The 129368-nt window shown below is 42.3% G+C and overlaps 1 protein-coding gene and 3 long non-coding RNA genes across 33 annotated transcripts; 2 read left to right on the top strand and 2 right to left on the bottom strand.

Annotated features, from left to right (window-relative positions):
- Positions 1 to 10084: 10084 nt before the first annotated feature.
- Positions 10085 to 23260, bottom strand: NR2F2 (nuclear receptor subfamily 2 group F member 2). Of its 4 annotated transcripts, none has more exons than XM_005011111.6 (3): positions 22735 to 23260; positions 14745 to 15272; positions 10085 to 11674 (listed from the first exon to the last, which is right to left on the bottom strand). In XM_005011111.6, exons 1-3 carry the CDS (start codon positions 22775 to 22777, stop codon positions 11400 to 11402), a joined length of 846 nt encoding a protein of 281 aa, XP_005011168.1. In that variant the 5' UTR covers positions 22778 to 23260; the 3' UTR covers positions 10085 to 11399. The 4 variants fall into 4 exon arrangements, with proteins under 4 accessions (XP_005011168.1, XP_005011164.1, XP_038041184.1 ...); XM_005011107.6 differs by lacking the exon at positions 22735 to 23260 and adding an exon at positions 16987 to 18614 and having other exon boundaries at positions 14745 to 15293; XM_038185256.2 differs by lacking the exon at positions 22735 to 23260 and adding an exon at positions 18002 to 18612.
- Positions 16101 to 21013, top strand: LOC119718096 (uncharacterized). Of its 2 annotated transcripts, none has more exons than XR_005268760.2 (2): positions 16101 to 16368; positions 19793 to 21013. It is a non-coding gene; the product is annotated as an uncharacterized lncRNA (long non-coding RNA). The 2 variants fall into 2 exon arrangements; XR_005268759.2 differs by having other exon boundaries at positions 16101 to 16373.
- On the top strand, positions 21343 to 54934 carry LOC106014392 (uncharacterized). 26 transcript variants are annotated; one of them, XR_011812045.1, is made up of 10 exons: positions 21343 to 21766; positions 21861 to 21994; positions 29349 to 29392; positions 37849 to 38194; positions 40875 to 41059; positions 41895 to 41936; positions 42985 to 43089; positions 44027 to 44113; positions 44723 to 44836; positions 48994 to 53081. It is a non-coding gene; the product is annotated as an uncharacterized lncRNA (long non-coding RNA). The 26 variants fall into 26 exon arrangements; XR_011812041.1 differs by having other exon boundaries at positions 21345 to 21766; positions 40875 to 41582; XR_011812037.1 differs by having other exon boundaries at positions 21344 to 21766; positions 40875 to 41936.
- Positions 54935 to 56225: 1291 nt separating this feature from the next.
- LOC106014394 (uncharacterized) lies at positions 56226 to 126713 on the bottom strand. The gene is made up of 5 exons (XR_005268757.2): positions 126514 to 126713; positions 100075 to 100158; positions 73214 to 73286; positions 67044 to 67239; positions 56226 to 57394 (listed from the first exon to the last, which is right to left on the bottom strand). It is a non-coding gene; the product is annotated as an uncharacterized lncRNA (long non-coding RNA).
- Positions 126714 to 129368: the final 2655 nt, after the last annotated feature.

Below are 129368 nucleotides of genomic sequence, written 5' to 3'. Positions count from 1 at the left end.
AAGCCCCGCAAGAGCCGGGCGGCAGCTGCACGGAGCGGCCGCTGCTTTCGGGCTCCGAGGCTGCGGGGGCTCCGGGGAGGCCTGGGGGGGACACCGGGGGGTCAAGGGAAGCCCCGGCTTTTCCCGGGGGCTGCGAGAGGCCGGGAGCCCCGTTCTGCAAGGGGGATGCCGGCAGGGGGTACGGCACGGCACGGCCGGGCTGCTGGGGCTGGGGGCGGCTGGGCTCCCCCGGCCGGACCGTACGGGGGGAAACGTCGAAATAAAGGCTGAGAAAATGAAGGGGTTGGCCAAATTCAGCTGGAGGAGAGACAGAGTGAGCTGCTGGCTTAAAAGCAGACAGCGGAGGCTAATGAGACCTTTGGGGTAGGAATAGTGTACTTTTTTTTTTTTTTTAACTAAGACATCAGTAAACCCACAAAACTGGAAACAGTGACAGTGCAAAATGAATCATCCTCCTATAAAGGGAATAGGAAGCGCAAAATACGAGCGGGGAGGGGGTGTCTATCAGGCGGGGATCATAATAAAAATAATTATTTTAGAAGGCAGCACAGGAAGGTAGCGGTTCTGCCCGGGCTTCAGCAGACAACATGGGCAGCGGGATGTGCTCTGACCTGCCTCCTATTGTACAAGCTCGCCGTTGGCTTCAGGGAGGCAAAGATCGGGTTATAGCTGAATAAAGTCCAGCAAAGTTTGCTGGATGGCAGCCCTTCCTCTGCCTCTTTCTCTGAGCTTCAGCTGGAGCCGGTGTAAAAGCAGCCTGGATGTCAAATGTCTCTCTTAAGGCTGCTCCCGCAAGCCAGTTCGCATATGCTTCTCCCAGAGGTTTTGCCATTATTTTCATTTCGTGCTTTATTTATTTATTTTTTTTAAGGTTCTTTTTAAGGCTCAGTGTAACCGCCAGCCGAAAGGAGGAAATTTTAGGTCAGTGTACAGTTAATTTCCAGGGGTCGTTAATTAGTAATGTTTCAGGAGTTAAGGCAGAAACTTGTTGGCTGAGATTAGATTCTGGAGGAAGGAAAAACCTGCCAGTGGACTCCATTACATCCACAACCGGGGACGACTTTCTCCGGAAAAAAAAAAAAAAAAAAAAAAAAAGCTTTTTCAGGCCGGCCCGTGGACTCCAGCCACCGGCCAGGAACCGCTGGAGTGGCTCCGGGAGCCGGGGCTGAGCCGAACCCAGCGGCCGCAGCGTGGGCACCGAAATGCGGCTCCGTAGGGGACGGCGTGCTGGGGAGGGCTCTGGGGCAAAGGGGGAAGAATACAAGGGTGGGGGGGAGATGGCACTTAACGTGACGGAACTGTCTGTGATCAAGGGAAGGGGGCGGCTGGTGAAGCCGCTTTCAGAATTGGGATTATCCCGAACCCTTGGAATTAAGGGTGGCTGAATGTGGCAGGGCGGTAGTGCGTAGGTAGCGAAGGATAAAGTTTTAAACCTGATGTCTGCCAAATGGAAATATTCACCGTAATAGTTAAAAAGACACTGGGAAGAATCAAACAGAGAAAAAAAAAAAATAAAAAAAGAGAGAGAAAACATCAAACCGCGAGGCTGGCCGAATAGCCCGAAAGGGAACAAACGGGGGACGGCGGCAAAGAGGAGAGAAAATGATTCTGTGATGCCTGCATATTCCGACAGGAATAAATGCAAAATGGGAAATCGGAGAAGCGACTCTGTGTAGCCTGTCTGGTCTATATGGCAGGGACTTAAAAAATTACATCTGGAGCAGAGCTGTCCTTGCCTGGCCGTTATTACACGTGGATTTTTTTTTTCCTTTTAGCAACAAGTATCCATGCATCTAAACTAATTGATGCTGGAGTTTCTTGGAATTTATCCAAAGAGCAATACACTTTTAATTGTACGTTGCTTAAAACACCATTTCTTGAACAGTGTGAAACAAGTCATAAAAGTCATAAAGCGTATCGCAGTTTTTTCCCCCACCCATAAATACTCAGCCGACACTCACAATTCCCTCCTAATACTCCTAAGGGGGGTAAAAATAATTTCGAAGACGTGTAACTACATCATAAACTTGGGCACTGTTAATCCGTTTTAACTCATTTAGAAGGCGCTTCTGAATTTATTTTTCTAGGGAAAAAAAAAAAATCGTACACCTTCCCGGCTCTTTCTATTTATCCACGAACAAGCGAGATTTTGAAATCTAATTTCAAACCCAAACGCTAATGTTGTAGTCCGGCTCCGGGGGTAGAACTGGGTTACTGTGCAAACTATTTGGGTGGAGATGAAAAGGCCTGTAAAGTTTATATACATTTCTGTTTTCCCCATCCCTCACTTGGAAACTCAGCCAGCAGCATCCGTAGCTAATCAGCCAGAACCAACCTTAAAAAGCTAACTTTTTTTTTTTTTTTTTTTTTTTTTTTCCAATTAACAACAATATATTTTCATCATTAGAGGCCATGGCTATAAATATCTGACTATATTTTTTTTCCTAAAAAAAAAGGAAAAAAAAAAAAAAACGACAGAAGAGTCACTGTCTCCCTCCCCCCCTTTCCCCGCACACCCACACTTTTCGTGTCTAAAATTAGCACGAAAACTATGCACTGGAGAGAAAGTGAAATGTAGCTAAGGCAGGGAGGCTTCGTTAGTTCCCGCAAAGGCTGGGGTCTCAGCCTGGGCCGCAGACACAGCAATCAAAGGAAGCCAACTGCATCTTTGCAGATCATTTTGGCGCTTCAGAGAGCGATTCAGGCTGGAAATCTGTAAAATCCACGCAAACCTTTCTCCTCTCGCTACTAGCCACCCTTTGACACAGTTGTATTGAAGTTGGGGCTGGAAGGTCCTTGGAGGTCTCTGAGTGTGACAGTACTTAGAATAGCGGGTAGATGGCACAATTTTCTAACATTTAGAGAGAAGAACCCACGCTGGGAGCAATAAGTCCATTTAAAAGCCCTTTATTTAAGAGGAACAAAGATAACTGACAAACAAAGTACAGAGACATCTCAATGAAATTTCTAGAGAAGAATAAAAAACTCTCCGCAAAGGAAAATACAAGTTCTCGGGTTTATTTATTGTTATTTTAAGTACAATACCGAAATTAAATTAAATTAAAATATATACGTAGCTAACAAGACAATATTGCTCCTAGAACTGTGGATGTTTAAATCGGAGATCCAGGATAGTAAAATACGAGGAGCTATTTGAAAGGAAGGAAACTCAGAAAATAGGGTTAATGTTTCAGAATGAACACAGCTCTCGCACGCCCGTTGTTTAAAGGACTCCATCAAATCAGCACATGCATTTTTTTTTATCCAAGGCGAATCGCAGAAAGATGTGGTCAAGGGGGGGATAAGACCGGGGGAGGAGGGAGAAATTTGAGGTTAGGAGATACTTTCTAGGAAAGGGAAATAATCTGAAGGGCGCTATGTGGCCGCATTTCAGTAATTTTTTTACAGTGCTTGAATCCAACAATGAATGGTGGTTCCTTCTGAGTTCACTCCTTTTATTCGCATACACGCTAATGGGTAGGGATCAAAGCAAGGGCTAAGAAAAAGGAGAGGGAAATTTCGGCAGAGGTGGGCAGCATCTCCCCGCGGCGGTGCGCCTCCACCCGCGGCTCCCAGCGCCTGGGAGAGACACACGGACAATTCGGGGACAACTGCCCCCCTGCCACCATCCATCTTGAAGCCCGAAACTCGACGACTTTTGGTACCAAATACACATCTCGTCGACATTTTGGGGGTTGAAGGAAAGAAGCAAAGGGGGGGTGACGGGGTGTGGAACAGAGAAATCAGGCATTGATCCGGTTTGATCGAGTCTGTGGGCTTCCACTAGCAATAGGCAGGCAAACACTCCCAAAACAGAGACAGACACACGCTCCCAGCTCCTCTGATTATGTTAAAAAGGGGGGGAAATAAAAGGAGGACGGAAGATTAAAAAAAAATGGGGAAAAAAAAAAGCGGAAAAAAAATAGAGAAAAGGCAATAAGCGGTACGTTCCCTCGAATCTGTGGTGCTGTAAAGAAATCAGGTTCAGTATAAATGATTGTATTTGGGTGGGTGCTTTTCCGACTTATTTGTTGAGTAAATCTCCCTCACTGCGCTGAAGGCGAATCCCTGTTGATAAATCCATCATTACCGTTTGGGTACAGGGAGACAGCAGCGCCACTAAATTTATCTTACATTTGTAGCGCTTTAATAGACATTTATTAAATGCTTTTAGAGAGAGACATGGGGCGCCTGATTACATCCTAGTTATAGACAGAACATAAAGACACACGTTAACAGCAATTTACAAGAAGGAAAAGAATAAAGAAAAGAAAACAAAGAAAAGGCAAAGTTTGGGAGCAAAGCTGCTGGGAGACAGTCATTGTGCGCCTTTCGGCATGGACGCCGACCACCGGCTTTTTCTCCTGCATTTCTCGGAATATTAATCGTGGCCTATAGACTCGTGTGCGTGCAGCCATATAGATACGTGTATAGGACATGCACACGGATGCAGAGGGAGACGTGCGGATGGATCAAACGGCGCTATACGCGCATTTCTGTTCCGTAAGGCAACATCAGAATACAGGAGAGCAGTTACAATAGATTCATCACCCTCTTTCACACTCGCCCTCCACCCCCCGCTCCCCCCGCCAGCTTTTAACTCTAATTTCAATCTTCTTCAACTGGAGAATCTCCAGGGACCTGGGCAAACTTGTGTAAAATAGTTAAACCAAGCGTGTTTCAAAGAGGATTGCTGAGTTCCTCTTCCTGCCTTAATAAACCGAAAGGCCCGGTTCAAAGCAAACACACTGGAATCAAAATTCAAAATATCTCACGACTCGCACGGATCGAGCAGGCTCAGAGCAATGCATTCAGTCTCACGCGTTGGTGGCCACGTAGTGACAAACATTTCGCCCTGCTTTTTGTGTGTGTGTGGAAATCCTTCCTTTGGGCTTTTTTTTTTTTTTCCCCCCACTATCTTTTTTTAACCTTTCTATTTTTCTAAAAATCCCTTTCGCTGTCTCCCAGGTACATGATTAAAGCCACCTCTGGCTTTTCTAAACTTAACCCGCTCCGGCAGAGCTCGGACCAAATCCGGCTCAAGCCCGCACCGCAGAGCACCCGCCACGCGCCGCCCCGTTTAGGGAGCAGTGATTTTTTTATTATTATTTTTATTTTATATATATATATTTTTTTTGCGGGTGTCTTGCGAACATTGCGTCTGCCTTGCCTTCCCACCATCCGAGTCATGCCAAGGACAGCAGCGGCCGGATTTCGCGTTCAGCTCGGAGCTCATCCCCCTTCAAGACCCTTGGGTCGCCTTTTGCGGGGGACAGGGAGGCGCACACCCTCGGGAGATTCTCCGCACCTCCAGAAAAAAACAAACAAACAAACAACAAAACCAACAAACCACAAAAGCGAAACCTTCCCCCCGCCTCTGCCCATTTTCAAGAACACTTCTTCTATCTAAAAGTTTCCAAAAGAAAATAAATACAAGTGACACTGTGCTGGGGGAAAGCTCATTAGTTCGTTGTCCAACTCTAATAAAAGAACAGAAGTGCAAATTATAGAGTTCAGCTTCAACACACGCTCTGTCAACTAAAATCAACCGAGTGCAGGCTTGATTCAAATAGCTGCGAAGTTGGTCCGCAATTCAAAACCACCTTCCCCCTCCTCCCTTCCCTTCCCACCCCACCTCCACCCTCCGCCCTGCCGCAGGGACATTTGGTGGAAAAATATTGTTCCAAGGAAGGTAATGATAAAGCTTAACATTAGGAAGAGGAGTGCGCAAACTCATTTCCCCATCGGTGATCCCACTAAAACGAGCGTGGTGCTGTGCTGGGCAGGGCTGGGATAGGGGCTGCGTGTGGGGGGGTGGACGGGGGGAGGAGGGACGGGACTCCTGAAATAACATCTTCTTTCCAGCAAGGTAGAAGAAGAAACGGCCCCTTTGTTTTGATAATTAGCTAAGCCCAAACTAGGAAAGCAGATGTGTTTGCTTAGCTAATCATAAGACAAGTTTCTTTCAAAGAACTTCATTGAGCGATTGCAATTGTGAAGCAAAGAGAAGGATTTCATTTTCCTCTCCTTCGCCTCTCTCTCCCCCCCACCCCCACCCCCCCCCCATCTATATTTTTTACTCCTTCTAATACGATATAAACGCTTCCGATTACCTAGCTGGGAAGGAGGCGAGCCCTGCGCATCCCACCGCGGGCATCACCCCGACCCGCCCGGCCGCCCCAGCCTTACCCCGGCGGAGCTGCTGACATTGTACGTCGGGGGGATGGGAGAGCGAAAGAGAAGGGGGAAAAATAAAGTTTTAATGACATGTATGACATATTAAATTAGGCAGTTTTACAATTGGGTTTGAATGCGATGCTAACTGATTACAACTGTGTTATCAAAAGGGTGATAAGATTTATAACTTCGCGAGCACAAGCCTCTCCTCTTAATGACAATAGATGTTCAATAGCAAAATCTGGTTTCTATTTTCCAAGAAGAGACGCTGTGTGTCTCCGTTGCCCCTTTATTACCGCGGGATTCAAGATCCTCTCTAAAACAGCTTGGCACTTGGAAATGCGCAGGCCAGGAATACCTTTATGGTCCCTATTAACTACTGTGTTATTTACACTTTCGCTGGTGCTCCTCACTCAATACCCGTATCACATACGGGGGATAACACAGTCCCTCTCCTTCCCTGTCGCTGCCTGTTTTGGATTTAAATTTCGCATTTCTTCGCTTTACACACACACACACAAAAAAAAAAAAAAAAAAAAATGGGGGGGAGGAAAAAAAAAAGCGCTCTGCCTCTTACACCCTTCTCCTCCCCAGCTCCCTAAACCAACACATTAAGCAAACTTTAAAAACTGGGTTCCTATTACAAAGCAGCGCCCAGGACTAACTGCTTTAAAATTACTGCATAATTAGATTTAGTTGAATTTCACCATTAATTAGGCAGCCGCACTGCGGGGAGCCTTTGAAATCTGAGAAAATGGGAAAAATCATCTGAAGCACGTTTTTTAAACCCAACTTCAATAAATCCTGACAAGGCCTGCATTTCTCCGTGTATCTCTTTCCACCCTACAAAGCAAAGCGAAGCGAGCACGATCCCCAGGACCCACTAAAGTTTTAATTAAAATAAAAATAAAATCCAGCCAGCTTCCCCCAGCCCGCTCGTTATCGGCGGCGGGCGCGGAGAGACTCGCAACGTCCCCTTCCTCCTCCTCCTCCTCCTTCTCGGCCCCTCCATCTCCCCTCTGCCTCCTAAGGCACCTTCCCCTCTGACCCCCCCCGGGGCACACACCCGGAGTGACTCCGGCTCCGCTCCGCTTTCACCGGAGGGGAGCACCTTCCGCGGCTCGCGCACTCTCCGCGGTACCCCGAGCCACCGACCCCCGAGCCGGGGCACCCCCCCGGCGCCTCCCTCCCCTCCAAGCACCCCCCCCACCTTTTCCCCTTCCCTCCTCCAGGGCTACGCGGAGGGGCCGCCCCCGCGCAGCGCCCCGGGGCCTCCCGCGGTGGAGGTCGCGGAGGCTCCGCGCAGCGCGCACTCAAGGGCCGCGGACGCCATGTTGGAGGCCGAGCTCATCGGAGGCTGAGCCGGGGCGGACTTTCCCACGCGGGGAGTTACGCGGCCGCGGAGCTTTTCCTCCACCTCCTCCTCCCCCCCCCTTCTCCTTTCCATCCATCCCTCCCGACCCAGCCCGGCCTCCGGCGGAGCGGCCTCCGGAGGAGCCCCCCGCGGGTCTCCGGGCTCTGCCCGGCCTCGGCAGCCCCACGGGCGGGTTGGCACCGCCCGCCAGGCGCCTCCTCTCGCCCCGGCCCTCCGCTTTTGTCTGAACTTAGGAGAGCCGCCTCCTCTCCGCGCCCCCTCCGCGCCCCCCGAGCCCGGAGGGTCGGGGAAGGCTTGGGCGAGAGGCGGCGGGGAGGGAGGAGGAGGAGGAGGAGGAAGAGGAGGGGGAAGAAGAGCTTGCCCGAGCCGTGGTGGTTGCACCGCGGGAGGCTGTGCAGCTCTCGTTGGCGTTCCGGGTCGCCTTTGGGGCTTTCCTCCTCTCCAGACCCCGCGCCGGTGGCAGGGGTGGTGGGGAAGGAATGAAGCGAACTAAGACCGGATTAAAAAAAAAAAAAAAAAAAAGGAGAAAAATAAAAAAAGGGAGGGTTAGGGGGGGAACGGCAAGGGAAAAAAAATAGAGACTTAAAGGGAAAGAGTCGCCATGTTTAGCAGCTTTTTTTTTTTCCTCTTAAAAAAAAAAAAAAGATCTCCTCAATTCCACATAGAACAAGCTTCTCGATCCCAACCCTCCTCTTTTGTCCAATTCAATCTTTGGATAGATCTTTTGTTCTAACTCAGCATGAAAAGAAAAACTTTCTTTAAATGCTATAAACTTAAAACTAACTGAAGTCCCTAAACAAATCCTCCTCTGAGCATTCCAAACATATATACATGGGGCTCGTGTGTGTGTGCGTGCGTGTGTGTGTGTGTGTGTGTTTTTATTTAACCCTGGTGCATTTTCTGTTTACTATTATTCTCTGTGAACCAAAGCTTGCTGCAAGAAACTTATAAATACAGAGATAGCTTACAGGCTTTAAAACATAAAAAGCAGAGAATGTTTTGGATTTGAAAATCATAAATTATAATTTAATGCCAATAACAATTTACAACAAATGGTTGTTTACAATAAACTAACACAAAACAAACAAGTCAAGATCCTGTGTTCTTAGTAAGCATAAAAACTTCACACACACACACTCACATGGATAGCACTTGCAATAGAAAAAGCTAAATCTAGAGGTCAGCAATCCCCTGCAATAATAGTATATTTATATATTTATATATATTTATATATTTATAGAAAAGGAGCCATGATTCAGATGTGAAACTCTGCTCAAATTCACAGTCACACGCCCCTCAGCCCCCAGTACAGATGTGTCTGACTGGAACGCACCAAAGATCAGGCTTTAATCGACTTTACAGAATGATCTCTCTCCCTCCCTCCCTCTCTTCTCGTGAAACCACAACATGGTGTAGTAACGTGTGCTGGAAGGGGAGAGGGGAAGCCTCAGCCGGGAACAAAATTGCAAGCTTTCACATACAAAGCATCTGCTCTAGACCAAGGGGCGAGAGGGCGGGCGTTGGGGGGGGGAGAGAGAGAGAGAAAAATAAAAAATAAATGACACGCACACGCACGGACCAAAATCCACCCCCCTGGGCAAAGCACAGCGTCTTGCCTCCAATCTTGCCTTCCTGCGGGGCTGGGGGGCTCCTACTCGGGCCGGCGCTGGCCGCCCCCGGGGCCCCGGCCCCGGCGCTCCACGATCGCGCTCCCAGCAGCGGCGGGGAGCGGCCGGGGCAGGGCTGCGGGCAGGGCCCGGCATCCACCCAGGGAAGATGCCCGGCCGCCTCTGCAGGCGTGTGTGCCAGCAGACACACGGGCATGCATCCCCTATGCAAAATATAGAGATGACCTGTGGTCACGCTTTCACAGTCTAAGGTAAAAAAAAAAAAAAAAAAAAGCAAACCCACTTGAGAGTATATGTACATTAAAAACCGAGTCCTCGGTGCTAGAAGCTAAAGCCACTCCATTTGAAGACCTCTCAATGACAACGATAGATGGCAACTACAGAGTATTATAAAAAATCACACGTACTTAAAGAAAACTCATTGCAAACAACTGACCTATATTTACAATACTGCTATTACCTTGCTTGAATGATCTTGTGCGCGTATGTCAGACATTTACAAAAGATTTTTCGCCCCATTCTGATCATAAAATAGATACTGATCTCCAGATTTCTAACACTTTTTCACAACAATACCTTTCCTACGCAGGCACTTAAGTGTGACAAAAATAAGGGCCTTTTTTTTTCTCTTTTTCCAGAAAATCCATTTTTAATTAACAGGAGGATTAGATGAATGGGGGATGATGGTTTACCATTTCAGCATGGTACTTCCTAAAACCATAGATAAACCACGAACTTAAGTCCTCCACCCCCATCCCGGAATTAAACAGGTAAATACACTACAATACATCTGCTACAAACTTACTGTGACAAGTAAACAAATCAATCGCCTATGGACTTAAATGACTGCAAACTATAGAGAAGTAATGCGGTTTCTGAAAGACATTTATGACAGCCAAACAAGTTTCAGATATCAAATAATATTTTAATTTCTGAATACTTTCAATTTTCCTTGGAATATAACACACAAAGACTCGACCAAACAGTTCAGTTATTATAACTTTTACAGTATACAGAAATGTTGCACTTAAAAAAAAAACCTTCAGTTTTTTTAAACACAAAACTGTAAACTCTAAGATACTGAATCAATCACGTTATCTATAAGTGCCAACAGTGTTATTTTGTCATGCTGATTTCAATGGTATTTTTTAAAAAGGGAAAATATCAACAATTATTATAATACAAAGGGCTTGCAAATATACAAACAGATAGAGGAGTTTAATAACAATTCATGATGAACTATGTGGAACCCAATTCAAATTACAAAAGTTCACTTTGCTAGTTTGTTTGCTTTTAAATCAAAACCGCAGTGTGTCTTGGACACGAATCCTTCTACCTATAATAAATCCCCACAGTTCATTTTCTGTCCGAAATATCAAAAAACCTAGATTTGGGGGGAGTTATATGACACGTGTGGTTCATTCGGGTCTATATAATTATAGTTCTCTCAGCTTCAAGCTAGATTTTGGGTCACCACCTTAAGTGCGCTTCCATCATTGTGTTGTTGAGTGTTTTTTTTCTCTTTTCCTTTCTTCCTATGATACCTTCGTGGACTCAGTTTTAATTCTTTCAGAACATATATTTTAAGGATACACAGTTTTTTTTTTTTTTTAAAGAAGCCAAGATTATATCAAAAATTATTATAGAACCACAGAATAAACTGGTTTGAAACCAGAAAAATACAAAAAAGAACAGCTATAGGTACATAGACACATAGGACAATTAATAATTTGGAAAAAAAAGACTTACTTTCTTCCATTCTGCTAATTTTCTCCAAATTTCCTTTAAATGCACTTTAAGCGAGATTTTTTTAAAAAGTTTACCCAAAAAAAGAAAAAAAAGAAGAAAAAAGAAAAAAAGAAAAAGCCCACCATCGTTTCTTTTCTTCTTCTTTCTCTTTTTTCTTTCTTTCTTTTTTCTTTCTCTCTTTTTTTTATTTTTTACAAAAAATGATAAGTAGCAAGTTTTTTTTTCTGAACGACACGGGAGTTTTTAATGCATTCTGTAAAAGTTCATTTGACAGTCTCTTTTTTAATTCACAGTCCATTAATTTTTTTCCTGTCTTCTCTTAGCAAACTTGTAACATCCTTTTACATCCTTTCTTAGCAGAAGGAAATTTAAGAAACAACCAGAACCCAAATGTCATTTGCTTTCCTTTCACTCTCTTTCATCTCCCTTCTCTTTTTTTTTTTTTATTTTTTTTCTCTCTCTCGATTATTTTATTGAATGGACATATAAGGCCAGTTAAAACTGCTGCCAGACAGTAACATATCCCTGATTAGGGTTTCTATGGGGGTTTTACCTACCAAACGGACGAAAAACAATTGCTCTATGACAGAAGAGGAGACAGTGCGAAGGGAGGGGAGACGTAGTAATAGCTTCCCGAATCGTGTTGGCTGGTTGGGATACTGGCTCCTAACATACTCTTCCAAAGCACACTGTGACTTCTCCTGTAAACTTTCAACATGGGCTACATCAGAGAGACCACAGGCATCTAGAAGAAAGTGTATTAAAAAAAAAAAAAAAAAAAAAAGAAAAAGAAAGAAAAGAAAAAAGAAAACAATCATCAGATTAAAAAGTTTTTTTTTTTTTTTTTATTTTAATTTGATTTTTTTTTAATTCGCTAGAATGAAGTGCGCCATCACCTTGCCCCCCGGAGCCTGAGTGGGTTTCACCAAAAGGGACAATCTCCCTCTTTTCTGCACGCGCCTGCGTTTCTCCCTCTTGGAGGGTCTCGTTAGGATGGAGAGCAGCTCCAGGAGCGGGGGCCGGGGCTGCACCCCACAACCAGGAGGTGCCGCCGGGCTAGGTCCCTGCCTCGGGGTCCTGGGGGCAAGGCCGGGGGCAGGGAAAGATTGGGGCGAAGGAGGGAGAGGCAGCTTCTCTTCCTCCCCCCCTTTGGAAAATAAGCGCGGAGAGCCTGAGCATGCGATGGGAAGGCACACTACTGATAGCGATGGAAATAATAATCAGCATCATAATAATAAAAAACTGGCCCAGCCAAGGATAATGGCGCCCCGGATCCAGCAACAGATTCTCCCCCAAAGAAGACAACGCGTTTTTCTTCAGTCTTTGAAACTGATTTAAGTGGCCCTTTAAAACTGATCTTGTCAGTTTAGCCTATTCAGAGGCAGCCATGCAAACTGTGATCTCTCTGTTCATTTGAGCTGTTTCTTTTCCCCCCTCTTTTCTTTTCTCTTTCTTTCTTCCCCCCCCTCCACTCCCCCCTCTTTTTTTTCCTCTTCTTCTTCTTTTTAAACCTAAAGGCCCTTACAAGAAGAAAACTCCCTGATAGGGTCTGGACATTTTTTTTTTTTTCTGATACGCTAAAATACAATAAGTTCCCTTTAAATCAGAGACGTCTGTGCTGAAAGAGCACAGGTTGTGACCTGACCTCCCTGTGGCTTTCCTAGGCACAGGGCTAACACATGCATATTCTGCGAGTCATTAGAACCCAGATTTTTTTTTTTTTTTAAAGAAAAAGAAAAAAGAGGCAGCAGCAAACATTATATGCATCTCTGTGCGTCTGCTTTCCATCAGTGGCTGTTATTGGGGTGCTGCAGGAGCCGCATGCGTAACCCAGCTTGTGCACGGGGCTATCTCCCCAGAATCAGATAACAAGAACCGTTTATCTAGTTGGGAGGCAATTTACACGCCAGGCCTCACATTTGGAAAATAGCAATAAATTTAAACAGTTACGACAGGATCGGACGATTGTTTTCTCAGAAGGCTAAAAAAAAAAAAAAAAAAAAAAAAGTGGGGTTTTGGAGAAAGGCAGGGTTTCAGCTAAACTCGGGCGTGGGTGTGCGCTGGCCAGGGGCTGGGGCCGCCTGGGTGCGTGTGTGGGATTCTCGCTGGGCGTTTGGGCGAAGGGAGAGGAAAAGGCATCCTAAAAAGCGACAGAAAATCAAATGAGCGCCCCACGGTCAGGCAGCCCCACTCGGGATCCCCGTGTCCCCGTGGCGAGGGGCGCCCTACCCATCGATCACCTCAGGACTTTAGCACGAGTGATTGGGGGGGGGGGGGGAGAGAAGTTTTTTATGTGTAAAGCAATAATATATAAAAGGAAGTTTAGGTCACGACCCAGAACCTGGACAAAGTCCAGAAAATGACTTCGTTCCCCAGACCCCCTTTAACACAACAAGGAACGGATTGTGAGCCCTTCTTTTCCCACATAAACTACATTTTTTTCCTGTTTCCTGATATCAGGCTTTAAAAAACTCCGATGAGTAATTATTTTACAGGTCCTGCTTCCATTCATATGTTTATCGCGTGGCCACTTTCCCAAGCTTTCGAATGAGTTACAGAATAAATATATGTATTTTTAAACTCAAACCCCAAACTTCTAGGGCTCCAACACAGTGGGTTGCCGCTGCAGCCTTAAAGTTAGCAATCTGAGATAACGTATTGCACAAATTAGCGAGCAGATTTTTTTTTTTCAAAAAAAAAAAAAAAAATATTTAGCCTCCAGAGTTAATATCAGGTTTATTACTCACCCAGGTTAAACTCTAGTGCAAGCTAATTAGATTTCACAACGCACTCAATTATTGCTTTATAACTCATGCACTATTTCTAGGCAGCCAAAGTTGACACATATTTTTCCCCCCTCTCTTTGATTATCCAAGAAACACCTCGAGCTCTGCCTCGGGAGAGGCGGGCTTGTGCCACCCCGGGACTGCACCGCCGAGCGGCAGCTTCCCTCTCCCTCCTCTCCTCTCCTCTCTTCTCTTCTCCTTTCCTCTCTTCTGCTCTCCTCTCACTTTTTCATGCTGTCCCTGTCTACTTATGGTAATGATCCCTTCGCACCCGCTACTCGCTTTGGACGCTACAGTTCATGCTGGGTACAAATGCAAACTTTTCCCCTCAGCTTAAATGACACAGAACTGCTCACTGCCACATTCTGTTTAAATCAGAGACAGCTCTTTGGAAAGTTGATTTATTTTATTTTATGGGATGGCAGGGAACATATTTTAAACTCAGCTTTGCGCATTTAACTTTTTTTTTTAACTCATTTTTTTAATCCTGCAGGGCTTTTTTTTTTTTTTTTTTTTTTCCCTTCCTGTCTGCCCATAAAATGATCCTCTTTTTAAAGTGTGTTTCCCTGATAGGACGACTCGTATTTAACAACATCAAACAGATTTTTTTGCTGCTGTTCGGATGCGTGTCATTAAATGCAACAACCCAGAGCTACACTGTTAAATAAAATATTATTTTCAATGGGAAAAGCGCAGTCTCTCGTGGCGAATGGGTGCCTCCCTCCCGCGCCCCCTCTCTTTCCCCTTCCCCAGCGTTACGCAGCGAGGGACCAGGGGGCTTGTGGGGGTCCCCTGCTCGTCTTTTCCTCATCGCCGTGGCTGTTATTATTTATCTGTTCGCTCGCCCTCCCTCGCAGGGGAGGTGCTGAGAGCCGAGGCCCCGCAGGGACCCCCCAGAGCCCCTCTCCTTGCCCAGGGTGCCCGGGGGGGCCGCAGCAGGGCCCGGCTGCGGGCAGCTCCCCTTGGCAAGAGCGAGCACTTCTCGGAGGGGCCGGGGGAGGGACGGAAGAGCAAAGAAACGCTGCCTACCTGAGGTGAAGAGGACTATGGCCTTTAAACAGCTATATTCTGCGGAGTCGACATGCAAGGCTTTCAGTTTTTCGACTTGCTCTTGGAAGATTCGTATGTGGTCCATAAAGGCGACCACTCGGTCAGCAGACATGGGCGAAGCGTGGAGGCCGGCGGCTGCCAGGAGCGGGGCTACGTGGAGGGGCATGGAGCACTGGGCAGCGTTGAGCACAAACAACTCGCTCCAGGTCAGCCTGAGCAGGGCCACCTGGTCTGTGATCTGCAGGTCTGGGAAGAAGGGGATATTCCTGGCCCACTCCACCGCGCTGAAGAGCATCCTAGCTGCCAGTTCGCAAATGTTCTCGATGCCCATGATGTTGTTGGGTTGCATGCACTGACTGCCAAAGCGGGAGGTGGGGTAGGGCTCGGCTCTCAGAAGAAGGGAGATATATCCGGATAGGTAGGAATGGCAGTTGAGAGGGTCCCCGTTTGTCAAGGCGAACTGACCGTGAGTTGGCTGTGTGGGTGGCATTCTGCCCCTCTGGACCGCTGCAGTAAATAAAGAAGAAACTACAGCTATTAATATCTGAATTGCCCCTCTCGCTTCAAACCCAGCCCGCTTTGTGTGCCGCTGCCTGCCGGGCTGACCCGGGGCCGGGGGGGCTCCGGGGGCTCCGCTTCCAGCACCGGCAACAACAAAGCTGAGCCAGGCCGGCGGCCCCAGCGCTGGGAAACCCAGGATCCCCCCCCTTGTTCCCCCCCCCCCAGCCACCCCTCCTGCGGCTCCGAGGGGTTCGTCTTTGTGCCCCCCATCGGTGCGGGGCGGTCCGGAGGTGGGGAGCACCGGCAATACGGCCCCCAAAACCCGGAGCACGGTCCCCCCCAACCGTGTTTCTCGTCCCCCGAGCACACGGGCGCCGCTGCTGCTGCTGTCCCCCACCCCCAGCACCCCCGGCCCCAGCCTCGCTCGGCCCTTTTATAAAAATAAAAATGAAGGCGGCCAGGGCAGCCCCCGCCACCCCCGGCAGGTCCCCCCGCCGGGCCGGGGGCATTATCCGGCGGCACCTTCCTCGGCTGCCGGTGGAAAGTGGGCCTTTCATTTTGTTAATAAATTTCCACGGTGACAGCGAGAGAAAAGGGAGAGAGAAAAAGGGCTCGGAGGCAGGGAGACGGCGAGGAGGGCGAACGCCTAAAACGTGCTTGATTTATATTTGTTCTCGCCCGCGTTACGAGGTTAGTTACTCTTGCAGAAACACAAAGAAGAGGAGCCCGGCAAGTCCCGAGCCCCCTCACCCTTAACCTACATAGCGGCGTCCAGCCCCGGAGCACGCACTGGCAAACCGCAGGCTCACATTTCTCCTCTAATTTTATATCACAAAGGCTCGGCTCGCAGAGAAGCCGGGCACCCTCACTTACTTCTGGGCTGCTCCTTTTCCCCCCAGCCTCCCCTTCTGGCCCCTGCCTCCGCCGGAGGGGCGAGGGCAGAGGGGGGAGAAGAGAAAAGTGAGCTAAGAAACCGGCGGGGAAGCGGGCACACGGCGCGGCCGGGCGCGCACCCACGCGCGGGGCTGTGCACGCGTGTATTTGTGGTTTTAAAGGAGGAAAATCCGGCTGGGAATCCACAGTGGAGTGCTGTAGAGCCTCGGTAGGGTGAGTTCCATTGTAGCAGTAATTCGAACCGCCTGGGTTTATAAAAAAAAAAAAAAAAAAAAAAAAAAAAAAAAAAAAAAAAGAACTCGCGAGCTAAGGCAGGGTGCCGGGGGGCTCCGCGGGTGGGTGGGTGCGCGCAGCCGGGCGCACGGGGGGCTGCCGGGGCCGGGGGGCGACGCTGGACATGCAGCCCAGAGCGCTAAGGACAAGCAAGCAGGCGTCAGAGCCACCGTTTCCTCGCTCGCAAGCGGCGTGAAACTAAAAATCCACTGGCAATAAACCTCCATCAGCAAAATGAAAACAAACACAAATCAATTACGGGCGCGGGGGGGGGGGAAGCATGCAAGAGCCCCTGCCTCCCCTGCCCACCCTCGCCGACACCTCTTCCTTCCATTACGAGAAAACTTTCTGGCTGTTTATTCGAGGAGGGGGGGAGGGAGCTGGCCGAGGGATGGGGTGGGGGGTCGGGAGGGGGGGGTAAAAATAAGAGGAGCAACAACAACAACAACAATAATAATAATAATAATTCAAAAGGAAAAAGGAAAACCAACAACAAACCAAAAGCAAAACGCAGTGAGTGAAAAAAATTGCAAAACAAATGAAATCCCAATACCTTCCCGTCTCATGCCAACTTTGAGGCATTTTTTGAGGCGGCAGTACTGACACTGATTGCGGTGGTGCTGGTCAATGGGACAGTTCCTGTTGGCACGACAAGTGTAGCTGAGATTCCTCCTTACACTCCGCTTGAAGAAACTCTTGCAACCCTCGCAGGTAAACTGGCCATAATGTTTGCCACTAGACTTGTCCCCACAAACCACACATTCAATGTGCTGCTGCTGCTGCTGTTTGTCTCCTTGGTTCTGCTGGCTTGGCGGGTTGGTCTGGGCTGGCGTACTGGGAGGGCCCCCGGGCCCCGGGGTCTGTGGGGTGTGCGGGGCCCCGGCCGGGGGTCCCTGCACCGGCGGGGCTTGCGAAGGCTGCGTTCCCTGAGCTCCGGGCACATCGTCCTGGGGGTCTCGCCACGCACCGACTACCATTGCCATATCTATTGGACACCGTTTCCAAACTTCCTGTTCCCCCTTTATTTTCAAAGTTTGTTTGCTTTGCTTTTCAGCTCAGCTTTGCAGCAGTCTGTTTTTTTTTTTTTTTTTTCCTCCTCCTCCTCCTCTCTCTCTCTTTCTCCCCCACTCTCTCTTTTGTTGCCTTTTTTTTTTTTTCCTCCTCCTCCTCCTCCTTTTTCTGCCCCTCTCAGCGGGGTCGGGGCGGGGGGAGCTCCCGGGGCCGGCGGCGGAGGTGCGGGCGCGGGGGGGGGCGAGCGGCGCGGCGGCGGCCGGGGCTCCAGGAGAGCGGAGAGAGCCGGGGGGGGTTGGGGGAGAAAAGGGGGAGAGAGAGAGAGAGAGAGAGAGAGAGAGAGAGAGGAGGGAGGAAAAAAAAAAAAAAAAAAATCTCTTCGGAGATCTCCCCCTCTCTCTCTTAGAGCTGATCTGCAGCAGAGGAGTTGAAGGAGGAGAGGCGGGTGTCGGGGGGCCAGGTCCAGGGAAGCTCGCAGTCAGCCATTCAGGAAAGCCATCAAAATAAGAATGAATAAAAGGTTAAAGATTACACACACAGCGGAAAAAAGCACGCACAGCTGAGGAGACTTTTCTCGGCGCGGAGAGCGGACGGTCTCGCCGTAGTTTTGGGAAGTCCAGCTTGCGGCAGCAACATCAACTGCGATCGCTTTGTTTTTGTGGGCTTTTTTTTTTTTTCCTCCTCTTTCCTCCTCTCTCTCTCCGCTCTGTCTCTCCTCCCTCCTTCGCTCGCTTTAATTCTTCCTCTCCGCCGCTCCGCCCGGGCGCTGCTCTCTGCCTCCTCTCTCTCTCTCTTTTCTCTCCTCCTTTTTTTTTTTTTTTTTTTTTTTTTTAATTTTCTCTCGGTGCGTGCGGGTGGGTGGGGGGGCTGTCTCTTTTATTAATTATTATCAGCGGTATCTCCCTGCCGGTGGCCGATCTTCTCCCGGTGCTGCTGCTGCTTCTGCTGCTGGTGCCGGTGCCGGTGGTGCTGCTCGGGCTCTTGCCGCTGCTCGGTCGCCGGTGGCGGGTGCCGGGGTGCCGGTGGCGGTGCCGGGGTGTGCCGGTGGCGGTGCCGGGGTGCCGGTGGTGGTGCTCGGGTGCCGCCGCGCTGCCTTATGCTGCTTGTGCCGCCTCGCAAGTGGGCTCTCGCCTCCGCGCCGCCGGTGCTCACGGCGCGGGCGGGGGAGAGGGGGGCGGCGGGGGGGGGGGGGGGGGGGGTTGCGAGGAGGGAGGGAGAGGAGGAGGAAGGGGAGGGAAGGGGGGGGGGAGGGAGGGAGGGAGGGAGGGAAGGAGTCAACTCGGCAGCGCAGCGCCCGGCCGGGATGATAAAAGAGGGGAGAGGAGGAGGAGGAGAGAGGGAAGGATCACAACCCAGCGCGCAGCATCGCTCTGAGGGGGGGGGGGGGGGCGCGCTGAGGGAGGGGTGTGTGTGAGGGGAGGGGGGGGGGGGAGCCCTTCCCCCAGCGCCCCCCCGGCGAAGAGGGAGGGGAGAGAGAGGGAGGAGGAGGGAAGAAGAAGGAGGAGGAGGAGGAGGAGGAGGAGGAGGGAGGGGCGGCCGGGCGCGCTCCCCGCCGGCCGCTGGCCCCGCTGGCGGAGGGAGTGAACTTTGACACGGCTGCTGCAACTCGGCGCGCGTCGCCATGGCGACCGGGCGCCTTGCGCGGCGGGGCCGGCGCGGCCTGCCTGCCTGCCGCCTGCCTGACGGAGGGGCTGCCTGAGTGGCCCGCAGCGCGCGCGCCGCCCCACGGCCCTCATTGGCCCGCGCCGCCCTTGCGCGGCCTCGCCATGGCCGACGACGACGCCCGCGCGGTCCTAGAGGCCGCCGCCGCCGCCTCCTGTGGTGGCGGTGGTGGTGGTGGTGGTGGTGTGGGGCAGGGCGCTGCGCGCTTCGCCCCGCCGCCTCCACCTCCTCCTCCTTCTCCTCCTCGCCCTCACCTGGGGAGCTTATCCCCCCCTCGCCCCGTCACGGAGGGGGTCAAGGGGGTGAAAGAGGGGAGAAGTGGAATAAAAATGAAGTGGGGTGATGTTATGAGGGGGATCAACCCCGAGGGCAGGCGCCGCCCCGCTCCCTGACCGGGGCAGGGAGAGGCCGGGGCCGCTCACGGCTCCGCCGCACCTGCGCGGGGTTTGCGCGGAGGTTCCGCGCCCGGTCGGGCTCCACCGGGCAGGGCAGGGCGCTGGGAGCCCCCCGTGCTCCCTCAGCGGGGTCCCGGCCCCGGCCCGGAGCCGTCCCGCTTCTCCCTCGCCCCCCGCCGCGCAGCGCCGCGGGGAGCCTGGGCTCGTCCGGCCGCCTTCAACTTTGTTTCTCTGCGCTTTTTTTTTTTTTTGTCTCTTTTTAACGTGAATTTTCTGTCACCCGCCCTGCAGGCGCGGCGGGAGCAGCAGCCGAGGGTAGACCCCCTACGGACGCGGGGAGAGCCGCCCGTCTCTGCATACACCGCGACCGGCCGGGGGACGGAGAGAGGAGAGGAAAAAGAGTGAAAAATAAAGCATAAAAAAAAAGCAAAACCTGAAAAAAAAGAAACAACAAACAAACACAAAACCTCCTCAAAGAGAGGGAGAAACACCAGCTCCCAGCCACGCATCCGTGCCCGCTCGCCCCCAGCCCCGCAAAAGGACTCAGCGCCCCGCACCTCTCCCCGCTGCACCCCGCTCTGTGCCGCAGAAATATCGGGGTCCCCCCTGCCGCAGGTGCCGAGGGGATGGGGAAAGTGCCCAAAGCCCCCAAAAGTGCCTTTTTATCCCCCTGCTCAGCCCCCACGGACGGGGATGCTCGGAGGCTCGGTCTGAAAAGACGAGGCTGCGGCATCCCCGTCGAGGCTGCCGGGGCGAAATTCGCTCTCACCGAAGAGGGGATGAGTTGGGGCCGGGGAAGGCTTTGAGGATGGGGAGAGGAAACCTTCCCCGGTAAGAGGAGAGCAACAGCCTTCTGGTTCCCAAATAACCCGGCCACCCGGCCCCGAGGAGGTCACCTTTCGGGGACAGAGGGGGAGAAGGTGGGGGTGCAAAATGCAGGATAGTCACAGATTGTTGCTGATGTTGAATTTCCTGAGGAAAAAAAAAAAAAAAAAGGCTTTCCTGTCTCGAATCTGACAAAGTAAACAGGATTAATTCACCATATGCAAAAAAATGCATTAATACCGTCCTGACAAACGCAGAAATCAGAAGAGAAAGCGGTTTTAGCAGGACCTACGATAGGAACAGTTTGAACGTATGATCGTAAAAATGAAAAGCCATTGATACACGCTTAAAAGCTGCCGTATACGCTGATTGCTCAAGCATTAATGAAGAATGCCCCAGATTAACTATTTGCTCTTGCAGGGATGTAGCCATATAACTATCTATTAGCACCATTAGATGCCTTGCTATTTATTTGAAAACACCTCTGCAAGGGGGTAGAGGCAGAAGAGGCGAAGGTAGAAATGGTCTGCAGCTAATTCTGCTAAATAATATCTGCAAGCCGAGCGCCTCGAGAAGAAGGGGGAGATTCCCAACTGTCCTTCTCCGAGCCCAGTCACAATAGAACCGCTCTCTTTGAAAAGTCAGACTGTCTTGGTTTCCCCAAATAAATAAACGCATCCCTCCTGCCATTTTACTGCAGATGTAAATTTATTTTAATGAGAGGGAGTGGAAGGATTTATTTTGCTAAAATAGAGTTGGGGATAGAGCCGGTGTAAATCTTTGGGTTTTAAAAAAGAGGAGGAAGGAGGGGGAAGCTGCTTTCCCGGCAGAAAGCTGCCTAACAGTCCTCTAATTCTTTCTAGATTAAATCGCAATATGAATACAGCATCGAACAAATACCGAGTTTCGCTCTGAACTCAGTGGAAAGCAGTTACGTCTAACAGAATTCAATGAATTCCTCTTCTCCCTCAATGTAGTATGTGTGTGTTTTTCTCTTCCACCACACTGAAGTTCCATGAATAGGGAAAGTGGCTCCTATTGTGTGCCTCTGAACTTCCAAGTCAATGCAATTTTTAACCACTGGCTTGTGGTACTTTGAAAATCACCAGGGGCTGTCAGAGTTGGGTCCTCTGAAAAATTTACAGTGCTAAATCAGAGCATATGCTGTGAGAGAGGAAAAAAAATTGCTTAAGATTGGAGCAAGTACAGTATCTGGCTGCCCCCTAGTGTAAGTCTCTTATCTGCCTAAAATTCAACTTTAAAAGAAAAGGATCTCTTAAAGGGAAACGACTTTTGGCTCACGTATGCATACGAGAATGAAACTTCTGTACATTTTAATCTGATTAATTCCTAAGGATTTAAAATTAATTGGCTTGGGCACTGCTAGACCGGACTATAAGATTTCTGCAGCAGGGTTTCTGCGAGCCCTGGACCGAATAGGTATTTTTAAGGCATAGTGGTAAGGGATGGGGGGGGGTGGGGGGGGAAGAGAGAGAGATCCTGTTTTGTGATTTTTTTTTTTTTTTTAAACGAGGAACCGTGCCTCGCACGCTGTTGTCAGAGCAAAACACTTTTGCTGCCTTAAGTCAGACCTGCGCCTTTTGCAATAATACAGGATAAATAATTGCCTTAAAGCCAGAGCCGCGCTGCCAACCACACCTTCGGCGGGTGAGTATATTCCGGCTTCTTTCCATTGTACGTGCTCTGCCAGGGAAGCGACCGGAGGGGGAGAGGGGAATCTCAGCACCAGACCTTCCCCACCGACCTTTTTTTTTTTTTTAATTATTATTATTTTTGGTACCTAAAACTGCGGCCGCAGCCGGCGGCGCTGGGCAGGTGCCGCCTGCGCCCCCCCGGTCCGAGCCGTGCCCCCCCCCTTCTGCCGCCCCCTGCCCGGCCCGGCCCGGCCAGGCTCGGCTCGGCTTGGCCCGGCATGGCCCGGCTCTGCTTGGCCCGGCTCGGCTCGGTTTGGCTCGGCCCGGCCCGGCTCGGCTCGGCTCGGGTCTCTGCCGCCGCTCCCCGCAGCCCCGGCCCCGGGCTCCGCGTCCCGGGCGCCGCTTTGGAAATGACTTTGAGGCGCTTTCCTGCCTCGGACCTGAAAGCCGGATTCCGGTCGTTGGGTTTCGCTCGCTTGTTTGTTTGTTTGCTGCTTGCTTTATTTAGCTAAAGGACGTGCTAGCTGCTGGTGCTGCAATTCCACCGAGTCGGGTCTCCCCCCCCTCCCCTCTTCCCCTCCTTAGAGCAACCCACGTAACCTTAGAAACGATCGTTTAAGACGCACGTTAGCTAACATTTGCTTTTTTGGATTTTTTGTTTTCCTTAAAAGAGAAACACAAGAATCACAACACATTGCCCGAAAAAAAAAAAAAGTGTCAAAGAAGAAGAAAAAAAACTATAAGTAAACATACCAAAACCATATTTGCCTTGTTCAAGGTCCCAAATCGCTTGCATCTTCCTTTTTCTACCTCTCCTTTAGTTTGGCAGGTGAAACAAACAAACAAAAAAAATAATCAGACCGCTGTTTGCCCCCCAGAAAGATGTGCGTTGGGTAATTAAAGAGAAGTCTCCTTCTTGGTGTTTATCTAAGCGATTGTGCAAACTGATTAAAAAAAAAAAAAAAAAAAGTAAAGTTACAGCCTTCAGGGGGGAAAAAAAAGGAGGCAAGGTGAAGGGAATAGATTTCCCACAACCTAAAGGGAAGTGCTTTCGATGTATTATTAGCGATCAGCCTTGGGAGAGAGAAAAAAAAAATCCTGAACACACTCTAACTTTACACAGACAAGATTTCAGGGGGGGCTTTGTACATAGCTGCTTAGGAATGTGCGCCTCGCCTTTAAGAAAAAATCCCCAAGCCCAAGGTAGGAGATGTCTTTGAGTGATCCTTGTCTCTCATTTCATTCCTTAGAAGGAAGAGCGTCTCGCTACACCTTGTTTGGAGCTGGAAAGGCGAGACTTAAAAAAAAAAAAAGAAAAAGAAAAAAAATCACAACCCACCCTTCCAATTGGGGAGAAAAAAAAATAAAGGGGGAAAAAAAATAAGAGGGAAATCTCCTAACTTAATGACTGTGGGGGTAGGATGGATGCGACCGATTTCAGCCCCCCCTTTCCCACCTCCCCCCTCCCGGGCAGGGAGAGAAAGAAAAAAAAAAAAAGCCAACCGCAAACAACTACAGGCTGAACTATCAACACATGCACCGAAGGGGAAAAAATATATAGTGTCCTGTGTAGGGTCGGCAGGGAACGCAAGCACACGCTACAGCAAGTTGGGAAAGAATCCGAGCTAATCAGCAATCTCTTTCTCTCTCTCTCCCTTTCTCTTCCTCTCTCTCCCCCCCCCCCCCTCTTTCACTGCCCCTGAGATCCCAGCTAGAAAGAGGTACTCCACATTTTTTCATTACCAAAAATCCGTTGCAATAATCATTTGTTGCTAATTGAAACCCTTGGAGACATTTTCCCCACCCCCTTCACAAACATGGCAACTTTTAGGCATGGCAAGCACGTTTGTTTTATTTTATTAAAAAAAAAAAATACGGTTCGGGGGAGGCTGGAGCCCTCAGCCACGAGGAATATCAGTTCGCCAGCCCCCTTCCCCAGGGGGGGAAACGGGACCCCAGTACAGTGAGGGCTTGGGAAAATTTGGAATACATTATACCGCCTTTGGCAGGAGAATACTCTCCAACTAATGGATTCCTGCTCCTTTTTGTGTGTGTGTGCGTGTATCAGTGTGTGGGGTTTCTGGAAAGAGGGGTGGTGGTCGTGGTGGTGGGGAGCCGAGCTTTTATTTTCAGAAACTGTTATGGTGAGAAGTGTGTCATACTTGACAAATGGAACAAACGCTCTTCCATTTCTTGCTTGTCCTTGCCTTAAAACAGGAATTAAGTTAACCACAGTGCTGCATGTTAATTGCATGTTTACTGGGCTAATGAAAATTACAATGGGGTTTTGCCACCAAGAACAGGGATGAAAAAGTATGGAGGCAATTGTCACCGCAGCCCTCGGGGAGGGCCGGGGCCGGGGCGGGGACGGCGGGGGGGGGGGGCGGCCACGACCGATATCGATCAGAGGAAGGAGAAATCCTATAACTGCCCCTTACCACCACGCACAGGGGCTCCGCAAGTTCCTACTCCTGCTAAGTCCATCCAGCACCTGAAAGATGGAGACGTATCCCACTTGAATGAATTTTTCCTGTCGCCAAGGGGGTGCTGGCATCTGTGAGGGGGGGTCCTTCCCCTGCCCTCCTCGCCCCCCAGCCCCACGATGTGCCCCCCTCCTCGCAGGGGTCGGTGGTGAGGGGGACGCAGGGAGCACAGCCCCTCTTCTCGCCCTCTCTTCCCTTTTCCAAAAGCTCCTTTCCCTGCAGGGCTGGAAGGGTGGTGGTGGGGAAAGCCCGAAGGAGGGAGGTCGTGTGTCCCCCCAAATTTATTCTCGAGGTTCGTGGATGAAAGGATGACCTGGGAATTCAGCTGGGTGATAACCATTTTCGTGCCTGAAAACAAACTGCCAAATTAAAGCTAAATGGAAAGAGCAGTGGGAGAGGCAGTGGGAGCAGGGCATGCCGAGCTTGCCCCTACCTCTCTAAAAAGGATTGTTGGGTTAGGAGGGGGACACAATTAAATAGACTGAAGATGATTTAAATACCATCCACGAATAATTCCAGGGAGAAGTCTCCCCCCCGGTGCTGCAGAGCCCTGCATTTGAAAACTTTGGCCCAACTTGTGGCGATAGCTACGGCTCTGCTCCGCAAGGTCAGAGGTGAGGGCTATTTTAACCCTAAAAGCCTGCGAGTGACCAGGGCTGAGGCTGGGCTCGCAGCACTAATAGCCATAATTACCTCCTCCCTCCCTCTCTCCCTCCCTCCCTCCCAGGGACATTCCTCGCAGCAGAAACGTTAGACGCCGAATTGAAGAAAATCCTGGAGATGAACATATCTTGTGGAGGGGGTGTAAAGAGGGGAGGGGGGAAATAACAGCAATATGAAGGAATTTCAGAGCTCACCCTTTTGCTTGGGGGGATTGAAGCCTTTTTTTTTTTTTCCTTTTTTTTTTTTTTTTTCCCTTTGCCAGCATTCCCAAGGCGCTGGGTCTTTGTCTTAGAAGGAATGGAGTGTCTGAATGGTGTGAAAGGGACAGAGAGGGTCGCTTCAAATCGATTTTACTTGTCCTCTCTGTCTTTTCGGATCAACGCCCTTCAATGGACACATAGGTGCTCTTTCAACCAAAAACTTGTGCAACATTTTCTGCCTGTATTGGTGCTAAATACAATAAATGCTGGGCAGATTTTTTTTTCTTTCTTTCCAAAGCAGAAAGCACCCTAATTAAATTGTTTTATATGGACAGTCAAGACAGACCAATTAAGTATGCATTAGTATAAAGATATATACGAGAGATAAGCGCTCTATAGGAGCCCTGTCTAGGCAAGGTGTGTAAAGCGTCCTCTCGAAGAGAGGATGTAAGCAGGTTTTCATATGGATTTTTCCCCTCCATTGCCTCCCATACCCGAGTAACGGGCTGAATAACCTCGCGGAAAGCCATTAGGGAAAGTGGTTTCTAAACAAAGTTAACAGGTGGATGGAGCCGGGTTTACATTCGGATAACAGGCGCCCGGCTGCCCAACCCGGCCCCGTGTCTTTGTGCGGGATCGGGGCTGCGGGAGCCCCCCCGCAAGGCTCCGGCACCCCGGGGGCTGCGCACCCGGCCCGCAGCCGGACACCCGCGGGGGCACCCGGCCAGGCGCGGAGCTGCCCCTGCGTGGGGAAGGAATCGCGGGGGGGCGCTTCCCAGGCCGGGCAGGGGGAGAGCTGCACGCACGCCCCAACTCCTCTTTCTGCCCGGTTTATCACCCTGGGAAAGCTCTCGTGGAGGGTCAACCCCAGGAGCTGAGCTTTAAGCTCTTCTCCATTCCCATTTTTTTTTTCCCTTCGCTTCAGGTTTTCCACGTTGTTAGAAAAATAAAAAATAAAACAACCCAGATGAGAAACAACCCGAAAAAAGCTCTCAGCCCCAGCTCTGCTTCAGCTGAACCCGGGGCAGGCAGAGCCGCAGCAGAAGGAGGGCTGGCAGCCGGGGGGGCACCACGCAGCCCCCCAAAACCCGGGTGCCCTCCAGGAGCCCGGTGCTGGGGATGCTGCGTGAAGGGAGCGGGGACCGGCCCCTGCCGTGGCACCGAGCTCCACGGCTGCCACCCGTGGGACAGGGGGGCGCAGGGAAGCCAAGAGCCCGTGCGACGGCTGCCTGGGTTGCCATTCCTTTTTCCAGCAGCGTTTTGGAAGCCCCAGACCACCAGAGAGGGGACAGGAGGTGGGGAAGAGCAAGGCAGTTCTTGCTTAGGTGGCTTAACGCTGCGGTAAACAGGTTGGAAAGAGCCGCTTTTACAGCCTCAATTTCTCTCCTCGCTGGTTACCTTCGAGGGTAAATCATAACAGGCAGTATGGGGGGCAAGGAATTCATCTGAAGGAGATCTCAGCAAGTCACTGCCCGGACAATAGTCCACCTCCTGTTGGGTTGCGTATTGATCAGCAGAGGAGCTGAAGATGTCGCCACACTAAATATTTACTGATCACACACAAATAGCCGGGACTTGAACGATTTTCTCCTGTGAGGAGAGCAGAGAGAGAAGGGTAAATCATTTTATTAGTGTGTATAAAGCAAAGAGCACACTCTGGCTTGGAGTGTTTTAAGATGTGTCTTCAGCTGGATGAAAAGAGTTAGGGAAATCGATATGGAGTGATTAGACGAGCCAGTCGTGTCAAAGAGAGAGGCTGTGAATTTCATGGATTTGGTTATACCGGGAGGGGGAAAATATAGTGAGAGATTAAAGGGAGGAACCCATTGTAGCAGAGCCAATGAAAAAATAATATCTAATCAGACCCGGCAAAGGTAGGGACGGGATGAGACCCGCATTCCCAAGGAATCACGCCAGCTAGGGAGGACTCGGGGACACGCGTGAAAGGGGCGATCGGGGAGAGAGCAGGAGCCTAAAATGCTCCCGAGCAAAGAGAGGGGAAAGTCGCCACCAAAATGGGGACAAAAGAGACAAGAGTAAAGGGAAGGCGAGGGCTGGAGCAGGCGCCCGCCTGGCTCCGAGGTGAGGTGCGGGGTCGCAGCCCCCTGTTCCCCTCCAGGCAGGGAGGGCAGGCAGCAGGAGGAGGCACGGCCCGCGGGGGTACCAGGGGTGCAAACCCCTCTCCTCCCACTTTGTCCTCCCCTCTCCTCCCCTCCCTCGCCAAGCAAACGTGGCGAGGGAAATGGATTTTAGCGTTTAACCACCTCATTTTACCCACGTAATGACAAGGCTCGTAATATGTAATCTACAGATTACTGCCATTCGAGGGTGACCACAAGTGGCATTATATATAAAAAAAAAAATAACATAAAAAACATCAGCATTTCTGAAAATGACAAAATGCCTCAAATCATCCCGAGCTGGACGGGTGGGAGCCGGGGGGCCGCCGGAGCAGGGCACGCTTGGGGGAACTTTGCTGGGGACGAGCAAAGGTGGCAGAGCCAAAGGGCACGGAGCTGGGAGCAGGGCAGGGCTCTGCCCATCCACGTTAGATATGTTCTTTAGGGAAGCTCCGCTTTTCTTTTCTTTTTTCTTTTTTTTTTTTTTTTTTCCTTTGCCTCGACTCGCTGCTCTTTGGGCCGTCTCCCAGCGCTGCCTGCTCTCCGCGCGTTTGCCTTTAGCTGCGAGGGGATGCGACAGCGGAGGGCTGGGGGGAAAGGAGCGACAGAAAAGAAAGTTTGAGCCGCGGTGTGAGAGCCAAAACAGCCCCCCCAAATTAGGACCCGAGCAGCAGGGCAGATGCTGGAGCAGCTTCCAGCTCCCATCCGAGCGTCCCTCTCCCCGAGCCGCACAGAGCCGGCCGGGCAGGGCTGGGGGGTGAAGAGAGGGTGACTTTTGGCCACCGCTTTAGGGGAGGGGGCCCAGGGAGTCTTATCCTGGCCCGTGGGCATCTCCCGTGGGGCTCCCACCCGTGCTCAGGACGGGCGCCGACTGCGCCTTTTTGGGGGGGAGCATTGGGTGTGGAGAGGGGGGGGAGTGATTGAGGCGATGCGCTCAGGTGTGAGGCTGCGAGGGCCTGCGAGCTCTTTGGCGATCAGCCCCTAACCTCCTTACCTAATTCCTTAGATTGCAGATAGGAAGAGTCTGACCCCGGAGGTCGGGAAGAGCTGGGTTTCATTAACCCTTCCCGCTCCGGCCCCGCCGCGGGTTAACGGCGCTGGACGGGGGGGGGGGGCGGGCGTGTGCCGGGGCGGGGGGCAGGGCGAAGGGGTCAGGGGGGGCTCTGCTCCCCCCAGCCCAGGGCAAAGGGGGCTCAGGGGATCGGCTCCGCTTTCCCGGCACCGGGAGTTGCCCGAGGGACTGCCACCGGGCCGGCAACGCGTTCCCTTCACACCATTCCTGATTTTTTTAAAAAAATTATTATCATATTTTTTGAATCGTTTTCCAAATGGGAGGAAAGGCACCAGTCTGGAAACGCCACATATTGCAAAAGGCAAAGCGGGCTCCATCTTTAGGACCAGCACCAATCTCTTTAGCTTGTCCACAGTCGAGCTGTAAGCTTTAAAGATTAAAAAAATAATAATAATATCCAGGCAAGCTTCTCGGGCTGTATTTGGCTTGTAACACACCTGGTTTATATTTTAATAGGTAGTTACACTGTATTGATTCAGGGTACATCATTGATGTTGAAAGTTAATAACTCTCAAATTATATCTATCTGCCTCCATACATAATTGCATACACAGTAGAACACTGGAAGAATTTGCATTTTGCTGCACATTCTTTGTTCTTAAATCTTTTAACACATTGAATTGTTCCTTTGAAGAAAATGCTATTGAACTGCATGTTTAAGGAAAAGATGCTTCTAAACTATATGTTTAAGCAATGAAATTGTTGAGTGAAATACAGGTTTCTTTGTATTTCACACAAACCTTGCCATCCGCCAATCTTAACCTATACATCTGAAATGCTTTTTTTTTCCTCCTTTTTTTTTTTTTTTTTTTTTCCTTCTTCGAGTCAGAAGGCAGAAATATGTGAACTGCCGAGAGAGGTGGGTACTTTTTGGTAAGTATGTTTAGATATGATCTTCAGATACATTTATTGTACTTTCAAATTCTTTGGATACTAATTGAGCTAGCAAACAATATCCCAGCTGAATGTCCCAACTCCTTCCCTATTTAACAAGCGCTTAATATAGATTTATATTGTAGCCATCCATCTAGTGAACAATATAGCTGAGCAGTCAACAAAAAATAAAAAAAATGTTAAAACCAAATTATACATGCTGCCTTATTTCTGACTCCTCTTCCTTTCTGCACCTCTGAAATTGAACTCTTTACAGACTATATATATATATTTAATTTCTGAGTGACAGATCAAAAATAATTTGCAGAATCAGAAGTGGATGGAAGTTTCAAATAATGTCTCTAAATATTTCATATTCTTACTTATAATACCAGCCCACCAGCTGTAAAAAGGAACCATTCCTTTTTTTTTTTTTTTTCTCTGCTAGTTTAAAACTACAGAAGGATAGATTATTTAGGCTGGCAGTTCCTATTTTCCAGGGCCTGCCTCAGAGATGACATAAATAGAGATTGAATGATCAGAAAAACAAAACAAAACAAAACCCAAAATAAAACCCAAACCCTGGACAGGAATAGAGACAGACAGCTATATAACTGCATCTGAACAATGTTACATACTGCATTAGGGGGTGGTCAAAAAAAATAGATTGCATATTTATAACCTCATAATTAAAATACATCCTTATCTCTCTCCTTTGAAAGGTTGCAGCTTTCTTGGAAGTATTTTGAGTGCATATTTTAAGCTCCATGTCCTGAATTGAATTAAGATGAGCTGTTTTGCCCAATACTAAAATACCAGTTTGCAATTTAAGGTTTAAGTTTCAACCACCTATCAGTCACTCTATCATTTTCTTTGTATTTTTCTCTCCTTATGTTCGCAGACGTTATATAAAATGGTGTTAGTTTATATCAGATTCTAATTTCTGCGTGCAAGAAATTAGTTGATATCATCCAAAAGAATTGCTTGTGTTTGACGGAGGTAAATTGGATGAGAATTTTTCACATGCAAAGAGAGTTCAAGCCAAACCGAAAACTTTAAAGCAAAGGGATACCAGCAAACAGTGAAAAATGGCACGTCTGCTCCCTCTTGACAAGCTTGCATTATATCACATGCTAGGAAACAGAAATTTCTGAATCTAAGACCACTTTTAGTTTTTAATAGGAAATAATTACATGGAACTTTATTTCCAGAGAGAACGTCCCTTCCAGCTACAGAGTTCTGCTTTGATCTGAGTATTAACTGGTAATAAAATAACCATATTTTGGATCCCGAGCATATTGATGCTTAAAGGAATGTTATGCTTTCAATCAAACTCTAACTTCAGATTATCCAAAGGTATTCATCCTCCCTTTGTCAGAAACCAATTTGTTCTTTTACTCCAGCAACCACTCACACGTGTTTTGCTATATTTTGTCATTTTATAGTAGAATTTGCACTATCGAGGCGGAAAACTTCTACATGCAGTGAGATCATGTTCCAGCCTGGCAATTTGTGCTGCTTAGCACACAGTCCCCCAGCCAGGCTATTCTTTGCACTTGTTGTACTCCACCACCATCGCTCATCTCAGAGAGCGACTACTGCAAATGCCTTCTAAGCAGGGTTTTGTTTTAAATCTCCAGATTGGTATTTTATTTTATTTTTTTAGTTTTATTTTTTACCTGGCGAATCAATCACTGGGACCCATCCCGAACAATTAACCTCCTCTTTATATGACGGACCCAAGCACAGCACTTCATAAAGACATGAAAAGGACATCCCAGACACCAGGACCCGAGCCCAGGCTTGTCACAGAGCATAAAAGGAGAGCGAAGGGGAGTTTTTATCTCTTTGCCCAGCAAACTCTTAACAGGTCTAAGTTTCGGTGTGACAATAAACCAGTTTTGATAACGCAGCTCATGGGCTTCTCTGCCACATAAAGTTTTCTTAATAATAAAAAAGAAGAAACTTTATCCCTGCTAAATTAAAATAGGGCAGATGTTGGATATGGTTCGTATTAGCCAGCCTTTCACCCCTTTGCCCCTGGCACTAAAGTTCTGACTTTTGCTTTATACCATGTCTGTTTCTAACTGGAAGGTATTAGTCCTGCCCTCGCTCTCTTCTCGTATTTATTTTTTCAGTGTCTAAAATTAAACCTATTCATTTAGCAACATACATTCTACTTCAGCTTGCTAAACCTGGCCAGGGAGGGGAAACTTTTTCCAAAAAGTGATGCACCACTGACCTTAAAAGAAAACACAAGGCAGGGAAAGCTGTTCTTAAAAGGTTTATTTCTAGAGAGTTTTGTAGCTCTGTTGACATTACAGGGATAATGGCTGTATTGCAACGGGCTTTCAAGGCCCAAGAGGTTTACGTTTGCTTCTGACCATAAGTATAATAAAATTTTAAAGGTGCAGAAAGTTTCATCACTTTAGATATTTAAAACTAGATTGGAAAAAACCCTTGGGAACCACACATTACAGTGGGCAGCCCTGCTGAAAAAGAAGGGCATAGGCAAACTTAAAAAAAACCCACCAACATCCCCCCCAACCCAAAGAAAAAAAAAAAAAAGCCCCAAAGCCCCAGCTTTTCCATGCTAGCTATATGAAAATCCTGGCTGTTAAGCTACTAGGATAGTGCAGCTCTTTTCTCCAGGGCTGCGAAGATAGAATTTATTGTCCATTTGGAGCGATCAAGTTTAGGCTAATAAAAGGCCCTCTGTAAGCAGAAATGCCAAAGTTGATGTTTGGCGTAGTTTTCAATGGCGGAGTTTATATAGGATGGGGCTCTGCACTATTTGAAATTACTCATATCTCAGCAGCTGAAGATGATTTGACATACAGAAGTAAACGATAGTAGGCAACGGCTGGAGGTTAATCAGCCTTGCTTTCTGAACTGGACATCTGAAAGCAGGAAAAGTGAAAGCTGCTCTCTCTATCCCTTCCCTTTTCTGAGGCGCTGCTAACTTTTATGATTTTTTTTTTTTTTTTCTCTTCTTCTTTTACTATCTGTCTTTGTGCCTGAGGGCCAGTGAAAGAACACTGCAGATTCTAGATTGCTTTCAGAGTTTCCCTTTGCTGATGATGGATTACCATGTCAATTTAAACGGCATAGGATTAATTTGTTTCAATGATTTCTCTTTAGGCTGAATGCCAGTCTTTTTTTTTTTCTATCTCTCTCCTTGCTCTTCAGAATAATAATAATAATAATAATAATAAATCCTTAAAAACCCCAAACGCTTTTGATATCCCACATTAAAAAGACAATAATAGAAATAGACAAGTTAGGTGTAATGTTGCAACACAGTTATAGGTTTGAGTGTTTTTATCTCATTCTAAGGGGCTGAAGCATACAGTCAGTCACATTAAAATGAAATTGGATCCAACGTTTATTCAATAAATACTTGTCTTGTAGGTAATCCAGAGCAGAGTGCTTTTGACACATAAGGACTTAATTTGTCTTGGATAACAAGTTATTAATATGGCACATTTAAACTTGCCACCTACAATAAGGTCATTTAGACCTATAATATGACTCGCGAGAGAACTTCATAAAGCCAGAAACAAAGTTTGAGGCTGCCTTGGCGTGGGGCAGTGCTGCTCCCAGAGCAGGCACGCAGCTCGGGCTCCGCTCTCTAGGAAGAAAGTTCAGAGCAGGAGAACGAACCCAAGGCCAACCAAACGGTTCGCATCTGCTCTTCTCTGAAAGGCGAGTGTAAATGGAGTAAAGAGGAAAAAAAGAACCCAAACACACAGTTTTGAATGAGTAATCTCGAAAGCTGTGCTGCGTCTGCTAGCAAACTCATCGCAGCTTTGTGAGTGAAAAAAACAACATTTGGTTCCGAGGGGAAATTCGCCCGCATTTGCACCCTGCCTCATCCATGTGCTTTGCAATTTTCTTGCTTTTAATAATAAGCGAGGAAGTTGGAACATAATCCACCCATAAATGTTATTGCAGTAATTTGACTGCGCTGTGTTTGTTCATGCATTAGCCGTACACGTAAAGAGAAGTGGGGCTGTATGGTGGTGATCCTCCCACAGCCTGAACAAACAGAGATGTTTTGGTATATATTGGATTTCAGACCCCGAATACTTTGCAATAGCTTTAAAATTTGGAAAGCTGGAGTTGGGGTGTTTAGTTTCAGACCTTGCCTAACCTAACCATGCCTGCAAGAGTCCCAGCAGGACAGGAACACGGGGGGCATGCCGCACAGGACACAGCTTGTGGCTGGCAATTCCTTCCCCACGCTGCACATGTGAGCATCACTGTGCTGCTTTTCGGTATTAAGCTCTTGATTGCTCTTGCCCTGGCAGATTCTGTCTCTTTAAGTAACTAAATCTCATTTTTAAGCTCTTCCTGGGAAAAGGATGTTACACATGAGTAGAAAAATGCAGGCAAGAAAGGCTAATTGAATGAAAAGAGAGAATTAGGTTAAAAATAGAGTACAATCTAGTATCACATTTTCACTAGTGTAACCTGAAATGAAGGTGTCTCCAAGTCCCTAGTGATGCCAGAGTGTTTAGATGTTGGGCACAGATGGAGACACCTATTGAAATGTGTCTGAAGAAGATTAATAGGACTTGTCAGTGTTGGGAAAGCACTGCTTTGCTGTAAATTTCTACTAGCACAAGATGAATTACCGATGAATGCTCAGTTATCAACCCCATCACTATCATTGGACACTAAATCAAATTGAGCAGTTATCTACAATCAGAAAATTTCTTTTAAAAATAGGCATACACCTTTAGGCTTAAACTCTTTAATAAGACAATAGTCTCGATGGTATGTGTGTGTTCGCTAAGGGATGCATTTTAAAGTTCCTACACAAAAAGCTTCTGTTCTGAAACGAACTCCGAGCTTAGTGTGAAATCAGGCTTGTCAAACAATAGAAGATATTCAGAAAATACTGGTTGCATGATATAATGTTCTGCTGGGGGCTGGATCCAAAACACATTTTCAGCCGTGTCATTAGATTTTGGATCAGACCCTATTTGTGAATGGCTTTTTGTCATCACTCCTATCCCTTTATTTTTGGTGCTGGTAAAAAACTTCTCTCTACCTTAAAGACTGAGCATCCTAATCATGTAGTAATGCAAAGTAGCTGTCAAGGCGCGGGGTGTAAGTAAAATAATAACATCCCCCCTCCCCAACATATTTAGGAAATGACAGCTTAATGTAATGAAATATGTGATGAAAGAATCAATGAATAAAATTTTACCTAGGAATATTTCTTTTTACTCCTTTAAAAAGGGGAAACTGTCACAAGGAAAGCTATCACAAGCATTCACCAGCCCAGTGATAAAGCATATTAGCTGCATTCACCGTGTGATGCTGCTGCTGACAATGATGTTAAATAAGCATTACATATTTTTAGTTTCTAGGACTTCTCTCCCTCTCACCCAGGCATGGCACTGCTTTATCCAGGGAGATTTATCGTGGCATGTTTTCAGAAGTCAATTTTTCCCTTTTATTATAGACAAGGGCAGTCATTTATGTTTAGGAAGGGAGACAGGTACAGTGCCTTTATCTGATCGGTGTCCCCAGCCCCAGCCACCTTCTTAATCGACGGCAAATTCCCGCTGTGCAGGATCAGGCCCCCTCCGGGCTCCTTCTCAGCCAAGGAATGTATCCTTCCCTTCTCCTCCACATATCTTACCTGTGATGTATGCTACTTTTCGAGGAGGGAATAATATGCCATTTACCACAAAGCACAGCTTCAAAGCCTTTGTGTGTTTTGCATCCCCAGCCAAAGCTTTTTATTTACCACCTTAAGAACGTAACCGGCTAAGGGATAGTAGCCGTTATTGTCTTCATCTTTACACCCTCATTTTCACGCAGCAAACATCCCATATTAGGGCCAGATTCTCACTCAGATGGAAGTTATTAACTTTAAGCAGAACGGAGCCGATTTCAGCCAGCCGCAGCCCGTGCCCTCCTAACACAGGCTCTTTAAAGCATCTCCTTGTTCTTTTTTTTTTTTTTCTTTCTTTCCTTTGGAGGGCATGAGTCTTTAAACATGTTTGTTTTACAGAAAGTGGTGGTCGATTTCTAACTTATTTTCCCCAACAAACATGGAAAGAGAATATTAACAGGGAATATTAATAGAGCTGAGTGCGGCACGGTGCTAGTTAGCTTGTAGTAGCCGAGAAATATGAACTAGTGAACATAATCCATAAACTCCATTTGGTTACTATAATACTCCAATCTGTATTTATTACAACCCCACTCTGATGCTTATACAACTGCAATTGCTAGATTTATACACTCTAATGGTTTCACAATAGGAAAAACCTGTGTTCTTTATCTTTCTTTTCCTGTCCAAAATAACCCCTTCCACATATACTTCAGGCTTCCCTGGACCTTGTCTGGGTTTAATCACAGGCTGTGGGACAAAATGTGCATTATTAAGAAATATAAATATTTTCAGAAGCAATCAAAGGGTTGAAAGATTGATTCGGCATGTAGATTGGATTTAATTCGAAGCAGCTTTGTTCTAATGAGGACTACTGGGATACAAAGACAGCAGCCGCTTATGGCCACCAGTTGGGAGCTTGGATTCACTGCAGTAACCTGTCAAGAATTTCACCCAACTGCCAGGTATTAAACAGCAAAGTGTGGGGGAAGGTGATTTTCAGCATCCTTCGTCAGGGGCTGGATTAGGATTTCAGATCCCCTGCTTTACCGAAACAACAATTCCGGCTAATTTCTCACTGCTCACAGGGACAAATCCTGCAGTCCAAAGCTCCCACTGACTTCGGTGGCCACTTTGCCCAAAGGCAAGGTGGTAAAACTTGGCTCAGCAGCAAGTGCAGCAAACCCCAGAGCTCTGCAGCAGTTTGCCCTGGTGCGTCTGCTTTTGCAGTGACTTTTTCTTAGATTTCGCTACCTGCACTGCAAGATATGTCGGGACTCTTATTTTAATTTTATTTATTTATTTTTCTTGCATAGGGAGGTGTTTTTTTTTTCCCTGCAAAAGTGAAATGCAGCTCACTGTTGGCTTGGAAGCTTGTGTCCTCGATGGGTGACCCAGCAGAACTGCCATGCTCATCCTGCATCCCAGGGAAAAGCCTGCAACGTCCAACAAAGCATCCTTGGAGAGGGAGCTGAGCAAAAGGGGACACTCCTCCACTTTGCCCTCAGACTTTAAAAAAAAAAAGAAAAGTAAAATTTCTGTGCGTGCTGCAGGGGGGTCACGTCACAGGTACTTGGGGAGCGCAAGACCCTGGCAGCTTTCCTAAACGTTGAACGTACAGTCGGAATCACAGCACACACAGGATCAAACACCGACTAGTTTCTCCATCCCCTTAGCCCCCCCTTGCCTACTTTTGTCCATAAAAGCAATAGAAAGAGAGAAAGCTTGAATTTTCTGAACTGTTTCACCCATCCACAGCTGGAATTCCAAAGTGAAATGAAAATGCCTTTAAAATCAACCCTACATGGGAGCCTGAGAGAACAAGTTTTCCTTTGTTGTAGGGTATAGTATTATTTGCTGTAGGTTTTTGATATACATTCTAAATTAGGCCTGCAAAGGAATGCTTCATCTTTAATTCATCACTCTCAGCTGAAAGAGATTAGCAATGTCTAGCACGCACCCTTCGTATGGTGCTGACCTCATCAAGTATGGCCTGAAATTAATTAGCCTCATTCATTCCAAATGGAAAAGGATAATGGAGCTGCATTTTAGAGATGACCATCACAAATTGTATGCAGCATATTTAAAATCCCTCCCCCCTCGCTCCCCTCCCCATTTAAAAAACTATGTAGATTAAAATTCTTTCCAGAACTTGCAATATGTCAGAGTTATCAAGGCATTGGGAGCAGAAACCACTCCGTTTTTATTTGTGGAACTGGGAGCCACGTTTTGTGTGTGTGGCTGTAAAAGCAGCAAGTCTGTCTTAATGGCAGAACACCTGGAATTAATTTGATATTTCCAGGTGCTCTGGAAAACTGGGGCATCAAGCACTTGATGTTTAAACATTCTTCCACCCGCTCACTTAAATCAATATGAAAGTGGTGTCCCTTTGTCATTCATACATGCAAAGTGCTAGCACAAACTCCAGCTTGGCTTCAGAGTCCTACATCACTCATAATCTAATTAGAAATCAGAGCAGAGCTGAAGCAGCATTCTTTGTGGATTCTTGGGCAGCAAATAGGGATACTTGTCTTTTGTTTCCCTCCCCGATTGCATCGTTCACAAGCTTTCACACCACATCTCTAAAGGTGGTTAGGTGCCTCAAGATGTTGACAGGCATGAAGGACAAGATTATTTAGGTATTTAGGTGCCAACCCCGGGTGATTTCAAATGGAATTAAGCAACTGGATGTTACTGGGTGAAAAAAAAAAAAAAGAAAAAAGCTTCCAATGCAAATGAAAAGCTCTAACCTTAAACACGACTGTTTTTTTTTTTTCTTTTTTTTTTTTTTTTCTTTTCTTTTTTTTTTTTTTTTTTTTCCCCACAGTAGTATTGCCCACAGGGTGATTTAACAGAAGTCTGCTGATTTTTACCATGGTCCAGCACTTAGCTTTGTGCAGTGCCTCTGTGGCCAGGCACTGAGCTGCCCTGTGCTCTGGTTGCTTCCCCAGAGACAGGGAAAGCAGCAAAGGATGTGGGGTTTCTCCCAGGATTTTGGAAGATGCCTCAGACAGTGGTGAGGAGTGGGCCAAAACCCAGGTCCAACCTGGATTCCTCCCTCTGGGTACTCCTCTCGCCAGTGCTGACTGCTGATGGATCACAGCAACATGGATATTCCCCTCTCCTTGCTCCCCAGCAGCAGATCGCCAGGAGGCCCTGAAAGAATCCTGTGGGTAAGAGACATGTTTTTCCTCACACCAAGTAATGCCTTTTGAAACTCTGGATTTTGAAATGGCAAGGTCAGAATGGTGCCTCCAATGCCAGGGGCTGGAGAACACCCCTGCAGATTATACACCAGAGGCTGGATACACCGGGGAAAGTTTCTGAGAAAACTGACAATTAATTATTCCTTTTTAACAAATATTTGTCTTCCAAAGACTCCATTCATTAAGGCTGCCACTGAATCCAGGATTGAACCTGTTATTATTAATCCTAAATTAATTCACATTTGTCTACCATGAACAAAGCTGCTGGCCATCTGATAATCCTAACTTGCTCGGGAAGAAAGAATGAGCAAATGTTATAAGCAGCAGGTGAAATCATACCACAGTTATTAAGCCCTCTTTCAGGGCAAGCACAGGATAGATTAAATTGTTATGTTAGGCCATGTTGTGAGCCCACGTCAATTTTGTTTGAGATCTTATCTTAGCTGAGAACTGTTTCCTCCTAAATTAAACTAAATGCTGAAGACATGAGAAGCATATTGACCCAAAGATTCAAAACTTTGGACTCAGCAGCCTTCTGATCTTTTGTCCACAGAGTATCGAGTTGTAAAGCTGCAGAATATTAAATAATCATGATTATATTCAACTTGCCTAAATTCATTTGTCGTACGGAAACACTGGCACGGATTTTCCTTACTGTTTTTTTCAGAACAAGTTGTTGATTCTGCCTGAAAGCTGGTTTCATTTGCCACAGATCTTACAGTCTGTGGTCCTACACTTATATTAAGTCTCATGCACTAGCCAGGCATGGTCATTTATTCTGTCTCTGGTGCTCTTAATCTCCCTTTGCCAAACCCCATTGTCCCATACATAAACAACCCAAATCTTACAGCCACAACGAATGAGCTATACTGGTACTTCATTCAGCTGTTATCATGCACAAGCAGTTCTTGAGATTCAGAAATGCACTGTAATTCACCTGGGATAAGAAATCAGATTTAAAAATGAGCTGAACAGACATTTTTAGGAATAAGTAAGTTTCTAAATAAACCAGCTTTTTAATTCTGCCTTTTCTATATTAGTACTGTAAATCAATATAGTCTGCACTTGGAGGAACCCAAATGAGTTTGAATTGTCATAATTAAATATTGTTCTATTTCTCCCAGCACAGCCAAACAAGGAGTTTTACTCCTGACACAAGACTTTTCTCAAGTAGGGACAACTTACTAACTTACTACAGCAATGATTTAAGCTCCAAGTGGTTCCACATTTTTTAAGAAAACAAATCATCACCAAAATGCATAGCACAACTCATCCCTGGTGTCAAGCACTGAAGAGATGGAATAATAGAAGAAGTAATATTATATAGCTGCTTTTAAAGGCAAATATGATGACTGCACATTAAATAATGTGATCTACCCAGCTGGACTTCCAGTTATGTACAGGAAAACCGTGTTCATCCATCACTTCACCCACCTCAGCTATAACACTGGTGAATGCCCAACTGGTGGGCATTAATACTAAGCCATAAGTTGGAATGGGAAGAAAAGGGGAGTGAAAAGCTGTATATTAGCTTAGACAAGTGTGATGCCATTGCCAGGCTGAATTCATTGATGACACCAGGCATTAAGTAAATAAATCTTTACCTACTGAAGCAACAGTTTGCTGCCTTTCAGGAACGACAGCCAGGAGGCAATGCAGCAGATTTACAACAGCAGGTATCAACGCACTGGCTGGAAGCCCTGAGCACAATACTGTGATTCAAAATGGAAGCACACCTTTACCCTGAAAAAAAAATTTTTTTCTTATTTCAGTCTCATTGCAAATGTTCAAGAGTTTGGGTTTGATCTTTTTGGCTGGGGTAAGGATTTCTGTCTGTGAAGTATTGAGCACACAGAGCCAGCCATTTGGGGATTTTCTATTCTCACTTAGCAAATACTATGGAGATGCTCAATGGCACAATGGGGGGGCTGTGTGGGAGGTCAGGCCCTTCTGTGGGTTCTGGTTTGCTCCAGACATATGTTACCTATAGTGGTTTCTCCTAAATTGTTGGACACTGACTCCCCAGTGAGCATGTGTGTTGGAACTATCAGTTTGTCGAGTAGCTATTGCTGGTTTTTACCAGCAAGGTAAAATGAGGTACATTATTTGGCTCCTCTTCTGTAAGATTTTCTTCCCATACATCTTAATGCCACCATCCTTTTCCCTTAATAACAACATAAATGAGTACTCTATTGGTGTAATTACAATAACGGTTCTTTTACTGCAAATACTAGAAGCCTGTAACCTGTAATTCACTTTTCCTGATACTCCTTTATTCTAACACTAGACATGTTATTTTAAAATGTCTGGGACCTCAAAGCTAAGTTTATATAGTGATATGTATGAGCAATGGGAACTAAGCATCCTCCTTAGCCGAGGCTTTAGAACTAAGCAGCATCTCTTTGCCGACTGGAGCTTAGTTCACCCACCAATACCATAGCCACCACTCCCACCAGGGCTGCAGTGTGAGAGTTAAGCAAGAGGAAGCATCTCTGTTTTAAGGTAACAGCCTATGAAAGACTTACTAGCCAGCAACAAGCCTTCTTTTGCATTAGTCCACAGTAGATCCAGGTGCAATAAGAGTATTTGCTCTCTCTATCGTGAATCTGCCATTCCTTTTGTAACACCAGCTCTCCTTCTCTTTCAGGGATGAACCTAAGAGTCTGGAGAAGTGCTACATGGCCTGTGTCTGTCCTGGGTCCTCCTCATCAGTGCCTTGAGCTGTGTGAAGCCCCAGGAACTAAGCCACCGCCAAGGGCATGACTGGGTGCTTGCTCCTGTCACGAACCATACCTGAAGTACAGCGCCAAGGTTCATCCGTAGCTTCTGCAAGTAGGAGCACTTTCTGTAGGCTCACATTAGTGTGCAGCCCACACTTTGTGTAGGCTCACTCTAGTTTACAGGTATAGTGTTGGTGATGAGCGAGACAATAATGTAAAGATAACCCATGCAAACCCTTTTCTAGAACTGACATTGTTTCATCACTTTCTCTATTTTCTGGATGAAGCAGCCAGCACAAGGAGGGCATGCTGACACACATCCCACTCGATAGTTGAAAAGAACAAACTGACAAATGTTTCTAATTTGCTGAAGTTTATCAACATCCCAGTGAATAACGGGTGAATGATATTTTCCTTTGGCTATCCATAGATGTACATGGAAATGCTGATAAACTGACACTTAGTCCAGGGACTGTAAAGAAATATATCAGATACAATATTCCTAGTGAAAACCTTTATGGAAAGTGTTTCTGCCCCAAGCCCCTGCCGGGAGACACACAGTGATGCTCCCTGAGACCTGGCAGCCCTTCGAAGTGAGCATATGGCCCGCCCAGCTCTTGCAATACCACTGCATGGTGAGTAAACATGCTGCAATATCAGAGCAAGCAGTGGGCTGGTTAATAGCAAGGAGTTCTCTGGCTCCTTCCAACTTTACCGACACTTTGGGAATGGATTCCCTGTCTCTGCTGCTGAGGTGAACACCGTTTGCAGAACAGGCAGGAGAAAATGGAGATGATCTCTTTGGGGGCAGGTGGTGTTTGTGGCCCTCTCCCATATAGCTGCTGCTGCAGCAGAAGACTCCTGGTGTGTTAAGGAGGTGTGATTTCTAATGGACCAACATTGCCTGCTTTATTTTTCTTTTTTCTTTTTTTTTTTTTCTTTTTAAGATTCGATGTTACCTGCAAAGTAACGAGAGGAGGGACCTGAAAGTAAAACCCCTACCGTTGGTGCAGGTGTTGAAGGGCAGATCAGTGGCTGCAGGAGCTGCATCTCTGAGGCAGCTGACAAAGCCAGGCTGGTCGGTGCTAGCAAACAGATCTGGTCCTGCCCCTCCGCTTCTTGCACTGGCAGAACACGGCACTGAAATCACTGGAGCAGGGATCGGGCCAGGAATGAGCGGCTGAGTTGCAAAGCAAATTAATTCCTGCCAAAAAAGTTCAGCTATGCTCAGAAGTATGTAAAGTGTCTGATTTGAGAAGTGTCAAGTAGCATTTGTGACCAATTATCCAAGATGAAGGGGGCAGAGCTATGTTTACATGTACTAATCTTCAGCCAAAGTTTGAAAACTCCAATTCATGGACACGCATCAAATTTCCTTTCCAGGCTTGGCATTTGCCTGTACGCACGCACGCACATTGCTCGGGGATGACAGGAAAACATGATTACGACTTGCAAATAATACAAATAAAAAAAAAAAGTGAGGTGAGCTGCCATGCAGCAGCAGCATGGTAATTAAGCCTATACTATGATAAGTGGGGGGAAAAAAAAACACAGACTGCTGTATGAGTAAAATAGCTTTATCAGCTGAGCTGAAATATTATGGGTGATGTCTCTGCATTGTTATTTTCCACAACCTGTGAAGCCCTGGGAAATGATCTACACAAAAGAATAAGAAATGAAAGCTGCCTCTGCCATCTTCTGTTTAATTAACACAGGTATACCAATTTAATGCAATTAATCAAGATAGTAGGGATTAAACAGTAACTCACAGTGGGCAACGACAATGTTATCAATGCTATGGGCATAGAAGGGCTAGAAAATGATTGTGGTGACTGGAAGCACTGTGGGCACGAACAAGCTGACTAGTTTTGGGTGGGTTTCAGGGGTTTGTGCATATCTATTGAAACTTAGGAGCAGCTGATTTTTCATATGGCTGAGTGTTTTTCTGCCCTGCCCTTCCCTTTCCCCTCTCGGACCTTGCAGGGTAACCCCCAGAGCAGCAACAACTTTTAAAGTGATTCCTCTTTCTTCTAACAGGTTCCTGATGCCAAAGGTCTGACCTTAAAATGAGCAGCACACAGGGCAAGAACGGGCACTGCAGCGAGCTCCTGGCCTTCAACCCTTCCACACACAGCTATTTTGGTAACCAGAATGCTGTAGTCATGTTGGGTAAAGGAATAGAGAGGGATTTCTCAGCATATTAACTCTACCAGTGCTGGATGCTGTGTCCCTATATAGGTTTCCTGCCTCTATATAAGACCTTAAGGGCAGATTTTCAGAAATCTTTGTATTTCTTGCCTGCAGGAGAGGCACAGCCCCATTCACTACAATGCTACTCTCCTCATTAATGTTCATCAGGGCTTGAAGTACTGGGACCACTGCTGCTGGCTAAGAAGATGGCTAAGTTTCCTGGGCTCATTCTCTTGGCTTAAGAAGGTTAAATTGGGTGATAATGAGTAGTAACTGTGCCCCTTTTTACAGTGAGGTAGACACTTTCCTTCTAGTAAACAGACAGGGAGATGAGCCTTCTCATCTCGCACAGGTCACCGGGCAGCCGGGATGGTAAGGGTTATTCGTCGTTTACCAAACTGTTTGACTTGGTTCATGGGTGAGAGATGTAAAGCAATGTATTGTGCTACCAGTCCCCAGGGCCAGCCAGTCCCCCTAAAGCAGCATTTTATTTAACAAGGCAACTGCTGGCCCATGGGAACCAGGGAGTTAAGGAAGAGAGGACAGTCACAACTGTAAATGCTTCCTTCGAGCAGATGTCTTAAAGCCGCCCTGAGCCTCACTGCTTCAGTGCTGCAATAGGTGCTCCAGAACACTCAATGGCCAGAATGCTTTTCCCATAAGTTATTCCCCTTCTTCCCACCAACATTTCCATTAGGTTAATGCAGTGTTTCTCTCTACCCTGGTCTGTTTTGCTCCATCTTGCTGGGAGATGTCCCTTGCTGTTGCAGTGTGAACCACGAGATATTCGGAAGTTGCATTTGTTGTTTGCTAGTGTTATTTCATTGTGATAATAATGCATCTGCTGAGTCAGCTTTTTTTTTTTTTTTTTTTTTTTTAAATTTAATAGTCAATTTCCCACAAGCTTTTGTTGCCCAGTTCCTGCCAATAGCCAGGGAACAAGCAAAAGTCATCACAGAAAATGAGCAACTAGTAGGTAAGTGAACAGATGAGTAAATGCAGGCCATTCATGTGACAGGATCCAATTCATTTTTGTGCCAGGTAGATTTTTTAAATGGGACTTCTCCCAGCGGAGAGCTCACACTGCTCAAGGCCTGCTTCACTAAAAAGACAACACAATTATTCAGGGTTTATTATTACTTTTTATCACTAGTTTTCCAGCCACCAGGAGCAAGGGCAGAGGTGAGATCAGGACCCAGTTTACTGCCACTGTACACACTGTACAGTACGCTTTGCCCTAAAAGCCCTATAAAAGGTGCTATCTGCTTCACGTGGCTGACAAACACACCCAGGATGAGGACCAGGTGAGTCTGAGTGCAGAACCCATCAGAAGAAAAACCCAGCCCGAGCTTCTGTCCTGGGATCCTGATGCCTCTTGGTTCCTTTAAAAAGTAAACCTTTACATTTTACTTTTGTTTGAATCACCAAAATGATCAGTTGAATAAATGCTGCATCCTTTAAAACATTATTTATTGTATTTATAGGAAATATTATCCCAAGCTAGTGGAGATTATTAAGAGTAATAAACTCATCAGGAAAAAATGTAGGTTGGGTGTGACTGAGGAACTTGTATTTTATCCTGCAGTGCCACCGCAATCCCTGGCTGTGCAGTCCCGGGATCTTCTGCTATCCTACTCTCTGCTTTCAGGCTGTGGTTGAAAGAGCAGCTTTCACAGAGAAATGTGAATACTATTTTGGGGTAAGTGGATTTTTACTCAATTTGGGTTTTATGTAATGTATGAAGTCTGTACAAAGCCCAGCATTAATCCCAGCCTAGTTGTGAAAACACGTTTTGGACAACCTTGTCCAATCCCATAAAGCATACCTGTGTACCGCAGTGGTACCTGCTCCATTTATATATTATTATTATAATAATTATTATTTTTTTGCTAGGTCAGCCCTTTCAGAGTTCACATTTAATTTGTAAAGGATTCTGTATCACACATCAGTTGTGCTATCTCTCTACCTTCTGATCAACTGAGAGATTTTCTTAAGACTATTTATATTTTAATTTATTAGAACATTTCTCTACTTCCTTATTTGAATAACTAAGGATTTTACAAACATAATATGATCTAAAAATAACTCTCCAAGATGGAATGGATACTCATTATCATTTTCTCTTTAGTACTTGCAAGTCTTGGGTTATCTTATGCAACCTTTACATGTTGGCTAGTGTTTTACTCTTTCGTAGCTTTGCTCAAATACGGAAGGTAGTGATAACAGATAATGTGTGTTATAGGTTTCCTTACAGATGAAATCAATGAAGTGTCCTGAAGTCTGGTAACTACTCAATACCAGCAGCCTATATGGCCCTCTGTGCTATTACTGCTGCTTTGAACCAATTTATTTAGCCATTTTGACTTTACTCAGATGCATTCCTTCCTGCTGCCACAGCAGGGATACAGAAGGTTTTAAACCATGCAGTCATTTCCATCCCAGATTTCATGAGGGGTTATTCTTGTCTGAGTGATGAATCATTCATACATCCTTCTACGGATTCCAGGTGAGTTACTCACATTTAGGTGCTTCCAAGTAATATACAGAAAGGTGCTGAGAAAATGACAAGTCTCTGACCAGTCAGGAAGCTCAGCAAAAGTAAATCTGAGCAAAATGCTTGCACTAGGGCTCAAAATCTTTCTAGAGACCTGGGGCCAAAGGGCTTCTGCCTTCAAAACAACATGGCCAGCAGGGAGGTGGGGTGCTTGCATTACTGACTGACCATCAGCTGCCCTGTCCTCAGAAACAGTTCAGGAGAAGACTGAAAGTACCTGAAGGTATGAGAAGGATAATTAAGTTTCATTGTGGGAATGAGTGTAATCTGTCCAGACAAATCTAGGAACTAATATTGAAAACTAGTATCTGAATATGAAAAATTAGTAATTTTTGAATAAGGATGTCCAACAGGATGGTAAATTTAGGGAGTAAAAAAGCAGCTTTGCTTGATAGACCATCTCTCCATCTTCCTCTAACCCATTTTGTCATTCTCTTTCTCCCTGTTATGTTATTGCAAAAAAAAACCAAACCAAAACAAAACAAAAAAAAACCCCAAAAGTATAAAATCTAATATTGAGAATGCTTTAGCTTCATTTCAACCTTCTCTTCTCATAGTGCTTTTTTTCCCACTGTGAAGATTCCCCCTATGAGATAACACAGGCCACGGTGACGTTAGCCTTGCAGGACCACATTTGCTGGCAGCACAGCTGTATTTTGGGGGGGTCTCCAAGGAGGCCAGTTTCCCACTCTTCTGGGGCTCTTAAGGATGGTTTTGAACTGGCATGAGAAATCACCTGGCGCTCAGAGCAGAGCAAGGGTGTGTAGGACAGTATTTTCTCTGTGCCTTCTTTGCTGAGCAGAATAGCTGCTCTATAAACAAATGTGAGTTTTGCCTCATTCTTACACAGTGTGAGTTATGAAAGCCCACTCAAGACATAATGAATGTATAGATCATTTTGACCAGATCATAATCTATAAGTAAACATTCCCTGAAAATGTATAGTTGAAATAAAGAACTTCTTGCTACTATTGCTGTATCAGTATCAGGGATTACTGATGAGGCCAACATGATCCTGAGACTTTGTGCTAACAATGTTTAAATACAGTGCAGAAGTAGCTACAGAGTTTGGTTAGCGATTTACTTTTCATGTTAGTATATTTAGGGTTTATGCTGCTGGAAACAAAACCTGAAGCTATGCAAGGTTTACCTGTCCCCAGACTTTACCACAAGCCCCAAACTTAAGTTCACCGGGAGGCCCATTAACACTTATATAACTTTTCTATTAGGTTCCCCTGATTTTGGTAACAATATTAATAAGCAAATCACATAGCGATATCTCAGAGCCCTATTCCCTCTGCAAATTAAGTACCTACAACACCTATGACTTCTTCACTGTATAGAAGAAGCCTGAGGACACCGGGCTAAGACTTATGGCTGATTGCCACCACAGCCTCTAGGCCATGGGTAGGTTAAATTTAAAGAAGGTGGCACTTAAGTGACATCTGTGTGACATGTGCTGTAATGTCCAGAGATTGGACTTTATGTATTCTGCTCTAAAGCTAGAGAGCAAGTCACTAGGAAAAAAAAAAAGGAAAAACACGAGGGAATAAAAGTACTTTTGAAAGAGAAGAAATCTACATTTCAATGAAAATCCTTTCAAGGCATTTCAAATAAGAGTCTGAGAGAAATAATTACAAAGTTTGGAGAGAAAGAACGTTAGCTTTGATATCTTTTTCTTCTATGAAGCAATTAAAATAAGCAATTTTTCAAATACTAAGCAGAAAATTACTAATGGCTGAACCCAAAAGCTTTCATTTCCTTCTTGGGGCCTTTATTCTTCTAAAAAAAGACAAAAAAATGTGAAGGTGGTTTTCCAGATAGATTAATGCATAAAGCAGTCGCTAGTTGGATGTCATAAAAACTACAGCAGCATAGAATAGCTGAGATTAAGAGCTAGATTTAAATCATGCAACAGTCCAGTTAATATCAATGTCTAATTAAGAAATGCATAAGAAGTCTGTAATGTTGATTTGATGGAGAAAAACTCTAATAGGGTTTCTTTTGGAATTTTCCATTTCAATTGCTGTGTAGACTTTTAATGGATGTCCTATCCAGTCTTTGGTATTAGCAGGAATCATCCTCAAATTAAAACCAGGGCCAAAAATGGAACACAGGTAGACAAATTAGCTTGTCTGGGAAGCAGTCTGGGTAGCATGACAATGTGAGCTCAAGCTGAAATTTTAGTACAAATAAAAGAGAACAAATGTCTCAAATCTGGCATGGAAACCCTATCTGCTTATCATTTTAAACAATTTAAAACCCTGTAATTTCAAACAATGCAGTGCTAACCCATTTCCTCACCTCCCCAAATCTCTGACAATTCATACGTAGAAATCCACAGACCATTAAGAATTATTAATTAGCCTTTTTAAATAGGAAGACTTTCTATAGCCATGTATATTAGCAGCATGTAGAGGTGGGCTCTTCTATGCTTTCAGTGGGGTTTAGAGCACACAGCTCCCTATCACCATCAACGAATGCCATTAAGCTCCCACTCTTTTCCGGGTAACTAAAGCTCTAAAACTCTGTGAGCAAAACGAAACCCGTGGCATCTGCCACAGATCATTCAGGATGTTTGGTCTCTAGGTATGAAAGGGGAACTGGTTTTACACTGCATGCCATTGACACCCTGAAGTTGTTACGTTATAAGCAGTGTAACTGTGAGCATGTACAAATCCACACAGCAAAGAGGGAGGAAGCATAGCACTGGATTAAAGCAGCAGTGTATTTGTTATCGCCACTTTGTTGTTGACCCAACAAATCCAGAGGGAATTATCTCAAGAATCCAGGAAGACAGCAAACTCAAAATAACCCCTATGACCTAGGGAGCGAGCACGCTGGGGAGTCATTTTTAAGTTCATTAGAGAACATTAAAATACAACACACTGGTCATGGTAAAGGAAGGCATATTATTCCATCTGTCTATATATTTCTTTCCAATACTAAATCCATCCAGAGACCTTTCAGAATTATACCATTAAGCCTTGACACTTCACTTAACAAAAAAAGTAGGAAAGACTAGAGGTAAAATCACAGTAACAGTGGAAGTTCAGCACTTCCGAGTTGCCATCATTGCCTGAAATGTCGGGGTCTAAATCCTTACCTGGCTTTACTCCATCGACCAACGAGGCACAAATACATAGCAATGCTGTGGCACTGAGACTGCCCCAAGGAATTTTCTCTTTCAAAGAGAAGGGAGCTAGGACATTCTAAGCGAGGTGTCCACCCTCTGAATGATATGAAGGTCTAATGTGGGGACATTCGGGTCAAAGGAGTTTGATTTTTTTTTTTTTTTACAGCCCCTCCTACTTGACTGTATGACTCGGGAGCTATCATGGACAAAGATGCTTTTAAATCAAAGTGGAGCACTGCTTTTGTGGGGTGCTCTCCCTGCAAGCTTGGATTTATGCAATACTTAGAAAATAAGAGCACGAAGCAGGCTGCCTTTTGCAAAAGCATGCAACAGAAAAATAAACAAACCTTAACTTGCCCAACACACTTGAGAGCCACAAAGCTGCTTAGTTTTATTAAATGAGAGCACAATTTCTTCTTTCCTCCATAAAACTGTCCTTTCAGACATTACTACAGTCATGACCTCACTGCAGCCCTTGGATTCTTTCTGAAAAGATTAAAATGAACTAATATACCAGTGATCTCATCAAAGCGTAAAGGACATCTTATGGAGGGGGGGAAAAGACATCAGGAGAACCTCGGTGTTTCATCTGCATAAAGACAGTAGCAAAAGGCCTGTAACATTGTGGAGAAGCACTAAAGATACAACACCAGAGAGGCATTTTTCCGTCTTATGAATTCTTAGGATTTGTCCTACCTGATCCTACCTACCACCCTTTTAGCTGCCTCCACAATCCATTCTCTTCCTTGTCCTCCTGCCTTTATGAAAACCTTCCTTTGTCTCTTCTGTGCCCTTCATCCAAGTTCTAGCATACCTGACTGTTCTTTGAATCATATGCACTACTATTCTCAACTACTTCCAAAATACATTTTGCAGGATATATACACACAATGCCATTACACAGAAATATTCACACACTTCATCTTTAGCTTAAGTAATCCTGACTAAGGATGTGCTTCCTATTTGTCTATGCAGTTCAGAGGCCAAGGGCCTGGATCATGGCAGCCTCATGTACTTTGGGGCACCTTCTATCAGAAGCCAGGAGGGCAGGCAGGGAGAGATGCTTTCTGTTTTCTTCAGCAGGAAAAGCTGTATTGATGTAATTGTGAATCCCACCACGTTTTAAAGGTTGTGACAGATCATTTGATTGAAAACAAGACAATCTTCAGAACATGAGAACAGTGATAGTAATGTAACCTTATCTGTTACACCCATAGGTGCACCTTGCTCTGGCCTGAGATCTCTCCAGTAAGCAACAAGGTGACGAACTGGTTTCCTGACTCATGCTGAAGGTCACGTAGGAGCCCCAGGCCCACCTTGGTGTGCCCGCCCACATCCCCTGACTTTTCAGGGAGGGACGTGCCGGTGCGGCCATTCCTCTTCCCAGGCGGCCCTATTACCCCAGGCAGGCAGGAATAGCTGCCACCACTGCCACCGCCCGATCGCTGTATGCTTGGCAGGAGGAGACAAAGCTACTCATTTCCATCTGTGACACTTCTCAGCCAGGAAGAAAGCCGCTGGGCATGAGCCCGTAGGCTGGGAGGCATCAGAGCAGCCACCTGTTAGATGGTGACAAAGAAACCTCCCAAACCCATCAGGCAGAGATGAATTCCCAGGACCAAAGGAATCTGATACAAAGGATGGCAATGCCTTTCTACCCACCCAACATGATTTGTTCCTCTTAGATGAGGCAGCAGACAAACACATCCGGCCCCATATGCTCCTCAGTTTTTAGATTTGCTTTGGTGAGGAGAGTCCCGATCAGTAGGATAGGATAATATGTGCTGCAGCCCTAGTAGAAGTCCAAATAGCCCAAGGAGCAGTGCAGAGCATCTGCTACCACCAAGGAAGCAGCGGGCATAAAGCTGTTGGTTTGTCTGGAGGCACAGACTTATCAGCACCGAGGTGGGTGGGAGAGCTCTGGACATGCACCAAGATCTCCTCTCTCCACAGATTTACCAGCTCAGCTCAGCTCAGGCCAAAGGAACAGGGACAAGGTCCTGGGCTCTGCTCTGAGTTCACTGCTCTATTGATTACAAAGCGGTATTTACAGCAGATCAGGATCCTGAACTGAGCCTGGCCTGCCAGCTGAAGCTGTACAAACTAAGTCATATATTCCCCAACTACAGATAAAAGCAATGGCCAATTTTAGCCTAACGATCACTTCTGCCAAAGGAAAGAAACTCTTTGAGGTAAGTTCCCTGGGATATAATTCTTTCTTTACAGGTTAAAGCAGGGGTGTAGCTAATACATATCTGAATCGTAACATGGATTTGCACCTTTCCCATTAAATACAACTGGTTCATGTCCAACGAATCACTTCTATTCCTAATGCTCACTTATATCTTTACAACTTCTGCATTAGCTGCAGGTGTGAAATGCCAACTGATCCAGGCTTCTCTTGTTGTCAGCAGGAGTAATGCATGTAAAAGGCCTGATTTTCAGAAGTGAGGTGACCAGCATCCCTACTTGCACATTTGCTTCAATAAATAAATCTGTGGAGATTTGCAAGGCTCAAATATGCACAAAATGGGATGAGTTCACTGGGGTCCATACCTAAAAAACTGTTCACACTCCTCATTTAGTAGGCAGGTCACCATTTGCTCTCTATACAAAATATTTGCTCTTTTATAAGAGTAATCAGCAATATATTGGTTAAATGGAACGTAGACCTACTATTCCAATAGCAACTAATATGAATTAAAAACAAGTGATTTCAAAAATCCATGTAATACTGTGAAAAGCCCTGAGCAGAACACATGTCAGAGTACTTTTCATGAACATCTAAGATCCCAGACCTGAGATGATGTTGCTCAAAACATATACTTCCTTAAAGAGATTATTAAAAACATTTTCATAATAATCAGATGAGATGCACTTTTCATACTGGGGAAAGGAAGCACTTGGTTTGTAATAATAAGTGTTTGGAAAAGGCTATTAAGGTTCAAGGAACCGTGCTGTTGCAGACAGAATGGCTTGTATGTACCTTCATGGAAGTGGCTATTGAATCAAGGTGTCTTTTTCCCCTGAAACTTACACCAGAAATTCAGTGCAAAGACTTTTTGTGTTTAATCAGGCTGACTTCATTACCTTCCTGAGTAATAGAAATTCCACTTGTTTCCCTGAGTGGTGGAATACATAAACATGAAAAGAAAAGGGGAAAAATAAGAGATGTGGATTTTCTTTGGGTGAAGTAATACAGGAGAAAATAGGGCTTGACAAACATTTGAGTATAATATGCTTTGGGTTTTTAACAAAAAGTCCAAAGAAACATGCTTGAACGAACATTTTATAATGCATACCTGTTAGTTTATCTTCATTTTTGTTGCCACATATAATTGAAAAACTTACAGACAACTCATAAGACTTTTAGTTTCTGTTGAGAAGTGCCTTTTCCAAGATAATTCTGTAGGCTATTACTTTAGCCCACTGGGTATCATGTAGGCAAGGTGTAAGATTATGCACATGAATATTTCTGTCTACCACTTCTGTGTGCTGAGACAATATCAATTTATACTTTCTTCTGTCATTGGTCCTTATTCCGTAGAGGATATTCTTAATTACCAGCAAGACAATTTGGTAATATCATCTGAAGTGTTACAGCATCATTCCTGTGATGATTTACACCTACTTAGTCTGATCATTGAATTTTAAACCATATATTAAGCGCAGAAGGTGGAGGATATGTTTTTTTTTCTCTACAGGACACCATTTCTATTTTTAATAGAATTACTCTCCTTTAACTTATTGGCAGGGTTCTTCTCAAGGATAGAGTTTTTCAACACAAAGACACCATTGCTGAACATTTGAGCTGCCCTGAAAAATTCAGAGCACGCTTCTATTCCAGTTCTAATCCACTCAGGTCTAAACACCTAAATGCTAATTTTGACGACCGTGCATGAGGGACATGCTTTTATGGGGATTCTAAAGAATACAAAACCAAAAATACCTCAGCTGCAGAAGAAGCTCACTGTATTCCTTCCTCCACTTTCTGATTATGGTTTAAAATTTATTCAATCCTTGCAGGTTTACTCCAAAGTCTTTGGGAATGATGGGAATTATTCTATTGACACCAAACTCTGCTTTCTACTGGATTATGGAAGATGTTTGGGCATCAGGTTTGCTGGCAGTGGCACGCTAATGAAATGGGGAATTTTATAAACACATCAGGGAGGGTAAGTGCCCAATAGAAAAGATGTCATATAGAGATCCAGAAATTAGTCTGCTTGTAACAAATAAACTAAGGAATGCTTACTAACGAGTCATGAATTTCTTTATAATTGTTTCCACATTTGGGGCATTTTTTTCCCCTAAATAATCTACAGAAACCCTGCAATCGAATGGAGTTTTGGCCAGGGCTATGATCAGAACATCACATCTCATGTAATGAAAAATAACATGTTGGGAAAGATTTTTTGCTGTTCAAATTACTTTTCCAAAGCTTTATTTCAATCTGAAGCCATTTGCTTATCCTCCTCCTCATTTCCTATTTCTAAGATAAAAACAGGAGTTCATATCAATTTAGAAGAGTAATAAAACTAAAGAAAATTCAGGCAGAACTGTAAAGCACAGTCTATTTTAAAGTTCCAAGTCAGATAATACGAATCTGTTTTGTGCTGCACTTCCCTCATGAACTCAGCTTTCCATAGTGCATTCAGTGTTGTAATAATGCAAATCAAATACAAATTTTAATAACTCCTTCCATTAAAATGATCTATTAATGTTTTAAGACTCCAACACTTATGAGCATGATTCTAATTGCATGATTTTGCTCCAGGCAGGTTTTGCAAATCTGCCTGATCATCGGATATTTGCACTGCTAGGATAATTTTAAATAAGTTATTTTTTGGAAGAGTTTCAGTAACAAGAGTTTTGTTTGATAGTGGTTGTCTTGTGGGTAATTGTATGTATCTGCTTCCATGTGAGGAAAAAAAAAAAAAGCTAAATTTAGAACCCTTGGAAAAGAAGGTGGCTGAGGTTTATAAAATGACAAATGCTGTGAAGAACTTTCTGAAGAGGAAAATGTTTACTCATTTTGACACAAGGAGCAAAAGAGGCTTGAAGTCAACAAAATTTTATATTTGTTATGCAGCCCGGTAAGGTTGTGGGACTTTCTGAACACAGAACACCAAAAGGAAAATAGATCAGGAGAACTACTTTGTGTTTGACTTCCTCTGATGTTTTTCTGTAGATTTGCTAGGGGTTTCTGCCCCAGAGAGCATAACAGGCTTGCTGGACCTTGGGTCTATCTCAACACAGCTACTTGAAAGTGAGGCAGATGGTTATTTGAAAGCTTGCTCCTCTCTCCGCAAAGCTGTGCAAAACCTCAGGTTCTCGTCACTCTGCAAAGAGGGATGTGCAAAATGAACAGGACAGGCCTTGTAAAGAGGGCATGCAGGGCAGCAGAGCTGCAAAGAAAGCATCTGCTGAGTGGCTCGTGAGCCCTTACCTTGATGCAGTCCCTGGGCTTTATCTCTGGTAGCCAGCTCTTGGCTGCCAGCAATCCTCAGACAACCTGTTTTCCCCTTGAGCATCACTCAAGATCTACACCAGGTTTCCCTCCTTTGATGACCAAAACATCAAGAGTCTTGCACTCGTGATTCAACATTTCTTCTGTACAGAATTTACCCCAGCTGTTGTTCATGACAAATGCCTACATAAGCCTCAAACAAATGAGCATTAAAACTAGTAGTAGTAGTCTTTTTTTTTTTTTTTTATGGGGTTAAAGGATTACTATTTAGTGAATGTTGATAGTTGTACAGCAAAAAGGGATTCCTTGTCTGCAAAACCAACATGTTACTCAATGTGTATGGCTTTACCCACTCCGACAGTGCTAGTTCTTCCACTTATTTGGCACATCAGAAGAGATTTCCTCTGATGTTTCCTCAGGTGTGCATTTTTCTTGCAGGATGGAGTCCTATCAGACTTGCTATGGAGCTTACATACCAGCAAAGAAAGTGGGCAAGCTGTGCAAAGCCTCCTACGTTATTTTTAGGTTAATAGAAATGCTTTGTGCAAGGTCACAAAGTTCTTTACTGTTCCTCTTCAGAAGCCATCCCAAACAAAACCACCCTGAGATACTGAATTGATGATACAAACGGATTATGTTTAGGGTTTCCCATGAAAACCTTCTATAGGATAAAGCCAAACAGGCAAAAAGGTTTGGAGGGAGCAACTCAGTTTTCATGAGGCTTCCCAACTGAAAAAGAGTTAAAGATGTTAAAGATGCATCAAAATCATGTAATGTGCCCTAATAGATATTTTTTAAATTAATATTTGCTTTGAAATATGCTTTCATTTAATTTTTTAATTCATAAATGAATGCAAAAAATGAAATATTTTGAAATTACTGAAGGAAATGATTCAGTGACTTTTTTTCCCCTCAAACTTATTGGTTTGCCAGAGAATTAGTTGGAAAAATGAAATCTTGAAAACTCCCAAAGGGTAGAAAAAAGTACTTCTCTGCTAGCTACAAAATGAGAGGAAAATATAATGACATTTTCATTAGCACAAAGATTTACTAAAATACCCACATTTTCATGGAAGTTGCACAGACTTGAACTCAGACACACTTAGGGTTCCTTTCCAAGTGTGATGCTTACGTACGGTAAGTGATAACTTTTTTTTTTGTTTATTACACTTGATCATCTACGCTCCTAGATAAATATCTGGAGGTGTTCCAGCCCCCACAGGGCTTAGTCCCTTTTTCATACATTGTCACAAGAAGGACGGAAAGCATGGGCAGGGAATTTCACACAGTTATAGTCCACAGACTAATGTGTTTAAACAAAAAATGATAATTAACTCTGAAATAATTTAAAAGTGGGCTATCCAAGATGAAGGAGCCCTGGATGCCAAGAGGGGCTAGGCTTTGTAGGGGGCACACAACAGCTACACTGTGCAGTGTTAACGGTGTAGGGAAGGAACATCCTTAAATGTTGGCTCAGTTTATCAGGAATTTTTCTGAACTGTTACCTCCAGCTTTCTCCAGAACACCCTCAGTCCTTTTATCTGTGAGCTATCTCAAAGTTTACTGCCTGCCTATTGCCTTGGCTGAACCACACTAATAGCCGGCTAATTACATGTGAACACGCTAATTTGCTTTATGCCTTTCTCAAAAAAACATGCACGTGCAGGCAAGCATGTGAGCAAACTTTTGTTCATGCAATAAAACTGCAGCACTGCATGGAATGGGTGTACCAGCCCAAGCACTGGAAAATGTTGCATGCTTGCTGCCCCCCATTTCTTGCCCCCACCAGGCCCCCACCAATGCTCATTGTTCCTATTTGCAACACCACCTGTTGCTCCAGCACCAGGCTGCTCTAGACCAGAAAGTGGAGCAAAGAGAAATACGTGTTTGTCATTGAACGGAGAAGAAGGAAGACGAGAACGATAAGATCATAGCCTGCAGCACTTTGTTTATGAGAACATCCTTCCAGTGATATATGTCTGCACCAGGTGAAAGTATTGTGTCACCCCTAACATATTTTAAATGCCAGGGCTGTCATGCAAGAAGACAATGATGAACAAGTTTAAACAGAATATGGTATTGTAGCCATGCACAGTGTTACCCTTTAAAGGTTTGCATCAGTAGCATTTCTTAACAAAACATTTCCGGACTGTTATATTCCCCTATAGAACCTCTTTTACATAACATTTAAACTCAGAAATATTATTTCCATTGGAGAGAAACTGATGGAGTTATACATAAACCAGTGCAGTTTCCTCATGCAAGTTTTTCAGGCTATTTCAAATGCCTTCCCAGCCATATTAAGAGCTTCCCCTAACTACTTGGATAGGGACCTGGGGACCACACTTTACTTGGCACACAGGTAAATAAAGGCACGCCTACACTGGGCACGGAAGAGCAGGGACTGGGCCTAGGTCACTGCACGTCAGAGTCTTACTTGGATGAGGTCTGGTGTGCTCCAATTGACTGAAAGCCTGCTAGCTGCATCACGTGGTTAACTCTGCACACGAGCACTCACTTTGCGTGCTCCAAGATTGCCTCGTGCTGCACAGCACAGTAAGCGGGGTCAGATGGAGAATTTACTTAAAGGGCACTCCTGGGCCAAGGGGAAATGCTACTGGAGAAGCACCTTTTGTCCCAAAGGAGGTATGCACGGAGCTACCATCACAGGGCAGTTTTCTTCCCAGATATTTATCTTGAGCTCGACTGCACGAACACCATCACTGTGCTCTAACACCATTGCACAACATGACTCCTCCAGACTGACAGCTCAAATTGAGCCTTGGGGAAGCCAGCATCCAACACACGGCATTGAACGTGGGCATGACCATATCCACCCCAGGGTCAGGTGAAAGAGCTGTAGCCATGAATGTCACATGAAGGCAACCGTGACAACAGAGCTTTACACCTTGGAGGCACGCTAAGGTCAGAGCCACTCCGTGAACCATCCAGGACAACATTCAAAGTGCTTTACAAGAGAGGAAAGGGAATTTGAGCACCTGAAAAATGCCCAAAGAGCTAGGATTTCTTAAGTGCTTACTGAGGTCCTGTGTGGGCTCACGTAACGTGCTCAGCATCTCCCCATCAGTATTTGTTTCTGTAAAATAGAAACACCTTATTTTTCTCAGAAGGTTATTAGGAAGACTTTCCAATTAAAGTTTTCTATAAATGTAAGTGCCTTGTGAACAGTATTTAATCACCTGACTAAAAATTTTCTCCAACTTCTTTAGGCAGAACATCAGTTTTTATAGGGACTTGTCAAGGTGCTCAGCTTAACATAAGGCTGCAGGATCACACGCTGCATCTTTAAGACATAGTTTACTCCTGAATCAGTAAATGTACTAGACAAAGCAGCCATTATTTATGCATTCCTGCATAGATGGCAAGGTGAAAATAATAGAATAAACATCATATACTTCATTATGATATCGGTTTACACTTCCAGGGTACACAAAAAGAGGCCATTTCATCAAGCTAATTGCCTGAAAGTAAAAGAGAGAGAACTTTAGCTATTAGTCTATTATGGGGCTTTTTTCTTAATCACAAATAGGGGCCGTGTGTCCCCAGGGGGATGTGTATTCTAATTTACAATTGAACTACAGATCAGAGCAATCAATCTTGTGCAGCACTTTTACAGTGTAATTGCTGCAACATAACAAATAAAAAAAAGCAGCCTAAGTCGAGTTTCAGCTTGAGGTGGAGATATTTACCAGGCATTGGGTCGGGGTGGGAGGGAGGCAGAGAGAGAAGAGAGGCGCCAAAGCCATGAATATGCAATGAGGGCTCATTAGTGCCCCAGTGTTGCCATGACGAATGGCATTATCCCCAGACTGGTGCAGCCTAAACATGAATTTTATAACGACCCATTTATCATGACTTGTCATGGGTTTCTTTACTGTACTTCCTACTGGCTCTCACACTTTCCTCCATTATCACCTCAGAATCCCTTCCTTTTATTTTCCCTTACTCCAGTTTAGTTTTTGGTAGCGATGCCTATAGCGAGGAGATGACTGCGAGGGGCAGCCCGCTGGTGTTCAGGAGAAGCTCGGAGCCTCCTGAGCTGGAGAGCCACAGCCAGACACGTAGGTGGTCTTCAGTCCACTTACTAGCGGATAAGCGTCCTCATTGTCACAAAGATCTGCAATCTTGTCAGTTGACTCAGCAGAAAGGTCTCGGATTGACTGAGCATCGAGACAACTATCTTTCCTTTCTGGCAGATGTGATGGATGAATGTGTTTTGTTGACCTAGGCCTGTCTAAAAGTGCTCTTCCTCAGCCCACGCCAGCGATGCACTCAGTAGAAAAATTCACCCCTTGCCTCTACATCAACAGAAGTACTAAATCGGATAAATGGACAAAAATTACATTCTGCCCAGCTGCAGTTAAACTGAAAAAATATATACTAGATGCAAAACTTTAGTGATAGGAAAAGCATTTACCTTCCAGGTGCAAGAGGTAACAGTCAACACTAGAGGAAAACAAAATTACTGCAGAGTAATTAGTGTGTCTGGCTTTAGCTCATTTTTGGTCACTGCACGTTGTCTCTGGTTTACTGCTGTCCCTTTGGCCTACCCGATTCCACATTTAATATACCACTGCTTATAAAGAAATCCCTGCGGCTCAGAAGGCTGAATTGCCACTGCTGGGGTAGGGCCTGCTCTCCAGTATATAGAGGCTTTCATTTCCCAAGTTATGAATCTGACATCTCATGGCCAAATCCATGCCAGTTTATTTCTGAGAAGTCTGTCCTCATTATTTACCCCAAATAGTTTCACTGTCAGTATGCCTTTTTTTTCCACTGTGAAGTGGCCAGAGTATCTGAAAGTATCAAGCCTCTCTTTGTTGGATTTTACACTTTTGCTATTACAAGAATTTGTCTTTGGGGATAGAAAAATCAAGCAACTTATTTCCAGCTATTACTTGGATAGGACTTCATGTTCTTAAACAAGTTGTGAGCTCCCACGATCTCTGAAAACAACTCTCCCGAGGTCTTACATCAGGATAGTCCTACAGTTCTTTCATTACTCTACTGGATGTTTGAAAATATTAAAAGGCATCTAACATCCCAGTCCAGCAATTTACAGACTCAGAGTCTGGTGCTGTAGCCCTCAAAGCCTCTATTTCTTCCACAAAATCCGCACTTTGCTATTATTGTCGCCAAGACAGGCACGTGTTTCACTAGAGGAGCAGTTTGTCAAAGCAACAGTCCATTATCCAAAGATTCATCACAGGTTCCTACTTCAGACACGATGGAAGGGAGGCTGGATGGTAGAACGTGACGGGGAAGGAGAGCTTCCTTGCAGCAAGGTGCGTGAGGCAGGTGGCACACCTTGACCCAAGCTGGGCGTAGCTGATTAGGCCAGCATATGCTGATGTGAAAAAGCCAGGCTTTTTTTTTTTTTTTTTCCCCACCCCAAACTGTGTTCTTTATCTGTGTTCCTTTAAAATACATAGTTTTTAAAGCCTCAAACAGCACCTTGCACAAATCCCTGACCTTTGGCGGAGAACCCCAGTTCTCACTGCAATACAGACGATGGATGCTATGTTAATTATCAGAAGACAAAAGGAAAAAATATCCCTCTTAAAGAAGCAAGCCAGAAATGCCTGCTAACATTGCAGAAAGCATCCATTGCATTCACAGGGATGCAGTACACAGCAAATGTGACAACTGTTCCTCAAAATATACTTACTCTGTGGCCTAGGTGATCTGGATCATCTGTTGTGTGAAGAGAAAGGAGAGTCTCAGAAACAATATGACAATTAAATTCTTTTAAACTCCTATTAGGAGTTCTAAAACTTGCTGTAGTTGGTGCAAGGTCTGACAGATACGCCTGACTGCAGAGCCTCTATCTGCAGTTTATGAGAAGGAATAAGCAGACGCCTGTTTGAGTTGATTTTAGTATTTTAGTCCCATGCAGAGAGTTTTCTTTATTATTTTATATCAATACTTGTGGGTCCCTCAGGGAAAAAGGCTCATCGTTCTTCCACTCATCTCATCAAAAAGGCAGACATTGAAACAAAGATTATTAGAAGCCAGCCAATGCAGATGACACCTAGCTCTGTCACCTTACCACCCGCTATCACTACAATCCCACCATAGATGTCTAGGTTGAGATCAACATCCACATGGAGGGCAGCTGCCTGAGAGAGAAAAAACATTCGCTGTTCCTCAGTCCACAAACAGCAATAATTAAAATAAAGTAATTCCAATCCTTAAAATATTAAGTCCTTGGTACTAAACCAATGAGCCTCTAATTATAGGAAACACTCAAGCTCCAGGAAGAAAATGAAAACTGTCATTGTCACACAAATCCAGCTTCCAACAAAAATATCATTGGTTCAAGACAAATTAAAAAGTATAGGCAACAATTTAAAGTGGAAGACCGGCATATAGCATAGAACGAATTTTTTATCCTGAATTCAAGGCACGTTTAATGATTGACTGCTTTAGGATCAGAAGTTGGCTAGGAGCAAACTCACTTGAAAATACTGCACCAAATATATTTGAATACAATCAAATCCTGACCTCAAAATTATGCAAATTTACATCCACCAGTTTGCCACGTTTACAGATAGAATTCTTAAGATGCAAGAGAAAACTGGGATAGAGCTGCAGGTGTGATTACTACATAACGTTGCTCAGAATCTGTTCAATTGACGTATTTAGAAGAGAAACTAAAAAAGCAGATATTATTTCTTCGTATAAAACAACATACTTTAAAGGCACATGATAAAATGCAGACTTGGAATGAGTTTTGTACTCTAATTTGAACACCTAGACAGTACCAGGAACACATCTTGCCATGCCTGCAGAGATACCAGTTGTACTACATAAACTTCTGCACTTTTTTTTTTTTTTGGCTGTTTCTTTTGTAGATAAATCCCTCCCTTCTTAATTGTATTTCAAAAAAGGCCTAATATTTTTCCCAACTGTACTCTCTGAAGCTTAGCATCAGGCATCCTAATAAAAGAACGATCTTTTCCTCTGGTTCTGATCAGTTTTGACTTTCAGCTTTCTCCACCTTTCCTTATTCAGGGCCAATGTCTTGCTGCTTTCCACTTTTAAACAAACAAACAAAATGCCCTTCCCCTCCTTCTTCCCTTATACCCCCCCCCCCCTTCTTTAATGACATCTTCAGTCATTAATGAGTTAATAAAAATCTCAAAGTCATCTGGGAATAGATAAGGGGAAAGAAAGAAGAGTATTGTACACATAATGACAGGCTCCCTGCTGGCCCTAAGATGTCATGGGTCAGCCATGTTAAGAATGTGTGTGCCCAATCATCTGCTGATTTTTATCAGCAAGGCCTCAAGCAGAATCTGACACGGCCAGTTTGGGAGTTACAATGAATAAACAATGACTTCTTGGATTGTTGGCGGCTGTATGATAGAGTGAGAGGGTTTATATATACTAAAACATGATGACATTAGCAATCAATATACCAATTACTGGACAAGTTATTGGACGAAGAATGCTCATGTCTTGAGCTTTGTGCACTTTGAACATACTACCAGTGACGGAGACCACAGAAATAATGGTACTTAACCCTTCCTGAGTGAGACGTGCTAATTCTTGACAATGCCTTGAAGTTTGTCTGAGTGCGTGGTAAAAGAAAACCTGGTCTGATTTAGCATATTAAGTCTTTCAGATAGAAGACATAAGCCTGACAAATTTCTTTTTCATTAGGACTTAAAGGAAGAAAGGAGCAGATTTTTCAAGTGAGCATTGGGATGTTAGAACAGCGGTTTTAACAAATTTAAATTGCTCTCCATAAAATCTCAGAGGAAATCAATTTCTTTTCACCCAAGCACCACTAGCTCGCTACACAAACTTCACTGAGAAGTTAGAACACACCTTTTACAGGACGGTTTAGACAAATATCCCAACAGCTCTCACCTGCCTATTCTGCAGCAGAGAAAGGAAGATAAAACTAAGATACTTTTCTTATTCCTGTGCTACCAGAAACGCATTCCTGCATCTGTTCAGTGTCATCCTCTTGCTTCTCTTAGTTGGCTGAAAATATTCAGTGTTTACGAGTTTGTCTTCTATTATTCTGGAAGCGATTGTGAAGATTGAATGCCAGTGTTATAATTGAAGCCAGAATCAAACGTAGTAAAGCCAGCCACCTAATTCAAAGCACAGCTGGAGAAGATAATAGAGGTGGACACCAGTGTGGTGGGCAGACCTGCCATACCTGGGGGCACAGAAGAAGCACTGTCTAGGCTGGATTACATGGTGCCACCTCTCCACTGTCCACTAAGATGGACAACTCCATGACCTAATGGAAAGCCTGTGGGTTTTGCCCCGAGATGACTCATAAACATGTGGGAAAGATTTTATGATGGCTCTCTTGCCAAGATCTGGGAAGCAGAGGTTCCATACAAACTCTTGACTTTTATTCAGGTAAGAGCAAACAAGGCAGGGCATAAATATAAGAACTAACTTTGTCTTCTAGGGCATCAGCCAGCACAGTAGAAATTGTGCAAAAAAAAAAAAAAATCACCACATTCTATGTAGATCAGGGGGCTGAATAAAAGCTTAAGATGCATCTTTTACAGACCACTCTTGTAACACATGAGCTCGAGTGTTGCTCTAAATTACAATCAACTCTGCTTCTCAGAGCACTAAGCGCTTCCCAGGGTTGTATTGGACAGTAATGGCAGGGGGATCAGTCCCAGACATTGGGGAAAAATAGATGAGACTGCATCTGGTTTTAACTGCAATGGTTATGAAATGTTCAGCTGTATCCTCTCAAATGGCTCTTCCCTTTCCATTAAGTTCTTGAAAAGTTTGAAAGTGAATTTGTCCAGCGCGTCTGATATGAATAACAAAATGCTTTTAAATGTAAATGTTTCATAAAATAGCACCATTACCTCGCATTACAGTGAATACAGTTGAAAAAACTCAATCCCTCCTCTGTAATTTACAATTAACTTTTTGCCTCAAGGTAACAGCTACGTTCACAAAAATAATGGTAATAGATTGACCTTGTTATGAATGGATAACAAGCTGGAAACAATATAGTTTGTCACAGAGCATTAACTGTTACTGTTGAAATTGTAAATAATGTGTATAGAACTCACAATGTAAATGGCTTCCCTTAAAAATATTAATTATGTCGATTAAACACTTGATGCATAATGGATTATTCTGAAACCTATTTAAGTCCATGTCAGACTGAATACACTATTCTCTAAGATCCCATTCCTAGACTGCTGGAAAATCTACGGCTGTGCTCTGACTGTTCATGGTGGACAAATGGCTTACAATAGAATATTGCCTTAAAGATATATGGATGCTTCTGCTGTTTGGATTGCTGCATGCTTTCTTACTGAGTACAACATCAGAAGATTAGATGTCTAGAGACACTGGACTCTTCTGAGATGCTTTTAGGCTGCTTTGGAAATTAATGAAAAGCAACCCTCACCCAACAGTGCTGGACATTTACTGGAGGATCTCTATGGGACACAGAGCACTCCACTGGCTTTTATGCCTTTTCATGATCACTGGTAATGGGACAGAGGAATACGAGAAAGTTTTTACACCTGGCTGGTTTCTTACACCAAAGTGGTGTAACTCATCAAGGGGCTTTGAGGATTGATGCTACTCGGCTGATCTCCTCTTTGTATGTCCTTTGGAGCCAGGGCTGCAGGCACCTGGGAGGAGATTGCTATCACGTGGCTTTAGAAAGCAATCCAAAACTGGTATATAACACATGGCATAGAAAAGATTAGACTTTTCTCTCAAGTGTCTGGGGACTACTAATTCACAAACAGGAGACTTAACCATATTTTTGTGCTTTCCAACCACAGTAAGTGTTCCTCAGCTGTAGCTCAACACTGGACTTAACAGCACAATACTTCAGTGTTCTGGCTAATTACCATGTATAGACTGTTGCATTATAAAGGAGGGATTCCCGCTAGATTATCCACATAGAGAAAGTGATATTAAAACGACAAGCCACCAAGAGGTCAAATAACCAGTTGCCAGAAGTTAGAATAACTAGACTGTGAAGCAGCAATATCTGGGGAGCTGGCATGTGTCCCAGGACTGGTTGTCATACAAATGAAAGAAAAGACAGCTGGAATCTTTTTGGATTGGCTGTTATTTTCTCTGAATATAGTGTAAATCTATCACTTCGTTTTTTCAACCAAACGCCTGAACTGGGAGTTGGGAAACTGATTCAGTAAAATATAAAGTCTCTTTATACATCATTTTTCCATGTGTGAGCTTCATCCACTTTAAGTTTTATCCTTTGGGACCAAGGACTGTTCATACTGTGTGAGCATAAAGAGTGGTTATAGCTGGGGCTCTCCAGTACTCCTGTAATCCAGTCAAATACCTTCTTGCCAAAAGGTGTGCTCTCCTGTCTTGGGAAGAAAAGTCACTGCACGTGTATAACTGAACAAGCACCTCTTCCCCATGATGGGGTCAAAATCCCAGCGCATGACTAGTTGGTAAAAAACACTCAGATTTCCCTTCACCCTATGCTTTTCTCTGGGCAGCTCTTGTTTCACCTTCAGATACTTTAGCTGTTTGCTATACATTTGGTGCCATCTCTTTAAAGATATACATTTGAATGGGCAAGAAAGTGAGGGATTAGCAATGGGCAGAGGTCAAGTCCGTCAAGACTTTAAGCATGTCGTTGGTTGTAAAAGAGATTACATTACTGGCAGCTCTTTGCCAGATCAGTACTTCGATGCCAAATGTTAATCCTTGCTGGGGACATGATGGCTTGTAAATGTTATAGGAGAACGTAGCTTTTCCTGTAGAAAACAGGCATCTATGGTTAAAACACGGATTATTTTCTCATGCTTACATTTGCATTTCATGCCAATTCACTCTTGCTTGCTATGAGCTTCGCTTCAGTACTTACATTTAATCGCTTCAGATCTTTATTTCTATAGCTAAGGAGGGTATGGTGGAGTTCTTAAAGCTCTGGGTAGCAGAAGAGCTAGAGCTCAGCCTCAAGCTTTGCCAGAAAGCTTATTCTGTGACACTGGACAAACCCTATTTGCTTACTGAACCTTAGTTTTCCCATCTATAAAATGGAGCTGCATGTAAAAAAGATACTGTAAGTTTTCTTTTTTTTTTTTTTCTATGACTGTCAGAAGAACAGTAGTTACTGGATTTATAAAGCAATCTGCTTTTTTTTAGCATCTAGCTGTAACTTTGGATAGCATGCTTCATATCTGTGACTTTAAGTATCATCCTTTCCTACAGGTACACAGTTAAAGTTTCTAGGTCACATATTTTTATGCCAGGACAGCCAAGGCACAAGTCCACACAAGAGTTTAGAATAACAAATCTCAATTGTCACAAAGTTTGTTCTACTGTGGACTGAGAGCATAGCTCTGGGTGTAGCCGGCAGCTGTTAAGCATGTGCAGGACACTGTAGGCGACTAAGCATAGTCAGGAAATTAATATTGCACCAGTAGATCTGCAGCAGCTGACTATGCTTGTAGAGCTAAACCTCAACACCCAGCCTGCAGAAAGTCCTTTGGCTGTTTACAGGACACCATGTGAAAGGGATGATACAGGATCAAGCTGCGCTCCCACCTGCTCTTGGGATCTTGAGATCCTCAGTGTGAATGCCTCAGTTTCTCATCTATCTTTAGGTAATGAAAAACTATGCTAAGGTAGAATCAATAAAGCTTCACTTTAAAGGGTTTGGTGAGGTCAAAAACACTAGTGCCTCCTTCTTGGGGGTTCTAGTGTAAAGGGGATTGTGTAACTTCCCAGATAGATTTGATAACAGAGTTCATAAAAGAAAAACAAATTCAGCCTGGGGAAACCTGAGCTGTTAGGTTTCATGCCATATACACTTAGTACCTATAAAATTATAATATTCTAGTAGGAAGGCATTCAACACGTATTTTTCTGGCAATAAGTAAAAATGATATGCTCCATACTAAGTATTAAATTGTGTTAGTTTGGTTTTGTTATGCAGATGGATTTTTTTCTTTCACTACTCTTTGAAATGTTTTGAATTAAAATAGCTTACTCAAGGTCACCAAAGGCATATGGTCCTGCTCAAAACTTTAAACAAAACATTAGTTTTTACAACCTTTTGTAATTTGGTATTGTATACAACATGGTTATAGACGGAGTTTCTGTAATCTTTGCAGTGGGTGACAGAAATATGAGAGCCAAATTTATAAGCCATTTAGTGAAGCATTTAATCAATTTCATGCATAGGAAATAACACCGATTGCTTTGCTTTATCAATCTTGCTTTCTCAGAGACCTGCAGTCACCCCAACCTCAAAGCACTTAAGTGTTGGGGGAGAAACCATATGCAAAAATCTAATGCCGTACACAACATGTCAGGAACTTCTGAGGGCTGCTTAAACTTACTTGCCAGCATCAATAATCCTTCTTAAGGCTTTTAATATATTTCACAGAGAAGGCAGAAAGCCTAATATATATTGGAAGTTGCAAGGCCTCTTTCTACAGTTATTCATTAAACACCCTTTGTCTAGAATGAGTCTTTGACACTGTCTGGAGTTATGCTGATTAAGTTTGCCTCTAATATTGAAATGTTTGTATATGTTGCCTCTAATCACTTACACTTAAAAACACATCGTTGCATTACAAGTCCCTCTGTTTCCATAAACTATAAATGCCAAATATCATTTGACAAATTCAGAGGCACTGCTTGAGACAACAAACTCTCCACAGCCTGAAGAAAAACACATTGAGGTCTAGACTGTCTTCCACCATGTAAGAGTTAAAAGTCACACTTACCCATGGCTGTAACTTGGGGGCTGGTCTGGGACTTTATCTTGATAGAAACGGCACTGAAGGACTAGAACAGTTCCTCTTCTGGTCTTCAAACCATGGCTCAGGATGACCTGTCTGACCCTTGGCATCAGGCAAGCAGAGGGGAAAGGCATGCTCATGCCATCCACAATGCACTCGGTGAACTGGAAGATCCTCAGCACTGCTCGGGAGATGGGGTAACACCAGGGTATTGGCATATGCGAGACGCCAGAGTAAGTTACTATTTCAACAGGAAAATATTGCCCAAAACAAACACCTTTACTTGTCCTGTATCTGAAAACTGTGACTAGATGAAGAGGTAAGGCTTAAAAAGCTATTTCAGAGCACACTTTTCTTTCTCATGTACTACAACAGCTTGTACAATACCCCAAGCAGAGTACTACAGTGACTTTCTTTCCTGAGTGAAAAATTCCTGAAGGACCAAAAAGGCAATCTCTCTGATAATCATCAGCTGCTCAACTATATTAAATTTAGACAAGGCTACAATAGTGCCAGAGTTGTCCCCTGCCCTCTAAAATTAGAACTGAAAGAATGGCGGGCATAGCGCTAAATATATAACTCATTTAAAAATAATGTGCTCTCAGACTTTCCTAATGCTTGAAAAACTGATCATCATAAATCCCTACAGATCTGTTTGCACAGCGAGCCCACCTCCACCAGCTCCAAACATGTTTCAGTAGGATCCATCCTTTCCTGAACATCCACTTTCCTCTGCAGTAGATAGGAAAGAGAAAGCAGTAGTGTTTGCTGCAGTTAAATGATACATTGCCCATTTATCTAGGGGGACAAAACTTAACCCAACCTCTACCTTCTATATAGAAGAGAGAGGAAAAGAAAAAGAACAAATGAGAAGTTAGTATTTCTTATCTCTTCCTAGTCCAGGCAGAGTGGATTTAGCCATATAAAGCACTAGCGAGCCCTTTAAAGCACTCAGAAGTAGTAGCTTTAACTTTTCAAGCTGCAGAACTAAGCAGACCTCTACAGGGGGAAAAATTAAGAAGCCTCATCTCTCTACTTCTGTGTCTTAGACCTCACAAAGCCTAGCATTAGTAACTTTGGAACAAACGGGAAGGATGGACCGAGAGCAGTTTTGTGGAGAAGCAGAGGAAGAGAGTGGCCTTATCCCTTCCTTCAGGTTCAGAGCAGCTTCTACCCAAGTAAAACCTCCCCTTTCCTTTCCAACTTCACTCTAGCAGCATGCAGGGTCTGTCCCCCCAAAGAAGAAGATACACTGAAATAATTGAGCACAGGCCCACCAAGTTTATTGCCAGCTGGGGCCTGTGGTGGAGATGGGCACAGAAGAATGCTGGGAGCTTGGAGGAGTTAGAGCTCTCCATTTTGAGAGGGAAAGTGTATCTTAGAAAATGTAGGTTTTTATTTGTCATCTGTTTCTCTTTTTCAGTTATTTTGACCACTAGAGCACCTGTAGCAGATGCTGATCCTTTCAGACGAGTAACATGAGGGGCTGGGAGAGTTTTGTGGGGGAACCTGAACTCCTGTTTGGTGTGGTTCCTTGTGAGGGCAAGGGAATGCAAACCTGGGATTTATAAAAAGCAAAACCCTGCTTGTTCTACAAAATAAGTCCTGGGTTTTTTGTGTGAAGTGGAGCTATTTTAGGTAACTCCACTGCTTCATTACAACATTTGGCTAAAAAAATAAATATATATATATTTTCTTTATATGCCCCCTTACCTCCTACTTTTGGGAAACTAGAGAGGCCTCAGGACCGTATGCCTAGCCTCTGTGGGGCTGGGAGGTGCCTGTGCCACTGGAAGTGGGTCTGGACTTGATCTGCCGCAAATATAAAAGCTTGTTAGTGAAGCAAACAGGTCATATTACACTATTCTTGTGCCTTAAATAAATCAAGAAAGGTGTAAATGTGCTAGTCCTGAACTTATTTCTCCCCTGGGCTGCTTCCATGAGATGTTTCTTTCTCTTCTTTCCCCCCCTCATTTCTACCTTTGCTGCTTTGGATGGTATCCACTTATTGGAAGGGTTTTCTGAAAATAGTAATATTGGAAAGGCATGTTCTCTGTTTGCTCATCTGGAATATTCTAGGAAAGATTAACTCGTTTAATTCTTCACCCCATAAATTTGGGGTTCCCTTTCTAGTTTTGTCTTGCAGATAGGTTAAGGCAATAAAAACTATAAGTAAAAGAAGCTGCATTTTTTTTTCCCTGGCCAGAGAGATACTTCTTGCAATCTTAATCACCAGGTGATGTGTTGTTTTTTAAAATAACAGGTGGAATAAGAACATCTTTGTTTCTTTCCTAATGGAGGAAGACAGATCCTACCTGGAAAAGTTTGTTGCAATATGAATCTAAGCTGTTGGGAGGAGAAAAATACTGCAGGAACTCAAAATTAAATATTTTTTCAGGAATACGGCATTTGGATCCAGTGATAAGCAGGCAGTACGGAGCTCGTGCTTGGGGCTGGTGGCCATTCACACATGGGACATCCCAATTTGATGTCAGGGGGTCTGCTGTTGACTAATGCTCTCAAGGTACTCCCTCAAACTTAGCTAGCAGAAAGGCAATTTCCCTCCTTTTATCCTTTGTATCCCCAAGGAAGTGGAGGTTTGTGTTTATTCCTCTTTGCTCATGAGTGTGAAAACTTAAATCTTGTTGCTGGGAGAATCTTAACGCTGTCAATGGGATGTTTCTGGGGAAACTTGTGTTTTTGATAATCCTATTCTTAAAATGGTTCCTGTGCTGCTCCTAGGAGCTGTTTGCTATTCTGTGGACATTTTATTTTGGGCTTGGTCTAGAGTTGTTGGATTTTTACCAATGAAAGTAAACTAAAATTAAAGAAACGGCACTGCCTGCTCACTCTGCAATGGTTGTTTTCTTGAGCCAGGATAGACACAACAATTTGAAAACCTCAGTCAAGTTGTTTTTTTTTTTTTTTTTTTTTTTTTTTTGGGGGGGGGGTGGGTGTGGTGGGCTGTTTAAAAATCACATAATTTTATGGATGTAATTTATATACAGAAAAGAAGAGGGCTATTCCCAATATTATCTTTATCTTCTAGACATAAATAACAAACAACTCCGGTAATCAAAATTTACTGCAATTGTAATAGGTTTTGGCATCGTTTATGTATCGCAGGGAATGTTAACATAATGTTGACTTTCAGGACTGAGGCCAGGATTTTTGTTGTTGTTGTTGGCTTTTTTTTTTTTTTTTTTTTTTTTTTTAGGCATTATAAAAAAGTCCAAATATATTTGTGGCTTTTACAGTATTCAAGAGTTTAATTTTCATAAATAACGCTGTTTATACCTCCTTCTAATCAGAAAGTTGAAATTATCTGTGACAATGTGAACACTAAAAAGTTGTATACTATGAAAATATTTCAATAATTAATGCATGCACTATCTAGAGCAATTGACAGTGAGGTCATAAACATAATGGGCCATCTGTGTTTGATTTGTATCTGAAAATGCTTAAAGGGAAAGGCAGGTAATTCAGGCTGCTCTTGCAAATGTAGACAGGCAAGATTTTTCACCTTCTCAGAAGGTTGTTGAACCATTTCATTGCTTTAAAGAAGGGGGAAAAAACAGTTCTTCCAGGCTACAGCCTTTTAACATGCTTGCATTTGGCTCCTGTGTTCTTTGAGAAGCAGAGCACACTGGTGGGACTTTTAGTTTTCTTTTAGAGTGCACAGAGGGTTGTCATTCTCCCTTATTTACTTTATATTGTTTGCTCTATAAAAATGCCACTCCAGGCTCCCAAGCAATCCCACTAGCTCACTCTGCATTCTGGGACATGGGTTTAAATAGTTTCCTTTGGACCTTTCCAAGTTCAAATCTGCACTGGCCTGTTGAAAGGCAGCAAAACTTTTATGCGGGGATCTGGCTCGTTGCACCTTTATGACCCTTCTCTGGATGTGTCCCAACTTGTCTCAAACCTTTTCTCCCTTGTGAAAGTCGAGGTTCAGGTTACCAGCATATCTGGGATCAGATTTAATTTAGCATTAGGCTTCTGTGCCGTAATGGGGAGAAATGGATTGTCCTGCTATCGTTAGGAATAACTCTTTATCTCTGAACTTATATGCATTGGCATAAAGCCAATATCAAGCTGGAATGACTCAATAAATAAACAACCAAATACCCCTCTTGTTTTCACTGGCTGATTTGATGACAGTCGGACTCCTGCTCTTGGCACTGGCTGAGGCTCTACCGAAGGAAATGCCATTATCTCTCCTGTGCCAGGCAGAGATTAATAAATTCTTAGAAATTGAATCCAGACAGGACTTCTAAATGATTTCATGTGACCTCCTGTATATCAGAGCTATTAAATACTACAAATTACCTATGATAAGCCCAGAGATTGCAACCTATTTTAAACTCTATGCAATTTTTCCCCCTGCTCTGCCTTTCCTTGTCACCCAAATATTTAAGTGGAGGCAGAGAACAGGTCATAGCAAGGTACCATCAGTGTTTGGGGAAACTAGCTGAAATGTGTCCAGGTAATGCCATGCTCTAAGAATTGCTTCACTGTCCCTTATAATCTGATTTGGGGTTAATTTCCTGCTCAGATCTGAGTCTGGTGATTAGTGTGATCTGAACATGAGAAAACAGACCTCAGCTACCACCTGTGAGATTTCCCCCATTGCCCTGACAGTTCTGACCGCCTTTTCAGAACCTTAACCTTAGCATTACAAAATCATTTGTATAGCTCAGGAGAAGAAATACTGGAATAAAGCAAGACTGAATTATATCACAAAGTTGTGAGAATTATTCTTGAAATTGCAAGTATCTGTCATATTCATGACTTGGAAGCCAACATTTCCTAGTGTTGGAAAATAAGGAAAATGAAAGACAATGAGGCCCAAAATGCAGGAAGTAGTAGTAGGATGAGGGCTTTTGTCTATGGATTCTGACACTGGCAACTCAATTTAGATGTTTGGATAAGCATCCCTCTTCTTTCCCCACATCCTCTCAGATATTTGTGTATAAATTGCTAGGTATTCCAAGTGAGACCATGAAGAGAAATTCTACATTGTCTCAATTAAAGTAGATAAATACCCTTTACCTATGTGTATCTTCAGCTGTACCATTGTGTTTCCAGACTGAAGAATTTCTCCTAAGAGCTAGAACAGAACTTTTACTTAGAGAGGAAATTCTGCCTTAAACACTTCAAGCCCACTGGTCTCAAAGTGTAGCTGCTTTCAGTACTGGGAAGCTGCATCGTACTTCAAAGCTGAGTTTGTCTAACTTCTGTATCTTCAGCTGGTCATGTTGGCAGAAAAGTCAAATAGCCCGTAGAGGTACCGCTGCTCAGAAACCAAATCTGTGTTCCTCCTTTTTGTCAAACTGCAGAAGTTGTTGATACGTGACACAATACGAGTTGTTTCTAGTACATAGTTTATTTTTTATCTGCTATTGTGCTGTCTCCATTCTGAAAGTAGAGTTGGACCCAGTTGTCTACTGAGTTCTTACCAATGTTTTTTTCATGGACAAGATCATTTCCTTGTTTCTACTCAGGTCTTTTTTGTTCTAGCTCTGGACTCTGAAGGCTTTTGGCTTCTTTATGCTGTAGTATACGAAGTAGGAGGAGATTAAACTTCAAATCCTTCATGCTCAACTGTTTTGAGACAGTTTTCCATTCTATAAAAGTAGCCTTGTTCCCAGACTTTTGCTGTGTTTAGCTACATTACAGTAAAAGGAGAATAACAGGCTGCTTTGAGTCATAACCTTTTCCTCTCCCATCATTTGCTACTGTAATGATTCTTCGCATCATATACAGATTTTATTAGTACAATTTTATGTCGTATTTGAAAATTTCATAATGTAGTTCATTGTGTTGTAAACGGCAAGTCAGGTCAAACCAAAGCAACTCCCGGGACAGACATAGTCTGTGACAGGTGCTTAGTGAGAGGCTGAGCAGTGGGACTCTGTACCCTTTTGGTTTCCACAGTTAAGATATTCAAAGCTGATGTTTAGTAGTGCGCAGTGAATTTTCAAGTTTTTTTTTTTTTTTTTTTTTTTTTTTTAAACCCATATATACTTTAGTTCTTGCAACATCTGTGAAAATGAGTTCCATCATTTATTTTGTCCTGTGGAGAAAAATACTTTCTTCTAATAGGTGCCACATATTGTATTATGAAAAATAGAGAATAATCATTGTCTACTTACCTTCTCTACTTTATTATGGATTTTGTGGGCTAGATATCATGTCCCCTCTTTCTTTTTTATCAGTTATTCTTTACTAAAAAAAAAAAAAAAAAGGCAAAGTGTTATAATCTTCTGTATCTATTTTGAATTAGAATGACCAGAACTACTGTGGATTTATACGTGGCACAAAGATATTTGCTGGGTTTTCATTCTCTACTCATATTCTCGTATCCTATTTTCCCTTTTGTGGAACATTGAATTGATGCTTTATGGCAAATTATTCACAATCACTGAGATCTTTCTGGCATAAATGTCTAGAGCCTGTGTGTGTCTCTTGTATGTGCAATGCTCTCCCCTCAGTGACACTGAATTTCTTCAAATTATTTTGTTATAATACCCTGGTACTCAGTGAGATCTTTTAGCTTGGACAGTCCTGGATAATTCTCTGTCATTTGCACATACATGATCAGCATAGCTAGTAACATAGGCTCCTGGGAGAGCACTGCTCAAAACCCCTTTCAAGTATTAAAACTGGGTGTTTATTCTTTTAACCACCTCATCCTATAATAGATAAGTTTAATGGCTTTTGCTGTGAAACCTTCTCAAAATCTTTCTGAAAATCTGTGTACCCTCTGCAGTGCAGATACAAGGGCATTTGGTGGTTCCTTCAGGGAACTCAGATCATAAAAGGGGTTTGTGGGTGCCAAGGAATGGTGCTGAATATCATTTGGCATTAAAAACTGTGGTGTTTGTGTTTTACATAGTTGAATATAGGATCTATTTAAAAGAGGAGCATGGCTTTCTTCTTAGGACCATGATCTGGCATAGAGGATATGCAAGTTATATACTCATATGTCAAAAATGTGTTTTATTGAGCGTGTTTCATCTTTCCGTGGCTTAGTTGCTCAGGGGTGCAATCATTGCTTATTTCTTCCCTTTTTTCTATTTAGCTTCTAAACCTTCAAGGACAGGGGCAAAGTATTTATATGCATGACTCTAAACCATTTTTTGTAACTCTGGGTAATGTCATAATCCAAGTTGATAAAGCATTTGTTAAGGTCAAATAGTTTGATAAAGGCACTATGTTACAGATTTTAATCAGGCTCTGTTTCACTCTTTAAATTAACATATTTTTTTTTCTAGTTTTGGTGATACGTTATCTCAATGGGAATGTTTGTTTTGGCCACAAAATCAACCAGCATGCTGTAAGCAGTTTTCAAATTCTGTGTTACTTCAAGCAAAATAATTTTGCTGTTATCCTGCTGTTTTAAAGAAGCTAGTTGGACTCTGGCACTAATGTTGCCAGCAAAAGAGCCAAAGATTTTTTTTTTTTTTCTTGAGATTTCACTAAGGTGTGGTAATTAAGACATGTGAAGAGAAGAAAAAAAAATCCCAATGCTTCTGCACTCAAGATGTTGTGCCATAGGAGTCTGAGTAATAGCTGTTGGGTCAGCGACCATAAAACAGCCCTATAAATGCAGAATATAAGATCTGAGCTGGGGCATTGCCTTGCAACAATTATGCCAGCAGCTAATGGTAATATCCAGTGGCGTGCCCGTCCTTCCTCCTTCACCACTTAAAGTGACACCATCCCTGTCTTCACTCTGCATCTATCATAAAGACACATTGATTTCCTTTCGGAGGAAAACACATATTTCTTCCCTCCTGCTAAGAAGATAAATCTGACAGATTTTAATCAAATGTAGTTGTTCACAACTATAGAAATGTTTCCAGTGTCATAGATGAAAACCTTCTTTCCCCCTTTTTTTTTTTCTTCTTTTTGAAAAGGAGGAGGTTTCTGGAAGCTAAGTTTATTTGGAGAGTACACCTGTGCTAAAAATCTTACTATATGCACTGGCAGTTAACATTTCAGGATGCCCTATGGGCAGGTTTAACTTTACTGCCCTCCAACATAATGCCTGTCTTGTAGTGGTAACCATGAATACTGCTATAGTTAAGGGTCTGTCAGTGGTTCTATCATAAACTCCCCTGTTTCCAGGGTTTTTATAACTCAGCCATAAAAACTCTCTCCAAGCTAAAGCTTAGCTTACCAAGGCAGACCTGATTCGGCTCTTGGAAAGGCAGATGATACATATCCCTCTGTCTCTTCTAAAATTAGCTATGGTCCCCAAGGAAGGGCTCTGGCAGGCCATGGGTGCCATACATGTCCAGCAGTATATGATAGATGAAGGAGGAATAGTGTCTTAGAAAGGCTTTCATCCTCTTCAAATGGCAAATAAATTGGCCTTCTTACTTTGAAGCAAGAGGAGTCAAACAACACAGTGCTTTCCAATTTAAATTGCATTTTTACTTCAGTCTTTTATTTCTTAAAGTAACTTTAGGAGTTCATTACATCTTAGCCTGGGCCACAGGCAACAATCTGATAGCATTTAGAAATGTGGAATATTATTCACAGTTGAAGTATTACTCTGGATTTAAATCAGTGGGAATAAATGTAGAAGTGGGCATCCTGAAGAAAGATCAATCAAATCCGAGGAGAGCTGATGTGCAGAGTAACATAGAAGCCATGGCTATTGTGGCTGAGAAATAAAGGAAAATGCCTTAAGAATGGAAAATTGCAATTCAGCTTTCTGCTTATATGACTGTAGACTTAACCCAGCTTGTAGGCCAGGCTGGCTGCAGGGAGCTCTGGAAGTAGAGGAAGCGTTGGTACATAATTATCTTCCATAAGGACAGCTGGGATAGATTTGGAAATAGGTTATGCGTTCTTCAGTCAGATCTGAATGTGGTGGATGGCTGCTGGTTGTACTGATGACGTGTTAATGCCACTAATGAAAAAATGCAGCAAATTTTGGATCCTGGAAATGTTTTCTTGGGGAGCAGGAAGGAATGTTTGACTCTGCCAGGATATCCACAGGCTTTCCAATCTGTGGTGGTAGGTATCCACCAAGCCTGGAGGTGCTCCCAGTCCTCTTTAGCTGTCCCATAGCTGTACGCTCACTTGATATTTTAAATTTGAAGCTTTGTGTGGATCTGGTCAGCACTAAAGAGAATGTCAAGGAAACACCTTGGCTGTGGCTGTTTGGATCAAAGCACAGCAGTGCTGAGCCTCTAGTAGAGTGACTCAAATTGTCACCTCTCCTACAGGTGTTTTATTTCTGGGCACCACACAAGGTGCGAGGTATCTGCTAGCACTGGTGTAAGTGGGAAATAGATGGGGTTGCTCTGCCTTGTACTCTGTTATTGGTAATGCTCATTTGGTGTGACCAGGGAAATAATGGGCCATGGCATGAGCTGGTCCTGCCTCTGCTCCCTCCAGGGAATGTGGGAGAGTTGGGGTCCGAAATGTGGTTTGGTCCCCATTCGTCCTGTGCCCCCGGGGCAGCTGCTGCATTAAGTGCCTCCGATTCATGCCCTGGCCTAGGATGGGGAAGGTACTACTGATCCATCTCTCCCAAAGGGCAGTTTTTTACAACAGATGAAGGAAGAACCTTGGAAAATGAAAGCAAACAAAAAAGGAAGGGGAAAAGTGCCTTTTATTTGCTATTTCTATGCTGATAATGGAATGCTAATTTAAACCAGGACCCTTTTTGGAAATGAGTCAGAAGTAAGCCCTGGCCAGATACTTTTAAACAGTATTTCTGCTTCTGTGTTGCAGGGAACTTTTACAGCCCCTGCCCCTAAGCCAGATCATTAAGGCCTTGCACTTCTTTTAGATCTAAGCCAACAAGATGATGTTCTGGTGGCCAGGCTTTTCGCTGACCCTCGTGCCTTTACGCATCTCCTCAAGATCTCAGGGAAGCCTCTCCTTTTGAGGAGCCTAGTCTCCCAGTGATCTTGGGCTGGATTTGCACATTTAACTCCCATCAAATGCTAATAGGAATTCCTTGGTCAAATCCTCTCCCCTGTCCCTCTTCATGCCTCACTGGGAGAAAAGAGCCATTAGTGTGTTTAAAAGTAAATTTCAAGGTTTCCTTTTTGTGTGTTCCAATGGCCGAGTTTGATTCCTTTCGTCTTTTTTATTTTATTGTGAGGCACCTTGAGTTATTTGCATGATAAGACACCCTGTAAATGGATTATATTGTAATGTATTGTGTAGGTTTAATGCTGACAACAGCTCGGTTTGGAAGTAAGATAGCAACTTAGATTTTTAGTTTCTGATGTGCCGTGCAGAGAAATGCCTTTTGAGAGGCATGAGGCAAAGCAGGAGGGATGAGGAAGAGGCAGCTGAAGTTAAGTTGTATGAATAACGCGAGGGAAAGCTGGCATTAAAGAGGAGCTGAATATATTAACTTCTCAGCCTCTGCACTGGAGAGAATCAATGGCACAAACTGGAGCGTCCCTTTCCTCTGTGCCATAAGAGTTAATGTGGTTTTTCCTCTCCTTTTTCCAAGGATAGCAAAGGAATGGTAATGCTTTCTGGTAACAATCTTTCATATGTGATGAGTGTAGCTTTACAGTCACTGTGCCCAGAATATTATGTTGTTATATACTGCCTACTTAAAAATTGGACTTGGTCCCTTAGAGGAGCCCTATATTTCAGAAAAAGTGGTGAAATGAACAAAAATCTATTTTTTTGGAGAGGGGGAACTGGACCACGTAATGATCGCTGATGCAGGAAGTTTGGTAGTCTGAGCATGAAGCATGGAAAACATACGCTCCCCAGGAACAGTATGCTTAAATCCTGGCAGAAACAGCTTGGCTTTCCCTTCCAAGGTAAACACGCAGTTTGCATTGAGTGGGTATGTTAGATAATACCATAAAATGTGAACTTAGTATGGACACTAAAGTGCTTGTCATCTGTGCTGAAGTCCTTGCACATGGCTGCCTTTAGTGTCACATACTTGAGATATTTTGTGGCAGACTTATGCTTTGTGCTCCATCTCTTTTGCAATGATTAAACTGGCCAGTTTAATTGCACTTTTTTTTTTTTTTTTTTTTAATTTTTTTAACATCTATTCCAAAGCTTGAATAAAATGATTACAGACAAAAGATGAATAATTTCTGGTACTTGTATTATGTTGGCTAAATTCTGCGTGGCTCCCAGCACCCTTGTGCTGGCCTAAAGTTCTTGAGCACCTCTTCAGCTGTCAGCACACACGTGCTATCACTTCACGTGGGTTGATCTATTCACATTAGTAAACCTCAGTTTGATAGGTATCGGTAAATATTTTAACAAACTGTTCTTTACCTCTAGTGGTTGAACGGTGGAAGTTGAAGTGCAAAATTTATACCTCCCTTAAACTGAAACGAAATGCTGCTTGGAATCACTCTAGGTTTCTTTCTTTCTTTCTTTCTTTCTTTCTTTCTTTTTTTTTTTTTTTTTTTAAACTCAAAGTTGTCATGAATAGCATGTTTTAAAAGCACTTTGATCATTGCTGTCTTTAAAAAAAAAATGAAGAGGAGGGAGGCATCTTTTTGAAACTGGGGGGAGAAGCCTTTGAAATCATAATGTGTAGCCAAACTTAGCCAGCATACTGTGACCTGTTAGAAAGGGCTGATCCTATTAAAGCACCACTGCATGTAGCATATATCTCTTTAAATACTTTAAAGAGAACTCTATAGATTTCTGTTTACTGACGTCAGCGTGGCACAGGAGGAAGATTGGCTGCTCTGTGTTTTTAATAGAAAAAGAACTGCCTAGAAAAGCCACCAAAGCATTCCTGATTTATGCCGCTGTATTGATGACGATGCAACTTCTGGGACATATTGTCACTTGATTCAGCTCCCTGAATCTGTGACGGTTCAGACAAAGGGAGTTTTTGATTTACTAGTCCATTCTTTTATAATAACATACACAGAGCTGCTTGTCTTCCTTGCAATTTGGGTCAACTCCACAGCTCTGAGGAGAAAATTGGGCACAAACTGTCCCTTAGAGATGAGTGATGTGTAAATCTGGATTAGTTCTAGCAAGCTGAGGGAAGCAACACGAGGATACATCTCACTTGAGTGTGTGGTCTTTATGCTGTTGAGCTCCAGTTTTGATAAAGAGATGCTGTATAGTGGTATAGCCAGCACCAGGCTCAGGGAAAGAAGCTGTTAATATTAGTTTAAATTAAAACAACTGGTGGCTTTAAATAGAGGAAGAGGTTCTTTGTAAAGTACAAATAAATTCTTCAGCTCTCTCTGTGAAGACGTCACTAACAACTCATTTAAGCACTTATAATAAAAAGAACGTTTGTGCTGTAACAAGAAGTTTTGCAATCTGGAACAAAATGTTACTGATTGGGGAGATTCGGTTCTCAGCTACTCCTGAACGACTCCAGATTTCATTCCACTCATCTCAGTGCTGTTTTTCTGTATTGGCATACAGGCAATAGACCATACTTAAGAGAAACTGGCATTACTGAACCATTTATTGGTTTAAATAAAAAAACAAGCAAAAAACAAACAAAAACATTTTGTCTGCAGAAGTAGCATTGTTATGCCTTTTGCAGCAGAGAATGCCTGAAGCAGGTGAAAGCAAAGCCATGCAACTGGTATTGCATTTCATGAAAATAGTTGGCTGTGCAGATTTCCTTTCCTTTTGTGGCTTCACCTGCTTGTGCAGCCTCTGTGCTGTGTGGGGTGAGAGTATGTATCTGGGATGGCCTAGAAAGCAGCAAATACATTGTAAAATAAATCAGCCTGCCTCTGGTATCAGAAAGAAATTTGGATTATACATACAGGAATACAAAGGCTGGTACAGCACTACTGTTATCTGAATGAAAACCAGTGATCAAAATTGATAATAATTCTTCCATTAAGTGACAGATAAAACTTTAATTAAGACAGCCTACTCGAAGCTCATGATGCTTCATGTGTGACTAATTCTGACTGGCAAAAATACTGATTTTAACTAACATCAATTAGCAAATTTTTGTGTGTAGCAGGGAAGGCAGTTGTGTGCATATGTGCATGTGTCTGTGTATATGTGCATGTAGGGGTGTGCGTGTGACATCATGGGAAAAAGCACAGGGGTTTTCACATATCCGGTAACATTTAATACAAGGTTGTCTAGTGTCTAAGCAATGTGTCTAAACACATGCACGCATGAATTTCTTGGTATGATAGGGTGCACTTAGCATACATAAACACTAGGAAGCCAGTGGCTAATGTGAGCTATTCGTACAGTAAATGAAGCACAAAGATTAGTGTGGTGATACCTTATTTCTTCTGTGTCTGTAGCCATGCACCTATAAAATGCATAACCATGCTGCTCCTCCTAGGAGGCTGTGGCAAACTGCTCAAGAAAGGTGGGGTCTGGAAGCCCTTTTGGGAGTCTTGGTGGTGCTTGTAGATGAGGCTGCATTTAGCACCTTCCAGTGGTTCATCAGTTGAGCACTGAGTTGGTGTTTCTCCATTTTTGTGTGCCTGAGCTGAAGCAAACTGGGTGAGAACCAGCTGCAGGCTGCTGGCAGCCCCAGGGAGAGGTTATGGCTTGGCTCTGACCACTTTCCCCTCTGGTTGAGTAACCTGGAGCTGTTTCCACCTCTGGGATCCCCAGCACATCCCTGTGGCTCATAGCCCTAAGGGACTGCATCATCTCTTGTCCGAGAGCCAGATCAGGCTGAGGTTGGTGACATAACACGCCCTCTGATTTCTGGGCACTAAGGTTACACCACTGATGTTACAGGAGACGCACTAAATGGCAGAATATGCTGGATGTAGAGCGTACTTTGGAGTATTTTCGCCCCGTGGCTTGAGCATTTGGGTTATATTTTAGCAACTGAGATGACCATTCTTTACAGATATTAAGAATGCAGAGCCTTGTGAATAGCGGAAAATTTAACATTTCATGGATATCACAACTCATGCTCTTTTTTTCAGTAATACTAGTGTGTGTTGTAATTCTTTTTTGCTCTCTATTATCCTTTTACCCTGCTACAGAATGTACTTTCATCTTTTGGAAATGACCCTTTAATGTAGTGACTAAAATTTAATTTAAGATATTTTGTTCTAAAAAGTACAAGCTTGGTTTCATAGGAATAACTCTGAGGCTTCTATGTTATTTACTGTGTCTTTGAGAAGCAAAAATGGAGTTTTTGAAGACTTCCTTTTTTTCCTGTCTGCTCAGTCTGCAAACTTTCCTCAGACTTGTGGGCCATGCTGAGCTCCCACTGAGGTGTGTGTTCTTGCTCGCAACATGAATTCTGACTTCACATCCTTCCAGTGATGGCTGTCTTGGCTCTTTCATGCTAAAACAAGCATAAAGTAATTTAACCTTAATTTTGTTTGTAAGATATGGAAGGAAACATGTTTCTAAAGCACATGGGAAGAATCTTTTGAGAAAGAAACTGATTTTTATGGGAGTGTTTTTTTTTTTTTTTTTTTTCTTTTTTCCCCAGTGTAAGGCAGAACTTTGGATTTTGAATGAATTTTATTCTCCTGTGTGGGCTCTACTATAAAAATTGTTACCCACCCTCATCTCTTGGAAGCTTTGAAACCATGTTTAACTGGAACACCATACAGTCCCTTCAGCTAGCCAAAGAAATTTCAGTTTCAAACATCTTTATAAAGAAATGCAAGAACAGATGCTTGTATCTTGTTATTGTCTTAGTGCCTAATTTTCTTGACTTGTAACTGCAGAGGACTTTTGCCTATATTACTGTAACTTTTATTTTTTTTTTTTTTCTGTGCAGTATCAAAGTTTTATTCCATTCCAGCTACTGATTTTATTGCTTAATGCTGGCAATACTCAGTTATCTTTATCTCATCTTGATCTATGCTTTTTATTTGAGTTGCAAAAAACCACAGCCACAATTCAGCCTAAGAAGATAAACTAAAGTAATTCAAGCCCAGTGAATGGTTTTATTCTCTTGTGTTCATACTTTCATAACTTACTACTTGTCTGATCCATTTTCAGCTGTAATGTACATATAATCAACCTTTTCAGACTTCTCACAAGAAAAGCTTTTGTTCACTGTGCAGTAATCAGTATTAAAGGCCTTTAAAATGGTGGAAGTCAATGACACTGGCACATTGTCCAGATACATTGTTGTTGATGAAGCGAACTGATATTACTGTGAAAGACCAATTTCATCTCAAAGTTCTTTCATCTGTGGTGATCACAACATTTTTCACGTATTGTTCTTCACAATCATGTAAGTTGGTACCCACCTCTGATATTTCATTCCATCTTATTTATTTATTTATTATTATTTTTTTTTCCCAGGATAGCTACAAAATTATTTGATAGCTTGGATAACATCGAATGGCCTCGGTCCATTAATGGAGCCTTAACAGACACCATTTTACATGGGGTATATGTATTATATCATTTGAATCAGTGAAGACCTTGGTGTGAGAAGATACTTATCATGACTGTGATTGTGTCACTATTCAATTCTAAACCTAAGGAGAGTAGATCTTTAAAAATGAGCAAAAGCAGTGAAGTTATGAAATCAGATTTCTTTTTCTAGGGGAGCACAGTACTGCATGCTTGGTTATAAACCTAAAATGGAGGTTTCAAATCCTTTAATGTTAAGCTTTTGATTAGATGATTCAGTGTATGGGATTTCTGGGGAAATAGTCATGTATTTGTCTCCCAATTTAAAGTATTTATTTTTGACTCATTTCAAATTAGATTTCTAACTGAGGTGTCAGATGTCTGAAATGAGGTCCTTCAAATTTTAGTCACCATTAGTATACAGCTTATAACAGTCTCCACTGCTTTATAGCCTGTTGATTCAACTGACAGTCAAAATTTGGGTCTATACTGAGGTGGGGAACACTCTTGCATCACCCAAAGTTGCCCTGCGGAGGAAGAAAATGCTAAGTGGAGTCTCTGGCTCTGATTACTTTCTGTTTGCCCTTAGGGTGTCCAGCTGCTGAAAGGCAAGCTCTTATTAGTTTCACCACTATATGAAGCAGCTTTGAAGACAGTTGGTTTTGGGGCACCTTTTTGACTAGGATACCAAATGGAAGGGCTTACAGACAGTGGCATTCACAATGAATTGCATCTGATGCAGTTTTATACCTTGATGTTGTCTGAAAACATATTTAGATGGAAACATCGGTACTTTTTAATCTAAGTCAAAGCTTATTGGGTGCAATGTTTTTTGTTAGATACCATAATAAAACAGGAAAGAACAGACAGCTGTTGGGCATTGTAAGCCTTCCTTATGTCTGAAATGCAGAATCAGACTTGGCTAAATGGAGTTGAAAATAGTTGCCACATGTTAACTATATTGGGAATTTTAATTATGGAACTGTTTGATACTCATGAGAAGAAAATAAAGACAAATCTTCTTTTCAGATTTTCCTACTTCTATCTTGCTTGAAATAAATAATAAATACCTATATTCTGATTTTTCTTATCAAAATAATAAGTAATGGTTTGGATTTTTTCCATCATTGTACTTCTTCCCTCCTTTGCAGTCCCATCCTTCTTGCTGTTTTTACTAGTTTTTGGACTAACTCTTTCAGATCTTTAACTGTGGAGAAGTTACAGAAGGGAACAAAGGAAAATTGAAACTCTCTAAAGTGGTTGAGCTAGTTTCATTTTTCTTTCTGCTGTTACAACTTTTCCAAACCAAACTGAAATTTTGGATATCATTCACTTATTCAACTACAGTAACAAAAAGGAAAGATGAGAGGAAAGGGACAAGGAACAAAAACAATTCCAGCATTTGCAAAAAATATCATGTAAGCAGTAGAAAAAATCAAATTATTATATTTTGGACCTTGCCAAGGGGAAAACACTTGAGTTCTGATTTTTTAATGAAAAAGTTTTTCCATTTTTTAGCTGCTTTTCAAAATCTGAAGAACTCAGCTGTTTTCATCACTAGTGTTACTGCATTTCTACTTGTCTTGGATCTTGCTTTTACAAGATGCTATCGCTGCTATGCTGTGTCTCTTCTGAATTAACTGAGCTTTTCAGCTGCATATTTTAAGTCTACACGAGTCAAACGTTCATTGGACTCATCAGTCATCAGCCCCATATATCACTAATGCCAACTATGATACTAAGATGACTCATGTCCTAATTATTTTGAATAACAAGTGTGCTCTTGTGATAGGACAATATGATTTTGCTTGCTACAGGATGGATTGGCAGAAAGTAGCCACATAAAGCAGGCTTGCAAAACAATCATGAAAATGCATGTTGGTACAAAATTGCTCACTCTTCCCTATTTTCACAAGATTTTTTTCCCCAGTGGGTCCATTAAGCCCCTTTCCCCTGGCTCTTTGTAGGTAACAGGTACTTGAAAGTTTAAACCCGACAATAAAATACACACTTTTAAATTACTTTTATGCAGTTGAATTATTTCAGCTGTGATGTGTTATGAAAACTAACTAGGTAAAAGATCCACCAAAGTGGTTGTATTTTTTTGTGTGACTGTAATTCCCTTTTGATCACTCAACACCTATAATTCAACAGAACCTTGGTAACACTACTTTATGTCCATTACATCTTCTATACCTGTTAATAAAAATGAGGAGAAGAAATCTCAGGCATATGTGGTGGACATCATGTTGGCTCTCATCATACGAGAGAAATGTGGAGCCCAGGGAAACTACTGGAGTAAGATAGCTCAGGTGGAAGGGACCTACAAAAGTCATCAAGTCCACTGACCACTTCAGGGCTAAACAAACATTAAAGTGTGTTATTAATGCTGGGCTGTAAATTGTAGTGTCTTGAGTGGGGGCTGTTCCTGTTCAGAGCCTGGCAAGTGATGGTGAGTGGTGTGAAACAATTTGGACCATAACTGCTTGTTGTCTTCTGGTTTAACACCTCAGTGATTCAGCACCCCAAGAATTTGCCAGGAGATAGGTGGTGCTGAGCTCTGCTCTCCTCCAAGCAGTCTCACTCACAGCATTACCTGAGCTATCTACTTTAAAGCATCTCTACACTGTTCTTTAGTTCACTGAAGATTTTGTATTTACAATATTGACCACGGAAGGCTGCCTCTCATTTGCAATCTTGCAGTTGTTGCCCCCACCTCCATACCTTGTAGCCACATGTTAATGGGTGGCAATTTCTTGGTTGTGGTTTCATAACCGTTTGGTTCCCACAGTACTTCAAGAATCAACGAGCAGAGTTTTGCTTCCAAGTGAGCGTATTGGGAAGTTTCCTTTCGTTCTTTGAGATGTGAAGTTGTCCAGACTATCCATGTTGTAGACGAGTGACAGTGAAACACTTGGCAAAGTTATCCCAAATCCCTATCAGCAGAAAACAAACTGTTTCTAAGACAAAGTTGCCCTTTTAAGCTCAAATGGAAAACAAGAAGGTAAAATGTAGAGGAGCATGTGGACCACACAAAATGTAAACCGCTAGCTGATCTTTGGCCTGATCCAAACAAATACTGTTGAAATCATTGAAAATATGCCAATTGACTTCTGTGGGATTTGCAGCAGGTTCTAAGTTGGCAACTATCCTTTCTAGCAAACAAATCTTGTCTACTTTTACATTTCAGGCTTGTAGTTAATCAAGTTACCGAGACAGAAATGTCTTTGGCATGGACATGGTTCTCTGTTTCTTTTCCCTGCAACTAATAATGTTTCCACAGAAATCACTTCCAAAAAAACTCAAAGGCCAGTATTTAGATAAGCAATATCAAAATGCTTCAGCATTAAGCTGTGATAAGTATTTCCTCCTGTTTGTTGTAAGAAAGAAGGTTTTACACAAGCCATGTAGTCTTAACTTTCACCAAGTTAAATAAAGGTTTAGTAAAGGATTTTGTGCCCTTTTAACCCCCAATAACCAGAGTGCATCCTGTGTGACCATTCATTACGTATGAAATGGCTGTAATTTATACCAAATGGGGTAGGTGAATTCAAACAGAAAGATACCAGCGATGATAAAAAGATAACACTTCTCCGTAACAGATGCTTCATTTTATGATGGAAATGGGGAAGCTGAATGCTGCAGGTGCCGGCCTGACACTAGGCCTGTGGAGAATCATTAGAGCCTCCTCAGAGATCTAGGTTTACTCTGTGTTTAATCAGCCACAGTCAGAAGAAATGGCTTCATTTCAGCTTGATGAGAGCCAGATTACAAAAGGAAGATAGATGGCCAATAAGGTTCATCACTATAAGCATATTGTCTTAATTTGAAGAAACAAGCTGGCATTCTGTGCTGAGGAAAAGTGAAGTGCAATATGGCTAGTATCAAAAACTAGTTATTTCAAGTCTCCCTGCTCCTCACAATGAAAATATTCTGGCAGTTCTTCCTTTGACTAAAATATTACAAAATATTGCATATGCTGCAAATGCCCATGTTTACTCAGGAGATACCTCTGCTTTGGGTTCCAAAATGCTGAAACCTCTCATTTTGTTCATATAAATTCTCCAGCCACTTATTTATTCTTACATATATTGTAAACATAAATACGTTTGTATGTAATCACGAGTGAAAAGGTTTGAATGGACTATTGATCAAAAAAAGTCTCTGAGCATAATATGAACACGCACAGTCTAAAAGGGTCGCGGTGCAGCCATCTATCATGACTTCCCACGACAGGACAATGAGTCTGTCAGCTGGGGGCTTGCTGTGACAGGGGATGGGCCATTGAGAAAAAAAAATAAAATAAATAAAATAGGGACCTATGCCAGGGAACTTGTTCGTATGAAAGATAAACACAACTAGAGTTCTCTGCTTCCCGAATGAACTGCGTGATTCATTGCTATTGCTTAGCTTTTCCTTAGAGCTGGCTTTTTCCTCTTGTGCATGGACTGACTTTTATAAGCTTCAGGAGTGTTCCTTTGAACCAGCAGAGCTTTCAGAATAGGAGTATTGGGGCCTAGCAGGATGATGGGAGCAGTATAATTATTACTGTTTATTTTACAGTAGAATCCAGATGTTTTTATTGAAGTTGGAACCTTTTAGTATCAGGCAATCTGCAAATATCTGCAACAGTGATTTTTCTTCCTGTTTTGAATTGTGAATCCATAGGAATTTTCTCTTCAGAGTTAAATTTAAACATCCTAACAATAGGTTTACTTTTCTAAATTCTCACAGATCTCAGAGGAAGTTCTGTGCCTGGGGGCTACCCAGATCACTCATGCAGACCTTGGGGAGCAAAACCACTGAGCATGATAGCTATAGTTAGGGAAAGCTGGGGACTGAATTTAAGATAAATTGGGAATTGTAGAAAATGAATCCATGTCTCAAAAGAAGTGGTGTGATAAGTACTTGATCCATAAAGCCTTGGAAATCAGAATTTCCAGTAACTTACTGGATTTTGGAGCAGACCTAAAGGTGTAAGAAAGCAGAAGACTTGGGTAAAAAGAGAAGACAGAAGGGAAAGCAGCAGACAGAAGAACATGTAAAGCCGAAAGCATTAAAAGGATGCTTTAACAAATGCTATTGTGTGTATAATTTTGTAATTGTAATGAGCATTGTAATGATTTTCTATGTGTTGAAGAATTAGAGTGTGGTGAATTGTTTTGATGGGTGAAACTATAGTTAATTTATGGAGTTTGGAAAGCTCTGAGACTAGTCCTGCTTGAGGGAGAAGTGGATAGTCAGGTTGAGCTCAGGACAAAAATGACCAAGATGAAGGAATGGTTATGGGGGGACCCAACTGGGAAGCGTCTTTGCATTAAAACAAGAATTTTGTGCCTTGATCCAGTGGAGGAAGAGGAGGAACTGATAGAAAATATGAAACAAAAAGCATGATACAGCCAGAAGAATTGGGCCTTAAGTTGGTCTTGAACAGTATTTTTAACAAAGTCCCAGAGGATATTGTGCTTTGTTCTGGACATGCTGCAACTCGGCGAGTCACCATGGCAGAGGAAATGGAAAAAAGATGAGTGGAGTACTTCTCAGAAGATGGGGCCTGAATGAGTGTTCCCAGATAAATAGTATGTTATGCAGAGGAACAGTTTGCTTTTGTTTTTGTCCTAACCCCAAGAAGACTGCTGGTGTTTTTGCTCTTCCTTACACTCACTTTGTAATAACAGGCTCATTTATTTTTTCCACCATTTTTTTTTTCTATCTTCCTTTGTTCTAACTTCACCCAACTTTGCATATTAAGATGAAAGTGAAGCAACTCCTACTGACTTTACAGGTCTGAAGGGAATTAGGAATTTGACTCATCAAAATTATCTCTACTCCCACACTGGTTTTTTTTTTTTTTTTCCTGAAACGCTGAAGAAATGCACTCCTTCATCCCTCACACATTTTCTAATGTCTATTTGGAACAAAAGCAGAATGATCCCAAGCAAGCGGCCGCTTTCAAACAGCTCAGGCTACACCACATCTGTGTTTCTGCTGTACCTGCTACCCTGCTAGCCTGAGACAGCCTGAGCTGCCGCCTTATTTTATGGCTGTACTGACACAATCCTGCAGTGAACCATGCGACCCCTGAAGTGTTTAGAAAGGTGCATTTGTGTAGGGGAGATTTTTTTTTTTTTCCTCTGGAGTAAATCAGAGGCTCCTAGATAATCTCGCATGAACACATTATTGACTCGGACCTTTCCCTAGGCAAGGAAGGCTGCATTTTTTTCAGAAAACGATACGCCGAAGCATTCACAAAGTGGAGACTTAGGAAGCTTAACAATTGGTAGAAATATTATCATCAGCTATCATGGTAACATTATCCAGCCATTCCCACCCACAGATACACATGCATGCACGCTGGATTTCGGCTCAGAAAGCCTTGCAAATAACGCGCTGTAGGTGTGTGGTCCTCAAAGTGTTTAAATGTTTGAGGATGAAGTGAGCAGGAACATCTTGCATGCACCAGCTGAAAGAGGGTTGGGAGAAGTGGGGGGTGGATTTCCCTGGACAGATGATAATTCTCTATCCTTCTATGTGCTGCCAAACTACCTCAGCTAGTTGGGGTTTATAAACTTCTATTTTTTTTGTCTCCAAAGAGCAGATTTTCTAGTGTTTTTGGAATGCATCAAATGCAGTACAATTAAACAGGAGAAAAAAATATTCCCAGGGCTCTTCATTCACCTCCTTTCCCCTGTCAAGATATTGCTTAATTTAAATGCTGCCAAAGTTAATAATGAAAGACAGCATCCGCCAGCATGTCAGAGCTCAGTGCCCAAGCAGAAAAGCGTGAGTGGCTTTCTGCACTCTTACCTTTGCTAAATTCAACCCTGAAAAAACACTAGAGCAAATTTAGGGATACCATAATTAGCAGGAATTAAAATATTCTCTTCAGGTCACTTATTTTGGCCCAGAATTGCCCGAGAACTTAACACCTTTGCCAAGCATCTGATGCTGCCTACAGCCTAAAGTCAGAACTGCCATCAAGTCAGTGGGTCCAGGAACATGCCACCCACAGACAGCCCATAAAAACAAGCTGCCTTGTAGCAACATCTGCCCCTTATAAAACCTGTTGGAAAGTGGACAGTGAACAGGTCAGAGATATGCACCAGGATTTTGTGAATGTAACTGCAAGGGCTTTTAGCGGGAGGAAGGAAGGGATTTGGGGCTTGCTGAGGACCTGGGAGGTTTGGGGAGGTGACAACAGTGAGGGCAGCCTCCACATTTTCTCTTTCTTCCCCCTTCCCACAAACCTAATGCACCACTGAGGTGATGAGCAGAGCAGATAAGCGGTGCCAGACCTCAGTTCTTTGTGTATTTTTTAGGAAACATTTTTTCTTTTTCTAAAAATAATTGTGTGTGATTCAAAGGGGAAAAAGAAAGGCAACACACAATGATACAGAGCAGCTTATTAATTAGTTTGAGGTGCTCTCAGTGCTCCTGTAGGTATGGAAGGACTGAAAACACAAAATACTGAGGTAATGTTTTTGCCACCGTTGGGCCTGTGGAGTGTCACTGTGATGCTCTGGCCCTGTTTGCCTGGTAGCTCAGTCGGTGTCATCCCAAGTGGGGTCATCCAAAACCAAGGCAAGGTTGCTCAAAGGGATTTGTAGTTTTGGCACGGAGACTGGGGATTGGGAATCGTGCTGGATTTGGGCAAGAAGGAATATTGTCCCACAGCAAGTCTGCTGTGTGAAGATGACATTTGGTGGGTTTTCCTTCCCCTCTCCCTCCCCTTAAAAAACCTGTCTGCCAAAGCCTTCTTGCAGGAGGTACTTTGTGTTCTCTAGCTTAGCAGCCTTTGGAGGCTTGCTGGTGCAATATTGTTGATGAAATCAGCGAGGGAACATTACATATACACGATGAAATAGAAAAGTTTCATCTCATGCTGCGAGTACCAAGGACAAGTTAAACTTCTCTCCTCAGTGCAATCAGTGCACTTAGGCTGAGGTTGGTCCAACTTCCATCTCTGTTTAGCCTCTCTCCCCTAAGTAACTACTGCTGTTTATCAGCTGCAAGTTTTGGTCAACTAATTGTTTTTTATTTTGATGAGCTAGCATAGCCTGTGTCATGGTAAGGTAGGAGAGAAAAGGTACCAAATAAAGAGTTTTTGTTTCTGGAGCTAGTTACTATCTTCTATAAGATTAAACTGTGCATAACTGTACTCACTTTCAAAAGCAGTGAGTAGGCATGCCTGGATCCATCACCCAAATGCTGTGTACCTGCTTTCCTGCTGCATGTCTCCTCATTTCTTTGCTAGGTAGTGGGAAGAAAAAAGGCCAGTAATTTATGACTCCTATTAATACAGTAGGCTGGATGTGTTGACAATATGTCAATAATTATTTCTGGCAAGACCTTAACAATATAGTATGGGTCTCTGTAGGATGACTCATTTTACCAGAAGACAGATATGTGTGACCTGAGTTTTACGACAGATGTCAAATATATCGAAATGTGGTGTGAGGAAGATCATCTTATTGGCAAAGTAATGAGAGGCCAGAGGGAAGATTAATGTTGAGGCTGAACGGTGTGTTGCCTCTTTCGTTCTCCTTTTTTGATAAGTGATGCTGGCGCAGAAGGGAAGGGGTTTGTCTTCTGCCTTGTGTAGGCCAAAAGTGGGAGAAGTTTGGGGGAGCAATAACATTAACCAGTGTGACACCTTAATTTTGATGGGCAATCAGAAAATAAAAAACGTTTTGAAAGGGGAGGAAATTGTCAGAGGGTTTTGATAAACGTGACAGTGCTGGGGGAGCAGCCAGCTAACCAGACAGTATGGCCTAAATCTTTCAAGGTGACTGCTGTGGTGACAACTTAAGTGGGTCTTATTTTCAGCAGGTGCTAAGCCTTCCACCTTCTGAAAATCAAGCCCTCGTGTTTCATGCTGGCTGCCATGACGTGGAGATCAGTGCCCCCTTAGGAAGAGTAGGCTCTGAATCCTCTCTTCCTGCAGGGTTTCTGTGCAGGCTCGGTCCCTTTGCTGTGGGATGCAGTTGTTGCACAGCCCTGATGACACAGGCAGGACCCTTCCAGCGGTCTGTGTCTAGCAAAAGAAAATATTTAACACTATGCTTGAATCCCAGAATTGCACACAAAAACATCTTTTTTGTACAGAGAAAGTGAAGGTTACCCTCCATTCCTTGCTCCTGATGGAAGATGGGCAGAAGTTGCCTGTTCACCAAGAGGTGTAGAAAGCCCAATGCTCGGTGGACGTAGGGATGCTGGCTGGAAAAAATGCACCCTGTAGCTCCATTGTTTCTGTGTCTGCTCATGCTCCACAGAGAGGGAGTTGTCTGTTCCCCAAAATCACAATATTATCCAGGGAGACAGATTTTTGGAAAAGTCTGCATTGCGCTGTGCAGATATTTTCTCCCTGTTTGTGCAAGAAGGCCACTTTTGAGTCACACAGGTGCTTGGAAGTAATAACAAGGTCAAACCTGAAAAAATGATATACTTTGAATAATTGAGCTGTATTTTTAGCCCTCATTTTGTGATCTGTGTCACATATATATATATATATATGTGTGTGTGGCTCATTTCCCTGTTCACCAGAGACGCTTTTGCCATATCCAGGTTTGCTACCTAGAGAAGAGGTGCACGGGTACATGGTGAGGTAAGGGCACCTCTTGACTTCCTTGGGCACAAAAAGCATTGTGGAGTTTTTCTTGCCTTATCTTTTTCTTGGGAAGGTCGCAATTATAATTTCATCACAAATAGGACAATTTTCTTTCATTCAGCTTTAATAATGGCACAAATTTAACTATATTGTGCTAGCAGGCACTGATATATTAATTAAAATATAGTCTAATTATTTACCCTAGTTAGTTCATACAAATCTCAGTAGTGTAATCAGTGGACTCCCTTAAGGATTTTTGCTATATTCAGCCGTAGAAATGGTTTGTCTTTTCTACTCTGTTCAGGAATAGAGTTAGTTTGGGGTTTTTGCTTCCCGGTCACTAGTTCAGTGACTGACACGGTGCTGGTCTAAGCAGGGGGATTGTGCAGCCGCAGCCACGCTGAGCAGTGCTAATGGGTGGGTAAAGCCTCTTTTCCTATTTTTTGGTAAATCTGTGCCTGCCATTCAAATGAGGATCAACTGAGTGTTAACTCAACTTAGCAATTATATAGTGATCTCCACGTCCAAAGGACTGTATGAGTGTTAACCAGCTACTTTATACACGGGGATAATCGTAGTTATTGTACGGATTGTACGGGGAACTGTGACAATGGGGTGAATCGACTCCTCCAAGCCTTAGCTTTGAGGAGACTGACCTCGTGCTGGTTCTTCTGCGATACGTTTGGTCACATGTAACCAGAATGGCTTCTGAGAAATGGTGCTCTGATGTTCCTCAGTGTGAACAGATGTGGAACAATGTTTACACGGGGAGAATGTTCAGCCTGTTTCGTAAGAAAGGAAAGGAATGCCTGCTGGCAAAACTGAGGCAGAGCGCTGAACGATGGGGATCTGAGCCTTTATTAAAAGGACAAGCGAAGCTGACATCTGGAGCTGCAACACAACTTGGGATGCCCAACTTGTGTATACTTAGGGCTTATTTGCTGTCAGGTGTTCATTTTAAACACAGGTGGTATGAAAGTTGCAGATGGCTATGTTGAAAGGGAAGGAAAAAACATTGAAAGCAAAGAGGTGGAGGAGAGGAGGGACGAGGTGAGGCTGAGGAGGACGGAGACCAACCCAATCTGCAGCTCTAGGAATCTCAGCAGCTCCTTTTCTCCCTTTGGCATACAGCCACCAGTCTTCAAAGCCTGTCTCTAGAACATGGGAAATCAAAAAGAGTGGGTCAAGAATTCTTAGGTTTTATGCACCCCCACTTCTTCTTCTTCTTTTTTTTTTTTTTAAAATGCCATTCCTCTACCTTCTCATCTCACATCCACTTTTTTCTTTTCTGAAGAAAAAAGCACTGAGCACAGAAGGCTGTATCACTTAAGCTAGTGGAGTAGACAGCATTGCAACTCCACGCAGCTCTTCATACCTGTGTTTGAAATGTAATTAAAAATGTGTCCTTCCCCCTGCTGAAGAGAGGGGCTTGACTGCTGCACTTTGGGGTGCTGAGCACCGAACTCGAGTTGTCTGTTGTCTGTGTGAGAAGCGTGGGTAGCACCTGTGAAACAAATTCTCCACAGGCATTCTGCCCCTCCTTAATTATATACTTTCTGCAAACAATCACTAAAAAGATCAAACAGAAATTAGCATATGAGCCGAAGAATCAGCGAGGTAGTGCAAGACTATATAAAAACCTGCCTTGAACAGCAGAGTCATCAGCGTTCCTGGTAGTGCAGCCTGAATGTCTTTGAAAATCAGGTACTCTTTAAGCACATTTTCATCATAATATATCCAATATAGCTTTTATTACATTTCTTGTCCCTGTTCTACTGTTGGTTTAACCATGTGTGAACCAAGCTAACATGATTAGACACCTTGTTTTTCACCAGTCATTTCTGTTTGCAGTCTTCCATAAAGTGCTTCAGATGAATTTTAATACGTTGATGGTACTTACTGAAGAGATTAATATTCATAATAAATACCCCTTAGAAATAATCTTCAGCAAATCCTTTTGACAGAAGAGTCAGGGCTGCTAACGACAATAACTACTACAAAATGCAATTTGGTCAATTACTTTAATTAAATTTCACTCTGTAATGTCTTCTCATTTATATAGTAAACTAATAGGGGAAAAGTACATCATCCTTATTTGCCTCTGCTTAAATGTCCAAAACTGTTTCCTTATGTTTTGTTTTAACATTCGCAGCTCTCCCAGCCTCACAGAACATTTGGGATAATTATGGGTTTTACAAATAAAGCTTATTCTTCACCAAGAAAGGTTGAGACTTTCTTTTGAATATGCTTTCACAGAATAAAAGCCTTCGCTTCACAGATCCTAATCTGGTATTTACAGACTAGCTGATTTTGGATGGTGCCAGCATTCTGGCTTAAATGGTAGAAGTGTCTACATTTCATCGAATGCTTTTTTTAATTATATTGTTTGAAATTGGAGTAAAAAGGAACACAGCTGTCTAGAGATTTTGGTAGCATACAGGTTATAATGAACTCATGAGAAATAACAGCAGCACTTTTTAATGCACTTTACTGCATCAAGCAAGGAATTTTACACTGTGGGCTATATTCTCAGCTGGAGTAAATTGCCATGTCTCTGGTTTCCTCACTGTACGACAGTCTGGTTCTGAGCTCCTTGCTAAAATATTTGAACTCTTATTTTCAGCAGTTCATATAACAGCAGAGGATCTGGCCTGGGTTTATTATGGTGCAATAGTGTGTAAATATTAAGGTCATCTGTTATCTGGAAAAATGCATGAATTAAGTTAAAATCAGTAACTCTGATCCCACCCTGTATCAGTAAAATCAATAAAGCTGTTTCCATGAGCACTGTGAATATTCATGTGAACAATCATAACGCATACGGGACTGGGAAGCAAGCATGTGTGTCAATTCAGTGACAATTTTAGGGACAGCGTTGTGCTGGGGAGCCCTGCATCTGCTGGTGCCATAATTCTGCCACAGCATTAGCTACAAATAAAGCTTCAAAAGGGAGAAATATCTCATTTTTATTTTGGGGTAAAATGTGGAGGGATGGATGGGGGGAACCACTCTTCCTAAGCAAATAAGTGAGATGCTGAAGTCAAAACTTCAATCTTTTTTCACCTGAACTATAAACTGCCTCAGTTTCTTCACAGCTCTTCCAGTTTCTCTAAGGCTGCTATAAATTTCATTGAAATGATGAAGTCCTACAATGCAATTAACTCCAAAAGTGGTACAAAGCAACAGCGTGCAGATATGGGGCTGCAGTACTTAGCACTTAACTCTGAAATTCTGATAAGCCCTATCAACTCTGGGTTGTGTTTAATGTTCACTCCTGCTTATATACTGGAGATACAACCTAGCGGTCACAGTGTTAACACTCCCCAATATCTATTACAATTAGTTTTTGATTAAGAGGCCTAGCATGGCTTTTGAAGCCTTTTATGTTGTGTCAAATGGCTAGTGATGGAGTGAGATGCACAGACACCTCCCAGTAACAAAGCATCTTGTAAAAGGTTTCAAGTGAACTATTTTATCATCCTAATGGAAACCAGATGACTCTAACTCCCCCTTTAATTTCAACTATTTACTGAAGAGTCCTTGTTTTGAATTACTTAAAGATTTATTCCAAACCACTATCTCATGCATTAAGAATCACTAATAACAAAGCCATTCTGAGCGGAGCAAAGCTTTTAAAGAATGTGACTATGCCATTGCATTTATTCTTAAGTTTAAGCCACGCTTTTTAATGGCTTTCACATTTTTCTGTCTTGGTTTATTTTCTTGGGTGTTTTATTTTTTATTTTAGTATTTTTTCTCCCTTGAAATCCTGAGCACATTTTTCTCCAGACACTTCTAGTCCGTGCTGAGTTTGCCCTGCTGACAAGGTCATTGGGCTGGAGCTTGGGTGGTGGAGCCAAATCCGTGCACGTGCTCCTATCTCCCTCCATGTCACCCTCCAGAGAGCTCTATTTTGGGTTTCCTCGGTGGCCTTAACAGAGGAAGGACTAAAAACAAGGCCCTAGTGGGGAAATCTTTTTCACTAAATTTAGTTATTTCCCCTGAGTGGTAAAATTTTCAGAAGATGAAATTTGTCGCTCCGTGTGGCCCAGCTCTGCAGCAATCCCCCAAACTCCCCAGGAGGATAGAGGGGATTCACTTCCTCTGCCTTTGCCCACTGCTTGCTTCAGGCTCATCCCTTCCTCCCAGCCACTTCGCCCTCTGCTTTGCTGCTGAGGAAATCCTGAAAGAACTGGGATTAACGGGATTAGCGGTGCAGAGCAGGTCTCCTTTCTCTGCTGCTTTGGCATCCGCTGCCTCCCGGCCTGGGGTGTGGACCTCCCCGTTTCTGTGGAGCCTTGCAGAGACACAAAAATTGCTCTTAATGAGCACAAGCATTAACTGTTTTTCATCCCAAAATGTGACACTGTTGCTTACATTTGCCAGTATTTTACCCGGCTCTCCTGCTCCTTGCGGATGCTACCTTCTAAGATGTTTCAGGCAACACAGCTGCAATATTCTTTTGCCAAAATGCCCTTTTGACTTAGACTGTAAAGTGCTTCAATATATATTTTAGTGGCATTAAAAGGATTAAAGAATAGTGTAGTTAATTAAATAAAGATAGATTTTTTTAAAGGTAAATTTATGAGAAAAAGATATGTGTTAGGAAAAAGAGGGTGAAGAAATACAGCTGTCCAAGCATAAGAATAGGTTGTATATTGAAGTGTAGTCATTAAATGTCTTGTGGAAACCATTGCTGTATTGAATAAGAAATTTATACAAAGAGAAGATGCTTTATTTTTAAAAACATTAAGCAGACTTTTGTTGCAATGGATATCAATAACTATTGACCTTTGTGACCATGAATCTTCTGAGCCCCAGAAACAAGCAGCTAACAAATCAAACACCCACTCCAAATGGAGAGCTCTTCATCCTTCACAGAGATTTCCACTGTGTGAATATGCATTTTCAAAATCTAGATCAAACAGAGGCCCTTAGTACCAGCTTGTGCTGGCTGTTGGGCAGACGTGGAGTCCTGGCCATGGGATGAAGAGAGGGCAGGAGTGAAGCGTGTCAGTGGGATTAAGTCTTAGGTGACACCAGACAGGCTGCCAAAAGATGAGGTGTATTTGGCATACAGTTGTCCACATCTTAAAATTGGTAAGGACATGTATGTATCTGCCTTTTGTCTCCTCTCATTCTATCATAGCAAGAAATATTTTTAGAGCAATGGATGAAAAGATATTACTTAATAACTCACTATCGTTAACTGGGCTTCCCTATCATACACTTCAATGGTAGGTCTTAGTTGACAAACAGGGAGCAGGGACCACAAAATAAAATGGTTACATGTTTATGAGATGGTAGAAATGTTGCTAATTCTCAGTTCCTTTATCCAGTTATTAGGCTGAATTACATTGTAAACCTGAGACTGCTTATTAACTGTATGCATACATAAGTATTTCTGGATTTGCAAAATCCATATGCATACAAAGACGATGACTTCTGTGTATTGTTAAGAAATTTTTAATAAATTATGTTTTGGTAAAAGTTAGGGAGAGAGGCTCTCCTGCCAGTATAACATAAATTTTCTGTTACTGGTCACATATCTAGGTCCACAGAAGACTCCTGGTTCTCCAAGGCCATCATCAGAAACCCTTTCTAAATATTCCTCTTACTAAATTTTCATAGGCTTCCCTAATATGTCATTTCTCCTATTGCTCTGCTCTCTGACGTCACCTTCTAGATGATCTTAGATGTTATTACAATTTTACTCAATGTTTGGATAGCACTATTATAAATAATATTCAAAATCACTGTTATTTTTTTCCTTTATACTAGAAAACTGTAATACTTGTCTGTAGGGATATTTGTTTACACTTTCCTATCGTGTGAGTACTGTGATGATTATTGTTGCACTGTTTGTAAATTCTACTACCTCCCAATCAGCAGTTCTATATGTTTTGTACTATTTTTAGTTAAAATAATAATTAAAAATAAGAAGCCAGCTGAATGGTATCCATTGAATTTAGTAGTATGAAAACAAGCTAGGAGAAATACAATCACAGATATGTCTGCCTTTATTTCCCAGCCTGTATGACCAGGGACCCATTTACAGTCGAGTCCATTAGGACTAACTGTGGACATAGGAGTGAGACTTGACTGCATGTATTTGTATCCACGGAAAAACCCTTTACCCATTGAAGCTTCACATCTACCATTAATAATTTTAGTATTAATCTGGAAAAAAGAAGATAGAGCTGAAAAGGAAAGCTGCCTTGGAAATGAAAAGCCAAAGAGTATTGAGAAAAAAAATCTTGCTTATTAGGAAGCGGAACACAAATGCTGAGACCTTACTTTTTAGGAAAAAGTGTTGGTAAAACTTCTGCCATTGGCACTTTAAATCTATTTTGTTTAGGATCAATAGGCAGCTCTTGTGTTTGTTGATGGAATGTTAAATCCAAATATTCATACATTTTAGTATCCTTCCAGTAATGAACAAAGGGAGGAGTTATTATTATTATTTTTTTTAAAGCCAGATATATTTGGGGATGAAATCAATTCTTTAAATATTTTATGTTCTGCAGAGTTATCTGAAAGACAGCATCAGCCGGAAGATCAATTGCAGAATGAAAATCTGTACATTACTTTTTTTTTCTTTTTTTTTTTCCTTTTTTTCTCATAATTCTAATAACTTTACTGCTCATGAATTAAAAATAAATAAATAAATAAATTTGTTTGTAAGCTGTGAGAGAGAACAAGGAATGAGAAATTAATGCCTTAAAGTTAGGCTCCTCTAGGTTTAATTTTTAGATTCTTTTAAATATTGGTCCTTGCCCTTTCCAAAGTTATTTCTGTTAGCTATTTTCCTAAGCCTGCTGTAAACTGCCAGTTTTCCTCTGTGTTAATTATTAATATGACCTGTTTATGTACCAGTTATCCAGCTAACCATTAATGTCTGTTTACTCATTGATGACCTTTGCAACTACATGCCAGGCTCTTGGCCACTAAATGTCAACATTTTTTAATAGCCTAAAAATACTCTTCATTGCTTAAGATTATCTACTTTTTTTTAATGTGAAAAACAGAAATTAAATACCTCTTATAATTCACAGAGTTTCGTATAAGGCTATTTCAGCCAAATGGCACAGTTAAAATAAAAGAAAAAACCTCTATGATATCCTTTACTTGTAGTCTTGTTTTAAAATGAACCACAACAGGAAAAAATACAACTCCATGATACAGAAATAATAAAAAAGAATTACCATAAGTAAATCTTCAAGATTTTTCCTTCAGATATTCAGTATTAACCCAAACACAAATAAGATCTCTCCTAATAATAGCTAAAGGCTACACTGGGGACACAACTGATTCAAAGCTGAAAGTGGTGACACTGAAAGTGGTGACACAGATTTTTACCCATGGTCACAAACTCTATACATATTTTTAATATTTGCTCACTAAATGTGCCTAATTTAAAAAGACAAGCAGTAGACAATGATGAAAAAGTATTTGAGGGCTCGTCCCACTCAAATTGATGTGTAGGGTGGCCTCATCCAATCTGCCACTGAGATAAGTGGAACAGGCAGCTTTCTTCTTCCTTGGTCTACTAACATCCTTTTGTAAGAACTGCCTTGAAATATTATCTTTTTGATCACAATTTGCAGGTCTGAAATTGGCCTCCTATTGAAATATTTTCAAGTATTAGCATCATCCCAACCATAAGTAATGGTGATGGCATTTACAGGGATTGCAGCTTTGATGTATATGTAGGGTATACATTCACATTTTCTTGTTCATTGGAGTTCTAACTTCAGTAAAAATTAGGTGTTTTTTTTAGTTACAGCCTTGAACACTTGCTGTGACTGTCACTTCATGTTGAATTTATCATGCAGAATGTAAGTAGTAATGCTGAGGAGCAATCTGTCATAAGCCATTGTATCAATAATTTCTGAAGGGGTTTGTTTTGGTCCTGGGTGGGAGGTAAGCTTTCTAGATCCCTACCCTCGGTTGCATAGACCATTTAGGCTCTGTAGTATTTTTTCAAAGGGATTTGGCTGGGCTGAAACACATCTACTTAAACGCTGTGCTTCTGTAAAGGATGGTTATACAGTACTTCAAGCATATAAATGCCTTTCAGGTTTTCTGTACTGAATGATAACTCACCTTGTCTTTCTCGGTGAGGTAGGTAATAAATAGAAATCTGGACTGTAACTGAGACATTCTGACTTAGTTAGATCTTCTGGTGTCCTGAAAAAGACAAGTAGACTCAATTACCATGCCAGCAACTACATAAAGATTGTCAAATTAAATCCAAAAACCTATGTTTAAATAACGGTATGACAAAAACTGAGAAAAGGCAAGAATATCAAGCTCTTCTGACATTTTGACCTGAAGTTATAGCACTGTGGAAAAAAAAGAAAAATGCTCTTTAGAGTGTGCATTATTATCTTGAAAGACAGAGGCACAGGACTTGGTCAAATCCATCTTAGCCTAGAGACATGGACAAGTGGTGCTGCAGCCATTAATCCATTCTGTGTTCCTGCTTTTTACTGAGCTGATCTCACAGTTTATTTGATAAATAAATAAATAAATAAATAAATAAACAACTAAAAGGAAAAAAAAAAGATTTTTTTTTCATTTTTTTTTTTCGAGAGTCTTTCAACCAGCACCTTAATTAAGCCCCCAAAAGCCACGTGAGTTGGATAAGTGTTCTATTGAATTAGTGTCACCCACCACTGCCATGGAGCTATCCCAAGGTTCAAGCACAACAGCTGTCTAATGGTGTATAGTGACACTGCACAACAGGATAGAAACTGAAGAAGCATACAGCATCCGATTGAAACTGCGGGGAGACCTGAGAGAGAATGCAATTATTCCTGTTGGAACTTCTTCAGAACACTGGCTTGGCGCCCCAGTCTTGCAAAGCATGCCGTGGAAACTTTAATGAGATGCAGTTGTAGAGGGTAGGCTTCCTTTTAGATATCATTGAAAGACAACAACTCAGCACACCTTAGCATCAAGCTAGGAAATGAATGCAGTACTGACTCAAAGGACGGTGCATAGACCAGAATCATCAGCACCATTCCTCACAATAACTAGGTCTTCCTTGGAGGTCTCTTGTCTAAGACTGACCTAGCTTGACACATCTTAGCTTGTGAGACAAGGGACGAGGCTCAAATGCAATATTCCTCTGGGAAGTGCTGTTTTGTGTTCATCTACTTTTATATACAAAGCAATGACATATTTAATCAGGGCTTTTCCCTCCCCTCAAGATACATATTATTTACAGGGAGCTGTTTAAATTTTCCAGATAAATATGTATTCAGAGTCTTTCCAAGCTATATAATGTGCTCTATAGATCAGAGCAACTCCATTTAAAATTGTTTTTTAGAAACACAAATTATAATTTGATAGACTGGAACAGCTCTATCGGTTTCATAGATAGCTGGGCATTTATTTTCCACTATAAAGATCATAATATTTACCCAATGGACCAGAACAGCTCCTTCTTAGCCTTTACTCCCTCTATTATGCCACAATTATTTAAATACAGATTCTGCTTGCATTACTTATTTTGTCCCCAAGTGGACGGGGATCACTTGGATGAGTGAGTAAAAGGGGCAGGTGTTGTCTTAGACATCCCATCATCTTCTGAAACACTGTTTAAAGATCTAGATAAAATAGGAAGAGATTAAAAACTGATGGCTTCCATGACTGTTTTTATTTATAATGTATCCTTCAGTTCTCTGTCTTGTTCAGTGGGAGAGTGGCTTATTCAGCCATGTGTTGTATGCATTGCAGGTGGGAGATATTTTAAATGCCTAAATGCTGACAAGGTGAGTGGTTAGGGCATGATTTCATTATATACACATATATATATATATTTATATGTGAAAGCACAAGAATAATTTCTATGATTATTACATTCCTGCTTTATTTTTGTATAACTGCAAAAGGCAGGAGCATAAATCCATACCGCAGGGATATGCGTTATCTTGTTATTTATTTGTGGAGAGCTAACAGAATGCTTGCTGCCATATGGACCACAGCAGAGGAAACATGTTCTAAAGAGCTTTTCTTGGTGGTACAATGGAGATATTGCTGCTGCAGTGGCTTCCTCATGTGGGGGCAATGCTATCTTAGATTTTCAAAACTCGAGGAACTTTTACCCACTGAGGAAGATTAGCAGCTATCATTGTCATCAATGGACATTGCCTTGGGGTTCCCTGGTGCTAAATGATGGCCATTTATGTACTTTCTGCACACCCTTTTATATTGCTTAATTTATAATTTAATTTCTCAGGCTGTCTGATTTAAAAGAACCCTTTTATCTGGCGTCATACTCTCTGATTTTGGAATAGGCTTTTTTTTTTTTTTTATTTCATTTATTTTATACATATATATAAAATAAATTAATACAGAGAGCCAAAGGTAACCATTATTGAACTAAGAGCAATACATATCGAACCCATTTTAACTTGTGGTGAAAGATATGATCTGTCAGCTTATTCCCTTCTCTAACTTATTATTCTAGACTTTGTGTCTCTCTTAGCAAGAATGTTCTCACAGATGTCAATATTCAGCTATGGAAGTAAAGGTAAAAACCATTTTGGTATACACAGTTTCCCTCATTTAAGAGGTTAACCAAAGATGTTGCAGGGTGTGACTGCATTTTTCGCCTACATGTGATGATGGCTGAGCTGCAGGATGGCTGAACTGTAGGATTTTTTTTTTTTATGTTGTATGTTTCATCCAAGTCTGTGACTCCTTTCTTTCACAGCCCCTTTCTTCAAAGAAAATGCCCTGTCAGCAAGTTCCCAGTCCTCCGTCATGTTCTCCCCTTCTTCAGCTGGTCCAGTTCCAGCTCCACTACAGGCCTCCAACAACACAAAATATTTTACTTCCAGAAGGCTTACTCTGATTTATATCCCAGATGAGCAACTCAAAAAGCATATGAACAGTGAAACACAGTTTGGATTTCAGTGAAACACAGTTTTACAGAGCAAGAAGAACTGAAATTTCCTGAAGTTCAGGGACTGTCTATTGTGGGGCCTGAGCCAAAGGTTTTTCCTGAGCAAGAGTTCTTAGGCAAAGGATTTTCCTGATTGAAACAGGAATAGATGGATGTCAGATGTTTAATCTGGGTTGTAAAGAGTCTTTTTTTCCTCTGGATAGTTATGATACCAGTTACATGATCAATGTATGGTCAATCTAACTGTAGGCTGCTGATAAAAGGCAGTTCAGGCCTTAGACACATACTCTTTCCATCTAATTTGCATTTACACTACTTCTCTGGCCAGATTAACATGACCAAAAGCTACTATCTTGTTTATTCCCCCAGCAAGGTTAGTTTTGAGGTGGTGCAGTGAGCTGACCCTGCACATTTACACCACTGTTGACACTGATGCCATAGGGACTTCAGGGACATCCAGCCCACAGTGAAGATGCAGATGAGAATGGCAGCAGCCAGGGCACCAGCAAAACCCCTCCATCTGGGCACAGCCTTGACCAGGACAGGATTACAGTCATGGGAGTTCGGCCCATCCATTAATGTCTGTCTAAACAGGGTCATTGCAGGGTCTGTTACAGAGATCTAATTAGAGGTCTGTTTTTTTCTTTAAAAGTCCTTGCCTAGTATTTCCCTTACTTTTCCAAACACCCTGAAGTAGACAATACATCATAATGAGGTCAAAGCAGAGGGAAGAGGAAAAAAAAAATGAATCCCAGCAGCCCCAGAACAATGACAGTTTTCATTTATTATCTAGAAGTCATGTGAGTTTTAAAGTCACCAATCATCATCAAGAGAAGAATGGAGCTAGATGCTTGACAAGGAAGGTGCTGTCTGCGGCAGCATAATATTCAATTTACTGCCAAGGCTAACTGACTTCTGAAGCAATAGGAGAATAAGCGAAATAATTGATTTCTTACCTCAAAGGTACTATGGCATCAGAATTACACTAGCTATGTTCAGTTGCCCCCTTTAAAAACAAAAACAACAAAACAAACCCCCAAACTTTCCTGGTTTTATTTTAGTCCTCAAAAAATTAGAGGTTCTTAAAGCTTTCTTGGGACCATATAATAAAATGTCTTTCTTTGTGTATCAAAGGTGCAAGAAAACCTAAAATACACACCTACATAAAGCACATTATGCTGTCTGCCTGAGGTTGCAAATAACCTGCCACAAAATTTAAACTGCTTCTTTGGCATTAATTTTATTCTGTCCCAAAAGCATCATGTTCTTTGTGAAGTTTTTGGTGGGGGTCCTTGCAGAAATGAGGGCATCGGATTTCCTTAACATGACCCTGCCCAATTCCTGTGCCTATATATTGTCTATTTAGGGAAACATTCCACTGTCCTTGCTCATGCTGAGCACTCCCATAGATATAAATCATTATGCTGTGGAAACAGGCACAATTCAGCGTGACTAACGGACCCTTCTGTACTGATGAACATTAATGGATGTGGCATCATACATGTCCACAGAGCTGAAACCAGTGGGACAGCTGGAGTAAAGTGCTACTCACTGTGAGTAAGTGTAGCAACCCCTGAGTTGTGGATAAGTAGCCTATTTGGAATAGGGATCTGCCAAATTATAGAAAGGCACTTTACTGATGTGAATAGCTTAAATAAGTTTTAACTTTTACGTCAATAATCACACTTCACAGTTGGAAGGAGCTGTAAGAATATCAAGCCAACACATACATAGGTGCAGTAGTATAATCTTACAATGTGGGATAGTCTGTTGTCGTAATTGTTAAACATAGTCAGTAAGGAGTAGTTATTAATGCCCAGCAAGTGGTTAAGTTCGACAAACTTAAATATTTTCCAAAACAATTTATATTTATTAATGGCTACTACAAAATCCATTTGCCCGTAATCAAGCAAAACTTGAAGGTTCTGGCTTTCTTAAGTGCTGAGAGTCAACAATATGAAAGTAAATAGTGGAGGACATTCCAAGATAGTATTAACACATTGATTTATTGATGATTGCACAATGGGAGGTTATCTTTTGTTAATTGACTCTGTAAATAAGCTCATAGGCGTCTCAAGCAAAGAAAAAAAATCTATTGCTACTAGAAAGTCTACAAGGTGAGGTAGCTACACCACTCCATAAAGTGTTCGCTGTGCTGTAAAACTCCTTGCGTCTGGCTGAGAGGTATTTCTAGCAACAAATCCCAGCAGGTGCTCATGCATATGTGGTGACACTCAAAATGTTGTTAGCATACACCCTGTATGTGAAAAAGTTTACCTTGAACTTCATAGAAAAAGACAAGCAAGGAACAAGGAGGGATCATCCTGGAGCTCACAGATATATTTACAAATCTTCATACATCAGCCAGATGTCCTGTTTGATCTTTCCAGGTGATATCTTGCAGGTCCACTTTTCAGTTTGAGCCAGGACCCATCTTTGTCACCTCAAACCTGAGGCCAAATCATTGCTGGTTCATCAAAGCTATGTTGCTCGATACCTCCCTGTGAAATATTTGACAGATGCTTAGACATCAGGACAGAGCCATAATCAGTCTGAACATCCTACTTCACTTGGTGTAAGATCCAAGAGGGAAAGTCCTTTGCTCCTGATTCAACAGACCTGAGCTGTGAGCAAACATAATTTCTACTCTTGGCTGACAAAAGCAGAGAGACAGGTGGAACAGGAGCACTTTGGCCACAGAGCTACTGTACAGGGACAACCCAGTAGTGCATTTTTATTCCCGTAAAATGTCATGAGCTCTCAAAGAAATTGGCTGCTTCTGGCTGGTGACCCTTATGAACCACCTGCACTGAGTCACACTCCTTTCCCTGTCATATCAACAACCTCAGTGGACAAAAAACAAACAACTTGTGCTACTTCTCTAGGAAAGCACCCAGGCCATGAGAACAAAGGCTCTGCTGTTTCCTAATCTCAATAACAATTAAGACATCAGATTAATAGAATCTTTAAATGCTTTGTCGGATACATGTGGAATGCTCTCTGTTTGCATTACTATAAAGCCTATCAGTACCCTTAGCATTAAAGAGCACAAGGGAACATAAAGTATCAGGGTTGCAAAAAAGACCAAGCATGAAGCCTTGCACTGAAAAAAATAAATAAATAAAAAGCACATGTCATTTCTTGTATGCCTAGCTTCCTGAATTTCTGCTCAGCATCACCAAAGCCTGAAGTTTACCTCAGAGAGGACAGGGAATTCCCTTCCTTCATGAGATGTAGTTTCCTTTTTTATCTCCTTCACCTTGTTCCTCGACACAAAATTGCATTCAGTGGTTCACTTAATGACTGTAATGCCCTTGGTTAATAGGATTTCACTACAATTCCTATCCTTTAACTTGGCATTGGAGCCCCGTGTGCATTTAGTGTTAGCTGGGTATTTTAAAGTGCTGTCTGCCTGGGAACAGCATGACAGCCCTTTCTCCCAATATTCTGAGTAGTAATCCTTGGAATTACCCCGGGATCAGACAGAAGTGTAGACCTTGTGTGAAGGACTCAGATTTCCTTGCTGGGATCACATCTCATGCAAAGATTAAAGGCCACATCCACAAAGATATTTACATGTAGGCTCTACTAGGAGTGAGGTGCCTGAATACATTTTGTGGGACTGGCCCTGGCTTCATTTAGCACACCTGTCTGACAGCAGGAGTCAGAGTGCTGACCTCCAGAGCTGGTGGTGAATGCCCACCGATTCTCTTGAAAGCAGCTGCTGATTTTTTGCAGGGACTTAGGAAAAAAAGTTTTTCTGGAATGCAGGCCTGGCTAAAGGGAACCTTTGGATCCTTTTGTTGGGGAGAATGGTGAATTTCATAATTTTGAAGAATTGTGAATTTTAGAAACAACTCAGGGATGAAATTTGTATTTTTCTTTTCAGTCATCTGATCTATTGTGACCCTTTATGTGCATGTTGTGACACAAAAGTACTTTTCCATTCTTCATTCCATTACTTGGACCTATAAAAAGAGTGACCATGTTGGGGGATTTCTATACAGACTGTTTCATTCCAGTCCTTGTCCCAGGAGGATTAGAGTTGTGGAAGATTAGAGTTAGGCTCATACTTCCCTCCTTCTAAATGCCTAGCTAAGAGATAACGGCCTTTGTTTAGGAAGCCTTAATATTTCCAAGGCAGTACTTGGGATGATGTGTTTTCACATTACCTCTCTCCCTCATATTTGGTGCACTCTCCCTCGTATGAATTCAGGAACTTCCCGTAATCCAAGCCATTCTCTGGAAGCATCAGTGACTCCATTTACGTCTTTGCCACCTTTTCTAAGAATGTGCTCATTTCATTGATCCCACGTTTCAACGCAGCAGTTGTCCCTGCCATTATCCTTGACCTAATCATAGCATTTAGGGATCCACATGTCTCATGGTCACAGACGAGCACACAGATAGAAACTGCCTTACAGACTGACCCATATAGCTTGCTTTAGATCCATGAGAACGGCGTGCGAAATTCCTCTTAGGTCTAGTTTCTTCTGAGCTGTGAGGGCCAAGATAGTTGTACTTCATAATCTGCTGGAATGCCTCTTCGCTTGCTTGCCATAGCCAGTCCCGCGGAGGAAAGAGGGGGGAGAGGATGTGCTCCAGCCCTAAGATCAGATGTCGGGCACAGGTGCTGGCAGCAGAGCAGCGGAGCAGCCCCCTGGTATGAAATCGCAGGCTGGCCTCGTTCTGTGGACCTTCTGAAAACAGCCCGAGATTGTGTATCATGAGTTATGGCTGCGATATAAAACTGAAAGCCTGACTGCATCTGTTAGTTAAAAATTGCTGTGAGAGCTTACTGCTAGCTCTAAGTTTCAGCTAAATCTCAAATAGGGTGGCTGCGCTGTACCTTCCTAATTAATTGCTCTCTTAGTTTTGGTTCTGCAAGTTAATTTTCACTTCCCCTCCTGCTCACAAACTGACATGGATTAGAGGCTTTCAATGGAGACACCTATTCACAACATGCACCTTGGATTGGATTTAGATCTTGCCTTCTTCCCCAAATGCTGTAATGTTCTTTGATGTGGAGTTGCCACTTTCTGTCCCAGGGGCCACATGTCTGGGGAAGAAAAGGAATCTCCTTTCGCAGAGGGAAAAGTTGCAGTTGCCCTGGGACATATGTTGAAGCAAAACCTGCATTATTTTAGCTCAAATGGGCCAAGAACATGTATAAAGACTGGTATTGCACATCCAGTTTTGTGCTCTGCAAGTGAAGAAGCAGCTTTGTAGACACATGCAGAGCACGTACAACCTTTTACACCTTCATTTTGATGGCATGTACTGCGTTTTTTTCTCACGGTCTGGCTGCTCATAGATGATCTGCTGTATGTTATTTTGTCATCCCCTATCACCAGTGAAGTATCTGTTCCTGTTCTCATGTAAATGAATGTTAGACATCTTGGCTTCCAGAGGACAGTGTCAAACCTCAATGAGGAAGAGGTAGAACAGCACTGGGATGAGACACTCTTAAAAGCTTCTTAAATGATCCAGGAAGGAACATTCATAAGTGCTCCTCTTCCATCTAAGACACTAATGAGTCACTCCTTAATCAAAACCTGTCTATGCAGAGCACTGTCCTGCTGACACAAGAGCAAGCTTCACCTCTGCAGACCTTTAAATTTACTTGTCTGAGCTTTCTTTTCCTTAGAGGACATGGCTGATCACAGTGACCTTGCTCCTCTCCAGATCAGGTTGGTGTACCACGAGTTCATCCTAGAGATGCAAGGGGATGCGGTATTCCTTTCACTTCCTATGTTAAACCCTGGTCTTGTAGTCTTAGTGCAGGCTGCTCAGGAGATTTCTACGTGTCCATCCCTCTTCCAGAGCTGGCAATGCTCCAGTAATGGGTGAAATGATCTTTCTGCATAGTTTGCATGTATTTTTTTTTTTTTGTTTATGAAACACTTTGGGTCATTTTGAGACGACAGGTACAATGTAAATGGAAGTCATTACTAAATCAATAAACAATATTAGTGTTAGCTCCTTGCTGTCAGATGCTACAGCATGTTAGGTTGCCACGTGCGCAACATGGCATTATATTTCTATTTCTTTTACACTCTCAATGACTGAATGCATTTCCAAAAATGACTTTCATAGAAATTTTTGTCAGCCCAGTGTTTTCAGCACAGGAGATGCCTCACAGAGTTTAGAAGGGAAACTGCCTTCCTAATAACTCATAGCTGTTGTGGCTACTATGTAAATCTCTTTATCCAATCAATCAGACATGAAATAAAATACACTGACCTGATGCTTGGCTAGCATGTAAATTCCAAGTCACATGAGGCCCGGGGAGTTATAGTGCAGAAGAAGGAGTTTTCATTCCCCATTTGTAAGATGATATCTGCTGTGCTCATTAAGCGAAAATATTTTGGGGTCTGTGTCTTACAAGGTAAACCTGCTCTATTGTGCAAAAGAACATTCACTGAAATAGCTAACATGGATCATCTGATGACATTAGCTTTGTAAGTAATTTCCATGATGTCAAGGGTACACTGGAGATTAAAGGAGGATTAAGACCTACTTGCACAGTCAAAGCATCACAGTAAATTGACTTGACTTGGCAGGCTGCACCTCAAGTTGGCAAGTTTTCACTAACTAATCATATAAAATCCAGGTTTGTGGTGTTAGTTAGACTACACTTTCACAGAGGCCAGGAAACGTTAAGCTTTCAAGGTGGGAGGTTTTAGGAGCTAAAGGAGGAAAAGGGAGGGGAGACTGTCAAGGAGAGTTTTGCAGTGTCAGGGTGCCAAGAGGTGCTAAGTAAAATAACGACCCAGTTTTACTAGAGGAGGCTCTGCGTTTTAGGAGCAACCTGGTTGGATTCCTACCCAAAGGGCTTTTCCTGCAGCAAAGTTTATTTTTTCCCCTCCCTCTCTCTGACACAGAATGCAATCTCCTCTTAAAGGATCAGACCCCGCACAGGAACTTCACTGAATAAAGATGAGTTTATATTTTAAAAAGGAAACAGCTGGATTGCAAAAGCAAGGGAGGTAGGCAGCTCTTGTTTCATTAGCTAAGGGAAACTCAGGGCCCCAGAGGAGAACAACTGGGAGAGCAGCCATGACAGAGAAAAAAAAAAGGAAACAGAAGATCATAAAGAACTAATAATGAAAAATGGAAAGTGAGAATGAGCCAAGAAAAACAGGCAATAAATAGATTAAAAAAAAAACGAAAACCAAAAAACAAAACACACACACACAAAAAAAAAAAAAAAAAAACTTGGGGAGAACAGAAATGTAAAGTGACCAGGCAGGAAGAGAGCAGGGCAGAGAGTATGGATTTTCTGGAAATGAAATAAATAATTCTGCAGTTTCTCAAGAACTTTATGAAAAATGGGAAGTGTCTCATGGCTGATCTCTAGGTCTCCAGACTGGTGCCCACTTCAATATAAAAATGAAGGAGAAACTCTGTATAATTTCCCAGCAATTTGTTTGCTGCTTCCTCTGTAAGAACAGAGTGAGTTTGGCTGGGCAAGAGAGTCCAGGCTCCATTCATGCTGATGAATTAGGGTCCTGTAAGAGCAGCTTATAAAAAATGTATCTGATGATTGTTTAGAAGGGTCCAATCAACTGTTTATCTGTGCAGTAATCACTGGATGATGAGTTGGAGGTAACTTGGGTGTGGGACAGTGCATAGGGGGAGTCTCTGAAAGGTTTCAGATGAAGAAAGGGTAGAGATTGAAGGAAGAGGGGGCTAGGAAGAAAAACAGATACTAGTCTGTCCTTCGTCTTGAAATCTGTTCATTGTGATAAAATTTATAAACATGGCCAAGACTTCATAGTCCAAGAGAGAACAGATTTTTTTTTTTCAGCTGCCCTTCAATTACATCCATAATAATCCTGCAGCTTTATATGGTTTACAGACGACACTTCGCCCAGCAGAAATGGTGCTATTCTTTAAATTGTGCTGTGCTCATTAGGTTTTAATAGGAGCAGTTGTTTAAAGGGTGGGTGGGGGCGGGAGGGGGAATGCACTTGGTGATGCATAGTGGAATGTACATTAATCTTGTTAATGACAACACAGTTAATGGCTGGCAAAACATTACTTTTGAATTAACCTTTCTCTTGTGCAGGCTATACTTGAGAAACAGAGCCAGGACACTGAAGATACAAGGAAAGTGCATGAAGACAGGGATACAGGATTTCCTATGATTTTATGTTGTTCTTAATTAGGAAGCATATTGGCAGCAAATGCTAACATGTGTTGGGATGTTTAGCTGTAGCCAAATAAATGTTTTCTATTACAACTCTGAATTCTTTGCCTAGCCAGAGCCCATGCTGTTCTGTTCATGTCTTACAAAATCCCTTTATAAGTCATTTTGGGGGCCAATTTTCTGTTGGCTTATACTGCAGAGTTACTTTGAACATATGCACTCAGACTCCAGAAGGGTCGTTGTCCTCACATTTTTTTTTTTTTAATTCTATTTTTTTTTTTTGAGTGATAAATGGGGAAGCCCTTCTTATGAAATGCTTCTGTAACCCAGCTAAATAATAGCCTATAGTGAGCATGCTCATTTTAAGAAAAAAAAAAAAAAAGTAGGGAATAGATATGTCTGGATTTCTGTCACATGTTCACACATAGGCTGAATGAATAATCTATAATGAATCATTTATCTGACATTTACTTTTTTTTCTCCTGTTTATGAATGGTCTGCAAATACTCTGCTGTTTCTTTTTTCAGTTCTGTTTGTCATTCCAAATTATTAGTTAAATAATTTTTGATCTGGCTTGTAGGTTATTTGACAGCAGTTTGCTATGAGCATTCACAGTTTTTAACTCCTGTTATTACAATGATGTGAATACATAGCTAGTGTCTATCTTGAGTAGTAAAAGTCTTTTCTGGTGAAAATGGAAATTTTGGGTTTTGCCTTTATCTGGAATTTTTCTTGATATCTGGCCACATTTAGACAGGAAATCTGATTGGTGTCTCATACCTTTGTGTTTGAGTCTTGTATGGTCAGATTATGGCGTGAAACTGTTTATCAGGCAGAATGATCCCCACGTATCAACATAAGGTATAGCTCGCGCGTGAATAAACTGAGTAGAAAAACTCAGTCACAAAAGGCGTATTTATTTATATGAGAACTTAAAATGATCTTCTGAGTTCTTGCATTAGCCTTCTTCAGGCCAGTGTTTGCTCTGGGGGAGTCTGACATTGAGTTATTGTGGCCTTGTGTAAGCAGGCAACCTGATTTCCTCCTGCGAGGAATGGCAGATCATCAGTCCATGCATGCAGAAACACTTTGTTGATATCTGGAGAACCAGAGGATTGGAGTGGAATACGCTGATTTTGGTTTACATCAGTTTCATAATATCTTTGCATCCTTCTGTTCCAAACTACTTAGTTACAAAGGTGGAGAAGATAAGATATGTCCTCCTGAGAAGAACCTTTGTGTGTTACTGTTGAGACATTCCTACTAATTAAAACCCTAGACACTCAGGTGAAAGAGAAAGGAGGGAGAGAATTCCCTTGTGATGAAGTCTCTGTCTGGATTCAGGACATCCTTTGTCCTTTCTGAAATAACAGAAACATGCCAGAAGGGTGGAGTGACTCAACATATAAATGCTAGCAGGAATAACTAGTGGGGAACTCAAATAACTGAATTGTCTGTGCATTTGGACAAGCCTCTTCTCCATGCCCCAGTGTCCTTCATGGCCCAGTAGCAGAAAAGTTGCTACCCAGACCCGGTGGTAAATGGTGAAAAGTTTTAAGCTGTGATACAGTAAAAAATATTTTCAGATTTCTGAGATGGAACTTGAATGATTTTTAAGGTTATGTGCATGAATTTATACTCTGGACTGATGAAGATTTTTCCTCAGACTATTGTGTGAATAATTCAAGATAACTAGCCTCAAATCAAGTACATCTAAGTTGGTATGAACGTATGCTTCCTCCATATATCAGCGATCTGTTTGACTTCAGTCATATTTTGATTCTAGGGCTTCATTGTTTCTTCTGATCAAAAAGTCCTTTGCTTCCCTTAGGTGTTCATAAAAAAATAAAATAACAAGAGTTTATCTGCCAAGACTGTTTTGCATGGACTTCTTTGCTGCTGGAGGGGGAAGGAAGGTGCTCAGGGACTTCCCATTAACTAGCATGTAAGAAAGACAATGAACAATGGAGCCAGTTAAAAATAACTCGCAATCATATAAGTATAGCAATTATTCTTTGTTGCTGCAAATACCAATTTATGACAAATAGAAAGAAGACAAGTCACAGTATTTAATTACTTGTGAATGTGATTAGCTGCTTGAAAACTTAAGGACCATTTCATATCAAAATCCCATGCCATAAAAAGATACTTGCTCTTAATTTTCCTCTCAAATTGGACCCCATTAATCACTGTGAAAGTTTCAAAATGGTTTGACTGAAGAACTCAGATAACACAAGGCTTTCGGGAGGTCACTCTCTCTAATTGGCATTCTCAGACCCTGTTGTCTCATTTTCCCATCTTCTGGCTTTGCTCTAACGGTAGTGACCTAACTGTATCTGGGCTAGGTTGCTCTGTGACCAGTTTGAATGCCTGCACGGGCTCATGTTGCATTGGACTGGACTGTTCAACAGGGCACGGGGGAAAGAGAAGTGGCATCAGACATCATTGGTGCCTTGGGTTTGACTTCAAAGAAGGGTGGGGGATGCAGTGGCATGCATGTGAACCTTGCAGAGGTTACAAGTAGACCCCTGGAGTCCAGGATGACATTTAAAGGCTTGAGGCCTGATGTAGAGCAAAGAAATGGCAGTCTTTAATAGAGTGGACCGGGCTGGTTAGTAGGAAGGAATGTCAAAAGCAAGTTTATAGGTGTCTCTTAAAGTTGAAGTAAGTGTGTTTCATTCCTTTGATATGAGCACGTTTCTTCTTGATTTACCTGTGAATGAATGTCACAAGAGGTAGAGGTGGTTTTAACAAATGCTTGAAGTGACATGGGAGAAGCACAGGGACTGGGAGACTGGTTAACGTTTGACTGAGGGCACACAACTTGCAAGCCTGCCTTATACTGCAGTTAAATGATCCCATCTGATGTATCTCCACCGTTGTTCTTGAAGCTTAAAGACACATTTGAACTGTTGAGTGATTATTCACACCTAAACCTTTTTAGGATCACCCATTATTGTTATTAACAACAGTGAGCATTTCCAAGGAGGAAAAAAATAATATAATTCTTTTCACAGAAAGGTAAAAACATAATAGTGAATTAAAGTTCTAAATGATAGGACTGTTAACATAATGCCTTTTGTCTAGAATGAACTATAAAACACACATATATACAATGGAGAAAACCCTGTAAATGTGTAATGTACAAAAAAATATATATATAATAAAACTGTTGAAAGAATGCATTTTCTCAGCACCAAGGCTATCCATAAAATTTTTACAGTTTTCCACTATATAACATTATCCTTCATAAAAAATGATATTTTAAAGCAAAAAGGTTGGCAAAAGAAACAATTGGTAGTTAACGGAAGGATGGGATTACAGCACTGTGCCTTTGCTGTGAACGGTGGAATAGAAAATGAAAAACATTTGGGGCATTATATGAAGCCCAGCAGTCATGCTCCATATGGTTTGAAGAGTTGAGCAATGCTTGACAAAGATTTTACGACTTCATTTTCTTAACATTGAATATTATTCCTTCAATCTAGGCCTCCCACCCCATTCCTTGTCTTAAATTTATCCTGTTTCTCAGACAAAGAAATATATTTTATTAGTATGTATCATTTATATTGAGTTTAATCACATCTGGTTTAATATGGTTTTGTTACCAGCATGGCCTTTTGGAGGAATGCCCCACGATCAAGGTAGTGAGGAAACACTGAGGTAATCTGGTTCCCAGATCCTCTAACAACTTCCTATTTGACCTGATGCAAGTTATTTAATCTTTTTCTATTTCAGTTTCCCATCTGTACAATGGAAAAAATAGTACGTTGGTGCATCGGAAATTATCGTGATAAGTTTTAGGATAGATAGCTAGAGTCATCTGTATGAGAGGACAGGTCAATATTTCTGGATAATTGGATTCGGAGCACAGAACTTCCTGGCTCCCAAACCCGTGCTCAGTCAGATCGGGAGATTAAAATTTTATCTCTTAGTTCACATCATGGCTTTCAAAAACAAATATTGCTCCCCTCTGTCAAGAAATAGGGATTGATTAGTTGCTCATCTTCACTCTGCAATCTACTGCCATGTGTGATGCTGTCAGCAGAAAGAAGTCCCAGAAATTCACATGGATTATTCTAATATTTATTTGACATTTAAATCATTGGGCACAGCTGGGAATTGGGGCAAGTTGTACGTTCATAATGATGTTCACACTCATCATGAGATGAGAATTCCTGCTGCAAAGTGCACATCATAGAAGAAAGGATATTTGTGGCTTGCCCTCAAAAAAATAAAATAAAAAAAGTTAGAAGGCTCATGGAGATCTCAGCATCAGTAGACAATGCTCCATGTAAGAGACATCCAGTATGTTTGCTATTACTACAGATGAACTAAACTGAAAAATTCAGACCTAGATCCAAACTTTTTGAAAGTTTGAGTATTTGGATCTGCAATCTTAGTTTGGACGAATCCCTAGAAAGGAATTACTGTTGTCATTTATTGCAGCGATTCCCATACTATCCAATACAAATGAGATCTTTCCTGAAACATCACTTTTCATTTAATTTATTTTACTTCACTCTGAAAGGCAGCAGTCCTCTAACCCTTCTCCTGCTGTAGCTGAGTGCATGCCCTCACATGTGGCCCTCACATGCAGTGGTATTTCAGATGGCATGTTCTGTATTAGGTGGATAGAGTATCACTAGTGGTATGTTTTATCCCATAGACTCAGTACACTGGAGAGCACTCAGCTGGTTAATATTTCATTTGGATTCTTTTCTCTTTTCTTTCCAACCATCTATGTAAACTTTTAGACAGACGGTCTGGTTTTAGGAGGTGATTTCCTTGCTGTGGATTAAGGATCCATTTGTGAGTCACTCTTCAGGCACTTCAGAAAAGTAGATTTCAGACCTGAAAGAAAGTATTGTAAACAGAATAATGTGCTTTCAAAATTAGCTCATGTACCAAATTATGTATTTACTTAATACACCTTAATGGCTTTTGAAGAAGCCATTAGGCTCTATTGCGTAAATACTATGTATACCAAAATATGTATTTAACCTAGATAGGGCAGTTTCCCATTGTTGATTTTTCCTTCCTTCTTTACAAAGTTTTATCTTCATGGTCTTTTTAAAGTCTATTATTCTTGAAGAATTTATCCTCCAGGAGATTGTTTTGGACAGTGGTATCTGAGAGGGCACGGGGGACAAGGGGCACCTGGGTTTTAATGTGTAGAAAGGGGCAATAGCTGTCAGAGTGGCTTACAGGACTTTCCCTCAAATATTCTTCAGCAAAACAATTCTATTAAAGGGAAGAATCCCACAGGGTTCTGTGTCCTGAGTCTAACCTCGGGAGAGGGTCCTGCATCAGACAACTTTATGTTTTGATGCTGGGCTGAGTGTGAACAGCTCTTCATCTCCACGAAAGAGGTGTGTGGCAGAGGAAGAGCTCTGCTCCCACCACTGAGGTGCAGGACCCGCAGATGTTGGAGGTATACTGCTGTGTGGGCATGCAGAAGGGTCCTTACGCCCTGGACCCCATAGGGCCAGAGTCCGGTCTGACAGTGCCAGCCTGGTAGTTCAAAGGGACCTAACACTGTGCTGAGATTTCAGGCAAAGAATCTAAGCTTTTTATTTGCTTCTCCATCTGTGTATAAACATGGAGAACTGGGATAATGATCCTTGACAGTGGCTGTGTAAGGATCACTTGATTAATGTTCAGGATTTGCCTTGGAAGTGGAATTGTAAAAGTATTACATGTGAGAAGACTACTAAACCAGTTGGGACTGGCGGGGAAATAAGTACAAACAAGCTAAAACTGCTGTGCTGCATGGTTTAACTGCTACCTCCTGTAACTGGCACAGCAAGCAAACCATATATCTGCTAATGTCGCAGGTGTACTCACAGCTAGCTCATAATGGAAAAAAATATCTGTAAATAACTGCTCAGTTACGGCAAATGCCAAAAATTACAGTCTGTGTTATTCACAGGTGATTCCACCAATCCTAGTCATGTTCATCAGTTTGGAAATAGTAACAAACCCATATCAAAACTCTAGGAAATGATGTTATCTTGCACAGAAAATGCAAAGAGGACTAGCAGCTAAGTGCTAAAAATAGAGGTGTTGTATGAAGCCCTGTACTTTGGCATACACTCCTGAAATGCAGAGTGAGGGAGAGTGGAAGGCATTCCCGGCACTGGGCAAGAGAGAAACGCATGATGGACACACAGCGATGAGCAGTATAAGGGAAAAAGAAATATTTCCTAAGTTTTAGTGAAACTTGCTATAGTTTTAAGTGTTTTTGCAGGCTCTGTAAAGTTCTTGCCTATATTAACAAATATATTAAGGGAAACACTTCTGCAAAGAGTTCTGATACAAGTCTGCACAAACTCCCTGACTCTACCTGGATACTTGCAAGATGGAAGGGGGCAAAAAGACTAATTGGTCTTCTTAAGATACTAGTTAATTGCAAGTTCAGTGAACATGACAAAAATGCATTCAATATTCTGAATCTCTGACATGAATTGCTCTCCTGCAAAAATCTTTTTCACCACTCATCTTGCTAATGGGACTTCAGGAAGGTATCTCCAGTTAAAGTAGGTTTTGGGTATACCTGATATTGCCCTGAGTGATTTCTTTATCAGGATAGGATAGTAAAATTATAATAAAAATCATGAAGAACTGGACAACTACTAATAGGTCCGCTAATGATGCAGTTTTTTGTCATTAACTCGTATGCATGTATGAACAGAGAAGTAAGCCAGAAATGATTTTGTGCAAATTTATTCAAGCAGTGTTATCAAGTGCAGACCAAAAATGCAATCAGAGCTGTATTGTTCTTTTTCATTGACTTTCTGTTGACCACAGGAAAAACTGGTTTTAAGTACAGCACAGTAACACAGTCGAAAGGAGTGAAAAACTTGCAGAGCCAGTTTGAGTTGTAAGGGTGTGCTAACTGGTGACATAGATGTGATGGTGGTTTTAAAATAAAATTGAAACAAAGACGTTTTGTTGTGCTTTTTCCATATTCCCTTTAGGAAATCATACCCCATTCTCCTCTTCTCTTGTCCCTCCAATCTTCCTCCCAGCTGACCTACTGTGCCCCGCTTGCTCTTCTTGCATCCTTTGCTGTTTCTCTCATTGATGGCCATCCTGTCCCTTCCAAGATTTTTCTGACTTTATTTTTCCCACTTAATTTATTCTTGCTCTGTTTAATACACCTATTCTTTTTTTTTTTTTTTTTTTCCCCTCATTGACATAAGTAACTTTTTGTATGTCAAATGGCTTTTTTTAATGAAAGGATAGAAAAGCTGCTCTATAGCAGATTAATTTTATGTATTTGCATTGTTTTTGCATTGTTTTCTGTCTTATTTAACCTCTTGGTTATTATCCTAGAAGAGTTTTAGATATACATGTACTTCCAGGTTATATATAGTTTTCAAAGTTGAAAGACTGGCTTTGAAAATCAAACTCAAAAAATTTTCTTGAAGTTATTTAGTTATAATTCCTAAAGTTTGACCACGACTACTAAAAACATGCCTACGCCTTTTATTTCTCCTTTGTGAAACAGTATTTTTATTTTCAGTGGTGGGGGAACGAAAAGAGAAACTGACCCTTTCCACAGTTTAGATTAGACACTGTTTAGAGAATAGGTTTTGTACTTTGCAAAGTCTCTACAACAGTGACACACTTTATTAACCTGTAGCTGCTCCCTTAAAACCGTGCAGTTTGCACCTTTTTTTTTTTTTTTGTTTCCCCAGGTACTGAGAAATTATTCATTCCTGGTGTTTCATCAGGCATGTCAAAGACAAACATTTCTATGTGCATCTGTACTTGGGCCACCCATCCTGAATGTGTAGCTGAGCTTTTCATGCAGAAATCTACTGAGTTAAATTTCATGCTGCATTTTATCTGAGTTACCTACAGGTGCTGTTTTTCTTGTTTTTATTAAAAAGCTAGAGCTGAGTTGTACTTCTAATACAAAGAATTTTTTTAGGACCAATTGGCCACTTTGAGATAAACCTATCAGAGGGAAAATGCAGCTTTGTCTTCACTACAATGCTGTGGCATTAATTGTAAGGAATTTGTCTACAGATCTTCTGTTAGAATAGTGATTGATAACCTTTGTGCTTTTACAGATTTGTACATTTGTACATTTACAGAGCTCTATAGTTCTACTCACAGTAAGATTTAGAGACATCAGCAGTGACCTCTGAATAAATATGCAAAGAAATCAGAGGGTTTCTAATTTTATACTTATGGATATGCACACTTTAAGAGAAAACAGCACTGTTTAGCATTATTGTTCCTCAAAAATCCAAAAAGATGTAGTGAAATGCTTAGATTGTATAACTTTAATCCAAAGTATTTATTCAGCTCCAATTTCAACAGATGTCTGAACAACAGGGGGAAAAAATACCCTATAACAAAACATCAGTCTGTTTCCAGCCTTTCTACGCTAAAGTTTTTATGGTGGTCAGTGGCAAATGTATTTTTCTCTCCTGCTTTTGTAAAAACTGCTTATCCTTTTTGAAGTCTTGTTTTTTTCCCTTATGTTGTTTGTGGCTGCCCTCTCTGTATTGTCTGATTTCCAGCTCTAAGTTGAATACAGTTACTTTTTCACACTGAAGACTCCTGGTTTTGAATCGCCTATATTGGTTTAATAAAACCGGGGGAAAAAAAAAAAAAAAGCCACCCACCAACAGTGAAACATTTGGATCCATCTGGTTAGATGTGGGAATGTTACAATTGTCTGGACATCGGGCAAGAAGGTAATTGCCATCAGTCAGTATGGCAAATAGATTTGCCACTGCTCTAGTTCTTTCTCTGGATGGTCCAGGTTTCTGTTTGCCTAATGACATGCGTGGTCATCTTCTCTTCAGCTCTGCCTTTCTGCTTCCACTCTGTCTGCATTGGTGGGGATTTTCCTCTCCTCCAGCAACAGCCCCTCCTGCCTGGATCTCGCTGCTAACTGTGCTTTCCTCAAATAGTATCTTTCCATAGGGGATGCACAATTCCTGTTGTTTTACATCGCATTGTCACTGCAGCCACAGGCATTTGTCTGCACATGTCCCCTATCAAGAGATGGAAATGTGTTTCCTCATGCCTGTGCTTGCAGCATGTGTGATCTCCTCCCCGTCGCACGCATCCAGCCTGCCGGGGCTCTGCCTGTGGCCAGAGGCAAAGCAAGGCTGCCTGCATCTCTTCGAGCAACGTGGGAAGGGGGTGGCATTGTGCGCCTGCGGACGCAAGCTGCTCATGGTGTTGAAAACTCCATTATTGTGTCTGTAACAAAAATATCACCTTGTGCTCTGCTCAACAGTCAAACCCTGTTTCACAGGACACGTAGAGCATCTCATAGTGAGATGAAGGTAGGGGTCAAACTCCCGCAGCAATCACTCTGTCACACCTGTGACCATCTCAGCTCCTCTCTGCCGTTTGATGCTGTGTGCGTCCATATCTGGCCCATAAGCACATACTGGGATTCCTGAGCATGTGCGTAAAGTTAAGTATTTAAATGCTTTGCTGAATAGGAATTGACTGAACATGTGCTTAAGTATCCTGCTGAATTATAGCATTAATCATTTTTACAGCTGACAAAATCACTGCCCCAGAAAAATATTCTCCAATTAGAATGAACAGGATTATTTCTTTCATTTGTGTGAAATGTGTGTTCCCAGTTGTACTGAATGTGTTCTCTTTTCTGTGATATTAGAAATCATTTTCCATAAGATTTCATATTGCTCAGGAGAAAACTTGAGAGATTTTGGAGTTGATCTGGTCCCTGGTTTAGGGTTTATATTAAGAAAACATTGTAAGAAAAGATGTAATGGGCCAAAAATATGCACTTGCTTTTTTCATTGACTTCACCTAAGGGCAGAACTTGGGCCAGTGCGTATATTCATTAATCCTCTCTTGTGGGACCTACTTCTTTCCATATCTGATTTTAATTTGTTTGTAGACACTGAATGTAGTTTTTCATACAGCATAGAGCTCTTTTTTCTTCCTTATTTCCTTTACAATCTTTTCATAATAGAGTTCAAAACCAGAAAGAAATAAAAACCCAAACCAACAAACCAACTCTCTTTGTACGAGCAGGCAGTTAAAAAGATAATAATGGTAATTTTTTCTGCTCTGCTAATGATGATAATATTGATATTTATCAATAACAAATAGCATGCCATTCCCTGGATGAATAGAGTATTTTGCACAGTGGGGTTTATATCTATATATGAAATGCTGTCCAGTAATGGCTGCTAGCAGGCAGGTCAGGGAAGCTGAGCAAAGAATTGCCTCACAGCAGAGCACCCAGTAACAGCAGAGGGGAAATTTAGTCCAAACCAAGAGCAGAAATAATCCCTGTAGTAAAAAAGCTGCCGAGTCTGTAGTCTCAATATCCAGTGCAACAAAGACCAGGCAGCTAGGGGTTCGACTAAGTGAGCTCTCGCTGGAAACTGTGGGAGGCTCATTCTAGTTCATCTGGAAGGAAGAAGGTCCAGGGGAAGCCTGCTGGTTATCCAAAACAAGCCCAGGCAGCCTGAGTATTTTCAACTCAGTGTAGGCTGCTAAACAATCCCTTTGGCGTTCAGCATGCTTTATTTTATTAAGTATGCAAAAGGGACTTTGAGAGTCGTTATCTTCAGGAGATAAATTTACAGCTGCTTTGCTTCCTATATTATGTTTACATTTTGAACCTGTGTGCCTGAATATTACCTGTTGGTAAATCTGACTTTGTAATTATTGATTATAAGGCTTATGTTTGTTCGTGAGGCAAGGGAGAGGGCGAGAGGGAGGGGTGGTCACGAGACAGCCACCTTCTCCAAGACCTTCAGAGGGGACTCACGCAGAAGCAAATGGCCCAAACCACCCACTGGAGCACAGTACTGTACCTGCACTGACATCCTCTGAGCTTGTTTACTGAGGCCAGCTTTGGATGTGACCTTTGAGTTTCATTGCAGCAAATGCCTTGATGTGTAGATAGAAACATTAAGTGTGTTGTACTAGCTGGGTGAAATAGGGACCCAGCTGTGGATTGACCAGCTGAATATGTCCAGGTGCTGAAGTTGGGCATGAGAGGGGCTGGGGAGAGTTTAGACACTGGCTCGTTGCATTGCCCATGTGTTTGACTCAGAGCACAGCTCCAAAGCCGCTCTTAATAGGTGTTCAAAAGTGTCCCTTCCCTAGGTGCCCCATGCGTCCAGATCCACTGCCCTAATCAAAGGTCACAGTTTGTTATGCTTGTAGTTACTACCAGAGCCAAACTAGACAATATTACCTTTTTAAACAAAACAATAAAGCAATAAAAGAACAATAAAACCAACACTCCAGATGTCTTTCCTATGTTAGATAACATAAAACTAAAGAACAGCCACATACATACACATTTTTGTATTTATTGTTTTACTGTATGCTACAACTTCAAAATGTGATTGTCCATATCAGAATAATCCAAACTCTGTGAATCACAATCATTCGTATATTTCATTTTCTTAGGCCTGTACATTTTCCCTGAACAGCAGGAAAAAAAAATAAAAAAAAAGCTTTTAGTTTGCTTTAGTTTCTCCTTTAATTTTCAGCAGCAACACCAACATGTGCATTCCCCTCCCTATGTGCGTTTCGCTTGACATGTTTCATGTTACAGAGACTGAGAGACTTTGAGAGGTGTTATCTTTGATAGAGGAATTTATGGCCATTTTCCTATCTACCGTATGTTTACATTTTGAATCCGTGTTGAACATTTGTTATACTCACTTGTTGTGTCTTGTCTTAATTTAGATCATAAACATTTTGAAGCAGAGACCACGTCTCGCTGTATATTGCTTGTTTATTTAGGCCCTACTGTTATGGATGTGGAAGTGACTGAGAGTGATTGTAATAATAAAAATAATACTACTAGAAATAATTTTGCCCTGATAAAGAAACGTGCAACTCCTGTTATCAGAACATATAGGAGGATAAGGTGTTTAGAAAAGATTGTAAAATAGTAATCATCTTTGCAAATGTTTTGAACCTTACTGGAAAGAAAAGGGAAGGAAGAAGATTTATATTTTGATTTACAAAAGACCCTGTCAAAACCATTCCCATTCTTTCCCTAGAACTAGTTGCCAATATCCAAATATTACGCATAGACTTGCAAGTGCGTCTAACAAAGGTTTTGAACAATTACCCCTAATTGCCCTCTTTTAATATTCTGGTGAACAGAAAAATCTTCATTATAAGAACACACGGCTTGTAAATGAAAGGGATGAAAGCTCATGAAAGGACAGAGGCAGACCATACGTCATCCCACACCTAGGCACAACGGGATGCATTAAGGAAGCATTTATGGAGAGGCATTCCATCAAGTCAAGGTGTCAGAGGACATATGGTCTCTTTCACCATTAACTCGGTGAATTTCCATACCTTTCCACCGGTCTGTATTAATCTCACTTTGTGACGGTCAGCCTTGTTTGATATCATTCAGGCTGTGCTCTGAAAATGCCCAACATGCACATACAAAATTCACAAAAGTAAATAATTAAAAATCATCCATTTGAGCTTGCTTTGTGTGAAAGAGAAATTAAATAATAATAATAAAAAAAAAATTGTTCATGGAGAAACATTTTCAGTAATCCGGACAGAAACATGGGCATGAATATGTAGGCTTATCAGGACTGATACCTGCTTGACCCTCCTTCTTGACTAGAAAAAATTGTTAGTATATGTCTTTGGTACCAATTTGTTTGGCATGTGTAGGTGTACCCATCCATCTTAGTCATTACTTGTGATCCCAGAGAAATCATTGGGATGCTGGTAATAGCTAATAACATGCATGTGTAGAGGTGCCTATGACAAATATTAGTGTAGGAAATGATAGAGCCAGGTTACACGTGAGGGGGTAAAGGTGACAAAATTAAGTCTTGCTTTTAACTCTTCTAACATGGGTACACTTTCATCTTTGTTTCCCTCAGTTGTCTTTGGGGACCTATGGGAGAGGATAAAGCAAGAGGGAACCTGCCTCCTGTTGCGAGGTTTTTCTGTACTCTACCATGGACAACAGTAGCAAATGTCTAAATTTATGTAGAGAAGTCTGTGCTAATGCTGAGCTCAAAGCTACATCTCCCTCTCTGTGCATCTGTTGTTATCTCAGAAGGTATCATGCAGATACCTTCATCATCAAAAAAATGCTGAAAAATAGCTTAGACACATATGATCAAACTAACTAGAAGTTATTATTATTATTTTAAGATGGGCTCTGTTTTTATTTTTGGCATTTCTTTAGCTAAGCAATGATTATAGATCAAAAGCTCTGCAACTTCTGTCAGGGAAAACTTGTATGTAATGACATTTTGTTTTTCTTACAAATAATTGAAATAATGCTAAAAAATCCAAGAAGCCCTAATGCTGGGGGGAAAGGGAAGGAATTTGTGAAAGTGCTGGGTGGGAATAAGAAAGCTTTTAAGACAATCATTATAATAATACCATCATAATAATGCCTTTATCTTGAAAGAAAAAAAAAATAGAAAAAAGAAAATTATCAGACAAGCAACCACCACCGAACCTGGGATTAAAACAATCTCTCTGAATTTTCAATTGTCATGAAGCACGGGTGTTTGCTGGGGAAAAAAAAAAAATAAAAAAAAAAAAAAAAAAAAAAAAATATATATATATATATATATATGTCTTGTTTTTATCATGGCAACTCTTTTCATAGTACCTTTCTCCTGTCCTGACTGGGTTTCACCCAGTTTCTCTGAAAATCTCATTTCTCATTCATACAGAGAGCTTTACATATTTTGATTGATCAAAATATTGCTGTGTTTAGTAGTTTAAATTTAAGAGTCTTTTCATGAATGTTTAGAAGCATTGGTATAGCAGAAAGGGAAGAATCTCTGTATACTTATATTCCATTATGTTTTCCCAGCAGAGAAAATGCTTGCATGTCATACTGCTGTATACTTTCCAGCCCTCCAGTGTGGTCTGTGTATGTACATACATGTGTGTTTAATATATGTAAAATCCCTAAAATATTTGCACAGAGAATATTGTTATTCCCTGTGTATTTTATTTGATGCTTACCATGAAGAAAAAACCCAGTGGACTGAAATTTGGAATGAAAAGTCAAATGATTTCAGACCCTTTGCTTAGCCTAGATGCTAATGACACACTGGCCAGTGTTTTAGGATATATGCGTTCAGAAGATCAAGCTATTAGAGAAAAAATCTCCAGCCTGAAAAACAGGCTTATCACTGAATCAGGAATTGCTAGTAATGTCTCCTCTGGGATGCTCATTTTTAAATTGCCGTTTGGGAGGCTTTTATGACTGCATCCACATCAGTGCTGTGATTCAGAGCCGTGATGCAGTTTTGAGGCAAATCCCTCAGACTGTCCCATTTACTCTGCAGTTCATAGAGTGGTTTTGTAGCACACAACCTAGTGTCTGTTTGGAGAAAACTTAACTGGAAGCTTTGATCCAGGCGAGTGCCAAATGTACTTCAACTCCTACTGCGGAAATAAGAGGCTAAACCAATGGCTAGACCTCCAGATGGCTTGGAATCAAATGCTGGGACATTTCAGTTCTGAGATCTGGGCTAAATCAAGTTTAAAACAATCCTGTCCCTCCACCTCTTCTGTAGAGCAGATAAAGAAGCCTCAGCAGCAACTGCTACAACCTATTGATCTATCCCTGTGGCTGCAACTGCCTTGAGAAAGTAGATGTAGCCTATGACATCTTGAAAGTATTCCAGGTTTTACAAATGTTTTCTGTGCTATGTTAGTTGTTTTTCACTTCTCTGTTGCTTGGATATGGTGCAAATATTCTTAAATGAATTTGAAACGATCTGAGTTTGTGCCCATTTTTTTTCTTGCAAAATCTAAGATCAGTGTAGGTTTGTCTTCCAAAAGATCATACTGAACTGTGAAGCCATTTGGGTGGTTTGGGAAGGCTTTTTTTTTTTTTTTTTTTTTTTTTTATCTACATTGAAACTGCTATTTATGGAGTTATTTAAGAAGAGGATATACATTCCTGCTCTCCAAAAGGGCGAAAGGAAATTGCAAGAGCTGTAAGAAGTCTTTCGCAACACTTTCATCCTCAGATTTTCATAGCTGCCTAATGCTGCCTCACAACCGAAAATAGTCAACTTCCAAGTCAACATTATGCCAGTGGGCACCAAAGCTTATGATCAAGTTTGAGCGACTTGTAATATTTCTAGCTTTTGGTAGAACATGGTTGCTTTACAGGTTGCTTAAATTGTGATTTTTAATTTAGATATTCATCTCTTTTGTATGTTTTTCCTTATGTGCTCGGCCTCATTAACCCATCTGGTTGACCTGCATCATTCTCGTGTTGACAAAGATAGGCGTTATGAACCTTAAAATGTCATAAACACCTCTAAAATGTGACCCTACTTGCATGCAGTGGGGAAGGTTTGACAGCATTACACCAGTCATCTGATAAGCTCAGGTCAAAAGTCTCCCAATTGCTTGCCTTTTGTTTGGGTGTCAAAGAGGCAAAAGCTTTTCATGTTTTTAATAAGCAAATTAACAAAATACTTACAGTACGTTGCATATATTAACTCTTAGGTAGCTGGTTTTCTTCTGGGGCCATCTTTCCAAAGGTCGGAGGCCATAAATGCAGTTTCAGTTTTCCAGGAAACAAAGAGGACAGTATATTTCAGTAATCCTTTCCTGCATGTAGTTAAGATTCCCTTTTTTTTCACTTTGGCTTACTTTCTAGAGGCGTAGTAACACTTGCCAGCTAAGCCAGATGTAGCATTTCAACCAAAAAAATGCACCGGATGCACGTTCCAAGTTTGCCAATGGCTATGCATGAGGCTGGAATGTCAGAGCAGGAGCGGCGGATTAGGAAGATTGTGTTCATGTTACTCAAAGCAGAAGGAGCCCAGAAAACGTCTCTGGAATTTCACTGTTTCAGCCACTTTTTCTTCATAGATATAACACGTTTGTCTGGTAACATTTTCATGCTCCTTTCTATCACTCATTATAGTGTTGCTTGGATTTTCAAAGTGATGTGCAGATATTAACCAATTAGTCCTCATACATATGCTCTGCAGTAGTTTAGAAAGTCTGATTTTTCTTTCTCTTATAAAGACACTTTTGCTTACCTGAGGAGACACTAAGTAATGGAAAGCTAGCTTTATATCTCCTGCTTTCTCTCTTGTTTTCCGTACAAATCTACAGTGTCTTAATTTTTTTCAAGCAAATGCTAGATGAATGTAAATTCAGTATTAGGAATATAGTGTCAGCTGGGAATGATCATCTATCCACCTATTACTTTCCTTTGGGGTAAGATGACCTGATATTACTTTGTGATGGAAGAAGTTAAGCTCCATCTCATTTGCCACAACTGGGTGGCAGCTCTTCAGGCTTGCCTTTTCTACTAATTTAAACTGTTATGTGGTGTCTGCTATCTAACACATCCCATTTTTCATCCTTAACCTCAAAAGCACGCTGCACAAATGGGTGAGCACCTTCAGGCTCCCTTGCAGGTAGGGAAATGAAGGGCAAGAGGTAACTGAAAAGCCAGGGGAAGATGCCTCCTGCTGGGAGCTTTAACAGGGACTTTCACTGACTTGCAGACTATGTAACACCTGAACTTCTTTCTCCTAATGCAGTTCACAGTCTTCATTTTAGCAGAACATCTGTAGTTGGTACATTTGCTAAATGTGTATTTCAGTCATGTTATGTTTAGGTGGATGACCAAACCCTTGTCATTTTAAGTGTTTTTGCCTGTCTGGAAATGCTTCTTAGATAGCCTCTGATGCTTTAATTTGAGAATTACAACATCACATGCTATAAATATACTCCAAGATGTGTTTTACTGAAATTCACTGAATGCTGTGAATTTCTATGAGGCAGGTTGCTGGAAGTAATCAAAGCTACTGAAACAAATTGACTTCTTAGACCTGTGGTCAGGGTAGAAAATCACCTCTTCTATTAAGCAGACTACTGATAAGAAGAAAAGAGCTAAGTCAATAGAATATTGAAGGGGAAGGGAAGGATACTCATTCTTTCATGCAACTAAAAGTCTGCAAGTATCTTTAAGCAGTACTCATCATTTCATTTCATACAAGACTCACTCTTGAAATCCAATCCAGCAGCAACAGACTGTTTCTCTTGCAGACTTTAACTAGTCCGTACACATACAACCAAAGAAGCCCCACAAAATGAAATATGGATGTAAAACATGGGCTAAAATAAGCTGTTCCTGCAATGGGCCGTGCAATCTAGGCTAGTCTGAAACCTGCATTTTGGGAAATTAACTACAGCCTGGGTCAGGCTAAAATGTTTTATTTTCTAAGGTTCCATCTACAGCACCATGCACAAATGTTTTGTAATTTCCTAATGAACAGATATCTAAGTTACATAAAAGACATAAGAAATACAACCATGAGATCATTTTATCCCCTTTGCACTGGTTGGACTGCTTTCATTCCAAAATGGAATAAAAAAATGCAGGGAAAACTGCCTTATTAACAAAAGCTATTAAAGTAATCTAAACATCACATTAAGCTTTGCTTGCGCAGCAGTAGACACAATAAGAAACACATATTACAGTCATTTAGATGCAAGATAATTTACTATTTTTAAGATCTTATAGCATCCTTGCTCCAAATTCTTTTCTTTTACTCTGCTGTTTCTGAGAATTTTGTTCCTTCCCCAGCTTTGTTTGCTGAAAAGCATAACCATTTTTTTTAGCTGGAAAACCTCTCTCGGAGAACATGTCAATGCTTTGATATCAAACTGGGCGGTCACGTCTGTGGAGACTTTACAAGGGTTTAGCCTAAGCCTGGTTTGTTCAATATTCACTAACCTCTAGGACTATGCTATAGAGCATGCCCTTATCAAGTTTGCAGACGGCACCGACCTGCCAGGGCGCAAGCACTTTTGGAGCAGGATTAGAATTCAAAATGACTCTGTTAAATGGAAGAAGTGACCTGCTGTTCAATAAAGACAAGTGGAAAGCACTGCAATAAAAAGGGAAAAATCAAAGTTAGTACCAGTCTTCTGTAGGAAACACTCAATGGGTTAACTCTGGGACACATGCTGAATGCAAGTCAACGCTATGATGCTGTGCATCCTGAGGTGCAAAGGGAGTGTGGCATGTATTTTCTCTCCTCTGGTGAGATTTTGGCTGCTGCTTGGAGCCCAGCACTTTAAGACGCAGACAAATCAGAGAGAGTCCAGAGGACTGCAACCGAAATGATGAGAGGTTTAGAAAACGTGACCTATGAGGAAAGGTTGAAAGAACTTGGTTTGTTTAGTCTAGAAAAGAGAAGACTGAGGAGGTACATGATAACAGACTTCAAATATTTAAACGGTTGTTATAAAGAGGAAGGGGATCAATTATTCATGTCCACTAAGAATTGGACAAGAAATTAGGAATGGGTT

The sequence above is a fragment of the Anas platyrhynchos genome, chromosome 11 (assembly GCF_047663525.1).
Source record: "Anas platyrhynchos isolate ZD024472 breed Pekin duck chromosome 11, IASCAAS_PekinDuck_T2T, whole genome shotgun sequence".
Taxonomy (NCBI): domain Eukaryota; kingdom Metazoa; phylum Chordata; class Aves; order Anseriformes; family Anatidae; genus Anas; species Anas platyrhynchos.
This window is presented reverse-complemented; position numbering and strand designations above follow the sequence as displayed.

Coding starts and splice junctions, on each gene's coding strand:
- NR2F2 (XM_005011107.6), bottom strand. CDS start 17,416: ATGGCAATGGTAGTCGGTGCGTGGCGAGACCCCCAGGACGATGTGCCC. Junction 15,294..16,986: donor AGTTGGCATGAGACGGGAAG/GTATTGGGATTT, acceptor TAATAGCTGTAG/TTTCTTCTTTATTTACTGCA. Junction 11,675..14,744: donor CATAGTCCTCTTCACCTCAG/GTAGGCAGCGTT, acceptor ACTTTCTTCTAG/ATGCCTGTGGTCTCTCTGAT.